Here is a 144,179-nt window from a genome sequence, read left to right as displayed (position 1 = left end):
AGGAATGTCGTAGACCTTTGGTAAAATTGGAATTTCTCTAGCTTGGCATATAGGTGATTCTCCCAAAGGCATGAGTGGACCAACTTGGTGTGATGGATGTGTTCTGAAAGGTTCTTAGAAAATATAAGAATGTCGTCTAGATATACAAGACAAAGTGGTTTAGGAGGTCCCGAAAAATCTCATTAACAAATTCTTGAAACACGGCCGGCTGGGGCGTTACACAGCCCAAAAGGCATGCCTAAGTATTCGCACTGGCCATTGTGCATGTTAAAGGCTGTTTTCCACTCGTCGCCCTGGCGTATATGTACTAAGTTGTAAGCCCCCCGGAGATCTAATTTAGAAAAAATGGTGGACCCCTGAAGACGGTTGAAAAACTCAGAAATGAGAGGTAAAGGCTATTTGTTTTTCAGGGTTATTTTATTTAGTCCCTCTAATCTATACAAGGGCGGAGGGATCCATCCTTTTACTTGACGAAGAAAAAACTTGCCCCGGCTGGGGATGAGGAGTTCCAGATGAATCCTTTCTTCAGGTTCTCTTGGATATACTTCGTCATTGCTTAGGTCTCTGGAAGAGAAAGGGGATATGATCTAGTTCTGGGTAATGCAGACCTGGGCAATAGATCGATTGGGCAATCGATGGCGCGGTGAGGGGGAAGAAGTTCGGAGCGTACGTTATCAAAGACATCTCTAGAATCTGCTTAGACCTTGTGTAGGACTTCTTCTTTGTCTTTAACGTTCTTCATGCCTCAGATTTGTTGCATGATTTTGATACACGATCTGGCACAATGCTCCACTGTATGTCTTCCTTATTGGTCCAATCCAAGTGGGGCTTGTGTTGTTGGAGCAACGGGAGACCCAATATTACCTCTACGGAAGGCATGTGGATCACGTCCAGTGAGATCTATTGTTGGTGACCGTACCTTGTTAGAACGGAGACTTTGCAGGTCTCCAATGAGATGGAAACAAAAGAAAACAGCGCACAACGCCAAATAGTGAAGCAAATTCAACAATATATTATTGAATTAAAAAGGGGGTAATATATCTGCGTACATGAAAAAAGTTGGTAAAAGGCATGTAGTGTGTATCACACTGTTTACCACTCGGCAGCTGTTAACTGTAGAATCGGGTGCTTGCTTCCCTCTGCTGATGCAGCTCAGTTGATTCTGGGGCAGGACGTCAGTCTTTCACTCCCAAGGGGATTTCCCTTCATGCAGCCAGGTTCAGCAGCTGGTACTGGGGCTCGGTGAAATCGCTCCTGCTTCCTGGCCGATATGAAGCTGCTCCTGTACCTCGGCAGGTGTATCCTCTGCACAGAGGTTGAAACGCAGCTTGCTGGGGTGCCCTCAGCGTGCCATGATGGCGCTCCGTCACGGGACGCTGTGTAATGACGTCACTGTCTACACAGCAGTGGTGGATTCAATAGGGAAGTTTGAACAGTCTTACAAAGTCTCTCACAAGTGTCCAAAACAGCACACAGGATGAAATAAAAACAGGACAGGCCAATACATAGACAAAGGCCAATGTAAGCAGATATAAGGCAATAGAATGTTACATCCAACTAGTTTCGTAGAATTAACTACTTCTTCTATTACCCCCTTTTTAATTCTATAATATATTGTTGAATTTGCTTCACTATTTGGCGTTGTGCGCTGTTTTCTTTTGTTTCCATTCTCTTAGTGTGTGTGGGGTGCTGAGCCACCCCTGCGTTTACAGCTGCAGACGCCATTATCCCCAACACGGTAATGTGGCACTTATTATTTAATGTATAATTATCTCACTGTGGGAGTTGTGGTTTAATTTTTTATAATTTTTTTATCACTAAATTGATGGTATAGTCACTGCACTGTATATATTTATACATTTAAACTTTATAGGTAGTTAGGTAGTAGCGCACAGTTTTGTTTTTTGTTTTTACTGTCTCCAATGAGATGAACGCTGGCTGAAGAGGTCGTCCGTCGATGGCTTCCAACCCGACAGCCATAGATTTGTGGATAAATGGGATGGAATTTTTTAAGGCAAAAACTGTGGTCAATGAAATTACCTCCAGACCCTGAGTCGATGAAGGCGAATGTAGTGACTTGAAAATTAGAGTCTTTGAGAGAAATGGAAGCATTATCCGGGTAGGTAAGTTCTCCTGTATGGTAGGAGAAGGAGAAATGGTCCCCAACTATTAATAAAATATACTGTTACATGTCCTCAGCCTCTGGGTATGGGGAATAGAATAAAAAGTTGCACTTTATTTTCTATTAGCCTACAGTATATTCCCCACACACTATATAATAGACTAGGAGTGGACTTTAAAAACCCAATCACAACCTTATATATGGTTGGAGCACCCCAGATCCTCTATACTGGTTCCAAATGACCTGACATTAACTGGATATCCACCTTAACCTAGGGACCCCTTATCGTTACAGGGACACTTTGCAACCCTATGCCCTATTTACCTTTCTGGTCTGTGCTGAAGCAGGGAACCCTAGGGGTCACACAAGCATTTTCAAGGGGAGATATTGCTGGGACAATGTGCCTATATGTATCCAGGAATCAAGCATGATTCTCATTACATTTTTGGGGTATCCAGCAACTCTGGACCCCGACTATCTAGACACAGTCTGACAACACTTTCTCTGCAAACCCCCCCTTGAAACTCATACCCTATTCATCCCTGCTTGCTGGCATCCCTGGAAAAGCAAAAACACACAAAATCCTTTATTGTCACATGTAATGCATTACACAGTACTTGTCTCAAGAGCTGACTCTTCTTGAATCCCAACACACGGATAAGGGGAAACCAAACGGTCTTAAGCCTTAAACAAGAAAACCCAGCAGTAGCGGAATAACACATATTAAAACTTATAGATGATTAAGCAAACTAAAAAAATTAAAAAAAGAGAGACATACATACAATATTAAAAAAGGAAAATATAACCTATATTCTATATTTAAATGTGAAAAACACATATAATTGGAGTATCTAGGTTTTCTTGTTATGATTAATCTTGGGCTCTTGCTGCTTGGGGAGTGCACGCGCTATTCCTCTTTTTTCAGACCAATGCGTTCTGTATGGGGTTCTGAATGAGGATGCGCGAGCACTGACCAGTAGGGGAGGTCCAAGTTGTGTCTCGTCTCCCTGGTGTGTGCGCATTGCGACATGGGGGAGGGGAGTCTCCTGCAGAGAATGGTCGTGACGCCTGCGAGCATTAGGTGAGTACTGGATTTCCAGATGCTGCGGGGTCTTTTGATTATCGGGGTGGAGACTCTCTCTTCCCCTTGGTTGTTATTGCGCATGTGCAGGTGATGCGATAGCCCATTGGAGGATTACGGAATGTGATGTCACTATGTTTGGCGCCAAACCAGCAGTCAGCGGTATTTAAATAGAATGTTGTACTATTGTGTGGAACTTCTTGATTAAGTGCATAACCTGCACGAAACGCGTAGAAGAACTGCAACCCTCGATTTTAATGGCTTCCCAATACAGTAAATATTTTTGTCAGACCTGCCTCTCTCCCTTGCTGTGCGCTGCACACACATTGTTATGCCGGCTCTATGGCCTTACATGGGACTCAGTGGGTGGAGGGGAATGGGGTTACAAAATTCCATACCCTACTGGACTTGTTCTTTCAAGAGCAGCTACTGAGCAGCTCACCTCAGACGTGAGGGCATGGGTCTTTGACCACAAACCTCAGACCTATGAGGAGACTGCGAAAATGGCAGATGAATATGTGGCCAGCAGGGCTGTGATGGATGAACCAGCAATGCCTAAAGGAACGGCCCACATGGCCAAGGGAGCTAAAACTACTCCTCAGTGGACACAAAAACCTGCAGCAGCCGTCAACGCACCCAAGGCTGCAGAATGTAAACACGAGAGGCGGTGTTTTACCTGCAATAAGGTCAGTCATCTCAGGCCAGACTGTCCGGACCGGGACCGGTTCAAGGGACCCATTCAGGGCAACGATCACCAGCTGTGAGGCCGGTCGCCCGTGTGCGACTGGCACACACAGAGGAGCTAAGCACAGCCATGGACCAGGACCAGCAGCGGAGATCGGGGGACATCAGGTTGCTCCAGTCGGGATGCAGCCCAATGATGTCTGGCAGAAGCATCTGCGGAAGGTGACCATCAGGGGCCGGCAGGTGGATGGCTTGCTAGACTCTGGTGCCACCGTGAATCTGGTTTGCCCTGATATGGTTCAGCCAGAGGATTTTCTCCTGGGCACCGGGATGCAACTGACCATGCCCGACGGAGGACCGCGGTCACTCCAAGTTGCCCAGGTATTTTTGGACTGGGGTGCCGGACGTGGCATGAGGGAGATGGGGGTTTTGCACGGGTTAGATGCTGAGATCTTATTTGGTAATGACCTGCGGCACGTTACCTGTGTCTTTACAACTGAGCTGGCGCCTGTTACAGTGATCACTAGGAGCCAGTCAGCAAGGATGGCAGCAGAACCAGACCCTGTCCCCCTGCATTTGGGACCAACTGTTCCAGCAGTCAGCGAAGAACAGACAGGTAAGCAAGATGAAGTCACATTCTGATCCTGACTGTTCCCTGTGACTGTTCCCTGGCCCCCTTGACTTAGGTATGACAGGAGGGTGACCAGAGTTAGGTACCCAGTTTAGGGATGAGGTGCGATCAGACCCCAGCATAGATGGCATGAGACTTCGGGCATCCGAGTCTAAGTCAAGTGAAGGGTCTAATTACTTCTTGTGGCACCGTGGGCTCCTGTATAGAGAGCAAGGGATGACAGGGCTAGATGAGGTGTGGACATGGAAGAGACAGCTAGTGGTACCCTGGGAGTATAGGCAGCAGTTGTAATGGGTAGCCCACTCCATTCCACTAGCGGTGCATCAGGGGTTGCTCGGACGCGATCCCGGCTGTTGCAGCGTTACTACTGGCCGAGGGCATCCAGTGCAGTGGCAGCATTTTGCCGGTCCTGTGATGCCTGCCAGCGAGTTGGTAAGGCGGGTGACCATGTGAACGCACCCCTGAACCCGTTACCAGTAATAGGGGAACCATGGAATTTGTGGGACCCCTCATGGTTCCCAGCTGGTCAGGGAAGCGCTACATCCTCATGGTGGTAGACTTTGCCACCCGGTACCCTGAGACGATAGCTCTTGCCACCATAGATGCTAGGGCAGTAACGAAAGCCTTGCTAACCATTTTTTCTAGGGTAGGTTTACCTAGTGAGGTCCTAACAGATCAGGGGTCGCAATTCATGAGTGAATTGCTCCAGTGTCTCTGTGATGTGTGCGGGGTGAAGCACCAGCGCACGACCCCTTACCACACCCAGGCCAACAGACTTTGTGAGAGGTTCAACGGGACCCTGAAGCAGATGCTTTAGACGTTTATACAGGCAGAGGGAAAAGACTGGAAGATTCACCTGCAGCACTTGCTGTTTGCATACCGAGAGGAACTGCAAGAATCCACAGGCTTCTCTCCCTTTGAGCTGCTATATGGTCGCAGGGTACGGGACCTCTGGACCTATTCTGTGAGGGATGGGAAGGGGAGACTACCAATACTGATGCTTCTGTGCTTCAGTATGTGGTAGATCTCAGAGACCGGCTAGAGTTGCTCATGGGGTTGGCACAGGACAACCTTTGGGCTGCTCAGACCAAGCAGAAGACTTAAAAGGATCAGAACGCCCAAAGCAGAGAATTCATCCCAGGACAATAAGTATTTGTTCTCAAGCCCACTCGGTAGTACAAATTAATGGCTGCCTGGTCGGGACCGTATCCGAAAGATGAATGAGTGCAACTATTTTGTACAAGTAGATGCTGAGGCAGTAAGGAATAAGACCTATCATATAAACATGCTCAAGGAGTACATAGCACCGAGTGTGGCATCAGTGCTAGCCATTTGTAGCCCACAGTAGGGGGATCCGGAGAGCAATGCTCTGCCAGATCTCCTGGGGGAGGCCAGGTAGGGGGTTACAGTAGAGCAGGTTGAGATAGGGTCTCAGTTTAGTGTCAGGCAGAGGGCAGAAGCAGAGCTATGCTAGAGAAGTATAGGGCTCTGTTCACAGATAAGCCAGGCAAGACACACATTACAGATACCCCAGTGCTTACAGAGTGTCAACAGAGATTTAGGGCAGTATAGAGAGGGAGGTAGAAGAGATGCTGGCCCTAGGGGTAATTGTACTGTCCCAGAGTTTTTGGGCTAGTCCGGTAGTCCTGGTATTTAAGAAGGATGGGACCACACGGTTCTGTGTGGACTACTGGCAGCTCAATGCAGGGACGGTGTCAGATGCCTACCTCATGCCCGCATGGATGAGTTGTTGGAGGAACTCGCAGGGGCAAGGTATCTGACAACCAAGGATCTGAGCAAAGGGTATTGGCAGATCCCCTTGACCCAGGAGGCTACGGAGAAATCAGCATTCATTACCCCAAGTGGCCTCTATGAATTCTTAGTGATGCCATTTGGGATGAAGAATGCACCGGCTACCTTCCAACGCCTGGTCAATAGTTTGCTGGAGGGTATGCAAGGGTTTGCAAGGGCATACCTGGATGACATTGCTGTCTTTATAATTGTCTTTGTAATTCGTGGGACTCACATTTAGTGCATGTAGCTGCAGTGCTAGCCAGGATTAGTGAAGCGGGACTCACCTTGAGTGCTTAGTAGGGATGGCAGAGGTACTGTACCTAGGGCACAGGGTGGGTGGCGGGCATCTTAAGCCAGAACTAGCTAAGGTGGAAACAATAGTGAAGTGGCCCATTCCCAAAACCAAGAAACAGTTTATGGCTTTATTAGGCACCGCAGGCTACTACAGAAAGTTTGTCCCTCAGTATAGCGCAATTGCCAAACCCCTGACTGACTTGACCCAGAAGCGACAGTCTGTGCTGGTAGTCTGGTCTCCTGCCTGTGACGTCTCCTTTCATGCATTGAAGATTCCACTGGACAGTGCCCCTATTCTTGCTGCACCAGACTATGCAAAAAAGTTCTTGGTGCATACTGATGCCTCTGATTATGGCATTGGTGCTGTACTCAGCCATGTGGGGGAGGAGGGCTGTGAACACTGAGTCATGTATTTGAGCTGCAAGCTGCTGCCCAGAGAAGTGGCTTATGCCACCATTGAAAAGGAATGTCTGGCCATAGTATGGGCTTTAACAAAATTACAGCCATATCTGTATGGCAGACCTTTCACCGTGATTACGGACCACAATCCGTTAAGTTGGTTACAGTTGGTGTCGGGGAAAATGCTAAACTCTTGCACTGGAGTCTTGCCTTACAGGAATTTGACATTACTAACCAGCACAAGAAGGGCAGCGAGCATGGCAATGCTGATGGCCTTTCCCACCAGGAATGATAGTCCTCATGAACTACTAACTTCAAGAGCTGGCAGGCCAGCCCAACCACCGGACCCTGCACTTTGAATGGGGGAGGTGTGGCGACAGTGGGGTTGATCAGGCCATTAATAAAGGTATTATGCCCAGCTGAGTAACCCCAACATGCATTGGTAGTTCAGGGGTTAAAAGTATATGGATGACACTAATGTATTTGCCCCTGTCCCAGCCTTCTTACCACCATGTTACAGCCTGTTCCCTGCCTGCCATAATAGAAGTGCATACAAAGTGTGCTATACGGTTTTCAGTCACAAGATGGCATTGTGAGCACCGAAGCCAGCACTGATTGAAGAAGCGTGGATGGATATGGGAGGTCTGTTTGAAGCATAGGTATCCATTTTCAAGCACTCTACCTCGTAACCGCAAGTTCAATTGAATAAGGGGCATGCAGTTAGATTTGAAGTTTTTTTTTGACAGATTGGGTCCGTGCCTTGTTAGCTCGCGTAACTTGAAAGGAGGAATGTCTACAGCCATGGGAAGTCGGTCAATTGACGTGAGAACTTGGTGAACTTGGTATCCCACAAGAAAGCCTTTCAATTAAGCAGGCTAAATTGCGAACGGAGACAGCTAGCACCCCTATTTTTGGAGTGCAAGTCCAAATAAAGAAGTCAACCACACACATATAAAAATTACAGTATTGACACCTCCAGAACATAATGTTTTAATAAAGTGTAAAATTGTAAGGGATCGGGGGCACGTCCTGCACAACGTGCCCCCTCCTCACTCACCCCGGTCCCCGCACCCATCGCTGCCTCGGTTCCCTCTCTTGCTCTGGTGCAGGCAGGTCCCTCCTCCTTCCTTTGTGCCAGGTGGGTGCCTCTTGGGCCGCGCACGCCAGCCCAACAGCATTACAGGGCATGCGTGGACCCGCACTTCTTGTGGGCCATCTCGGCACCTGTCCCCACCCCCAGCCATTGCGGGATGCCGTGCAAAGCACTCAAGCAGCGCAACCGCCCCTAATCCTTCCCCTTGGTTTTTCTCCCTATCCCTGCAGCTCTGGGGACGCACCTTCGCTCCTCCTCTTCTCCCATTGGCCTTTGCTCTGCATTTAGTTCCTGTCACCGCATTCAGTCAGTGCTCAGCATAATCATCTGTAGCGTTGTGCTGTCTGTTTTTGTGCTTGGCTCTCTCTTGTGTTTTCCAGTCTACTAGTTCCTGACCTGGCTACGTACCCTCTCTGGATCTTGACCCCTGGCTTCGGACTCAACTACGCTTCCCTCTCTTCTCCTCGGACTCGGAAAATGGACACTCAACAACGCTTACCTCTCTTCTCCTCGGACTCTTCAAACGGGCACTCACTACATGGCTCTGTCTAATCCCAGACCATTGGCTTATGGAATTGACTACGCTTCCATATGGAAACCTGGATCCCGCAAGTTCCCGAATAACCCTTCTCTACAACCCAAGACCAGGCTACGCTCAATACTACACTCCGGTCACGTCCCCACTTCTGCGGGTGTGTGAGTTCTCCCTTCTCCACCTCAGTACTGGGGTCTTGTCAGGTTTGCGGGCAGCACGAGCGTTACAAAAATACAGTAAGTTTTAAAATGTACAGGCAGGAACAGTTTTTTTCTGTGAGCCCGGGAAAAATCCTTTGGCATGTAAATATGCTAGGGGTGAATGAGCTGAGGGTATTTTCCTTCCTGCATTTCAAAGAGACCCCGCTAAGTGTGAGCCTCTGAGTCTAGTGAAGTACAGGGATGAAAAGCTTCAGAGATCCAAAGTGTGAAAATTGCCGGGATGTTGCTGAGTGCCAGATCCCGGTACTCAGCATGAGCCATTCACACCTTGGGTCCAAACCCCAGACTGAGGGTCGCCAGATAAAGGGTGTACCCCAGGTATGCTAAACCGCATGGGTGTCAAGCTGACACATACGCATTGCAAACCGGAAAGCCTTTTTTGACTGTTTTGCAAACTACAGGCAAATCGGGGATTGGTGGGTTAAATGTTCCCACGGAGGGGATTGGGCATGCATGTTAGAGATAGGTCTGTGAACCCTATAAACCTTCCCACCGAGCTATCCCCTTTGTGATTCATGACATTACCAAGCTCTGCATAAGATACTGTTCGAGCACAGCGGTAGCGGTTCCAGGACGCAAGGAGTTAAATACATCGCAACTAAGGATTTACCCCAAACTCAGGAATTCGTTAGCCCTTGTGACTCCCTAACGAATTCTAACAAACTTCTATGAAATTCCTTCATTTGGCAGAGTTATTAGATCGACAACTTGCGATCTAGCCAAACAGACTTTAAATCACCGACTGCATTTCTTGCGCTTTCAGTCCAAGGACATTTTATTTTGTTTCCCCATCCCAGTAATTATTGTATTAAGTGTATTCTGAAGCTGTCATTTGTTTGTCTATCAAGGAAATAAATTACAATTTATTTGCCTCCTTGTTGTGTTCAATCGAGAATCCCAAACAATATAAAAGTGTTGATAAGTTCTGGTCCACCGTAACATCCTAAACATCTGAATTTTCTTGGACCAATTGTTTCTTTACTTTTCATGCTTGGTGAAGCTTTTCCAGCTCTCCACTAACCTGATATGTCAGATTCCAAACTTCTTCCTTCAGATTTATGTTCGCTTTCTTTACTAACTCTATGTCCCTTAGGACCATCTCATAAGTATCCCTCAATGTGCACAGCTCTGTTTTTACACCGTGGCCTTCCAGGCGAGAGTATTACAACTAAGCCTGTGACCTTATTTCTGAGATGCTTCCAGCGCTGAACAAACTTGATCAGTGAAACTCTGATCCTGGGCAGAATCAGCATATGCCTTCTCCAGCTTTCTTGACAAGATCACCCTGTCCCTCTCCAACTGCTCCTTTTCTTTCTCCTGGTGTACACACTTAGCAATTGCTGTTGAGATACACTTTTGTAGTGCAGCCTTGATCTCTTGCTCTTTATAAAGTTGTCCATAGAGGCAATCAATCTCATTCCATGCAGATTGAAGTGCCTGAGTTATTCATCTTTACCTTGTTAAAAGGGGTCCTCTTTCTGTTCCACTGCACATGGAATGATTCTGTGAGTTGCCTTAGGTTGCAGCATATCTCTGTTCCCTGCTTTCCTTTGGTTGAAGGATCATCCTTAATTCCTTTTGCAGTTTCCACTTTAACCGGAAACCTCATTCCTTCCTTTTATTTGCCTTAAGAAGCTCTGAAGAATCAATGGTACTGTGTTCACATTTATTTCTCAAAACTGTTTTCAAAGCTGGAACCATAGTTCCAGACATAGTGAAAACCATACTCCACAAGAAAACCAGTAAAGAGGAAATGTGTTTGTTATGAAGGCTACTAGAATAGGCCCTTAAACCTTTAGATGACATTTACCAGCCAGAAGTGGCAAATATGGAAGCCCATGCATGTTTCATATACACCTTTTTTAAGGTTCTCAGGGCATGGGTGATGCATTCTCATAATGTGTGAAACTCAGAAGTGTGCTCCTGGTGCTGCTGAGAGTGCTGCTGCTGCTGCTGCTACATCAGCCAATTTGCTGTTTTGTTTGGGTTTTGCATTTATAGACAGTGCATGTGCATGTGCATGCACTGATTGCTGGTTTCAATGAACAACGATTTTCAGTCTGCCATACACTGGCGACACACTTTATTCTAGCTCGGCTAGTCCCACGAATTCGGGTTTACCCGGGTGTATTGAGGTTTGTGACTGTTTTCTGCCCGAGTGCATTGAGGTATTTTCCAGGCAGGGATTGAAGCATTTTATTCCCGCTGGCTGCAATACTGCACAGTACATATATATATACTACATTACAATTCATGAATTTATGCCATCTGGTAGACACGCGAAGCATTGCAGCCTATTAAATTCTAATCATTATCATTTAACAGATCAGCCGCCCGTCAGCCAGGCATGAACCCAGGCTGGGAAGGCAAACGCAACGGGGCTTGTCAGAGGTGAGGAGCGGCGCATTCCAGGTATCTGCCAGGTACATACTGGGTATTTGCTCGAATAAAGTGTGTCGGTGCAGTATGCTGCCATGTGCTGGACACATACTGAATTGCAATTAAATAAATACACCCCACAAATCATTTTGTTTACTGCCCGAGGTAGTAGTATGGATGTCACAGGAAACAAGTACTTTAACACTTTTTACCTTACGGGATCAATTGACTAGGCAGAACAATTTAGTGGAATATAATGAGGTTTATTCAGGTGAGTCCAGAAGACACACAATGATACCCAAAATACCAAAGAAAACACACTTAATTGGGGGCCTGGGGTGAGTCTCTAGTCTCAATTAGGTGCAGGGTGCCTGTTTTGGAAGGTTTACCCTGTCCGCTCCATGTCCAGAGACTTCACTGTACCCATTTTGGGAAAGGAATGGAATGATACCTGCTAACCACGACAAGGCAAAAGCTGGAACTTGGCCGCTAACTTAGAACTTGGTCTCAGCTAGGCAGGCTACTCCGGCAACTCTGTGCTGAGTGCTTTGCAATTTCTAGCAAAGCACTTTTGAAAAGCCCACCAGTGCCTCACCGACCCAAGCTTCAAGAAGTCTAGTTCTCTGATCGGCCAGTCCCTTTACATAGAACTACAGTATGTTTAACTTAATTGGGGGCCTGGGGTGAGTCTCTAGTCTCAATTAGGTGCAGGGTGCCTGTTTTGGAAGGCTTACCCTGGCCGATCAGAGAACTAGACTTCACTGTACCCATTTTGGGAAAGGAATGGAATGATACCTGCTAACCGCGACAAGGCAAAAGCTGGAACTTGGCCGCTAACTTAGAACTTGGTCTCAGCTAGGCAGGCTACTCCGGCAACTCCGTGCTTAGTGCTTTGCTATTTCTAGCAAAGCACTTTTGAAAAGCCCACCAGTGCCTCACTGACCCAAGCTTCAAGAAGTCTAGTTCTCTGATCGGCCAGTCCCTTTACATAGAACTACAGTATGTTTAACATGGAGAAGGGAACACAAGAAAAATAGGGGAGCACAATGTGAGGTGGATGTAAGTGGATGGAGAAAAAAAGGGATGTAATACAGCCTTAAGATAATGTTCTTAAGATGTCCTCGTGTGACTCGGAACCCCAACATGATCTATCCAGAACCCTTAATGACAATGGAACACAAGAAAAATGGGGGAGCACAATGTGAAGAATGGTAAGTAGGTGGTGTGTCTTCTTTGACTGGTGATCAGTGTGGTGAAAACACCTCTATTGAAACATCAGTGTATGTAATAGACTCCTTGAATGGGAGGTGAGCATACAATGGTTTGTGTATAAAGGTGGAAAGATATGAGTAAATAACTTACACGGCCTTGTTATAACAATGGAACATATTCTTAAAAAAGATCTTGACCACACATATCAAGCCAATACATAAACAGTAATATTCTGTAAGGCACAGACCGGATGACAAAAATGGATTCAAGTCAAAAAATAAAAATGCCCAAAAATATATAAAATAGCAAATAATCACATATGCCAAAAAATTGTATATAAACATATGTAAATACAGTAAATATGCAAAAAACAATATACAGAAAAAAGTGTATAAAAAACATATGAAAAAACATATGTAAGAAAAGCATCAAAGAAAAACACCTAACTCAAAGTCCACATTCTGGCCTTGAGGCACTAGAGTTTTTAAAGAAAAAATCCAAAAACTCTCTCTTTTCTTTAGTGCAACATTCCTGTCCCCACCTCTCCAGTGGGGCAGTACGTGTTCTAGCACTGTGAACATAAGGCCTGAAGTGTCACCCTGATATTTTAAAATGAAATGATTTGATAAAAAGTGCGTTGTGAAACCTCTTCTGACATTACCAATGTGTTCCAGAATACGTGTTTTTACCCGCTGGGTGGTCTGGCCTACATATTGTAGCCCACATGGGCATTGTATAAGGTAAACCACGTATTCTGTCCTACATGTAATGTGTTGTTTTATTTGAAATGTCTCTTTTGTGACATTTGACCTGAATCCAAACTTGTCATCAGATCTGTATCTACATGCTAGGCATGTGGTACAGCCAAAAAAAACTTTTATTTGGGGTAACCATCTATTTCCCTCTTTAGAGACTTTGGGCACAGCACTAGGTGCTAATTTATTCTTTAGTGAATTTGCTTTTTTGAAAATTCCATTGGTTGTTCAGGAACCCCAATATTGAGTAACTTTGCACAATGTGCCAATGTTTACATATGATTTTCACTATTTTATCAGATTTTATCAGATAACATATTAAAGTTTGTTAGAAAAGAAAAATCAAAAAAAATTTTGGTCTTAACTTTTTCTGAATGCCTCAGGAGATCTTTCCTTTCTAGATTCCCTACTCTCTCTACTGCATCCTGAATAATCTTTTCCTCATAATTTTTTTTCTTTAAATCTATCTTTCAAAAAAAGAGACTGCTTATGAAAAATGTTGGTATCCGAACAGTTTCTTCTTACCCTACGTAGCTGACCATATGGCACATTTTGTAGCCATTTCGGGTGATAGCAACTTGAGAATGTGATATAGTTGTTTATGTCAACATCTTTAAAGAAAGTCTGTGTACTAATTACTCCATCTTCTATGAAAACCGTCAGGTCCAGGAAATTAACCCTTTCCCGACTGTACTCAGTTAAATTTAAGATTGAGTAAGTTATCATTTAGATAGTGTATAAATCTCACCAGACTTTCTTCATCCCCTCTCCAGATGAAAAATATATCATCTATGTATCTCCGCAACAGGCACAGGTCAGCACCCAGCTCTGCAATGGACCAAATATGGTCTTCTTCCCATGAAAAGTAACATGTAAAGCTGCACACCATTGAAAAAATAAATAAATGATACTACCGGTGCTCCTGGTTCAGGGATATATGCCTGGGACATCCAATGTAGAGGAAAAAAGAGAGATCCAGGGCAACTTCGGATTTTGTAAGAAAAAACAATTTATTTCAGCCCATAAACACGACGTTTCATCCCTCCTAGGGGACTTTTTCAAGTGACTGGCTTGCATTGACTACTACACAGCCCAGTAGATATAAGGAAAGAAACCCATGTGAAAACAATTATACCTACAGCTAATTACCCCCCAATTGTCACGTGATAAAGCACATCCTGGTCCCAATGTTCCAAGCTGTTCCGATCAGTGGCGCTGACGTCATCAGGGTGTTCCATGCGTGTTGACGTCATCCGCAGGTCCTTCTGCGTGGTACGCTTCATCTGCCTGAACAGGCTCAGGATCCCATCGGCATGCTTTCTCTGCTCCTCCTCTGTGTGCTTGTCATCCATCATCACGTTGTCTCGCGAGATTACAGAGTTTGTGATGATGTCATTGGGGAGGGTAATAGTTCTTCTCCTTTGCTGGGGATGCCGGTGTGCACACGCGCAGTGCATTCAAACCTTGTACGGCTGTTATCCCAGGGAGAAGGTAACTAAAGCTGACTACTGGATGCGGCTTCAAATCTAGATGGAATTGTGAGGAGAGGAGGAATATTAATCAGTGTGATAACTTAGTACAAAGTGCCACTATTCCCTAATAAAAGATTTAATAAAGATTAAAATATGGAGGATTTTTTCATAGTTACTGATCAAATAGCAACGCAGCAGCAGCAAGAGTAAAATGATCACTGTGAATTAAAAATATACATACAGTCCATAAAGTAAGTTGAAAACCTTACTAGCGTGTATTAAGGAAACAATTAAGGGACAGGTAATCATTAAGTCCCCTTGGTGTGACAGTATCAAGAGTATATGTCCAAAAAGCTTCTCTTTGAAGCAACATTGTATCACTCTCTGAACCTGGTGTAAATGAGACCACTGATTCTATTCCCATAATCTTTAAAGACGCCACTGGAGTATGTTTATGATCTGTGCAGAGTGTGGTCAAAACTGTCTCTTCTTTTTTGTTATTAATTTTACTGCGATGTTCTATGTACCTTGTCTTTAACATGCGATTTGTTTTTCCTACATAAAGTAGTCCACAAGGACATTTAATGACATAGATGATATTAGTTGAAGTACACGTAATCCTACTGTGGATTTTATATTTTCGACCACTTCGTGGATGATTAAATGTATCTCCTGTAGTGAGACTATTGCAAACAGAACATCCAAAACATTTAAAACATCCCGGTTTCTGGACGCTCAGAAAATGTGGTGCTGTAAAGTATTTTTCATCATTAGCTTTGATAAGTATGTTTTTAAGATTCTGACCCCTCTGATAAGCGAACCGTGGAGACTCCTTACAGAGCGGACCTATCAATGCATCAGCCTGAAGAATTTTCCAATGTTTAATAATGGTGTTTTTAATTTGCTTACTTGCAGTTGTGTACCTACTGACTATATTAATCCTTTCTGTGCTTGTATCTGGCTTCATTGCTTGTACCTCTTTACTTAAAGCTTTATCAATCTCAGCAGGTTTATGTCAACGTGAGATAAACCTCTGTTTGATATCCGTTAACGTCTCTTTAAGCTTCTCAGTCCTAGTAACGATTTTAGTGGCCCTTACTTTTTGAGAAAATGGCAACATTGCCTTGAGGGGTTCCGGATGGAAACTTGAAGCATGTAGCGTAGCGTTGCGATCTGTTGGTTTACGACAAAGGACTGTATTAAGACTGTGCCCATCATTCGTGATGAGTACATCTAAGAAAGATATCTGAGTGGGACTCCAGTTGTTACTAAAACGAACTGGAGTCGGGAGTCTGTCCAAATATGTAAAAAATTCTATTAGTTGTTCATTCGTACCGTCCCAGATAAAAAACAGATCATCTATGTAACGATAGTAAAAGATCATATGGTCATAGTAAGCAGTATTATAGATGTATTTAGTTTCAAAATCCGCCATGTAAAGATTTGCATACGAGGGGGTGACATTGCTGCCCATTGCAGTTCCCATAATTTGCAGATAAAAATTCTTCTCATATTTAAAATAATTTTTATGCAAGATGAAATGCAATAGCAGAAGAATAAAGCCTATGGGTGGCCGTGTATGATGTTCTTTTTCAAGCGCATCTCTTACTGTAATTATACCTTCATCATGGGGGATAATTGTGTACAGGCTGGTCACATCCATATTGACCAGCAGGATGTTTTTGTCCTTAATTTGAAGTGCTCTCACTTTATTGAGAAAATCATAAGTGTTCTTTATATGCGATTTACTCTTAAGCACTAGTGGTTGTAAATACTGATCCACAAAGATAGCCAAAGGCTGATTGATAGAGCAAGTTGCTGAGATTATAGGTCTTCCTGGGGGGTTGTGGAGGCTCTTATGGATTTTTGGCACTAAATATAAAACAGGATGTCTCGGATTGACCATTGTCAGGTAATCTAAAGAGCCTCCACAACCCCCCAGGAAGACCTATAATCTCAGCAACTTGCTCTATCAATCAGCCTTTTGGCTATCTTTGTGGATCAATATTTACAACCACTAGTGCAACCACGAAGTTGATCCCCCCTCCCCTCAAAAATCCTTTTTTTTTTTTTTTATAACTTTCTTTTATTGGTTTTTCAAGGGTATGACATACAAGTATCATATTGGTACCATTCAATAATTTGAGTGACAGACAACAGCTAGACAAATGTGGGAGGGGTAGACACGACATTGTTGGGGAAGTGGGGAGGGGAGGGGTACTAGGAATGGGGGGAGAGGGAAGGTGGCGCTGAGGAGGTAGCTTTGTTCTCTTCCTTCACTGGTCTCACCGTGGCACTGTAGGCTTCGATCTATCTGTGGTCATGTTGCTCCTGACTTGGCTTTAGGGGGGGGTCATGTAAATTGCCTTAGCCTACTTTTTAAGCTTAGTTTCGGCGTCCTATCTCCTGCATTTTTGTTCCGTCTTCAAAGGAGAACCCATCTGTCACTATCAAAGTCAGACGGCGGCATTGCTCATCCCTGGGATATCTGTCTGTGCCAACCATAGCGACCAGACTTTTTGGAAATTTTTGCCAGTGTCGTTGACCAGACTTGTCAACTTCTCCATCTGGCAAGCAAACCAAATTCTGTTCCGGATTTTATCTATTGATGGAATTGCGTTCTGGTTTCACAGTGCTGCGGTCTCGCACCTCATTGCCGTGGCAAAATGTGCTATTAATTTGTTGCCTGATCTAGAGACCTCATCTGTGGGCCTACCCAGCAGGAACACCCAAGGGTCAAGCTGAATTTTGAGGCCTAGAAATATCCTCTGTAACCAATCTCTAATTTGTGTCCAGACAGGAATGAGTCGTGGACAAGACCACAGCATGTGCACCAGATCTCCCCGTTCCCCGCACTGTCTGGGACAGAACGGGGAAGCTCCCGCGATAAATTTTGCCAATCTAACTGGGGTGAGATACCACCTCATTAGTACCTTATATGAGTTCTCCTTCAATGTTGTACATATCGAGCTACTGGCCGCAGCCTTAAAGATTGCTGTCCAGTCATCGTCTTCTAATGGTCCTGTCAAGTCCGTCTCCCATTGTGCCATGAACCTGGTTTTATGTGAGCTGTCAATGTCTACCCTGACCACCTCTCTGTAAAGAGCAGAGATGAGTCCTTTTGTATTGGTTCCCCGATCACAGAGCTTCTCAAAATTGATTAGAGGCGGCCTATTCGGATGTTTGGTATAGAATGCCCGGACCTGGAGGTATCTAAGAAATTCAGTGTTGGGTAGGTCCGTTTCTGACTGAATTAGGTCAAATGGTTTAATCGTGTCGCGCCCCTTCAGGTCTTTTAATCTTCGCAACCCCAATCTCTGCCAACGCATGAAGTTCTTATCGATCAGCCCTGGAGCAAAGTCTGGATTTCCGTATAGGGGAGTCATCAGAGTATGTTTTGAGGTTAATGAGTGATTATTTTTAGCCGTATCCCAGACCGAGAGCGAGTTAAGCACAGAGGTCAGCGGATCTCTGAGATCATTTAATCTAGATTTAGGATACCAAATTAGGTCCTTAAGCTCTAGCGGGGTGCATGCCTCCCGCTCCAGTGCCACCCAGCGCCTCTGTTCCGGATCACCATGCCACTGTGTAATTTGGCATAATTGTGCCGCTTTATAGTATGCCATCAAACTCGGTACCGCTAAGCCTCCAGTTTCCCTAGGTCTTTGCATAATTGACATTTTTACCCGCGGTGTTTTGTTTTTCCAAATGAATCTAGTGACTGCGTTCTGCAGGTTTGTAATGTCAGATCTCCCTACGGGTATCGGAAGAGTTTGGAACAGGTACAGTATCCTAGGGAGGAGGTTCATTTTCACACAAAAGATTCTGCCAATCCAGGATATACCGTATGCGGATCAGTCCTTTAGTTCCTTCGTGAGGGCTCTTAATAATCTCGGGTAGTTCTCTTGATATAGATTGGAGCTACGATTGGTGAGATAGATCCCTAGATATTTTATATCCTTGGACTGCCATTTAAACTGGAAGTTAATTTCCAATAATTTCTCTGTTTCCTTTGGGATGTTTAGATTTAGTGCCTCCGATTTAGATTGATTTATTTTAAAACCAGAGATTCTACTAAATTTTTCCAGTAAAGCGAACAGATTGGGCAGCGAGGTAAGCGGTTTCGTCAGAGACAAAATGATGTCATCTGCATATAGAGCTATTTTATGCTCTTGGGAGTGGATTTGTATTCCCGAAATATTGGGACTGCGACGTACACAGGCGACACGTTTTATCCGAGCACGGCTAGCACCGCAAGCCGGGGGATGCCCCGGCGTGCTAGCCGCACTCCCTCAGCGTGCCGCGCCTCACCGATGCGCGGTCACGCGTCATCGGGTGCCTGCGCCCCCTGCACGCGCGTCCAGGGCTCCCCGAGGGAGCCCTGGTGTCCCGCGATGTGGGAGACGGCGGCAGGGGGTTCCGGGGGACCCGGCAGACCCGGCAGCGGGAGGGAGAAAGCCCCGATCGGAGGGCGTTCCTCCGCAGCTTTGGCGCGCGCCCGGCACCCTCCGGCACGCGCCAGGTTACTGCTGCGGCCGAGAACGGGCAAATGCTCGAATAAACTCAGCCGCAGCAGTATGTTAGCCACTAGCGGTTCCACGCATAAGGCGAACAACAGGGGCGAGAGTGGGCATCCCTGTCTGGTCCCGCTTTTGATTTTAAACAACTCTGATGGAAAACCCTGATGTACCACCCTGGCAGTCGGAGTTGTATATAGTGCTTTTATTGCCCCTAAAATTTTACCTCCGAACCCAAATGCTCCAAGCGTGGACTCCATGTATGGCCAGTCAATCCTGTCAAAGGCTTTCTCCGCGTCTAAACTTAGCACTATACCGCGGACCCCGTTGGCATTAATGTAATTAATTATATCTATTATCCTTCTAGTGTTGTCGGCCACTTGTCTATCTCTAATAAAGCCAACCTGGAGTATATCTTAACATCCGAATTAATTAAGGAGATCGGCCTATAGCTTTGACAATTTGTGGGATCCTTGTCCTTTTTATGAATTATAGATATCGCCTAGAGCATCTGTTCCGAAAAGGGTTCCCCCGGCAAGACTCCATTAAATAACTTGAGCATGGGCGCTGCCAGAACCCCGACAAATTTTTTGTAGTATAAATTAGAGAACCCGTCGGGTCCTGGGGCCTTAGAGGGGTTTAGATTCTTAATGACCACGGTCAGTTCCTCCAGAGTGAAATCAGTCTGAATTGCCTCGCGCTCCAGTCTGCTCAGCCTTGAAAGGGCTGCCTCCTCTAAGAAGGTCTGTAATAATTTGTTTGTTTTAGGGTTGTGCGTTACCTTCTCCCCATTATAGAGCTGTTCATAAAAAAGTCTAAATTCTTCCACTATGCGTTTAGGGTTGGAGGACATCTCCCCCAATATAGTTATAATGGCCTGTATATTATAACTTGGTTGCCTATTCCTGATCCTGTTAGCCAGCATAGTATCCGGTTTGATGGCTTTCTCAAAGAATTTCCTCTTGGTCCAACTCATGTCCCTCTCAGCCTGGGATGTGAGGAGGAGGTTAAGTTCTATCCTTACATCCTTCAACTCCTTAAGAATGTCCCCTCTACCTGATCGGCTATGTAGTATAGAGAGCTCATGTAACCTCTTATATAGCTGTGTCAATTTTATTTCCCTCTGTTTTTTCCGTCTTGCTGCTAGACTAATCAGCATTCCTCGCATCGTGGCCTTATGGGCATTCCACAGTGTTATATGGGAATCCATTGTGCCTGTATTCGTGACAAAGAATTGCCTAATCTCGTCTTTAACTTTCAGAGCTAATTCAGGGATCTTGATCAGGTACTCGTTTAGTTTCCAATTTGCCCCCGGGCTGATCGTCCTAATTTGAGTGCATCGTAGCTCGATTGATGCATGGTCCGACCATGAGATGTCTTGGATTATAGTGTCGGTAATTTGTGGGACCATTCTGCTCGATACAAAGAAGTGGTCTAGTCTACTGTAGCTGTCATGTAGGTGTGAGTAAAATGTATAGGTACGCTCGCCCGGGTGCTGTTCCCGCCAGATGTCTACCAGACATCCTCTTCGTAACCCCTCTATAAGAGCTGTTGCCCCTATTTGTCTCGCTTTTTCCTGTCTCGGGGATCTGTCTATTCGCGGATCTAGGACCTTATTGAAGTCTCCCGCTAATATTATGTTGCCCACTGCCCATTGTTTGAGTTTAAGAAAAAATTCTTCAAAGAACTGAGGGTCGTTTTCACATGGGGCATATATACATGCCAAGGTTATTCTCCATTTCTGTAGCTGGCCCACCAGTATTATATATCTGCCTCCTGGATCACGTTTTATTTTTTCCAGCTCAAACGGGACTTTGTTATGGAATAAAATGGCAACTCCTTTTTTCTTTTCTTTGGCTGAGGCGAGATAGAACTTTCTAAAAATTTTGTCTAGAAACCCTGGGTTTTTGTTAGAACAATAATGCGTCTCTTGAAGAAAAAGAACATCAGTTTTCCTACGCTTAAATTCTGCAAAGGCGATTCTGCGTTTTTGGGGGGAATTGAAACCCTTAACATTTTGTGATAAGAACTTTAGAGCCATGTTTGTGTGTGTAGTGAGTCTCTGTGGGTGCGGTGCTTTTGCTTCCTACCCGTGCCTTGGATTTTCTGTGGCTGCCAGTAGCGGTGTTGCTGACCTCTTGACGTCGTGAGACCTCCTGTTGGGGTGCCTGAGGAGGGGGTGGGAAAACACATAGGGAGATGACAGGGAACATACAGCCCTGTAACAAGTACAGGGAAAACCAACTTGGTCCTAGCTGACCTATGGTTTACTGCTTGGGAAAACCGCCAGTACTCTGGATGCTCCCCTTTTCCTGTCCGAGATTGCGGGGTGTCTTCCAGATCACGGATTCCCAGGTCTTTGACTGGGCTGTGGCTTAAGGCCGCAGTCCAGCCCCAGGGGCACATGCCAACGAGTAGGGATAAGGGCAATCACCTGCCCCCCCGCCGGCAGTGTTAACATTATCCTGTGATAGCAATATTCCTAAACATCTAAAGTGTAAACTCAACTATGTAATTAGTTAACTAAAGACTATCTTCTAATCTCAGTTGTTGCTGCTGTCTAACTTCTAGCGTCTACAGTGTATTAGCTACGCTATAATTTTTGGTAGACTTTTTGCTCCTATTTCTCTTATACTGTCCCCTCTGCTCCCCAGCCGGGGAATGCGCGCACCCCTCTGCAGAGACCCCCCCCTCCTTGGCATATCTTTCGGTCGCCTCCTCCGATCCTCCGTTTCAAACATCTGTGCCTTTCGGTCCTTCCTGGTAGGCGCCGCCTCTGACGTCATTTCCCCTGCAACGGGGCTCTGCGAAGGACCGCCTCCCGACATCCGCCCGATCCAGTGCGCATAACCGCCTGCGCGCAGCTGAAGAAGGAGGTGTGTCTCGGGGGTGGAGCTGAACGGAGCTCCCAGGGTTCGCGCCCAAACTGCGTCCGCCATTCTGATTTGGCGCTTCTTCATCAGCTCTTCCCGCGGGTCGGATCGGGACGCCATTTTGGTGAGTATATAAAGTCTCTTTTCCCTTATTCCTTTTTTTTCCTCAGATTTCTTTTATTTTTTTTTTAGCAGGGATTTTACCGCTTGGGCCCGGACCATCGGGAGGGGCTGGAGTGTGACACCGGAGCTTGTAATCATCAGGCAACTTTTAGTGAGGGTGATAGTCTCTTTATTTGCAGAACAACGGGGGTAATAACAGTAGCTCCTAGTTCTGCTGGAACTAGAAAACAGTCAGGAGACTCCTTCTTCAGGCAGGTCTTGAGGGTCTTGGTTTATCCTGACGATAGCCGGCTGGGGAGCCCACCTTTTCCCATTCTGCCTGCCTTGGAGGGCGTTCTCCAGGGGCTTCCAGCTGCAGCACATTCGGTATGTCCAGCCTTTTCAGGAACTCCTGACCATCTGACAAGTGCTTGAGGACATGAGACCCTCCGTGCTGCACCACAATCAGGGCAAAGGGAAAGGCCCATCTATATCTTACATTTTTGTCTCTTAAGATTCTGGTGACCGGTTGGAGGGCCTGGCGTCAGGATAGAGTGATCGGGGAAATGTCCTGATAGATGGCCATCTCTACTCCCTCAAATTTCACTGTAGGGGTGGCCCTGGTGATTTTGCAGATTTCTGCTTTTGTGGTAAAGTGGTGTAAGCGTAAGATTACATCCCGGGGGGGGTTGTTAGGCAGTGGACGGGCCCTCAGCGCTCGGTGGCACCGGTCCATTACCAGTTCTGTCTCTGTCTTTCCCGGCATTATGGAGGTCATCCATCTATTGAGCATTGCTTCAGGGTCTTGTATCTCCTCAGGGATCCCCCTCACCATGAGGTTATTCCTCCTGTCACGGTTTTCGCTATCCTCGTGGCGTTCTTCCAATTCAGCCACTTTCCGTTCCAGTGTGGTGACCCTGGAGTCTGTCTCTTTTTGGCATCTAGTGGACTCCTCCATTTTTTCCTCCAAGTCATTCGTGCGGTTTCCGATATTTAAAATGTCTTTCCGCAGGTGTTCCACCTCATCTCTGAAGAAGGTTTTAAGGTCGGAAAGAAGCTGCGCTATCTCCCTCTTCATAGCGCCTGTCGGGTCGTCCGTCCCTACTTCTATCTCCGGTGCGGAGTCTGAATCCGATGCCGCCATGCTGTCCGTCTCCGTAGGCTTTTTAGCCCCCACAAAGTAAGTGCGGACATCTACCTTCTGTTTTGATTTTTTTCTTGTGGCCGCCATGTATTTTTGTGCTGTGGGTGTTAGATTATTGATTACTGCTATTTCGCTGCTGCTAAGCTGAGTTTTGCGAACAATATTTATTTAATTCCTGCCGGCGGGTTACGGAGCTCTCAGTTCAGACCTCCATCTCCGTTCCCGTCGCGCATGCGCCTCAATCCTTTTTGTTTTTAAGCTTAAGCCCACCCTTTTGAAACATTTTATCTCTTTGGACTTCTCTCTGCTCCCTTCTATTGCAGAGAAGTCCAAAGAGATAAAATGTTTCAAAAGGGTGGGCTTAAGCTTGAAAACAAAAAGGATTTTTTAGGGGAGGGGGGATCAACTTCGTTTCAGGGAGTAAATTCTTATGCTCCACTGATAGAAAGTGATCCCTAATCGGAAGAGAGAAAAAGAGAAAGAAACGACGAAAACGGGGAAGGGGAAAAAAAGAAATACCTCAAAAAAACCAAACGATAGGTCAAAATATATTTAATCTGAGTTCTAAAGTACTAACAAAACCGGAAGAGTCTCTCATCTCAAGAGGTCTGAAGTTTGCCCCCACTGTGGGTTCAAGCAGCTTCAGCCTATTTTTAGATGCACAAAGATTTTTAAGAAAATTAACAATCAAGAGATTTTTTAGACAAAAGGAGGTAGAACTCAGAACCAATGAGAATTTAAAAACAGATTTAAGGAAAGATGTTATTAAACCTTCAGAGGATACACATATTATGGTACATTCTGGGTTAAAATTACCATCCACATTTTACCCTAAACACATGAAAGGGAAAAATGTAGATGTTTTTGCACAATTCGTACAAAAAGATTTTGAAAAATTGGTTGGGTCAGAACAAAAATTTGACAATAACCTGAATAAAAGCGAAAGAGAAGCCCTCAAAACCCTTCAAAAAGATAGCAGTGTGGTTATAAACCAGGCTGACAGGGGGGAGGAGTCGCGATTATTAATAGGGATGACTATATCCCGGAGTCAAATAGGATCTTAGGTGATAAACAAACATATACACCTTTAAAAAAAGATCCAACTTCTGATTTTCTGTACGAATTAAAGATATTGTTAGATAAAGGGAAAATGGATGGAGTAATAAATGAGAGTGAGTACAATTTTTTGTATAGAGAACATCCAATTAGACCAATTTTCTATTACCTTCCAAAACTCCACAAGAGTCTAGTTAACCCCCCAGGAAGACCCATAATAGCGGGTATTGATTCCCTGACGTCAAATCTATCCGCATATATAGACACTCACCTGCAGAAATATGTGAAAAAACTTCCATCGTATCTGAAGGATACGACAGATATCCTACGTGTTTTGGATAGTCAAGTTTGGGAAAAAGGGTGTTTTTTGGCAACATGTAATATAACTTCCTTATATACCTATATCAGTCACCAAGATGGACATGAGGCTATAGACAGAGCTCTGTCAAAAGATTATGATATGCCTCATGAACAGGCGAACTTTATCCTTGATGGGATTACGTTCATCCTAGAGCACAATTATTTTTTGTTCGAAGGAGTATATTACCTCCAGAAGTGTGGCACCGCCATGGGCACAAAGTTTGCACCCAGCTATGCAAATCTTCTCATGGGTTCATGGGAAGAAGACCATATTTGGTCCATTGCAGAGCTGGGTGCTGACCTGTGCCTGTGGCGGAGATACATAGATGATATATTTTTCATCTGGAGAGGGGATGAAGAAAGTCTGGTGAGATTTATACACTATCTAAATGATAACTTACTCAATCTTAAATTTATCTGTGAGTAGAGTCGGGAAAGGGTTAATTTCCTAGACCTGACGGTTTTCATAGAAGATGGAGTAATTAGTACACAGACTTTCTTTAAAGATGTTGACATAAACAACTATATCACACCCTCAAGTTGCCATCACTCGAAATGGCTACAAAATGTGCCATATGGTCAGCTACGTAGGGTAAGGAGAAACTATTCGGATACCAACATTTTTCATAAATAGTCTCTTTTTCTGAAAGATAGGTTTAAAGAAAAAAAATATGAGGAAAAGATTATTCAGGATGCAGTAGAGAGAGTAGGGAATCTAGAAAGGAAAGATCTCCTGAGGGATTCAGAAAAAGTTAAGACCAAAAAAAATGTTGACTTTTCTTTTCTAACAAACTTTAATAGACAATCTGATAAAATAGTGAAAATCATACGTAAACATTGGCACATTGTGCAAAGTTACTCAATATTGGGAGATATAGTTCCTGAACAACCAATGGTAATTTTCAAAAAAGCAAATTCACTAAAGAATAAATTAGCACCTAGTGCTGTGCCCAAAGTCTCTAAAGAGGGAAATAGATGGTTACCCCAAATAAAATGTTTTTTTTTTGGATGTACCACATGCCTAGCATGTAGATACACATCTGATGACAAGTTTGGATTCAGGTCAAATGTCACAAAAGAGACATTTCAAATAAAACAACACATTACATGTAGGACAGAATACGTGGTTTACCTTATACAATGCCCATGTGGGCTACAATATGTAGGCCAAACCACCCGGCCGGTAAAAACACGTATTCTGGAACACATTGGTAATGTCAGAAGAGTTGTCACAACGCACTTTTTATCAAATCATTTCATTTTAAAACATCAGGGTGACACTTCAGGCCTTATGTTCACAGTGCTAGAACACGTACTGCCCCACTGGAGAGGTGGGGACAGGAATGTTGCACTAAAGAAAAGAGAGAGTTTTTGGATTTTTTCTTTAAAAACTCTAGTGCCTCAAGGCCAGAATGTGGACTTTGAGTTAGGTGTTTTTCTTTGATGCTTTTCTTACATATGTTTTTTCATATGTTTTTTATACACTTTTTCTGTATATTGTTTTTTGCATATTTATTTACATATGTTTATATACAATTTTTTGGAATATGTGATTATACATTTGCTATTTTATATATTTTTGGGCATTTTTATTTTTTGACTTGAATCCATTTTTGTCATCCAGTCTGTGCCTTACAGAATATTACTGTTTATGTATTGGCTTGATATGTGTGGTCAAGATCTTTTTTAAGAATATGTTCCATTGTTATATGTGTTTATACATGGGTACTTTAGAAATTGGATCTTATGTTGTTTCTTAATCAATTTTCTTTGTCTCATATTTCCAAGATTCATCAATCGCCGTAATTTATGCGTTGTAGAAAGCCCATAAGATTAGGACTGAATCAAACGATTTATTCACTTGATAGAATTAAAGTAAACTTTTATATTTTCTATGTGTGATTCGTGCCTTATGAATGTAAAGGTGAATCTTTTTATTTTTGATTTATCCAATTTTATAAAATTTTTATTATGAATGTATTAAAATTGTCGTAAATGTTTATATATGTATATATCCCGGCTTGATAGGGCATTTAGTTCATCTGCCCACAAATTAGGGATGTTGTATCAATTATCCTATAGGAGGAGAGGGTATTGATAGTTCAATGGGTATATAAAGACCTCTGTAACAGGTCACTGCTATTCCTGACGAAGCCGTCATTCAGAACGGCGAAACGCGTAGAGCGTGACCATACGATTGAGAGGGAGAGAGACTGCTTGGAATCCCACGATGTCATTTTCCAATCGGCAGTGATATCGGAAGTGACGCATCGGCTCCAATACCGGAAGTGACATGTCGGCTCCAGGCAGTGATGCACCATGGCGGTTTGAAGCAGCAGAGACGGTGTGATGTGATATTGTGGTCACCAACGTTCTATGCTGTTATCCCATTGGGATCTTGTAAGCTTCCATTTTTTATTGTGTTTGGATAAATTGTGAGATTTTTAACCCGGGCTCCGTGTGTGTCTCTCTTTTTTGAGATTACACCTCCTCCTTATAGCCTCCATCTGTGGCCCTCTGGTCTGTTAGATCTTAGCAGTAGAGGTGCTCTTTTGGGAGCTCCATTTGTTGCGTATTTCTACAGTGTTGCACTATGTATTTTATCTATTTTTAAGGTATCAACGCTCCCCTGGTTCTTCCTTGTTCCTGCTGTACGGTACAGTATGTCACATTTGAAAATTGTTGAAACGCATAGGCGTGTACAGTACTGTAACAGTGTCACATTTCGGCATATACACCGCTCTCCCCTCACTCAGGTTAATAAACTGCACTGCAGGGTATTTCAACTTCTTATCTTCTGTGCAATGCAGTACATCTCTCCCACACCATTCCTTTGAACGTGTGTCTGGTTTCAATCACATTCCTGCTTGACAGCAGGAATTTACTGTGCATGCTCCTGTAACTTCGCCCACCACTGCTTGCTTGCCTGAGTGAGTGAGTGACCTAAAAAAAAATTAAAATTAAAAAAAAATGTTATTGTAATTTTTTTTTCTCCACAAGCCTGCAAAACCCATCTTACTGTATTACGATATTCAATCTGTGCTGTAGCTTTTGACTGCGACCCTGTGCGTTTGACTGCACATGGTTGATTTGTGTGCTTTTTACGTACTGTATTTGTGGGTGTATTATTATGATGAACTGCCTTTTGAAATCAAAGTATGTCTTTAGCTTTGAACTTCATGCAGCTGTACCCTGCAGCCCCCTCCCCCACGAACGCTAGCTCAAGGATTTGAAATTCCACGGAGTCGTTAATTTTCTGAATCTTGCAATTGTGTTCTTAATCAGTCCATAGCCGACCTACAAAGCCTCACTGCGCCTGTGTGTAATCATTTTAGAGATGGGAGCTAGCTGATTACTGCGCATGAGTCACCCAAACTCACTCCCTCTCCACGGAGTGGTTAATTTTCTGAATCTTGCCATTGTGTTCTTAATCCATCCATAGCCGACCTACAAAGCCTCACTGCGCCTGCGTATAATCCTTTTAGAGATGGGAGCTAACTGCTTACTGCGCATGAGTCACCCAACCCCCCCTCTCCACAGAGTCGTTAATTTACTGAATCTTGCCATTGTGTTCTTAATCCGTCCATAGCCGACCTTCAAATCCTCACTGCTCCTGCTTGTAATTCTCTTTGAGATGGGAATTTTGAGGCTTTGTTTACGGCAACGCTTTGGAAAATCCCTTCTCGAATTTGATTTGCACAGAGCATCACCTCTCTGTGCGCCTGTGTGTAATCCTCTTTCGGATGGGAGCTAGTTTACTCCTGCTCATGCGCCTGTAACTTCACCCACCACTGCTTGCTTGGTTTTTTTAACTGTTATTTTATCCATAAGCCTGCAAAAACAATCTTGATATTACGATATTTAATCTGTGCGTTTGCCTGCACATGGTTGATTTGTGTGCTTTTTATGAACTGTATTTGGGGGGTGTAGGGATCAAATTACAGTATTATGATGAACTGCCTTTTGAAATTACTGTACTCTACAGTACAGTATGTTATTTCTTTGAACTGCTGCACAACTAATCCTTCATCCCTCCCCCACGCACACGCAAACTCTTATCGACAGACACCTCCACAGAATCATTCATTTTCTGAAGTTAATTAGTCATTGTGTTTTTAATCCATCCCTAGCCTAGCGTCAATCGCCTTACTGCGCCTGCGTGTACTCTAATCCTTTTAGAGATGGGAGCTTGCTGCTTACTGCGCATGAGCCACCCAACCCCCTCTCTCCACAGAGTCATTAATTTTCTGAATATTGCCATTGTGTTCTTAATCCGTCCATAGCCGAGCTACAAAGCCTCACTGCGCCTGCGTGTAATCACCCCCCCCCCCCAACCCTTTGAGGCTTTGTTTATGGTAACGCTTTGGAAAATCCCTTCTCAATTTTGAAATGTAAATCCGATTTGCACAGCATTGTGAGAATTGAGAGTTAAAAAAACCATTAACTGATTCATGTTGTTTTGTCATTCATTGGTGTACTGTAGGGGTGGGGGGGGGGTTGTGGTTGTTGTAAATGATTATGACTAGCAGGAATGTGAATAAATATTTATTTTATCAGGAACCAAAAAATACAAATATAAAAATAATCATGAATAATACATAATGCAGTCTTTATTAAGTTCTTTTCTTTTGGCAGATTGAAATTGGATAAACATTTAGAAAACATTTCTAAAACATGGGGAAACATGAATAATGCACATTTACAAGAATATTATTTAATAATATATACTGTAATGTATAATATATATATATATATATATAAAGTAATATTATTTTTTCTGTCTTTATCTTGTTTCTCATTCTATGAACAGTACAGTAGTTCATTGAGAGAGGAGAGGTTTTGTATACATCATTACTGCTGTTTAAATACTGTACATTTTACTCTACGAACAGATTAGACTGGACACATAACCCCACCTCCCCCCAGGCCACCCTTTTTTCCTGAAACGACAAGAAAACAAAAAATTAGTGCAGTTATGTGCGTACTGTATTATGGCATTGTGTGATGTGTAGTACTACTGTAGATGACTGGTGCTGCTTTCTTTGGAAAGAAAAAACTGTAACTACTGTATACTCTGACTATTGGAAAAGAAAAAATCTGTGCCATACTTACCTGTATCATACTGTACATACAATACTACAGCACAGTACTACTTTCCTGATGCTTGCCCATTACACGCGATCACAATGGGAAACACAGTGGCAATATGGTCTATATATTTATTGCAGCGTTCCACGGTGAGTACATCGTTCCAAAAACTCATTATGCCTTTCAACAACTCGTCCTTTTTGCAGGGTTTCGCCACTTTCTAGATATGGTCCTTCAGCTGATGCCAGACCATTTCGATCGGATTGAAGTCTGGCGAGTTGTCATTGGAAAAAAAGGACTATTAGTTTAAGAGATACAGTACACAGTAAAAACATTGGGGAAAAAAATGAGACACGGTCTACTGCACTTACTCCGCTGGCGTCTTCACCCAATTGATACCGCGCTCAAGGATATGCGCTTTTGACGCGGTGTGCTTCGGATCGTTGTCCTGGTAGAAGCGGTAACCATTGGGGAACTCGAGTGTGATATATTGCACTATCTCAGGGACAATGTTGTCGTGGAAGAAAGCTTTATTCATTATTCCTATAGCAAGAAAAGAAAAGTGCTCAGTACTTTTGTGCTCTCTGTTTTTCCGTGTGCATGATAGCTCACGGTGGTTGCTGGCACAAAAAGGCAAGAAGAAGCTAACCAGCGTTGGATAGCAGCAATTCGGTGTCCGCTCGTGTACATCTCCTTAATTCGCATGCTGAGATCCTTGGAAATCTTTTTAACAACCATTGCTGCGAGTAGAAAGAAATACAAACACAAGAATGTATATTCGATGTTTAGTCGATGTGTATTCAATGTGCAGTGAATCCACAAAATGGACGGTGTATTTATACGTTAGTGACTCACATTAGAGTACGCCCACTTTCAGCACCTGTACCTCGCCGCCATGCATTAAAGGTTACACACTTTGCATAGCCCACCACTTGATGGTCTTTATCTGAACTTGCCCTTGTCCAGATACTGCATTGTGCCACCTGCTTCCATGGAGCAACCCCGATTCTACAGACGCAGGAACCCACTCGCCTCTGCCGTGCCTGTCATGCAGAAAAAGCGAAAGGCGGTTGCCGTTTCCACGCCAAGGCAAAAGCGACAGGCTAAGGCCAATAAAGAAAACCTTCTGCTGACCCCAAAGGCTAAGGGTTTTCATAGACGTCAGCCTTATTATGTCAAGAAGATATACAGTGATGTACTTTTGACGCAAAATGAATGGCAGCCAACCCATCGAATCCGCAGACCACTTCCTCACATACGCTTCGACGACTCTGCTGCCGCCCTCCCGGAAACCCACAGGCCATCTTTTCCGGTTCTATCTGACGACGCTGCCGGCTCTGAAATCCACGGGTCACTTTCTCCTTTGCTCTTAGACTACTCTGCTTCTCGCCCGGAAATCCAAAGGTCACTTTCTCCATCCCTCTTCGACGACGCTGCCGCTCCTCCTCTACCGGATATCCACAGGTCACCTCCTCCACCCTTCTTCGATGTCGCTGCCGCTTCTCTCCATGGAACCCCCATCTTATCCTCCGTTGCACCCATCCACCCTGATGTCCACACGCCATGCACAAGAAGCAGCTCGTTAGACCGGATGCTGAATGGGATAAGTGTGGATCTCCCCGGAACTCTATTGTGCTAGCAAATATAGATCTGCTTCTGGAGACCATGTTAAATGTGGAGCAACGGATGCTACATATGGATCAATGGATGATACATATGGATTAACGGATGCTAGATATGGATCAACGGATGGATCGACGGATGGAGAAGATAGAGGCTGACATAGCGGGTATACATCATTTGCTCGGTGTTAATGCCCCTGTTTCCCTGATGCCGGAGCAGGGGGGTGACATGGATGTGATGAATGGGAGCATCGACCCCCTTCCATCACCAAGCACACCCCCTCCACCAGAAGATGTAGTGTACATGTATGCCGTTGAGGAGGACATGACAACCCCATCAAGACCACGACAGGAGACAACACGGAGACCAAGACCAGAGGAAAGCTTCCTCCCAGACAACCTACCATCGCCCGTCGCCTCAAGCACACCCGCTCGCAGAAGACCTACATTCGCTCGCATCAATACGGTGCCCGACATCACCCTGCACGATCTGACACTGACGCTTAGGGAGAAGTATAGGGTGATGAGTGCCGGTGCACCCCACAAGTTTGCCTTGTTACTTTTTAAGCACCATGTTCCCAACTCATTGTACTGCGACTGGGCCTTCAAAGTGAACTACGACGGAAATCGCGTAAAAAAGGCGCTTCCTGCCAATTTCAGAAAGAACATTCTGGATGAAATGCGGCGCTTTTATCCAATTACAGATCCTGTAATGAAAGTCGTTCGAGACTGCATTTATGGCGTTTTGCTTCATGCAAGGAATTGGCCATGGACGGACAATGTGGTGTACTTTCTGGATTAATCACGGGAACTGTAAGACCATACTGTTGTGCTGTACTGTACAGTACATGTTTTGACCTGCTGAACTTACTGTAAATAAAGGAGATGTTTTGACCTGCTGTACTGTATATAACTTACTGTTTTAACTTGCTGTACACACACACAGGACCTGCACAATTCCAGTCCCTGAGGGCCGCAAACAGGCACGGTTTTCAAGGTTGTCCTGAAAACCGGCCTGTCTGCTGCCTTCGAGGACTGTACTGGTGCAGACTGTTTTGCACAACATCCCACTGTATATGTTTTGACTTGCCGTTCCTTAATAAAGGAGATGTTGCATTTTGTATATTTCATGAATAAAGAATTTGTTTTTAAAACATGTGACTGTAAACCATACTGACTGACTGTAAATGTTTTTACTTTCTATACATAAATGTTTTCACAACTGTAGCAGTAAACCATACACTTGTTGATGTTTTGAATTGCTGTGCACTTAAAATGTTTCTACATTGTACAGTATTTGTAAATAAATGTTTTTGTACTTACTCCACCAATAAAAGAACATTTTGATTTGTTTTACATTGTTCCATTGGCTCCTTTGCTACTGTAACAAAATACAGTGTTTCTAAAATGTACACTACTGTCCAGGCACTCTGTACTGTATACTGTAGGCATGCTCAGTACAAGAGTATTAAAAAAAATAGAAGACACACACAGTACTGTACTGTATGTACTGGCACTGTATAGAAGTCACATACTGTATGTACAGTACTGTAATACATGTAGAATAAATGCATAGTTTTTATTTTTTTCAGGTTTATTACACAGTATGCTGTTTATAAAAAAGTATTGTATACTGTACGGCCGGAAAACAACAGCATAGTGTACATCAGCCACTAAACTGTAGACTCCGGTACGTGGGTTTTTAAATCCGATTCAGCAATGTGCAGGCATTGTTACACAAAGCGATATTATCCATCGAAATCCCTCCATTAGCCGTTTTCTTTTCTGAGGAAAACAAAAAGAAATGTTTTATTGTAATGGTCTAAAGAAGTTCCCAGCCAGTCCCACCAATAATTTTCTCGGGGGGCATCTCCTGTTCACATGCGCATGCATCTACCGTTGATGTAATGACACGCATACTGTATGCGTTTCAAGAAGGTTCCAATGCGCATGCGCCTAGCGTTCCACCAATAGTTCAGTATCTGCAGTACAGTACTGTAGAAGCCGCTCAGCCAATAATATTGCTTACAGGAGTATCGCTTGACTTTTTAATCGCACCGATATTGATACTGTATTGTCAAAATAAAAAAAACACAGAAAATAATACGGCAACAATACTCACCATAGAATTTCCCATTCAGCTGGTGCCGGCGCCGGTCCACTGCCAGTCCAGCGTTCTTGATCATCCACGTCGATAGTTTGCAGCGGGACTAGTCCACCTGCAGTCAGCTGATGAGGCTGGAAATTGCTTAGGTACATGCAAGCTTGATCGAAACTGCACGCAAAATCCGGCTCAGGCTCAGGGTTGTCACTGACGGTGGGACCGCCATTGGAAGCCGGTGCTGGTGCATTGCTTGGCAGCGACTGTCGTTTTTTAGTTGGTTTTAACACGACCCATCGCCTTTTGCCATCTGCATGATTATAGATACAGGAAAAAGCCGGTGATACACACCAATACCCTCCAACAAATTGTGGCTCAATATGATAAAAACAGGGATCGCTACATAACCTTTTCCTTATTGCACGCTTCCACGTATGAGGAGCTGGCGAAAATTTGTAAAAGTCATAGTTTTCGATAAAATACTGATACATTTGAGCAACTGTTGCCATCTTATCATCTGTTGCATTAATCGCAGCCCATATCAAATACGCGTAAGTTCTGTCGGGTTTTTGGAAAACGGGCTGTACTTGAAAACTCATGGCGGGCGACGGGTCTCTGGAGAATACTGTAATCGAAACTGGTCTTTGTCTTTCTTTAATATGAAAATCCTAAATTGATACATTTTTGCAACCTCTTCCTTCAGTCTCAAGGCCAAGTTACAATAGCACACTGTGGTATCTTTTTTAAACGAAACACCTGCAAGTCGACACATTACTGAAGCGCATGCGCATTACAATTCATGAATATCTGCCATCTGGCGGACACGCGAAGCATTGCAACCTATTAAATCTGAACCATTCTTAATAAACGCATCAACCGCGCGTGAACCGCACATGACCCGAGCATGACCCGCGGCTGGGAATGCAAAATGAATGCGGCATGCTCCAGGTGAAGTGCGTCGCATTCCAGGAAAAATCCAGGGAAAAAACGGCGATGTGCTAGACTCAGATGTACCGCAGCAGTACTTACCCTTCCTCACATTGTGCTCCCCCATTTTTCTTGTGTTCCATTGTCAACAATGGATTGATCCTGTTGGGGTTCCGAGTCACACGAGGACATCTTAAGAACATTATCTTAAGGCTGTATTACATCCCTTTTTTTCTTAATCCACTTACAATATTTTATGAGCACCATAAAGAGATAGCGCCCGGGTACTTTCTTTGCAAATTTCCACTAACATGGAGAAGGGGCTGGCGACCAATCAGGGAATGGATCATAGTTGTATCAGCCAATCAGAGCTGGGTATCGTCTGGGTGTACGTGTCAGAGGAGGAGTTGTGTCAGGACACCAGCATGTGGGAAATTCAAACAGGCCTATGGAAATCATGCCTACCAGCAACAGATTCCCAATGCCAGCACCATACCACCCGCTGGGTAGGCTAAACCGAGTCTTGGCGAACAAAGTATCTCTCCCGCGGGGAGTCCTTGTTCCCAGACATGGTACTCCGCCTTTCCCACTAACCAAACATTCTAACACCTCTCGTCTTCCCTTCTCCTCTTTGATCCCCGATTCTATGCAGACATCCTGGCTACCTCATAGATTATCAGGACTGCCCGTATAGAGATGAATACACAATTTAACACGTAACATGTGCACTCTAACCTGGGCTCGTACTGCAACTGTTATATAAGCAATAAGCATTGCAGGCTAAAATACCATATTGTAAGGGTAAGATATAAGGGAATGATATGTAGTTGTGTACCCGCAGACCAGGCGTGGTATGCATGTAAAATGGTGGCACAACTGGTAACTTTGCCCCCCCTGACCATGTACATAACTTTTAATCACATTTCTATCTAAATGTCCACCCTTAAACTCCCTCTCTTGAAATCCCAGGTTTATTACATGATAAGAAAATTTATAACACAACAGGGCAGATTATAACACAAACAATATCCCTGGCTTATGGTGCGTCACCTTTATTATGAAGATTGGCTACCCATACCATCACACTTCCCCTTAAGAAAAAGGCTCTGGGGCAGTCACCACATCAGGTGGCTAACTAAGCCTGCACGTCCAGGAGGCTTGTTGGTCACTGGGTATGTCCTGTCTGGTGAGACCATCCGCATTGCCGTGCTGACTGACCTTCTTGTTCTGAATCATAAAGTAAAATTCTTGCAGGGCTAGGCTACAGTGGAACAACTTTCCATTCTCCCCTGACACCCACTGTAACTAAATCAGGGGGTTGTGATCTGTAATTAAAGTGAAAGCTCTTCCCTAGACGTAGGCTTGGAGATTCTTTAATGCCAAGACAATGGCAAAGCACTCCTTTTTGATTGTAACATAAGCCACCTCCAGAGGCAGCAATTGTGGCTGAGGTAGAAGACCGGGTGTTCTCCCTCATCCTCTCCTACTTGGCTCAGCACAGCCCCGATGGCATAGTAAGAGACATCGATCTGCACCAGGAACCGCTTGTTGCAATCGGAAGCTTCCAGGATTGGAGCACTTGCCAAGGCGGACCTCAGAGCCTGAAACATCTCCCCACATTTGGGAGACCAGGTTTCCAGAACCTAGAGTATTTTCTCTGTCAAATCTGCCAGGGGGTTTGCCAGGGCACTTTACTGGGGCAAAACTTTCTATAGAAGCCGGCAGTACCTAAAAATTACATTACTTGTTTTTGGGATGTTGAACCGACTAGTTAACAATTGCCTCCACTTTAGCAGGGTCAGGTTTGAGGTGCCCTCCTCCCACCAGGTGACTGAGGTACAATACCTCCACCATGCCGACCAGGCACTCAGATGGTTTGAGTGTTAACCCGGCTTCCCTGATCCTCGCTAGCACCACCGCTACATTTTCAAAATGTGCCTCCCAGGTATCACTAAACACAGCTATGTCACCCAGATATGCCCTTTCAAAACCTTGCATCCATTCCAGTAAGCAAGTGGCCAGATGCTGGAAGGTAGCCGGGGCATTCTTAATCCTGAATGGCATAACCGAAAACACATATAAGCAACTCGGGGCTGCATTTTGTCTTCTCCTGCGCCTCCTGGGTCAAAGGAATCTGCCAGTACCCTCGACACAGATCCATGATAGTCAGATACCCTGCCCCGGCAAGCTCATCTAAGAGCACATCCATGCGGGGCATAGGATAGGCATCTGACACGGTCTGAGCGTTGAGCTGCCGATAGTCCCCATTGAACCAAGTGGTCCCATCCTTCTTAGGCACTAAGAATACCGGTAAAACCCAAGGACTTTGAGACAGAACTATTACCCCTAGGGCCAGCATCTCTTCTACCTCCCCCTCTATGATCCTTTTCACCACCGCTGAAACCCTATAAGCATTTTTATGGAGATGTCTGTGATCCCTGTGTTGACCGGGTCATCGGTTAGATGGTTCCTGCCTGACTTATCCGTGAACAGGATCTGATACTCCTCTAGCATAGCTCCCGCTGGGGAGTTCCGAGCTGAAGACCTATCCATACACTGGCGACACACTTTATTCGAGCTCGGCTAGTCCCACGAATTCGGGTATACCCGGATGTATTGAGGTTTGTGACTGTTTTCTGCCCGAGTGCATTGGGTTATTTTCAAGGCAGGGATTGAAGCATTTTATTCCCGCTGGCTGCAATACTGCACAGTATATATATATATACTGCATTACAATTCATGAATTTATGCCATCTGGTAGACACGCGAAGCATTGCAGCCTATTAAATCCTAATCATTATCATTTAACAGATCAGCCGCCTGTCAGCCAGGCATGAACCCAGGCTGGGAAGGCAAACGCAACGGGGCTTGTCAGAGGTGAGGAGCGGCGCATTCCAGGTATCTGCTAGGTACATACTGGGTATTTGCTCGAATAAAGTGTGTCGGTGCAGTACATGCTCTACTGTGCCCCCTTGTTTATCGGGCAGAGCTCGGCTCTCTGGATCCCCCAATGGTGGGCTACACATAGCACATAGCCAGCATCGTTGGCTCACTCGTGGCTCACTCATGTGATATGCCTTCAGCATATATATATAATAAATCCTGTGTCTGTTTCTGGAACTAAGTTCACTACATGGTTACACTCATTCATCCTTCATTGTACTGTAGACAGGCCGGTCCAGGCAGCTAGCAATTTGCCCTGGGATGAATTCTCTGCTATGGGCTCTCCTATCATACCAATCCTTCTGCTTCATCTGAGCTGCCTGGAGGTTAGCCTGTGCAACCCCATAAGTCTCTCTAGCCAGCCTCTGAGATCTATCACATGCTGTAGCACAGAAGCATCAGTATTGGTAGTCTCCCCTTCCCATCCCTCATGGAACAGGTAAAGCGTTCCCCAGATATGGCATTGATACAGTGTTATGCAAATTGTATTGGTCTTTGATATACTGAATAGGGGCATCCTGCATGTTCATACAGTATGTAAATCTCTGTAATATATTTAATAATACTTAATCCTTTCTGCTTCGATAAATGGAATGACATGTTCGCTGTATGCTCTTGAAAGTCTGATCTGCCTTGAAAAGGTAAATGTATTGATTTGTTTGTATTAGCATTTAGATTATGTCTTGTTTTTCTTGTGATGTCTTGCATGTGTTTATAATTAATGGGTTTAATTTACATTGTTCGGGAATTTTCAATAATGGTATATGCAATGTAGCAAGTATTTTATGTTTAGCTCGCCTGTTATTTTAGTTATCCTGTCTTATATTGGGAAAGGTGTGCATTTCTAGCAGTCTCTAGCAAACCTTAAGAGGCTAGCAGTATTTTAGAGTCTTACAGTACATTTGGAAGGTTTAGGCCTCCAATTTGTTGTATCTTTAGTTTCTTTCTGTTCTATATTCATTTTTGAAAGATTTTGTGTACCAATTTGAAATGCTTTGATTTAATATAAAGAGGTATTATGAGTATTTTAAATTAAAGTCTGGGGAAAGCGACCATATTAATCAAGTTAAATGCTGCAAGAAGACATGTCATTATTTATTTTATCAATAGCAGAAGAGATATTTAAATCATATAATTCATTTAAATAGACCCCCAAGTATTTTATAGCATTTGTATTTAATTTGAATGGAATTTATTAACCCATGAAGAAATGTTTTCAGTTAATTAAAACAATATTTGATTTCCCAAAATGTATTTTCAACACGGATTAGACACAAATAATAAGTAATCTAAGAAAGCGAATACGTTTAAATCTGAGACACATACAGTACATTGATACCATTAAAGTAATCAATATTTTTTAATTCCCTTCTTATGAGGGGATCAAGAACCAGATTGGACAGGAAAAGTGAAAAGGGCACCTCTGTCTTGTAGCATTTTTCAATGTGAAATTGCTTGAATTTAAGTTATAAGTAGTAATGAAAGTGTATTGTATTTACAGATGTAGCAAGACTATAGCCTTTACAGCTCAAAACAAGTGCTTTCCCCAGTATTTATTTACATTTCCTGGTCCAACTACAGCTGCCAAATTGGCTTTGGCATCTGCTATAGTACTTTGCATTAATGATAAGTGGTTATAGTGTATCTTTATCCTAAATTAAATTCACAGTATTCCCAGACTATTGTTACTGTACAGTACAGCTATTGTACTGTTCTGTGTAATGTAACCCATCCCATATTCCATAAGATCTTTCAATGATAAATAAAAAAACTTCAGATAACAGACGCAGTTAGTCCTTATAAAGTATCAAATATTTATTAAAGTAAATGAGAGAAATAACAAAGACTTTGGAAAAGTAATACAATCTTCGTCCAATAATAACATGTTCTTGCAGGAACATCTTGAACAGTTTCAGCTGTAAGATAATTGAGATGATATATGCATTCATTAATCACTGAGCTGATTTCTTGGTACAGTACACTGCTCCATGTAAACTGTATGGAAGGAATATGTGTTCCATTGAATTTGTACACCTTATTTAGCCAATAGAGATGTGTTTTTCTGAATGTTGTTTCTACACGAAAAAAATGTTGATGCTAATCAACCTTCAGAATTTGCACAATGAAGGAAGAAAACAACGATTAACACAGTGCCTTAATAATTGCACAACACTTAACAATTGCCTCCCCCTACCCCAACTTTATGCAACAAAAAACTGTACAGTATGTATTATAAAAATGGCATGTTCTCATTTGTCAGTTTCAGTCATTGATTACTAGTGCAGGGGTGCGCAAACTTCTGCTCTTGCGCCCCCTGCCTCTTGTCCCCCTGTGCTCGCGCCCCCCCCCCATTCAATCAGTGCGGCATCAAATTACACGCAGGGTCATGTGATGTCACGTGACCCGCGACGTTATTTGATGCTGTGTTGCTATGGCAACGCGTGTGTGATGCCAGGCCGCATGACCTAGTGATGTCATTTGATGCCGTGTTGCCATGGAAACACTTCCAGATGCTGGCTGAAGAAAGGTAAATTGAGGTTCCAGAGTCCTCCCGTGATCCCCCAGCATTTCATTTTAATTCCTTGGGAAAGAGCGTGGGGCGTCTGCAACCGCTCACGCTCCCCAGAAAAATCTCATGCCCCCCAGTTTTCCCACACTCCTGACTAAGTGCACAGTCCTCAAATGCCATCAAAATCCATTAATTGTGTCTTTAACCATCTTGACGGACAGTAGTGTATTTAAACTGCTTCCCAAGGTAATCTAAAATAGCTTTTCTCAATTTTTTTAGGAATAGCCTTCTTAACACGAATCCAAGACAATGTCTAGACCACTCAGCATAACGTTTTCAAAGGCACATGATGTTAGAATATTAATTGTTCAATTGTGCTATCCCCTGCAACATGTAGCATATCTTTCCAAAGGTTCCCTTGGTATTAGGGAAAGAGGGATGTCATCTACTGGATCCCAACTGACTGGGACACAGGTGAGTTTACACCTCCTTGGTTCAGTTGCCACATTTGTGCTTTGGAAAACAGGCACAAGTAACTGCTCCTGGATGCCACTTTCTTGCAGATCATCATACTCCATAACATTTGGGGGGGGGGGGTAATAGGCACCATGTCATTGTTGCTGAATGAACAGGATATCTTGAATATGCTGGATGGGATCTTCATCCTGCTTGGAGTCACATGGGGGTAGGCGAGCCTTCCTCAAGATATCATGCTCTCTCTTGCAGCAGTCTATCCACAAGCAATTAAATACCATCCATGCACATCACCATATGGTCTATCCTCTCTAAAACAACGTCCTTTTTTTGTCCATTAATTCCAGACTCAACTCTTGCTCAAGTACCTGTGCAAGACCAGTGGTAGGTCTGCCCACAGGTGTTCAAGATATAGAGGCATTACATTAGTCCATTAAAAGAAAACACTTGACAATGCCATGTTATCTCTGAACAAGGCACCATTTACTGTTAGACTGGAGCTTGGTCTTTGGTGGGGTTTGCAATCACATGAGAGGGTCTGAGTTGGAATGAGCTGGGGCCTTAAGTGGCATGATCTTGGTTCCATGGTGATTGGGTACCTTGTGCAGAAACTGCTTTCCTGGAAAATGCAATGGCTTTTTTTCACACTTTGCATACTTTTTTGCATCTCTAGAAGCTAAATTGATCCATCGTTGAAGCAAAATATTGAAACAAGAGATGCAGCAGAAGAGCTGCGATCAAGATCAGCCTTTTCTATCTCTAAATAGGACAATTCAATATATCCTGTGACTTTGTATACATTACAGCTGAATTCTATTCTGTTCATATGGAAAAAGTTGGTCACTCCTATCTGGCTGGGCAACATTCAATACAAGGAGCAAATTTTGGGTAATGCTTAGTTGTTGACTGAGTGTCTATTTTAGCAAACTGTCAATAGGAGGACTATACCTATACTGTAGCTTTAATGCTACAGGACACTTACCGTTATAAAACAGGCATAACGAAGCTGCATTAAACATTAAGTAGTATATTCTGAATAGCAACTATGATAAAAAAAAAATAACAATGAAACTAGCATTAACACAATGCACATGTACAAGGAGGGATTCACAACCACGAGAATCCAATGGTGGCTTTGGTAAGGTGCATCCAGGTGATACTACACTACATTAGGTATAATGCCCAAGGTTTTTCACTTTGGCATTCAGTGAAAAAAATTGTTTATCTCTGAAACCTTGACCTAAGCATCAACTAAAGCTTCATGTTTGGGGGAAAATCTCTTAAATTGGACCACAATTTATAGTTGAAGGTAAGCCCACTTTATAAACACAAGACAGAGCACAACACTCACTCATTTATTTGTAATTAATATTATATCATTATTTTGTCAAAAATGGGTGCTACCTATTTACTCAAGTTAATAGATTTAACACATAAATGAAAGGCTGACAAAGTCAATAAGTCATTCACAGAAAGTGGAAACAAAAAACAGCGCAAAACGCAAATAGTGAAGTAAATTAAAATATTATTGCATATAAAGTAGGGATAAATATTCTGGGTACATCAAAAAGCTAGAACATAAGCATTGAGTGTGCACAGCACACAAGTTACCAATCGACAGGTACTGTAGATGACAGGGATTCTGGAGTCAGGAACTGGTTTCTCTGGCAAGCATCTCAGGTTACAGCTGTAGGATTCCTCCTTTACACGAATAACCGGGAATGATATTGCAGCCTCTGTAGAAACGCTCCCTCTGGTCGGATGGTATAAGGAGCGTCCAAAGTTCTTTAAATGGTATTAGCATGGCAGCGGTCCCCAGATAAAACAGTGAGGGGGACTCTAACCATACAGAGTGTGCTCAGAAACTGGCACAGCAACAGCCTGTCAGGCACAGCAACAGCCTGTCAGATCACAGATCACTGTCAGATCTGAAAATATGCCAATACTTTGCAAATATTTTCTTGATGCCTTGCCATCTGTGACAATAGGTTCTGATACATCTGATCTGATTGTCCCCTGTTCTCGTATTGGGAGCTAGTAAGGTATCCCTTTCACAGTTTAGTGCTCTGTTGTATGCCCTCTGTAGATTTTTCAGAGGATAACCTCTATCAAGGAATCTTTCCTTTAGATCTTTAGATTTTATTTTAAAGTCTTTTGTTGTGAAACAGTTTAGTTTCAGACGAAGATATTGACCTGTTGGTATCCCTTTTATCAACGAGTCCGGATGTTGACTTTTTGCTAACAACAAATTGTTGGTAAAGATGGGCTTTCTGAATACTGATGTTTGAATCTCATTTGATGAATCTTTAGTTATAATGAGATCTAGAAAAGTTACCATTGATTTACTCTCTTCTGAGGTCAATCGTAGATTGAGGGTATTTATGTTTAGTTTCCCAATAAATTCCAATAATAGCTCTTCCGGGCCACTCCAAATCAGGAGAATATCATCAATAAATCTGAGCCACAGATCTATGTGCTCAGTATATTTGACATTCTCATCATTAAACACTACGATGGCCTCCCACCAGCCAAGGTACAAGTTGGCATATGTTGGGACACAAGATGTCCCCATAACAGATTGTATGTGTTAAGCCCACTTTAGTATCAAAGTTGTAAGGAGTAACTGTATTTAACATGACCGTATTCTTTTTCCAAGCATCTTAAATAGTGTGGCATATTATTTAAGAATACTTCACATCGGGTTTCTGGTCCTTCCAAGACCATGATCCAAAACAGTGCATTTGCAACATTCATTAAAGACAGTAGAAAAAACTGGTTCAGAACACCTCCAGAGCAAGTAAATTTATTGTGCATTAGTGTTCTTGTAACTGTGCTACCATGCTGTTGTGTATGTTTGTTTTTTTCTTGGCAAAATAACTGTACTGTTTTTGTCTCTATACTAAAGATCACATGACTTAAGCCCCATCAATTGGCCATGTATGCATTAAAGCATCATCTGCACAAGTATATGAAGCGTGTGAACAAGTGAAGGGGATACATAATTACTGGAATTAATTTATAAGTGTACACATTTGCAACAACACACAATTTCAAAAATATGTTACTTGTGGTTATTGAAAGAAGCAGGATGGCAATAGTTATGTAGTAGTAATAATCATTGTCTTTTAATTGTGTATGTCATTAAACAAAAACATGGTTTCCATCATCTTTTATTTTTCATCCGATAAACCATTAAAAAGTTTCTTAGGTTAATGATTGCACATGAGACCAGTACTATGAACAACAATGAGCTGAATACGGGAACAGCTGACAAGTATCAACAATTGATGGGATGGGATTGGCTAATTAAGATTTGCACTTTGGTAAAATAAGACCCAATAACAGAAGTACAGTACCGACCAAGTTTATTCGAATACGGCTAGAGCCGCAAGCCACGAGGTTTTGATGGAGAATCTCCTCGGCGTGCCGCGCGTCACCGGTGCGCGCACAGCGTGTGTGCTCAGGGCTCCCCGAAGGGAGCCCTGGTGCCCCGCGATGTGGGGGATGCGGTGGGGGCTCCGGGGGACCCGGCGGACCCGGAGAGGGGAGGGGGAAGCCCCGATCGGAGGACCGATCCTCCGAGGCCGAGGCGCGCGCGCGGGACACCTCGGCGCGCGCCCGAGATCTGCTGCGGCCGAGACCGGGTAAGTGTTAGACTAAGCTCGGCCGCAACAGTATATCACTACTCTGTACATTGCATGTATTCAGAGTATTACTGTACAAGAATATATTGAAACATTTTGTTACAGAGGACACGTCACACACAACTACAGCTGTGACCGCTTTTATTTTAACACTTTTCGGTTATTTTCCGGTGACTTTTTTAGAATACCACGCGCTTGACAGCGTTCATGCCACATTCATGCCGTATTCATGCCGAATTCATGCCGGCCGTCACCCGTGCTTGATCTGTTTAATGATAATGGTTCGGATTTAATTGGATGCAATTCTTCGCGTATCCGCAGGGTGGCAGATATTCATGAATTGTAATGAATTCTAATGTGTACACTACAGTACTGTACATGTGCTTCAGTAATGTGTCGACTTGCAGGTGTTTAAAAAATACCACAGTGGTCCATTGTGAATTGACCTTGGCACTGAAGAAGTTACAATACTGTATCAATTTAGGCGTTTCATATTAAAAACTAAATGCACAGTGTCTGGTGTTCTACAGTAATGTTCAGAGTTCCGAGATGAGTTCACCACCGCAGTCCGTGTCCAAAAAGCCCGACTTAACGTACGCTTATTTAATATGGTCCAGAATTAATGCAGCAGATGATAAGATGGCCACAGTTGGTCAAATGTATCAATATTTTATCAAAAATTATGACTTTTACAAATTTTCACCAGATGCTCGTGTGTGGAAGCGTGTCATAAGGAAAAAGTTATGTATCGATCCGTGTTTTTTTCGTAATTGATCCCGCACCCAGAGTTAGAGGAGGGTATTGGTGTGTTGTGCCAGATTTTTCTAGTATCTTTGATCATGGAGACTTCAAAAGGTGAAAGGTCATGGTAAAACCAACTAAGAATCGTCAGTCCCAGGCAAGCAATGCGCCAGCACCAGCACTGGCTTCCAATAATGGTCTGACCGTCAGTGAAAACCTGGTGACCGGCAACCCTTGCTGTCTGTCCCCGCCTGGATACTTGCAGCCTGACCAGGATTTCACGTACAGATACCAGCAAGCTTGCATGTACCAAAAAGATTTCCAGCTTCATCAGCTGTCAACTACAGGTGTAGCAGGCCCGCTATCACCTGTCAACTACGTGTATAATCAAGAATACGGGACTGGTGGCAGTGGCTCTGTGCCAACCGATTGGCAAAGTCTATGGTGAGTACGGCTGCTGTATTTTATTCTTTTTTTAAAATATCAATGCACAGTTAAGCGATTCTCTTATACTGTAATCAACCGCTTTGCTTATGGTTATTTAGTTCTATTATTTTAGTCACAATTCGTGAAAATGTAGTCCAGCAATATCATTGGCTGAGCAGCTTCTACAGTATACAAATGGGTGAATCATCCGATTAACCCTCCAGGCGCTCAGAATATAGCATAGTCCTGCTGGTGCAAGATAAAGTAAATCTTCTAGACCCAGGCGATACACAACCTTAGTGTAATATGAAGACACATATAATCATTCCCCCCAACCGGCTCACCGCGAGCACTATGAGGTTGGGATATGGGACACTCACGTGTAAGTCTTTGTAGTGGTTAGTGAAGCCTGTGCGGGTCTTCTCAGTATAATATATCTGCTTCTCCTGGCTGAAGTCAGGGTGTCTCTGCTTGTGATCTTTGCTCTTCACCGCCAACCCAATACCCGCAGACGCGGAGGGCGGTCACCTGACCGGCGGCCTGAACGATACTTGCTGATAACGTCACGGCAGACTCAGTGAAGGAAACCGCAAGCCAGCAGGAACTCAGCGTGCAGACGCTTGATGCAGCAAGGTAAAGGAACTTCTCAAGGAGAGAAAGATGCGTCGCACAGCACAAAAATAGATGAAGGCTGATGTGGGATAAAAATAAGCTTTATTTGCACAAGGTGCAAGCGAGTCCTCTTTATGCGTTTCAGCCTGGAAGGCCTTTGTCAAGAGCAGTGGCTCTGTGCCAACCGATTGGCAAAGTCTATGGTGAGTACGGCTGCTGTATTTTATTCTTTTTTTTAAATATCAATGCACAGTTAAGCGATTCTCTTGTACTGTAATCAAACGCTTTGCTTATGGTTATTTAGTTCTATTATTTTAGTCACAATTCGTGAAAATGTAGTCCAGCAATATCATTGGCTGAGCAGCTTCTACAGTAGATACTGAACAATTGGTGGACAGCTAGGCACATGTGCCTACTGTATGTCTCATTGGGACCTTGTTGAAATGCATATGCGTATCATCACATCTAGGCGCATGCGTGTATGTGAACACGAGATGCCCCCCGAGAAAATTATTGTTTGGACTGACCGAGGGGACTGTGGGGACTGACTGTGGTAACTTCTTTAGGGGACTGACTAGTTTGAACCAACCATTACAGTAATACTTTTATTTTTCCTCAGAAAAGAAACTTTGTCATCAGGCGGAGAACGGCAAATAGAGGAATTTCGATGAATAATGTCGCTTTTTGTAAAAATGCTTGCACATTGCTGAATCTGATTTTAAAATCCATGTACCGGAGGCAACAATCTAGTGGCAGTGCCATTTTTATGGATTAGGATAGAATAACTGTGAGCTTTATAGAAAACCTGAAACAGTATGCTGTTTTTTTCATACAGTATACAATACTTTTTTACATACTGTACTGTATAATAAACCCCAAAAATAAAAAGTATGCATTTATTCTACATTTATTACAGTATGTGTATTCTATACCCGTACAGTATGTATTGTTTTAATACTGTTTTGATGTAATGTGCATGCCTACAGTATACAATGCAGAACTGTACAGTATGCCTCATGGAACCTTAATTAACCAACCATTACTTACTGTACAGTACTGTATGTTCTAGAAACACTGTATTTTGTTATAGAAGTGGCAGCGTGGAGTGCAGGAGAAGGTGTCCTGGGGGTTCCATGGAGAGAAGCGGCTGCATCTTTGAGGACTGCAGGAGAAGTCTAAATGTGGGTTCCGGGAGACCAGCGGCAGCGTCGATGGGTGGATCCCATATGTTTTGCTTTAATGATATATCAGCAAATTTCTTCTTGACATAACAAGGCTTCTTAAAAGCCTTAGCCTTTGGAGTCGTCAGAAGGTTTTCTTTATTAGCCATGGTCTTTCGCTTTGGCTGTGGCTTGGAAAAGGCTACCACCTTTCGCTTTTTCGGCACGGCAGGCACGGCAGAAGAGAGTGGGTTCCTGCGTCTGTAGAATCGGGTTCATCCGTGGATGCAGATGGAATAAAGAACAATGCAGTAACTGGACAAGACCAAGTTCAGATACAGATCAGAGTGTGGTGGGCTATGCAATTTGAGTCACCTTTAATACACTGTGTCCCTATTGTGATTGAGGTGCTGGTGTTAAAAGTGGGCGTACTCTAATGTGTATAAAAAAGGGGGAGGGCGAGTGGTGAATTGACAGGGCACTTTCCAAGTGATAATAATGATAAATAGTGTTATAAGTGAAACACACAAAAAAACACAAATACACCCTACACCAAACTGTGAATAGGTAATATAAAATGTGTATAACGCAGCTCAACTTCCTCTGGTGGGACAGTTCCAAATCCCAGGTACAGGTAATTTCTTTGCTTGGAGATGAGGAGGAGCACAGAAGAGTAATCGTGATATATGTAAAAGAAATAAAACATATATAGTGCAGACTGTAATCACTGCTAATGCTATTAATAATCTTTAGGAATATAACTCACAAGAATCGCCGTATAATATCGCATGTCAGAGATCCTTCTCTCTCTGACTGGAGCCCTTTAGTCGATAAGACCAGGATAACCCTCAATAGGTAGGTATGATATGAAAGTGAAAAAAAAAAAACACAATAGTGCATACTATTCGAACTGGATATAATGCAAAATCATCACAAGTATAATGAACTCACATTTTCCCAAATAAAACATCTTTTATTTATCATACCTACCTATTGAGGGTTATCCTGGTCTTATAAATACACCATCACAACCCCCCATTTCAGTACACAGTTTACTGTTTACTGTAAACAGTATGACACACACACAAAGTTCCAGTAATATTATATTATTATTGTTATCGCTGAATATTTATATATATATATATATATATATATATATATATATATGAAAATAAAAACAAAGAGAAAAAAGATCCCAAAATAGCACTCTAGCGTACAAAAGTATCAAAATGTATTAAACACATAAAACATATACAAAGGATCCACAATGTTCCCAGGGCTGTCTAATCTAAGAACACTGATAACAAACTAAGCTACACACTGGAAACAGCAATATAAAGTCAGTACTGGTAAATAGTAAATTAAAGCCATTGTATGACTAAGCTGAATAAACCATGAGAAAGCTGAGTGTGAACAAACAAAAATACCCCCAAAATTAGTATATATGCAGAACCTGTAGTGTGGAGGCAAAGAATTAGCCTGTAAACACTAGGACCGGCCAGTCAAAAAGTACTGAGTGTAACAATTCATAAATCAATGGCATGTTGGCATCATAGCAAAAGTATACATACTGTAAGTGGAATGATACACAGGTTTGAAATACACACAGTGTAGCAGCAAAGCTATAGACAAAGGTCAACACAAAGACAAATTGTACTTAGCACTGGTCCAAGGATAAACAAACAGGAAGCTGTATGTCTGCATGTGAAGGGAGTCTGTTCAGAGTAATCAGATCGCCGCAATGCGCATGCTCCATGAGCGATATAGGCGCCAAATTCAAAACTGCAGCAGGAAAGAGTAGGACAGTCAGGGGCACCGCCGGATCCAAGACAAACAAAGGAGCCCCGACGCGCACGTTTCACCACCTGCTTCGTCCGGGGGCTTGACGTAATAGCTAATTAGAGCCATATATGTAGTCGAAATTAATGTGACGTGGACATGATCTAATGAGTGAGCCAGCCGGAGACACCACAGCTGATAGAATTCCGTCATGGCTCCTCCTTGATGGGAGGGGTAACCGGAGCAGGTCTGAAATGAAGGCAGACATGAGTAATATAGGAAAGAAGTATCTGAAACACAAGAAAAGCGCAATTCTAACATGAAGAAATTTAACATGCTATAAAAGCTTTACATACTGTAAGAGGCAAAAAGCCAAGTATTGAGAAAAAGATTGTCTAAATGTCTTAAAGGAGAGAATAAACTCCCTATAATAAAATGTCAAATATTCTCACAAAGGCTGAACAGACATGAAGACTAGTCAAAAAAAACTACTAGTACTGCCCATACTAAAATACATGCAGGTCAATGTGGAAAAAAAGGACACATGATACAAAGATCCTCACTTTTAAGGGGATTCAGTTTATTCCTGTAAATAGAAGAGGTGGGGACAGAGTTAAAACACTATAATCTAAGGAGACATATTGGATACACAAGTTAGATACTATGTCCCCTAAGGGGTTAAATGAGGATGTTGACATCTGGGCACTTTATTAAGAGGAATTTTTATTAAAAAAAAAATTCTAGCCCCCTTCTCCACTTAAACCCAAGGGATATCACTGATCTATGCATCTCTGTTTTCCCTGCTCTGTTCTATTGTCTATACGTATTTATATTGTTACTTCTAGTTGCATCTTTTATATGTATTTTTTGATACTATCTATTTTAGTACTAATATTGTGTTTCTTTTATTCCAGCATGTTTTTAATAATTTATGCTAGGTTTAGTTTATATGTTTATAAAATCTTTTTATTATGTATGTAGTTAATAAAGTTGTTGTTTTAAAAGTAATGATTTCATCTTCCCTATCACTTTAACCATTACCTAGTCTAGATGATTGGTACATTTTTAATTGTTTGACCAATGAGACATCTTTGTTAGGTACTTAAGACCTCTAGGTAATGGCTAAATTATTCCCTGAAGAAGTAGTTTATTCTACGAAACATGTTGGATGATTTTTATCTAGTGCCTTAATATTGCCATTGCCTCCATTGGCTTAACCCTGCTAGTATTACTCCCAGTGGTAATTTTGGGCATATAAGAGACTTTGAGAGACTTTGAGAGACTTTGACTGCCTCCCTGCCGGTTCCCTCGCTGCTGCGGAGACTGTGACGTCATCACGCAGTATCCCGTGACGGAGCGACAACGTGGCACGCCGAGTGTACCCTTGCAGAGCTGAGGTCTTACCCCCGTACAGTGGATCTGCTCGCTGAGTTACACGAGCTGCACCAGACGGCTTGGAAGCGAGAGCGGTCCCACCAAGCACCAATACCTGCAACGGACCGTGGTTGCTGTAAAGGGAAATCCCCTTGGGAGCGATGCACTGCTGGATGAGCGGTTTTGGACATTAATCCTGCTCCTGAACCAACGTAGCGCCTCCGCTGAGAGAAGCAAGCTGCAGACTCTTCTGCCAACAGTTGCTGAGTGGTAACTTGTGTGAAACACACTAAATGCACCTATTCCACTGTTTTGATGTACGCAGATTTAATACCCTCTAATTACTAATACATAGCATTACTTGCTTCACTATTTGGCGTTGTGCGCTGTTTCTTTTGTTTCCATTTCTTAGAGTGTGGGGGGTGCTGAGCCACCCCCTGTGTTTATAGCAGCAGAAGCCTCTACAAATACACGGTTATGTGATATAATTTTCTTCATATATACACCCTCACTGTGGTTATTGTGATTTATTTCTTGGTCACTTATTTATGTGGTTTAGTCACTGCACTATATTTATATTCTAAATTCTGGGTTAGATAGTAGCGCACAGTATTTTCTCTGTTTTTTACATGATACAAAGGAAATGTATAACTTATATAAAAATAATTACAATAAACAATTAAAGAGAGATAAGTAAAATAATAAATGGATTAAAAAGAAATGAAAAAGCAAGAGTGCATAAACAATGCATAATATGAACTCTAAATGCCCAAATGAGATGAGATAAATAAAGTAAAAGATATAAAATAAAAGATACAATAAATCAAATTTAAACAGATATTATATATCAAATGAGTGCACTTGACCGTCATAGGAACATTGCAAACCCCATGTACTCCTTCATACCTGAGGGTAGCAAGGTCCCCAATTTGACAATCCAGCGACACACGCGTTGCAAGAATAAACGTTCCAGGTCGCCACCTTTAGTGCCCAAAACACCTGGTCGATGGCAAAGACCTTTAGTAAGCTAGCATCCGAATTATGTTTAGCCCTAAAGTGTCTTGCTACTGTAGTTAGTTTACGACCACACTGAGAGTCACGATCACTGTTTTTGATGTTACGTACGTGCTCTTACACACGGAATCTCAACTCTCTCGTGGTCATACCAATGTAAACCATTGGGCATGAGCACATAAGATAAAATATTACCGCCTTTGATTTACAATTCAATCTAGGTCTGATTTCAAACCTTGTAAGTCCTTTAGAATCAAAAAATTCCACACTGGCCTGCATATAAGGGCAGGCTGAACATGAACGACATGGTGTAAAGCCTTTTGTTATTTCCCTTGTGAGGAAGGTGGAGGATCTGCTGGGGATGTAGTGACTGCTAACCAATTTGTCACCCAATTTGTTATATGGGCATGCTTTAACAGTTTACCAATCAATAGGTAGCAGGGGTGGAGGGTGGGGGTAGTTTCCCCAGGGAGGGTGGTTAGGCCTCCTTGGTGGGTAGCGGGGGAGGTTTGGTTAACCCGTTAATTACTATAGAAGTAACTAACCGCTACAGTGATTAAGGGGTAATGGGCCATTAGATGGTTTTCTTGATTGTATTGTTGCTGCCAACAGAGGACAAGGACGGTGATGAGGACAGCCTTCACCCTGGCAGGGTAAGTGCAAGTTTTATTTACTTTATACTTGCTGTGACGGTAGGGGTTGCTGGCATCACAAAACTGTTATGAAGCCAACCTAGTTACCCTAAATCTATGTAACTTGGTCACCTTTGTAAGGCTTATTTTGGCCAAATGTATTTAACATCTGGGGAAGAACAGGGAATGTGTAAAGGTATTTCCATGTCTCTAAAAATGTATTTAAAGGTCTGTATTTGTTATTACCTGTAAATGCAATCCCACAGTTTAGTGAATCAACATTCTTCTGTAAATGTGCTTTGAGTGTCAGCCCTGCCAGAAAGCAAATGAGATATTCCATTCTTACTATCATTTCTATGGAGAATGCAATCCACTTAGTTGAAGCTTTCTATAGAATTGATAGGAGTAGGGACAGCTAGGTGTCGGGACTCCTGGGGGGAGGTGAAAGGCTGCTGATAAGATCTGCAAGTAAAAGCATTGTATTGCACAGACCCTGATTTAATCAGGGATGGGTTTTAGCATGCCCTCTGGCTGTTGTGGCACTAACTTAATGTGTGCTTAATTTGTACTTGAATTGTCCAGTAGAATCTCCCATGTAAATGATAGCCACAGGGGGCAATATAAAGGAGTGCTGCTGACCAGAGAATCAGTTCTACTTTCAGAGAGCCTCTGAGAGCAAGAAATGCTAACAGACAGAGACACTCTGGGAAGGAGTGTGGTGATCTACCTTCAGAGAGACACTCTGGGAAGGAGTGTGGAGATTCCCTCAGAGAACTACATTTTCTGAGAGGTACCTTCAGAGAGACCCTCTGGACAAGAGTGTGGAGTTCTACCTTCAGAGAGCCTCTGAGAGCAGAGAGGCTAAAAGACAGAGAAACACTCTGGGAAGGAGTGAGGAGATCTACCCTCAGAGGACTTTCTGAGAGACAGAGAGACTGAGAGACATTCTGTAAAGGAGTTTGATCTTTACAGTGACCAGCTGGAGAGATATCTCAGAGGGGCTGCTGTGTGTGATCAGCACTCTGAGATCCTGGACAAGAAGCGGACAGGACAAGTCTTCTTGAAGTAGGCCCCTGCACCTAGCGAGGCTAGCGTCTACTCCCCAGGCCCCCAGTTGGTATTGTATTATGTTTTGTACATCTATGTTTGTCTGCTGGCGTGCCAAAATTAACCCCATTTTATTCTGCAATTTTGTCCTGTCTGGTGCTAGTGATCCCGGTGGTTTTGGTGTTAAAGAACTGGTCTCCCGTGACACTTGCTTGTTTATGTTTTATTTTAAATGGGCAAATGATCCATATCTGGATAATAGTAATTTTGCCCATTTCTGTACTGTATGTATTGGTGTTGAGGGGATGGGGGGTTGTATGTATTTGAATACATTGCAGTGCAATTTTTTTTTCTTAACAAGATTAATACCAGAGGCTGTCGGGGATCCGCTGGGACCCCCAGAAACCCTCGGGACAACCCAGAAGCCCCCTGACAGCCGTGGGACCTCCAGACACAAGCGGCAAGCACAAGGAGACCACTGGATACCCGCAGGGACCATTCCGAGACCCCTGGACACCCATGGGGGCAACCCAGAGGCACACAGACTACCATGCGGCTTTCAAGGGAGACCAGGTCTCTAACACATTTAAAAAGGGTATTATGGTGCTCAAGCTTGAAATCCCATCACTAATAAGTACAGAGGCCACCTCCTGGGACATAAATAATGTGCAACCTAATAAGGGGCTCCAGTTACCCTGAAGGCAGGGGTAGTTGCATAAAAACACCCACCCCTCACCTCATTGGGCTGGCCCCAGGTATTACTCACAATGGTTGAAGTCACCAGGGATCCTCTCAGTTTGCGTGCTGTCGCCAATGGGAAAATTCCAGTACAGCGCTTTGTGATGCAACGCACAGCAAGAAGGTGGTGACAGCAGGTCTGGCAAAAATCTTCTTTATTAGAGGAACATTAAAAACGGAAGGCTGCAACCTTCTACGCGTTTCGTGCAGTGAAGATTGCACTTTATCAAGAAGTCAGTTAAACATGGTACATTGCACCCCATATATAGGGACAGTCTGCCATTTGGCGCCAAAAAACGCTAATTGAAATTTGCATAATTACCTGATAACACATAGCTGTGCCTACGCTGTACCAGAAGTGGCTGTATACCTGTATAGCCGCCGCGACATCCGCCTCCCATGTACACCTGCTCCATGACCTGCAATGCAGGGCAATGGAGGGCCAAATGTCGCGAGATGCGTTCCAGGACAGTCCCGTCTGGCCGCGCATGCGCAGATTGTGCTGATTGAAAAAAACAAAAAAAAGACAGAAGAAACAAACCCCGATCCCGCAGGAGGGCACCACTAAAGTCCTCAATACTCGCGCATGCGCATGTATGGCTCTCTGGCATTGCATAAAGCGAAATTGGCCAGTAATTGATGTGACCAGCCACCCCGAGGGAGACAATCATGGAAATGCCCCTTAGACCCAAGGAGACACCCATGATATGCCACACTAACGGGGGAAGGGGCATACCAACCATCTAACACATAAAGGGTTTTAAATTGATGAGCCTATTCAGGCAGACTGTACCCTATATAAACAGACACATATAATAACTGTAAAATTAAAAACTAAGTGGTTAAATAACAAAAATCTTAATTCTAACTTATACCTATATTAAAAACATTTGAGCAGCCCTCCAAAGGAACAGAGGAAAACTTATTCAATTAATTTGCATAACCTTTTTCACAAAAATCTGAAAAAAATCTGAAAAAAATCAGAAAAAAATCAGAAAAAACAACAATCATGGACATCAAAAGCACTTCTCCTTAGTTAATATATTAACAAATTTCATAAATCAATAAAGCTGTTTATATTGTGGACAATGTATTTGCGCCAGATAATTATTTGTAAGAATTTACAGAGGCTTGTAGATACAATGTGGCTGACTTAAGACATATTCACTTCTTGTATGTTATTTGGATAAGCTTATATGATCACAACCGGGATATTAGTTTTGTATTATTTAAATGAGAAGTTCTTAATGCCACACCTCTCACATTCAGAAAAATGCTTGGAAACCGGATGTGCCAGGTCTCCTCTTTTTATTAATCTAAAATGTTCTTGCATTCTAATTTTTAGAGACCTTGTTGTCCTTCCGACGTATCTTTTCCCACAGCCACAGTTGATCAAATAGACCACGAAGGATGTGTTACAATTAATAAAATCTCTTATTTCGAAACGTCTATGAGGGCTGTGGGAAAAGACATATCTGGAAGGTTTCATGTACCTACACATATTGCAATTATTGCATCTGAATGAACCTTTTGTCCTGAAGGTGTTGACATTAATGTTGAGGTCTGGAATAACACTAGGGGATAGATAATTAGCAATAGTCTTGGCCTTCCTAAATCCCATCACTAATAAGTACAGAGGCCACCTCCTGGGACATAAATAATGTGCAACCTAATAAGGGGCTCCAGTTACCCTGAAGGCAGGGGTAGTTGCATAAAAACACCCACCCCTCACCTCATTGGGCTGGCCCCAGGTATTACTCACAATGGTTGAAGTCACCAGGGATCCTCTCAGTTTGCGTGCTGTCGCCAATGGGAAAATTCCAGTACAGCGCTTTGTGATGCAACGCACAGCAAGAAGGTGGTGACAGCAGGTCTGGCAAAAATCTTCTTTATTAGAGGAACATTAAAAACGGAAGGCTGCAACCTTCTACGCGTTTCGTGCAGTGAAGATTGCACTTTATCAAGAAGTCAGTTAAACATGGTACATTGCACCCCATATATAGGGACAGTCTGCCATTTGGCGCCAAAAAACGCTAATTGAAATTTGCATAATTACCTGATAACACATAGCTGTGCCTACGCTGTACCAGAAGTGGCTGTATACCTGTATAGCCGCCGCGACATCCGCCTCCCATGTACACCTGCTCCATGACCTGCAATGCAGGGCAATGGAGGGCCAAATGTCGCGAGATGCGTTCCAGGACAGTCCCGTCTGGCCGCGCATGCGCAGATTGTGCTGATTGAAAAAAACAAAAAAAAGACAGAAGAAACAAACCCCGATCCCGCAGGAGGGCACCACTAAAGTCCTCAATACTCGCGCATGCGCATGTATGGCTCTCTGGCATTGCATAAAGCGAAATTGGCCAGTAATTGATGTGACCAGCCACCCCGAGGGAGACAATCATGGAAATGCCCCTTAGACCCAAGGAGACACCCATGATATGCCACACTAACGGGGGAAGGGGCATACCAACCATCTAACACATAAAGGGTTTTAAATTGATGAGCCTATTCAGGCAGACTGTACCCTATATAAACAGACACATATAATAACTGTAAAATTAAAAACTAAGTGGTTAAATAACAAAAATCTTAATTCTAACTTATACCTATATTAAAAACATTTGAGCAGCCCTCCAAAGGAACAGAGGAAAACTTATTCAATTAATTTGCATAACCTTTTTCACAAAAATCTGAAAAAAATCTGAAAAAAATCAGAAAAAAATCAGAAAAAACAACAATCATGGACATCAAAAGCACTTCTCCTTAGTTAATATATTAACAAATTTCATAAATCAATAAAGCTGTTTATATTGTGGACAATGTATTTGCGCCAGATAATTATTTGTAAGAATTTACAGAGGCTTGTAGATACAATGTGGCTGACTTAAGACATATTCACTTCTTGTATGTTATTTGGATAAGCTTATATGATCACAACCGGGATATTAGTTTTGTATTATTTAAATGAGAAGTTCTTAATGCCACACCTCTCACATTCAGAAAAATGCTTGGAAACCGGATGTGCCAGGTCTCCTCTTTTTATTAATCTAAAATGTTCTTGCATTCTAATTTTTAGAGACCTTGTTGTCCTTCCGACGTATCTTTTCCCACAGCCACAGTTGATCAAATAGACCACGAAGGATGTGTTACAATTAATAAAATCTCTTATTTCGAAACGTCTATGAGGGCTGTGGGAAAAGACATATCTGGAAGGTTTCATGTACCTACACATATTGCAATTATTGCATCTGAATGAACCTTTTGTCCTGAAGGTGTTGACATTAATGTTGAGGTCTGGAATAACACTAGGGGATAGATAATTAGCAATAGTCTTGGCCTTCCTATAGACAATCTTAGGAACCATTTTGGTGTACTCTCCCAGAATGGGATCCATGCGTAATAGGCCCCAATGTTTGTTAATTATCTTATTCACTTGGCCACTGGCCTTACTGTATTGTGTAATAAACAGGGGTGGTGTACATCCCAACCTATTCATATCTCTCTTCTTACCAATATCCTTCACCCTTGACTCTCTGGCGGGGAGTAATGTTTTTCTATCTTTTTTAATTATTCCCTCCACTATTAATTGAAGGGTCTCCCTGTTATAACCCCTTTCAATGAACCGATTGGTAAGAGCCTCAGACTGAGTTAGGAATCCATCCAGTGTGGAGCAATTCCTCCTCAGTCTGAGATACTGGCTTTTGGGGATGCCAGTAATCACCGATCTGGGGTGACAGCTGTCCGCCCGAAGAATTGTATTTCTAGAGTTACTTTTTCTGAAAGTATCTGTTTGGATTTGCTGATTCATATCCACATATAGTAAAATGTCCAGGAAGCTGATGTGATGTGCATTGAAGTTGGTGGTAAATTGAATATTAAAATCATTATTATTAACATATTCAAAAAATGATTCCAATGTGTCTATACTCCCGTGCCAAACTATGAGTAAATCATCAATAAAGCGCTTATAGAAAACTATATTGTGTCTAAATTTATTAGTGCTGTTATAAATGAAAACGTGCTCCCACCACCCCATAAAAAGGTTAGCATAAGAGGGGGCAAAACTTGTCCCCATTGCTGTCCCCCGTTGTTGCAAGTAAAACTGGTGCTCAAAAAGAAAATAATTGTGTGTGAGAAGAAAAAGAATAGATTCAGTGATAAAAGTGGTCATTAACATTGAGCTTCCTGGACATTCAATGAAGTGACGAACAGCTGACAACCCCAGATCGTGCTCAATAATTGAGTACAGAGAGACCACATCCATGGTTACCCATAGATAGTCAGGTTTCCACGTGACCTTTTGTAATTGTACCAACAAGTCACCAGAATCAAGGATGAAGGAAGGCAACGCCCTGACAAAGGGCTGCAAATAAGCATTGACGTAGCGGGATAAACCATCTCCCAAAGATCCAATGCTGGAGACAATTGGACGACCAGGAGGGTTGACCAATGTCTTATGGATCTTTGGGAGATGGTGAAAGACTGGGATTATGGGGTGGGGGTTGACCAAAAATCCTATCTCTTTTTTGTTGAGAACCTGAGTTGCGGATCCCAAGTCAATTAAGTCCTGCAATTCTTTCAAGAAGGTTGGTGTTGGATCAAGTGGTAGTTCAGAGTAGGAGGACATATCCCCAAGTTGGCGAAAGGCCTCCTTGAGATACTCTGTCCTACTCTGAACCACCACAGCACCTCCCTTATCAGCATTTTTAATTATCAACAATGGATTACTCTGTAAAGTTTTAATGGCCAAACGCTCCTCCCCATTCAAATTGTCATCACTAATACTTGAAAAAGAAAAACCATGAGCCAGAAACCTAAGGTCACGAATCACTAGATTTTCAAACATTGAAAGATAGGGACCCTTGGCAAAGGAAGGATAAAACACAGACTTTTCTTTAAACTTAGAGTCCCAGTCTCCAAATGTGTAGTTCTGGGAATCCCCAACATAATTGCTTTGGTCATCGAGGTCATTCAAATCACTTAGGGCACATATGTCTTGAAAAGAGTCCAATGACACCTGTGGTTGGGGAATATCAGAGGTAATTTGGGTTAAGGCAGAACCAATAGAGTTCTCAAGAGGACTAGCCTCGAGTGAAGTCTCAGTCAGAGATTTGTCCCCACTTTTTTGATGAAAGAATTTCTTTAGGGTCAGCTTGCGGACATACTTGTGTACATCCACAACTGTTCCAAAAAGATCAATGCCCATAGAGGGCGCATACTTAAGACCCTTATTGAGGAGAGAAATCTCTGACTTTGTTAGCTCAATACCTGAGAGCAGGTGTACATGGGTCATGGAGCAGGTGTACATGGGAGGCGGATGTCGCGGCGGCTATACAGGTATACAGCCACTTCTGGTACAGCGCAGGCACAGCTATGTGTTATCAGGTAATTATGCAAATTTCAATTAGCTTTTTTTGGCGCCAAATGGCAGACTGTCCCTATATATGGGGTGCAATGTACCATGTTTAACTGACTTCTTGATAAAGTGCAATCTTCACTGCACGAAACGCGTAGAAGGTTGCAGCCTTCCGTTTTTAATGTTCCTCTAATAAAGAAGATTTTTGCCAGACCTGCTGTCACCACCTTCTTGCTGTGCGTTGCATCACAAAGCGCTGTACTCTAACACATTTAAACCCGGGATCATATGATTGAGCAAAGCAAGGAAGTAAAATAAATTGTAATTTATTCCACGAAATGACATACACACAATGTTCAACAATTACACTAAAAATACACTTACTGGGACGGGGGCAAACAAAATAGTTTTTTTCCAGAATGAAATGTTGGAAAAAAAAAGTCTTTAGGAGGAATTTCCCAGGTGCGGGAGTTACTCGCGAAACGGCTTGGAACTGTCCTCGGTCAGCGGTGCAACTTGCCACCGATGAGTACTCCGACTGATGCTGCTTCCTTTGTTCTGCCACCATGATAATGGCACTTGGAATCTTGGTATTTTACGAATCATAGATGGTTCTGATTCCCGATCGGCTGCAGGAATTCTTAAAGGTTCAAAACCCTATTCCTAACAAGTGCAGCCAATCTCTCCATGAGAATAGTTCTTCCCATCTATCCCGGAGTTGCCAATACTTCACAAACCTGGCAGAGGGCGCTTCTCATTCTGCTAAGGGCATGCACGAACATAGCACCTTTGCTCCTTAGTATATGTGACCCATCCCCTCTACCTGGCAACACTAAGTCTGGGCTGTCCACCATTTTTCAAACTGCCCAGATTTTACACTAGGATGGGGGTACTTGAGGAACACCTCCCCAACTAACACATTGGGGACTGTAACAGGGGACTTACCCTGTTCAGAAAACTTGCCTCTAATCCAGCAGTGTGCTGGTTAATTGACCAGCACCTGGCTGATTAGAGGTGTTAGAAAAAGCCTGCCTTTGAGACAGGAAGTGAGACTCCTTAGCTCACACCTGAGCTGAACTAGGAGACAGAGCAGAGATTCCTTAGTCCACAACTGGGCTGAACCAAGGAAGGACAGATGTCTTGAGCGACAAGCTGACCACAAGATAAAGGGGAAAAGATTCTAACCTGGAGCCCAGAGATTGCCTTAGCACACATGGGTGCGGATCCAAGAGAGCAGAGACGCTTCCCCTACAGCAGCTCAGCTAACAGATAAGACTTTTCGTATAAGACTATTATCTATGTCTATGGGAATTGATAAATGTCTCCATAATTTGGGGCTGGTAAATAGCTTAGCTAACCAACCCAGTCAGAGAGGGCTGAGCTACATGTGTAGATAGTCTCCAAAGCAGAGATAGGTTTTTTGTTTGGCTTATTCTCTTATGTTGATTTTTGCTGTGTTTAAAGCGACAGGCACAATAAAGCCTTGTTTTAATTTCACCTTAAAACAGTCTCCATTGTGTACCTCTGCACATGTCCTCCCACATATGGTGTCAGAAGTCGGATGAGAGGTGGTCTTTGAAGTTAGAAGGACCCGGAGATTGCCTGTGGTATGTTTTTTGCTTTTTGCCTGCAAACAACCTGAGCAACATAAACAATCACACGCAGCAGAGATCAGAGTCAAAGCGACACACCCAGGCAGGAAATCTACACTGCACTGAAACTCAAAAAAACACAGATGGACTCTTTTCCCCAATCCCAAGAGGAGAGAGAGAAAGACTGCTGAAGCAGGTAAACCTTATTTGCCTATCACAATAAAGTGTAATATGGTCATTGAAATAGGGGTGTTGCCTACCAGCCGTAGTCAGGGTTCAAGAAGTGAGTTAGCCCTTAAAAGGGATAGGCGTTTGTTGTTTTCAAATGTTTTGCTGAAGCAGTGACTACAGATGGTGACCCATGAGCGGTTCTGATTCTGCAAATAAAGGTTGACACACCGCATAGGACTACCAGCTGTGAATGTAGTATGTGCAGAAAAGTGTGAAAATTGGTGCAAGACTGTGCTGAAGCAGGGGAATTTTCAGCAAACAAATGCTGAGTGTAAAATTGCCCTACCGGGGAAAAAGGAATTGCTGAACTGTGTAAAAGGTATCCCAAAGCCAATTGCTGAGTGTTAAGTCACCCTGCCGGGAGTGAAATAAATATTCCACTGCAAAGAAATAGAACCCTGGGAATTTAAAATGGCCCCCCAGCTGAAGTCAAATACAGACTCTGTAAAAATAGGGAAGAAATTTTGTTCCTGGTGTAAAGAACCCCACCACACGGAGTAGTGTCCCTTCAGGCCTTATTCAGATGAGAGAGTGAATGCATGCAAAGTAATGCTAATATTGTAAAACTTACCCAAGGGAAGAAAAAGTCTACAGAGAGGCTTGTGAGAGCTACAATCTCTACAAGCAAAATATGCCCACCTGTAGGACTACAACCATTTGGGGTTCTAGCAAATACAGTGGCAAGAGCTGCAATAGCGCCTCCTGAGGTCAGGAAGAAAAATACACCTGATAGCCCCAAAATAGAGGAAAAGATGCAGCATTCCTGTAATGAATCCTACCCCACGGAAGAGTGGCCCTTCCAGTCCGATGAGGAGGAAGACATCTCTTATGGGGAACCCAAACCGAGTCACACCCACAAAACATCCCAAGAATGGTGGGGGTGCCTGAACTCGGTACGAACCAAAAAGACCGCTCCCTATGATGACGAATATGATTGGCAGGAGAAAGAGCAGGAGCAGTGGAAGTGAGACTCCTTAGCTCACACCTGAGCTGACCTAGGAGACAGAGCAGAGATTCCTTAGTCCACAACTGGGCTGAACAAAGGAAGGACAGATGTCTTGAGTGACAAGCTGACCACAAGACAAAGGGGACAATATTCTAACCTGGAGCCCAGAGATTGCCTTAGCACACACGGGTGCGGATCCAAGAGAGCAGAGAAGCTTCCCCTACAGCAGCCCAGCTAACAGATAAGACTTTTCGTATAAGACTATTATCTATGTCTATGTGTATTGATAAATGTCTCCATGATTTGGGGCTGGTAAATAGCTTAGCTAACCAACCCAGTCAGAGAGGACTGAGCTACATGTGTAGATAGTTTCCACAGCAGAGATAGGTTTTTTGTTTGGCTTATTCTCTTATGTTGATTATTGCTGTGTTTAAAGCAACAGGCACAATAAAGCCTTGTTTTAATTTCACCTTTAAACAGTCTCCATTGTGTACCTCTGCACATGTCCTCCTACAGGGACAATGAGCCCTTTCTACTCCGGGCTTTTACAGACATTGTGGCCAGTGGGGTGCCTTAGAAGTCCGGAGCTGCATATCCTCAGCTCATTTACAGTGAGTCACTACGCATACTAAGTGGGGTGCCACAATAAATGAGTATTTCCCTATCTCCTATCATGAATGAAAGCTCAAATATGCCTATCATGGATAATACACTATTTGAGGAGGGACTTTCATTCATCCATTTTTATAAAAAAGTTATACAAATTACGATATGGTGGTTTTATATGTTCCTATCTGAACTATGCTAACAGCAAGTTTCAGAGCGCTATGAGCTTTCTAACAAAAATTAGCACACAGCCGCTTTTATTCCTTAAGCACTGTACTTAATAATATTTTTACTCTCACCACCTTATACCCGGTGGGAGAGACTCCGAAACCTTACACTGGGTTCTGGGGCTTTGGACATATACCGGGGGTCCCTGGAATGTGATTTCCCCCTGCCCGGTCTTACTGTTCTGGTCTGTGCTGATGCAGGGAGATAATAATAATAATAATAATAAAAAATAAAGATCTGGCAATGAGCCGCTAACTGCTTCCTAGGGAAGATTTTGTCAGGTGGTCTGTGTCTTCATGTCTCCAGGAATCCGGTAGGATTCCTGGGTACATGTTTTGGGACAACCAGCAAATCTGGGACCCTTCAACCCTAACACACCCTGACAACATTTTACCGTAAAATCATCCCTGAAACTCATGCCCTGTGAATCTCCGCTGTTGGCACTCCTGGAACAGTAAAATACACACATAAATCTTTATTGAAATACAGTGCACATGCCATAACTGAGTTGCAGAGCTCACACTTCAAACTCCACAATATGCACCTAGCCGGGCAAATAATACCTTTATTATTGGACTTGGTCCCCCTCACCATTAGAGGGGACCACCCTGATACCCCCAGACACCCACAGGGAAAATCCGGAGACCCCTGGACACCCACAGCGACCACTCGGAGGCCCCCGCTAGCCTCTGGTATCAATCCTGTGCATACAAAAATGGTTTTATTTATCTTTCAATATTTTGAGCACCAGCCTTTAGCTAGTGCTAAAATATTGAGATATTTTAAAGGTTGATAAGCTTATCACTGCTTTGTAAATAGCTATTACTGGCAAAAAAAGTGATTTTTCTTTTATTTGGCCCGTCGGACGACTGTTTTGGCTCTGGCTGTTAATGGTCGTTAAAACGTCATTGCAAGTGTAACAGTGTTTCTCCAACCCGTTGGGAGATTTGGCCATTACTACATCTGTGGTGCATGATACCTGCTGGTAAACAGGAGTGCTGAATAGTCCACCAATGGTTGTGGGGACAAAGGATCAGTTTTCTGGGGTACATTACCCACATATCTTTAGCAGTGCAGCACCTCCATCTGCCGTAGGCTCTAGGGAACTGAAGATGATCTACCACAGTAGAACTGATTACCTCTCCCCCCAGTAAGATCAAACATCAGGCCGGAGGTATAATAAAAGGAACAATTTATTGTTTCTCTCTGTGCAGCACAGTACACGGCGAGAGAGTTCTGTCCAAAACACCAACTGTCAGCTACTCACTGAAGGATGGTCCCTTGACCTTCACAACAGGCCAAGGGCACCTGCAGCAGTCCCAGCTCTTCCCGATGGTGCACACTCACTCTCCCCCAAGGGGAAGAGAATCAGAGATGGCCCAATAATCAGGCTTTTGGATGTGTGACCTGCCCCTCTCAAGTGGGTAGAGACACACGATTTGGGGGTGTACTGCCCTTATGTATAGCCAGGAGGTGGGCACCAGGTCTGCTCCATGATTGGACATGCTCAGGCCTGATGTCACTGCCTCCCACTGTCAGTCAAGCCAGCACCAAGGACGGGGAAAACCCCATGATAACTACTGGCAAGGTCTGCTTGTACCAGGACTTACTGCCAGGAGGAAAAGCAGATTAGTAGTCATAGATGACATGGCTACACAAGATAATGCAGTGTTATCACTGCTTTGTGAATAGCAAAGGAGGCAGTATAGCGCAATAAAGGGCATTTATCAACCATTAAACCTCTTATCATGGTTTTGAGAATTGGCCCCTATGAGTGCTTATTGCCACTATTTAATCAGTCAGACTATTTTGGTCCTTTTCATTTGAATTGAGGTGAACTTTTCTTCAACAATGAAGTGACTTCACAGCATATTAAAAGAGTTTTTATTTTTACATAACTATTGTTAAAACTACTGGTGCTCAAAACTCATAAAGGTAGCGGTAGATCACAGCAGTTCTTGGCCAATTTTAACTACATTTTATGATTATCCATACCAATATATCCACACTGCCCAGAGAAATATTATGAATTGTCATAGTGAACTGCAAGAAATGCACAGAAAATATGGTGCTGGTTTCTTGAAAAATACATATTTTTATACACATGCTATAAACATAAAACATGTTCCCTGACACTTCCATCTGTATTACAAGTATAAAAGCAAACAACTTGGCTATTGAACCATGCTATTTCATATTGACAGTGCCAGGATTATTTTCAGAGCAAGTAAATTGTACTTAGTGTTATGTAATTTATAAATGAGAATGTGTCTTATAATTGCTATAAACAGGGACCAATGACATTTTATTTGGAAAAAATGGACAAGTCAAAATGAAATATTTCTTTAATTAACAGCTACTACTGGAACGAATGCAGCTACAAGAGTATATCTACTTTGTTTATTTGCTCTCGCTTTGCAGGTTTTTATATAAATACTGTAGTTACTAAAACTAACGGCACAAATTTCAAATAACTATACATTTTGAGGAAGTTGAAGGTTTATATTTGCTAGAAGCTCAAATGTTTCTGAAATAGGTACTGACTTAAAAAGATTATACACAGAGTTCTTTTTTTAAGAGCACCCAGGAGACTAGATTCAAATGTTCACAGAAGCAGGATGTTCTTATAGTGAGAATTACTTCCATAAGAAATAATACCTGGGGACACTGAAATGATTTCTATAGCAGGATTGTTCTGCTGTTAGATGTTCTTTAAGAAAAAACAGTAAATACATAAATAAAGTAGAAATCTTGGTAACATTGTATGTATAGAATGCAAAAAGATGTTGACCAAGGTCACCTAAGTCCCTTTTTAGCATGCACTCATGGTGCAACAAGAATGAATAGTAGGGAGGATATAGTAATCCTTAGAGGAGCCGAACTGAAGCCAGTCAACCACAAAAGGCAGGGCTATATGGCGACAAGATGTCTAACCTGTTAAAATGAAAATAATAAATGTTTATTAGGATATCAGTACCCCAAAACAAGTGAAAAGTATGTAAAAGTGAATTAAAACGGAGGCGCATGTGCGACGTTGGAGTGAATGGAGCCCTGATCACATAGCTCTGCACCCACCGGCTTATATAACACATTTATAAGCGGCAAACTCAAGATCTTTCACGCTCACTACACAGCAAAACCTATCTAATCATCCAGAGATGGCTTCAAGCAAAAATGCACGGACCGAAAGCCAGCCTGTGACTACATACTTCAGGAAAAAAGCAGTACCCCCAGCCAATAAATCAGAGCTTCCTGTACAAACGGCCAGCAAAGACAGTGATATGGACCCCCTCACAGAAGAGGAGGGAGATGAAGAAGTGGTCCGTCGCAAAGATTTAAAAGAATTTTGCGGGCAGATGAAAACATTCTTTCGATCAGAGCTATGGGCTCTCAGGAAAGACATAGATGCACTGGGAGAGCGCACTGACTCCCTAGAAACAAAAATGGATGAATCAATCTCTGCCACAACTCAGACCCAAGACCAAGTTACCACACTAAATGACAGGGTCAGGCTCCTTGAGGACAAGGTGGAAGACGCAGAAAACCGTGACAGGCGGTGTAATATCAGGCTGCGGGGAGTCCGTAAAAGCATAACCGATCCTGAGGAATTTACCTCCAAATGGCTGGAACATCTTTTCCCAGACAAGCCGGAGTCTGAGATATTGCTGGATCGGTGCCACAGAGCTTTACGGAGCAAGCCTCAAAGCGGCGACCCCCCCAGAGACATCGTTACCCGGTTTCACTACTTCCGCACCAAGGAGGAGGTGTGCAGAATTGCCAGAGTCTAAAACTCTAGAGTTCGAGGGGGTTAAGCTGCAAGTCTTTCAGGACCTGGCACCTGATACTATTATTAAAAGAAAAGCTCTAGCTCCGATCACCAAAGCTATGAGAGAACGTAACATTAGGTACCGTTGGCTGTTTCCTTGTGCCCTCCTTTCTATTAAAAATGGAGTGGCACACACCTTAAAAAGACCGGAGGATGGAGAGGGCTTCCTTGCCAAGCTTGACATCATCGAGGCCCCCCAAAGTTCACCACATTTGCCATCAGCCAGCACAAGTGCCCCTAACCCCTCCTGGAATAAAGTAGGGGCCACACACACCAAAAAGGCTACAGCTCCTAAGGCTTCAGGCTCTGACTGAGCATATCCCCCACGAACTTGCACTCTTCCATTCCATCCGAAATAAAAATCTACCCATTTCAGCCGTTTCACCAACTCAGGACACCACTTACACTTACCTTGCCCACCAGATGCTGACTGTTGCCCGGGTCAGACCCGTACGCAACTTTGGAGCGGCAGCCATCTTACCCTGATCCTTCCCTGAGCCGAGCGGGAGCCTTACTGGTTTTGGCGCGAAGAGGAGATGACGTCATCTTCACGCATCACCCTCTCGCGAGATCCCGGATGCCTCGGGATGACGTCACAAAGTTCGAGATCCAGGCTCGCAAGACAAGAGCTCCACAGACCCTGATGCATCGAGGGACCAGGAAGGAGATCTGGTGGTCTGTCCTCTCTGCCTGCTCTCACAGGGACGACCCGGGGCCCCGGTCGGAGTGAACAGACTACCCATACATATCTCCATACTATTGAATTTAAGGTGTTAATATATAATAAACAATAAATAAATAAGCAATAAAAAAAAAAGTTTAAAAAAAAAATACATATTAGTTTTTTCCCAGCTTTGTTAACTGTTGGAAGGTTATGAATAATAGAAAGGATGAATTAGCTCCCATAACCTCTCATAATTCGGAAAAAATAGATTAAGTAAGAATAAGCCCACAGTTTATATTGCCTCAAAGTTGATTACACATTTCAGTTATAAATGAACTGGAGAGGACAAAATAGAAGAAGGTTACCCTAAATATATATTATTTTGATCCATGGATAATACACATACATAGATAAGACAAAGATCAGGGATTAATTATGGTTCTGGGTATTAGGTAGTAAAAATGATGTCTGTGCCCATGTCATCCTCAGTGTCCTCTGGGTTACGTGTCGCATGTCACACATGAGATATAGAGCACATAGATAGCTGTATAATTGGATTTTCTTATGTCACAAGCCGTATCACCTGTTTTTTCAAAACCAGATTGGACCGTCTGATCAGACACAGTTGGCTTGACTGTCGCACGAGTCCTATGTAGTTTGATATTAGAGAAGGGACGCCTGATTAAAGATTAACATCAGGGTGGAAAGGGGGTTTAATATTAATTATATTAATTATAGAAAAAGTTTTAGAAATACTTAGAATTTTAGGTTCAAAAGTTTAAAGTTTAAAGTTCACACAGATTAGGTTTTTACGTCATATTTTTATATCATAAGATATAGGGCCTCATGCAGTAAGCGGCGATAAGGCTTTTTTCGCCATTTAAGCGCCAAAATGGGGTATCAGATTCAGTAAGAGCCGATAAGTGTTCAAAATCGGCATTTTTTATTGCCGAAAAAATTTTATCAGCATTCGGCTGCCGAAAAGCATGTATTTTCTTCGGCTGTATTCAAGTAGCCCAGATCAGCTTATCGTTGCTGATCGGCACTCAATAATGGAGATTTCATTGGGAATTCGTCCCGCCAACTAAAGTTGGCAAGTTGGAGGGGAGAACGATCGGCAAGGTTGCCGGAACGGCACTTAGAAAAAAAAACTCAACTCTACATCAGTGGAGTCAATGGAGCGGGGACGTATAACATTATACTAGTGTTAACGTTTTATTGGTCACAATACAAATGTGCTTAGCATTACAGTGTGGAGGGCATTCATTTCATCGTGTCACCCCTTAAGTTAATTATTTGCATAACATTGTACTTTTAGATGTTATCATCATTTGTGTGTCATATTACTCATCATGTTATGATGTGTATAGGGAAAATCCTATACTCAACTCTTAAAGGAACAGGTCACCTCATATCCAACATGTTACTTAACTGTGCTTAGATTTATTATATGATGTTACACATTTCACACATATAACACATGCAGCGTATAGTAATGTTGCTATACATGACACAATGCTTTCAATGTGTAACGCATGATCAAACGTTAATGTAGCTGTTTCTTTTCATGTTTACATGTACTTTGTGTCCTCCCTTTTTTGATGAAGTCAGCAATTGGACACTCAATCACATTGCATGTTTACATTGCACACCATGCATTACAAGCACTTCATGCTAACTTATACACACATCTACAATAGTTACTCATTCTTACACTTTTCAAACTGAATCAACAGCAACTATCCTGATGCCAGAAATGTATGAATATGCACAGTATCATTAATTGATGTGAACATGTGACAATAATATTGCAAATTACACATGTTGGAATGAACTTTTTCCACGTCAATCTCATGCTTGTATCCTAAATACATGACTGAGTGTTGCGTTCAGAAGTGGTACATGCATTACACATTACACAAATACTTTCCAATAAATGCGTCAACAAAGCTTAACGTTACATCATTGTGAAATATCAGGATTGGCTGCTGAATAAAGATAAATATTACTTGTTAGATCAAATGGATACAGGTTGGGACTCAACTACTTGGATATGTTAATGTGACACCTTGCACTTTAGCATCTCACCTGACATCATCACATAGGTATTTAAAGGAGGGCAATTACCTGCTCATTCACAGCTACAGACCTCAAAATGATGCGATTGTTTAGGAGAACATTCTAGTGAACGAGATCCTTGATGATGGAGAGGATGTCATAGGCCAACTTAGGGACAGAGCAAGGGACAGTGGCAGGGACAGTGGCAGGGACAGTGGCAGGGACAGTGACAGGGACAGGCACGCGGATAGGAGAGGGAGAGGGACAGGGAGAGGGAGAGGGCAAGGAGATGAGAGGAGAAGAGAGAGGAGAGAAGTTGTGGCTCGTCCTCGTTTGTACAGGGAGAGAACCCTGTTAGATGGGATGAGCGAGGAGGAGATAGTAAGTCGCTATCGTTTGAGTTCAGCAGCAATCTTATCTCTTTATGAAGAGATACGGGGAGATTTAGATTTTGTGACAGCCAGAGGTTGTGCAGTCCCTGGCCTTGTTAAAATGCTGTGCTCATTACATTATCTTGCTTCCGCGTCATTCCAGACAACAGTGGGCATAGTGGGAGGGGTCTCGCAATCTACATTCTCGCGGGCCTTTACCCAGTTTCTATGTGCACTGAATAGACGCACTAGGAATTATATTCATTTTCCTACAGAGCACACAGAGTGTCTGGAAGTCAGGAATGGCTTTTATGCCATAGCCGGGATACCATGTGTGATGGGTGCAATCGATTGCACCCATGTTGCTTTGATCCCGCCTATTCAGAGTGAGCATGCTTACCGCAACCGTAAACACTACCATTCCCTGAATGTACAGGTGGTATGAGATGGCACAATGAAGATTATGCATGTGGTAGCCAAATTCCCTGGTTCCAGTCACGATTCCTCTAACCTGAGAAACTCATCAGTTTTCCATGCTTTCGAAGAAGGCTATTTTGGACCTGGTTGGCTGGTGGGTGAGTACATATAATGATGTGGTAACACAAAACTCTTGCTTTTATAGGAATTGTTGTATGTTATAATGTAAGCACTAATTGTTTCATATGTGTGCACCATGGATTATAGGTGACTCAGGATACGGAATTAGGCCGTGGCTGTTGACCCCGGTGCCATACCCACAAAATGAAGCAGAGGAGAGGTACAATGTTGCCCATATATCGACGCGATCCATTATAGAGACGACATTTGGCCTTCTCAAGACAAGATTTAGGTGTCTCGATAGAACTGGTGGGGCACTTCAATATAAGCATGCTAAAGTGTCTGATATTATCATTGCATGTTGCATTTTGCACAATGTGGCACTCAGAAATAATGTGCAAACAGACATAAGTCAGGGTTTGGAGGAGGACCATCCCGTCAATGTACCAGCTGACACAGAGCAAACAGCCAGTGGTGTTCAGACACGTCTCAATGTCATAAACACATTTTTTTCATGTAAGCAAATACATAGATGTTCATAGTACTACATACATATATTCATTCTTTGTTATGATCAATACATTTCTCAAAATACCATTCACTTAGGAAACAGATGAATATGGGTCGCACTTATTTATCTTCTCTGCTGTATGGACAAATGCATGTGGCACCGGTATGTCATTCATCCACACGTTCTATTATCATTCTTATCATTTTAACTTATTGTGAGTATGTGCAACAATGATGTTTAATACATTAATATTTTATGTACATGCTCCTTTTGATTATGCATACACAATACACCTACTATGTCCATACTCATTATTTACTGCAGTATGGTTACATACAATGTTATTTTAGCTGTGTGACATATGTATACAATGATGTGTACAGCACTGTGTTTTTCATATTATATTTAACTAAATCTACATGGTGTTTCATATATAACAATAAATAGACACTTTGTTGTGTTGCTTCCCTTCATGAACATGTCATGCTAATGTTTTATATTCATTCATGTTTTCTTTTTCAAGGTAAATCACGTCAATGACTGCTCATGGTATGTATTTCAACTCACATGTGTCATAAGCTGTCACAACATCTATAAAGGTATAGTTACAGGATGTGTAAACACAACTGACATAAATAAATGTGACTATAGAAATATGTGTTTTAAGTATAGTGTAAGTGGGTTTTTCTACACTTGGTGGTTAATGTGATTTATTGAAGGAAACCATTAGGGACATAACATTACAATTAATGTACCAAACTTTACTCAATCCATTCCTGTAATATAGGGGTGGGTGGAGAGAAGAGGATAAACCGTGTTTAAATTTATATTATGGAGGATAACATCCACGGATGCACATGAGACATTTTGACACTCAAAGCATGGTTGCCTGTAAAGACAACAATGTATTATACATTATTTACATAACAATGCATGTGATTAGTTCTTCTATCAATGCATCTTCATGTTCTTTATAACATTGTTACATGTGTATGTGTAAGTCACACATGGGTGTTGATTTGACATACATGTCACATGTGTTACAAAGTGAATATCAAATAAAATGTAAATTATGTATATTTGCGAGTTTTCTAACTTCATTCAACACAATGACAATGCTGTTAATATAATTTTAATGTCATTCACGTAAGGTAATCCTTATTATCATGATACTTGAGTACTAATGTCAACATGACAACGTCAATTTGCGTCACATTTGCATAGGCACACATTACAGCAGCACTGTGTGTGTGTGTGGCACTTTTTGTGTCATGCATGTTTTTACTCAAAAAATAACAACAATTCACATACTAATGTTGATTGTTTCATCACACTCAGTGTGTTCTGTCTGTGTTGAACGTTTCATAAAAACACTAAACTATAGTTAGTCATAATTATAAAATATACACACTAATGTTAATTTGTTCAGGTTGTGTAATTAATAATCAATAGCTCATGAATGTTAGGTTAGCATTATAACTTATGTGAAATATTAATTGTCACATGAAAACAATGTTTATATGACCTACCTATTGTTATACTGTAGTGTAGTTTCGCATACAATGTATTGTACTTGTTATGTAGCATGTACATTATGTCACAAGTCACACGTGACATTATACAATGTAGTACACAAATGTCTTGGACAAGTGAGAAAGTTGTTTGCATATTTCACAGACCAACACATATCATGTTAGTATAACATATAAACAAAAGTATAAAAGTTCTAACTTCAGTGCTTACAAACATCATAATGTTAATTAAGTGCACACTAAATATAGGCCTAAGCGGATACAATTATGTCTTCATAGTTCATCTGCGCAACAACTATTGAAAGCATTGTAACATATGTATTATAATAGTTGTTTGTTCGTCGTCAGAATCATCTAATATAACGAGTATATCTTCTGAAATCATACATTGATCACATGTGTTCATCCGCGAGATCTGTGAAATATAGCAAACACATAATGGTCAACTATGGCACATTTATATATGTATGTGCATGACAACGCGTAACACATCTCTATATGAGACTGGATATTCACGCATAACTAACGTATATGTTTTAAGTTAAACGATCAAAACACAGATAATGAACAGTTATTTTGATAATGGCTTTGCTGCCATTACTACGGATATGATATTTCCGGTGCCTGTATACATAATAATGTGCGTGCAGAACTTCAGTTGCGCGCGCACTTAACCATTGTGTGGACTAAGTCTTAGCGCATGCGCAAAACAATGTGTACGCTGTGTGTTTAATACATGTCCCTCCATGGTGTTGCTAGCATTAAGCATATAAGGCTGCGGTCCCAGTAATGTCTGTGACACGCGCGGCCGGCGGGGGGGCGGCGCGTGTCACAGCGCTAACCGCGAACTGCGTTATGTGAGGAGAGGAGAATCTTGCGATGGGAGGGGGTGTGGTTGGGTATTTGCAGGGGCGTGGCCAATACATCATGCGGCTGGTTCGCCCTCATTGGGTGAACCGCCGGTGGGGGCATGGCCACGCCTCCGTCGCTAAGACTCAACGAGATTGTAATGAGTTAACAAAAACCCTGCCGCACGGCGTGCCTGCACCTTCTGCATCACGGTGCGTAGTGGGCACAGCCCCATTGAGGGGCGGTGCTTACACGCACACTGCATGGCGCGCCGTTCACACAGACTGTAGTGGGACCGCAGCCTAATGGTTGGAAGAAATGCTATGGAAGCGAAACTAATTCACTTAGACACTAGTACTGATATTACTTTCAGTAACGGACGTGTGTACACGCAAATAACGGGCGATCAGCCAATGAGCGATCAAAAGACATGTGACGTCATGTGAAGGCACCGTGAAATGCACGCAAACACTCCTCCCACTGAATTAACATTTACCGCCAGCGCTGTGGACGCACATAAACACCGACGCGTGCGCATGACACACTGCACTGACCCTAACAATAAGCAACGGTCACAGCCAATCCGCTAGTGAGCTATGTGCAGCCAACCTGTGTGCCAAATAGAGGACTTATATCCATGTTCCTTGGCAAATGAAGTAGATCACATTGACAGATAAAGGGGCCATTGCGCATGTGCAAACTGGCTGAAATAAATAAATAATAAGCGGAGCAGCTCATGGTTAGAGCCTCTGCACTCTGCTTGAATATAGGACTGAATATGGAACATGGCAAAGAACAACTGTGATGAGAGCCCATTGGTATTAAATAAGCTGTACAGCAGCAAGACTTAGTCACCAAGGGGAATGACTAATACTCTGTATCATAAATAATAAACTGCCAGCATCAGTTGAATGTAAGCATGAGCTGATCTGTAAATGGGCTATCAATGACAATTAGTAAAATCGTGGGCTAGTCCCTGCAAAACTGCCAGCATGTAATAATGTTGCACCATCACAAAACACCAATGTTACAGTGCAGTGCAGTGATACCCAATAAATGTGAACATATACACACTGAGATGTGCTGACTCAATAAAAATCCATATGTATATATATATATATATACTGTGTTGGACCAACAATCGAATGCATAAACTGACCGGTATGATAATAAATAGCACCAACATACCAAACATGTCCTGAATGCCACCCATGGTGGATAGAATACCGAATAAGCCTACATAGGCAATATAGGTAATTGATTATGTCTTGATACATATAATATGTCATATTGAATATCAAAAAAGCATATAGCAATTGCATCCATATTAAACAGTAGCTATGCAGAGTGGTTGGGACCATGGCACAAACCATCAAAGGTATATGTATGATAGATAAGCAGTAGTTGGTGATGATAACCAATACATAAAGTCAATTCCTGTGCTGGAGACAAAAAGAATCCTATAATGTACAGGAGAAATGTGTAAGGCCGTTATATACAATACAAGCCCCGTCCAATTAACTCGCAATCTGGGGACAAGGAGTCACATAAAGCAGTTGAGTCATTGATTAGAAACAACAAAGTCCCGATTAGGCTCCATCACTGTCATGATGAATTGATCAGAGAAAACAGCTCAACACCAAATCTTCATTCAATCCACGTGGACTTAATGTATCCAATTTGTAGATGGTCCGTACTTCCAATTGAAGGAGAGCTTTATTGCGGTCACCACCCTAGGGGACATTGGAACCTGCGCAATTGGCATGCACCGTAGACGTAGAGTGGCGAGACTATGCTGTTTCTATTTAAAATGACGAGCCACCGGTTGTTGTGTGAAGTCTTCCTTGTTGTCTGTGTCTGCCAAGGCCTTCCTGATTGCAGACCGATGTAAACTGAGGCGTTCCTTCAGCATCCTTATGGTCTTGCCAATGTAGTAAAGCCCACATGGGCACCGGATGAAATATACCACGTATTTTGAGTCACAATTCATGAAGTCCTTGATGTAGATACGATGTCCATGATGTGGATGTGGATAACTTTTACCAAGCACCATATACTGACAGTTGACACATCCTCGGCATTTATGCTCTCCCACTGGTCTAGTCAGCCAGGACTGTTTCTTGCAATATTTGGAACGTGGATCAGCATGTGTGAGCAAGTCCCCCAAATTGCGACCTCTGCGATAGCAGAACCTGGGAGGATCCTTGAAATATTGTCCAATTTGCTTGTCTTTGGCTAAAATGTCGGTGTGTTGCAAGATGCTGCGTCTGATGAACCCTGACGCTGTTGTATAGGTGCTTTTGATGTTGAAGCGGTTATCACCTGTCTTTTTATCTTGTGGTTTTAGCAAGGTGCTTCTTTGGATGCCTCTTGCCTTTTCTAGTGCCACGGTCACCTCTGCCCGGTCATAACCACGTTCCAGGAAAGATTCCTTCATGTCTTCAAGTGCTGCCTCTAGCCTCGATGGTTCACTGGTAACTCTTATTACCCTCAAAAATTGTGAAAAGGGTAATCCTTTCTTCATTGGAGCTGGATGGTGGCTGGATGCCAACAGCAGCGTATTTTTGTCCGTGATTTTGCGGAAAAGCCTTGTTGCCAAGCGTCCATTTTCTTTGTACACGATAGTGTCAAGAAAGGCTACCTCAGTGGTGCTAAAGCACAATGTGAAGCGTATAGTGGTAGGTAAGTGGTTGAGTGCGTCAACGAATGCAAGTAACTCTGCCTCAGTTCCAGACCAGACCAAAAACAAATCATCTATGTGGCGGAAAAACCTAACCAGATATTTACTGTATGATGGATTATTGAAAAAATGTTTACATTCATAGGAATCCATGAATAAATTGGCATATGATGGAGCCATATTTGACCCCATTGCAGTGCCAATAAGCTGCAAATAAAAATCGTTTTCAAATTTGAAATAATTTTTATGCAGGATCACATCCATCAGTAACAGTAAAAAATCAGGAGGAGGGCCAGCATGTGAAGCCAAGCTCACTAAATGTTCCCTGCTTGCTTCAATGCCATCAATATGGTTAATGTTGGAATACAGGCTTGCGACATCCATTGTCGCCAAAATGTATTCATCTGTGATATTTGTCAGAGTGGCCAATTGATTGATGAAATCTGTGGTGTCTTTGATGTATGTTTTCATCTTAGAGACCATTGGCTGTAGAAAAAAGTCTACATATTGGGAAAGTGGATGGGTCAATGAGCCACGTGCTGAAATTATCGGCCTTCCAGGAGGTGCTGTGATAGATTTGTGTATTTTGGGAAGAATGTATATGACTGGAATGATCGGATTAGATTGTTTTAGAAATTTGCTTGTCTCTTCAGAGATCCATCTATTTGTGAGCCCAAGATCAAAGATAGTATCAATCTCCCTTTTATAGCCTAGTGTGGGATCCGAAGACAGCAGTTTGTAATGTGTGGTAACCCCTAATTGATTGCCAATCTCTTGTTTATAATAACTATTGGGCATAACCACAACACCACCCCCTTTGTCGGCTGATCTAATAATGATATCAGTTTTTGAGCTGAGCGACTTGATGGCCAGATGTTCCTCCCTGGAAAGATTTGAGTAACTGGTTTTGTAGTGTTTTAATTTGGCTCTAGTGTCCAGTCCTACTAGATGCATGAAAGTGTGAATGCTGTGGTTATGTGTCTGGGGATCAAAGGTACTGCATGGTTTGAATTTATGCAACTGCTTGGTTGTGTCACTGTCTGTGGGATCCGATGGTATTTTTCTGAAAAAGTCTTTCAATTTTAATTGTCTATTCAGACGGTATAGATCGACTTCCCAAGAAAAGGGATCTTGTTTATATGTGGGTACAAATGTAAGGCCTTTGTTGAGAAGGCTAAGTTCAGCAGGTTTGAGAAGATACTCAGACATGTTGAACACTACACACTCTACGCTGCGTGCTTGTTCGGACCTCTGGATGTTGTTTGCCGTAACGGATACCTTGTGCTTGTGTCCGCCCCTCCTGGTTTTATGCCTGTTTTAGTGCCACTAGTGGCCGTGGTTTTCTTGTTTTTAGAAAAAAACCTCCTAGGTTTGTTTTTAGTCTGGTTTGGCTCATTAATCCCAAGCAGCCATCTATACACACGTCTGTCAGAATAATCAGCCTTGACAATTTTGAGCTTTTCTCTTTTATATTTTATCAGATTTTCTCTATATGCATCAATTGTATTTTGAATGTTATCCTGCCAATCAGTAGATGTGTCAGTGTCTAATGTACCGCCATACTCTTTAGTAATTGTTTCTATATTGCTTTTGATCATTGTCAGCTCCTTACTTGACTGCTCAATGACCAAAATCATTAAGTCAAAAGAGCATTTGTTTAAAATTCCTATCCACTTTTTGCAGAAATTGGGGTCCCCCCTGCCAATAGTTGGCTGATTATTAATGCGGAAGCCCCTAGGGATAAGACCTTCTTTGTGATAATGGGAGATGGTAACACCATGCAAGTAGAAGTCAACCTCTTTCTTCTTCAATTTTATCAAATCATTAAATACATCCGATGGTTTATCTGGTCCAAACACAGCTTGTATATCATCAGTATACCTAATCTGTGTGATTTCGGTATCTGAAAAACTCACTGTATCTGAGATACCTGTGAATATGCCAGCCACATCATCAGAGAACTCCATAAGTCACCAAAGAAAATGTCAAAAATAGAAGCACTAAATGATACAGTCAATGATTGAACCCTGTATGTCCTCAGGGTCAAAAAGCTCAGGTTGGCTGCACATAGCTCACTAACTGGCCATGGGCTCCCACGACTGACAGCACCAGTAATGCCACACATTGAGAGTCAGAGCGAGTCACAGCGCGTCAGCTGTCTATTGCAAATAGCTCCGCATTATTTATTTATTTCAGGCGGTTCACGCATTCGCAATGGCCATTAACTTGGTTTTCATGACCAATTTTCTCCCTGCAATAGCGCATGGCTCGCGCATGCGCAGTCACACTTTTTTGCTAACATGCGCCCTCCACTGGCTCGGCAACACGCGACGGAAGTCTATGTACTCAGATACATCAACTTTTGACACACACATGCGCAGTGAGCGCAGATTACGTGGCAGGAGTGCTACAGTGCTCTTGTTAACATCTGACAGCCTGGTTTCAATGGGTAGTTCCTGTATACAGCATGTAAGTGATTGATATATTACATCATGTGTTGCACCTGTTTGTTTTGGTTGCTTAGGATATATATATGTGTTATACTGCACTCTGTTTGTTCATCACCTTGAGAAAGGTCCCGTGTGGAGGACCGAAACGTTGGTTACTATGTCACACTAAATACAAAACTTTTTTGACAACCTTGTGGAGTGCTGCCTCTGATATTCGCTCAAACGGTATCGTATTGCTTATTTGATTTATATAGGATTTGCACCCACCTTTATCTACCTGACGGAGTGCCTTGTTCTCATCTATTCACTATATATATATATATTTATATATATATATGTATGTTTTTTATGATATGAACTTTATATGACTTTAGTAGGTTATGCGATGTTGTTTAGGTTCTAGTTGATATAAGGAACGTTTTATCCGCATGTTAAGTGACCATCTTGTTTGATCTTGTTTGAATTAGTTGCCGCAGTTGAAAAAGGCAATCAATTCAAGAAAGAAAGCCGGTGGGGATAGCCCCGGCATGGCACATATGTCATCTTTTATGGTCCCCAAAGAAGAGGGACCAGACCCAAGACCCAGGGATGTCTGTCTCCGCCACAGGAGTTCAGCTCACCCAAGTGGTGAAGGTAGCAGACCTACCCTCTGGGCACAGGAGCCATACTCGGGGGCCCTCGAGACAAGCTCTTGTTTTATTTTTCATCCATGGCTACTTTCTTTTTTTCTCTTCTTTTTACATGTTAATTTTTAAATTTTGTTTTATTCCTCATGTAGCCTTCCCTGTTTGGTCCACCCTTCCTTCTCCGCATCATAACACACCTCTCCTATGGTAAAATATGGCACTAACTTTAATCTCTCACAATGTGAAAGGCTTTAACAGCCCAATAAAGAAAAATTAGCCTTCTCAGATTATAAAAGAAAACATTAATACTAGAAAACAAAAGCACCCTATTTGACAGCACTCGTTGTATATGATAGTGTAAAGATGAATGATTTAAAATGTAATCTTTTAATTCAACTGGTTAAAATAATTGTCAAAACATTAGAACCAAAAATCCAACTGACATTGGTAACAAAACACAAAAAACAGACAACATTTTTTAGTCCTTAAACTGCAAACTAGGTGGTTGATCAAAATCTAACCAGACTGACTAATGGCAGAGAAGAAACCCATATATGAGAGTAAACCTCCTAGTGCAGCAATCAAAAGTTTAAAAAGCCTGTGTAAATAAAACAGGTAACATGGGACTGATCTTACACATGTATATACCTCATGAAGAATCTGGGTATATAGTAGATGGATGTTGACTCACTGCCTAAGTGATGACAGTAGTGTATATTGGGCACAAGAGCTCACAAAGTGTGATAGCTGGCTCTGGGGCACGGATCTAGTCCGTATCCAGTTATAGCCCCTTAATAAAATGTGCGATATACAGCAACAAATATACACATGAGACTGATCTTACACATGTATATACCTCTTGAAGATAATGGGTATATAGTAGATGGATGTTAACTCACTGTCTACGTAATGACAGTAGTGTATATTGGGCACAAGAGCTCACAAAGTGTGATGACTGGCTCTGGGGCACGGATCTAGTCCGTATCCAGTTATGGCCCCTTAATAAAATGTGCGATATACAGCAACGAATATACACATGAGACTGATCTTACATATGTATATACCTCTTGAGAATAATGGGTATATAGTAGATGGATGTTAACTCACTGTCTAGTTGATGACAGTAGTGTATATTGGGCACAAGAGCTCACAAAATGTGATGACTGGCTCTGGGGCACGGATCTAGTCCGTATCCAGTTAAAGCCCCTTAATAAAATGTGCGATATAAAGCAACAAATATACTGCAGTGTGACAACAAACAAACATAAGAGAGGGGATGGTTTGATGCAAACAGCAAACGTAAATCAGCTCCTGTTATAAGGTGGAACAAAAACAAGGAGGGGTGAAAATATATATACAATTCAAAACACCCTCACTGCAGCAGCGTTATATCCACAAAACCAACATCATGGTTGTGGAAGCTGATTAATCCTGCAGATGGTAAAATACCAATAAGTTTGTTCCCCCATATTAGAGTATATACGGTACCTTCTGTGAGTATACAGAGCCGTGCGATAATACACACACGTGCAGCTCAATTATAGCTACAGTGCCAGCATAAATGCCTCTAGGGCTCAGTAATGCTGCTGTTTACACAAAAATGCTCATAGAGTATACAATCCTTTGGTTAAGTGATGTTGGTTTTGTGGATATAACGCTGCTGCAGTGAGGGTGTTTTGAATTGTATATATATTTTCACCCCTCCTTGTTTTTGTTCCACCTTATAACAGGAGCTGATTTACGTTTGCTGTTTGCATCAAACCATCCCCTCTCTTATGTTTGTTTGTTGTCACACTGCAGTATATTTGTTGCTTTATATCGCACATTTTATTAAGGGGCTTTAACTGGATACGGACTAGATCAACTAGACAGTGAGTTAACATCCATCTACTATATACCCATTATTCTCAAGAGGTATATACATATGTAAGATCAGTCTCATGTGTATATTTGTTGCTGTATATCGCACATTTTATTAAGGGGCTATAACTGGATACGGACTAGATCCGTGCCCCAGAGCCAGCTATCACACTTTGTGAGCTCTTGTGCCCAATATACACTACTGTCATCACTTAGGCAGTGAGTCAACATCCATCTACTATATACCCAGATTCTTCATGAGGTATATACATGTGTAAGATCAGTCCCATGTTACCTGTTTTATTTACACAGGCTTTTTAAACTTTTGATTGCTGCACTAGGAGGTTTACTCTCATATATGGGTTTCTTCTCTGCCATTAGTCAGTCTGGTTAGATTTTGATCAACCACCTAGTTTGCAGTTTAAGGACTAAAAAATGTTGTCTGTTTTTTGTGTTTTGTTACCAATGTCAGTTGGATTTTTGGTTCTAATGTTTTGACAATTATTTTAACCAGTTGAATTAAAAGATTACATTTTAAATCATTCATCTTTACACTATCATATACAACGAGTGCTGTCAAATAGGGTGCTTTTGTTTTCTAGTATTAATGTTGTTCTCTCTCTCCCCTTATTGCACCGCTGTTTATATCACATATCTATTTGAGGCAGACGCGAGGGTTCCCTTTCTCTTCCCCCTTCCCTAGAGTATACTATAAAAGAAAACAGGCAGATGTGCTGTTTCTACAAGAGACACACTTCAGCAAAACCAACTCACCCCAATTCTTAGACAAAGGTTTCTCTCAATTCTATACTGCATCAGCCTCTGTAAAAAAAAGAGGCGTAGCCATACTATTCTATAACAAAGTACCATTCGTAACTCAGACAACTAAGAAAGATACAGAAGGCCGTTATATCATTCTAGTGGGCACAATACATGAACAACATATCACATTAGCTTCCCTATATGCCCCCTGTGTACAAGACGCCACGTTCTTTAATAATTTCTTCAGAATACTACACTCAGTCGCTAAAAGTAACATCATCCTTGCAGGTGACTTTAATATTGTGATGCATGCGATGCTAGATAGATCTGGAGGAAATGATCCAGACAACAAAAAGACACATTCCGCATTAACCAAAAACCTAAAAGATAACCAACTGGTGGATATCTGGAGAGAGGTGCACCCAACAGACAGAGATTATACATTCTACTCCCATCCACACCACATATAGCAGAATCGTCTACTTTTTCGTCTCGTGTCAACTGGTTCCTATGGTCTCTCGCTCAGAGATCCATGATATTTCATGGTCTGACCATGCACCAAAAGAGCTAAGGTGCAACAATATCCAGGCTAGTAGACCGGGAGTGAATTGGAAACTCAACGAATCAATCCTAAAGATACCCGAAATCTGTGATGCAATAGGTCACGACATAGAACAGTTCTTTGAACTGAACACAGGCTCTGTAGATTCCTGTAACAGGGGACTTATCCCTGTTCACAAATGTGCCTCTAATCCAGCACTGTGGTGGTTAACTGCTGGTAGCAAATTAACTAACACCACCTGCCTGATTACAGGTGGTAGAAAAAGCCTGCCTTTGAGACAGGAAGTGACTCCTTAGCTCACGTGTGAGCTGAACTTCGGGAGACAGAGCAGAAGGTTCTTGAGTCTCCCAGGAGAGACTGACCAAGAGAACACAGATCTCTGGAGCTGACAAATAAGACTTCTAAACCTGGATGCTGACATTTTCTGTGCACACACGGGTGCGCTTCCAGGAGAGCAGAGAAGCTTCCCCCTATAGCAGCCAGCTAACAGATAAGACTTTTATTAACAAGACTTTTTATATCTGTTCATTTCATGCTATGTGTTTGGGGCTGGGAGACATGCTTATCTAAGGGAGTTGTGAATTGCATTGTACTGCTGCGGCCGAGCATTTGCCCGGTCTTGGCCGCAGCAGTAACCAGGCGTGCGCTGGGATGTGCCCTCCGATCGTGGCTTTCTCCCTCCCGCTGCTAGGTCCGCTAGGTCCCCCGGAACCCCCTGCCACCGTCCCCCACATCGCGGGACACCAGGGCTCCCTCGGAGAGCCCTGGACGCGCGTGCAGGGGGCGCAGGCACCCGATGACGCGTGACCGCGCGTCGATGACGCGCGGCACGCCGAGGGAGTGCGGCTAGCATGCCGGGGCATCCCCAGGCTTGCGGAGCTAGCCGCACTCAAATAAATCTGGTCGCCTCTGTATTTCACTAGAAATACTCCCAAGTGAATAGAAGCTTTGTTTCCCCTTGTTTGGATGGTTTCCTGATGTTAAGGAAAAGGCACAATAAAGCCTTGTTATAATTTCACCTTACAAAAGTCTCCAATTGTGTACCTCTGTGAGCGTCCGTCTACATATGGTGTCTGAAGTGGGACGAGAGGTCGTCTTTGAAGTTAGAAAGGACCGGAGATTTTTTCTGTGAAATTTTTTTTTATGCTTTTTGCCTACAAACAGTCTGAGCAACTTAAAAAAAAAAAAAAACTCTCAGGCAGCAGAGACCACAGTTAAAGTGATACACAGCATTGCACTAAAACCACAGATGGACTCTTTTCCCCAATCCCAAGAGGAGAGAGATTGCTGAAGCAGATAAAACTAATTTGCCTATCACAAAGTGTAATATGTCATTGAAATAGGGATTTTGCCTTCCACCCATAGTCAGGGTTCAAGAAGTGAGTCAGACCTTAAAAAGGGATAGGTGTTTGTTGTTTTCAAAAGCTTAGTTGAAGCAGTGAATACAGATGGTGACCCACGAGCGGTACTGATTTTGCAAATAAAGGTTGCCACACCGCATAGGACTACCAGCTGTGAATGGAGTATATGCAGAAAAGTGTGAAAATTGATACAAGACTGTGCTAAAGCAGGGGAATTTTTAGCAAACAAATGCTGAGTGTAAAATTGCCCTACAGGGAAAAAGGGATTGCTGAACTGTGTAAAAGGTATTCCAAAGCCAATTGCTGAGTGTTGTTACCCTGCCGGGAATGAAAGAAATAGTCCACTGCAAAGAATGTTTTTTTTTCTGCAAGTAAAAAAAAGTATGCCTATATATCTTGGGAGCAAAACAGACACCCAAAGTGTGAAGTGTGAATGCCATAATATCCAAAGATGAGACTGAAAATTACTGAACTCAAGCAGAAAACCAAATTCTGTTGCTGAAGCGGAGGAATTGCACCTAGCAAGGAAATGGTGTAAAGCAAACAGAAGTTTTTACCTAGCAACCACACATTCAGCATACCTAATGAGAGATTAAACCTAGCAAGTAAATGGTGTAAAGCAAATAGACCTTTTTACCTAGCAACTGCACATCTTGTATACCCGATGAGAGAAAATGCGTGCACAGTACTGCTGATATTGTGGAACTTATCCAGGAAAGGAAAAGTCTACAGAGATGCCTGTGAGAGCTACGATCTCTACAAGCAAAATATGCCCACCTGTAGGACTACCACAATTGGGGGTTCTAGCAAATACAGTAGCAACAGCTGCAATAGTGCCTCCTGAGGTCAGGAAGAAAATTACATCTGTTAGCCTAAAAATGGAGGACAAGATGCAGCGTTCCTGTAATTGACCCTACCCCACGGAAGAGTGGCCCTTCCAGTCCAATAAATAGGAAGACATCTCTTACGGGGAACCCTAACCGAGTCACATCCACAAAACACCCCAAGAATGGTGTGGTGCCTGAACTCGGCACGAACAGAAAAGACCACCCTCTATGATGACGAATATGGTCGACAAGAGAATGAGCGGGAGCAGCAGATCACCCAATATTTCTGTCAGCTAAAGCAACTGCAAGAAAAGCCTGGCGTATATAATGAAGCTGCTATAGTATCAAATAAAGAAGGAGACCCCAGTATTCCAGATGGGACGGAGTCATCCAAAACAAAAAAGCAGAAAAAGAAAAAAAAAAGCGGTTCTTCACTTACCGTGGAAGGAACAGACACATCCACAGATCCTGTGGAGGAAAAGGGGGACCGAGTTGCCCTGCAGCCTAGAGAAAATGGAGAATTAGTCCCGCGGTTAACCAAATATCCAGAGAGCCCAAGGCAGAAGTCGTGTACCCCAAAGAAGTGTCTGTCCGGTGCAAACAGTGAGGAACCCGCAACCAGTCATCCCAGGGAAGTGGAGCCGGAACCAGTGAGTGACGATCCCTTGACCAGCCCTGAAGATGCCCTGAAAAATGCCAGGCATGACTGTGATATGCTCCGTGAACAATTGAAACAAAAGGAAGATGGTTACACAGAGCTACAGAAGAATAACGTGAGACTACAAAAACATGTGCTCGCAATGTACTCTGCAGCCAGGACAGAATTGAACGATCTCAAGACTGAGCTAGATACTGCAAATGCTACTATTTCCGCCATGGATGAAAAGCAGAGCCAATCTGATAAAATGATGACTAAGCTGAAGCGGAAGTATGAGGAGGCACTAAAGCAGATGACAGTATTCCAGCAAGAGGTTCACACTTGCTTCAATGCCATCAATATGGTTAATGTTGGAATACAGGCTTGCGACATCCATTGTCGCCAAAATGTATTCATCTGTGATATTTGTCAGAGTGGCCAATTGATTGATGAAATCTGTGGTGTCTTTGATGTATGTTTTCATCTTAGAGACCATTGGCTGTAGAAAAAAGTCTACATATTGGGAAAGTGGATGGGTCAATGAGCCACGTGCTGAAATTATCGGCCTTCCAGGAGGTGCTGTGTTAGATTTGTGTATTTTGGGAAGAATGTATATGACTGGAATGATCGGATTAGATTGTTTTAGAAATTTGCTTGTCTCTTCAGAGATCCATCTATTTGTGAGCCCAAGATCAAAGATAGTATCAATCTCCCTTTTATAGCCTAGTGTGGGATCCGAAGACAGCAGTTTGTAATGTGTGGTAACCCCTAATTGATTGCCAATCTCTTGTTTATAATAACTATTGGGCATAACCACAACACCACCCCCTTTGTCGGCTGATCTAATAATGATATCAGTTTTTGAGCTGAGCGACTTGATGGCCAGATGTTCTTCCCTGGAAAGATTTGAGTAACTGGTTTTGTAGTGTTTTAATTTGGCTCTAGTGTCCAGTCCCACTAGATGCATGAAAGTGTGAATGCTGTGGTTATGTGTCTGGGGATCAAAGGTACTGCATGGTTTGAATTTATGCAACTGCTTGGTTGTGTCACTGTCTGTGGGATCCGATGGTATTTTGCTGAAAAAGTCTTTCAATTTTAATTGTCTATTCAGACGGTATAGATCGACTTCCCAAGAAAAGGGATCTTGTTTATATGTGGGTACAAATGTAAGGCCTTTGTTGAGAAGGCTAAGTTCAGCAGGTTTGAGAAGATACTCAGACATGTTGAACACTACACACTCTACGCTGCGTGCTTGTTCGGACCTCTGGATGTTGTTTGCCGTAACGGATACCTTGTGCTTGTGTCCGCCCCTCCTGGTTTTATGCCTGTTTTGGGAATGGGGGGGGGTGGCGGTTTTCCTTGTCCTAAAAAAGACAGAGGGTCCGCTGCTGCACTATCTGGACCGTCTGATTGATCAGTGTCACTGGTGTTACAAGTGCCACTAGTGGCCGTGGTTTTCTTGTTTTTAGAAAAAAACCTCCTAGGTTTGTTTTTAGTCTGGTTTGGCTCATTAATCCCAAGCAGCCATCTATACACACGTCTGTCAGAATAATCAGCCTTGACAATTTTGAGCTTTTCTCTTTTATATTTTATCAGATTTTCTCTATATGCATCAATTGTATTTTGAATTTTATCCTGCCAATCAGTAGATGTGTCAGTGTCTAATGTACCGCCATACTCTTTAGTAATTGTTTCTATATTGCTTTTGATCTTTGTCAGCTCCTTACTTGACTGCTCAATGACCAAAATCATTAAGTCAAAAGAGCATTTGTTTAAAATTCCTATCCACTTTTTGCAGAAATTGGGGTCCCCCCTGCCAATAGTTGGCTGATTATTAATGCGGAAGCCCCTAGGGATAAGACCTTCTTTGTGATAATGGGAGATGGTAACACCATGCAAGTAGAAGTCAACCTCTTTCTTCTTCAATTTTATCAAATCATTAAATACATCCGATGGTTTATCTGGTCCAAACACAGCTTGTATATCATCAGTATACCTAATCTGTGTGATTTCGGTATCTGAAAAACTCACTGTATCTGAGATACCTGTGAATATGCCAGCCACATCATCAGAGAACTCCATAAGTCACCAAAGAAAATGTCAAAAATAGAAGCACTAAATGATACAGTCAATGATTGAACCCTGTATGTCCTCAGGGTCAAAAAGCTCAGGTTGGCTGCACATAGCTCACTAACTGGCCATGGGCTCCCACGACTGACAGCACCAGTAATGCCACACATTGAGAGTCAGAGCGAATCACAGCGCGTCAGCTGTCTATTGCAAATAGCTCCGCATTATTTATTTATTTCAGGCGGTTCGCGCATTCGCAATGGCCATTAACTTGGTTTTCATGACCAATTTTCTCCCTGCAATAGCGCATGGCTCGCGCATGCGCAGTCACACTTTTTTGCTAACATGCGCCCTCCACTGGCTCGGCAACAAGCGACGGAAGTCTATGTACTCAGATACATCAACTTTTGACACACACATGCGCAGTGAGCGCAGATTACGTGGCAGGAGTGCTACAGTGCTCTTGTTAACATCTGACAGCCTGGTTTCAATGGGTAGTTCCTGTATACAGCATGTAAGTGATTGATATATTACATCATGTGTTGCACCTGTTTGTTTTGGTTGCTTAGGGTATATATATGTGTTATACTGCACTCTGTTTGTTCATCACCTTGAGAAAGGTCCCGTGTGGAGGACCGAAACGTTGGTTACTATGTCACACTAAATACAAAACTTTTTTGACAACCTTGTGGAGTGCTGCCTCTGATATTCGCTCAAACGGTATCGTATTGCTTATTTGATTTATATAGGATTTGCACCCACCTTTATCTACCTGACGGAGTGCCTTGTTCTCATCTATTCACTATATATATATATTTATATATATATGTATGTTTTTTATGATATGAACTTTATATGACTTTAGTAGGTTATACGATGTTGTTCAGGTTCTAGTTGATATAAGGAACGTTTTATCCGCATGTTAAGTGACCATCTTGTTTGATCTTGTTTGAATTAGTTGCCGCAGTTGAAAAAGGCAATCAATTCAAGAAAGAAAGCCGGTGGGGATAGCCCCGGCATGGCACATATGTCATCTTTTATGGTCCCCAAAGAAGAGGGACCAGACCCAAGACCCAGGGATGTCTGTCTCCGCCACAGGAGTTCAGCTCACCCAAGTGGTGAAGGTAGCAGACCTACCCTCTGGGCACAGGAGCCATACTCGGGGGCCCTCGAGACAAGCTCTTGTTTTATTTTTCATCCATGGCTACTTTCTTTTTTTCTCTTCTTTTTACATGTTAATTTTTAAATTTTGTTTTATTCCTCATGTAGCCTTCCCTGTTTGGTCCACCCTTCCTTCTCCGCATCATAACACACCTCTCCTATGGTAAAATATGGCACTAACTTTAATCTCTCACAATGTGAAAGGCTTTAACAGCCCAATAAAGAAAAATTAGCCTTCTCAGATTATAAAAGAAAACAGGCAGATGTGCTGTTTCTACAAGAGACACACTTCAGCAAAACCAACTCACCCCAATTCTTAGACAAAGGTTTCTCTCAATTCTATACTGCATCAGCCTCTGTAAAAAAAAGAGGCGTAGCCATACTATTCTATAACAAAGTACCATTCGTAACTCAGACAACTAAGAAAGATACAGAAGGCCGTTATATCATTCTAGTGGGCACAATACATGAACAACATATCACATTGCTTCCCTATATGCCCCCTGTGTACAAGACGCCACGTTCTTTAATAATTTCTTCAGAATACTACACTCAGTCGCTAAAAGTAACATCATCCTTGCAGGTGACTTTAATATTGTGATGCATGCGATGCTAGATAGATCTGGAGGAAATGATCCAGACAACAAAAAGACACATTCCGCATTAACCCAAAACCTAAAAGATAACCAACTGGTGGATATCTGGAGAGAGGTGCACCCAACAGACAGAGATTATACATTCTACTCCCATCCACACCACATATAGCAGAATCGTCTACTTTTTCGTCTCGTGTCAACTGGTTCCTATGGTCTCTCGCTCAGAGATCCATGATATTTCATGGTCTGACCATGCACCAAAAGAGCTAAGGTGCAACAATATCCAGGCTAGTAGACCGGGAGTGAATTGGAAACTCAACGAATCAATCCTAAAGATACCCGAAATCTGTGATGCAATAGGTCACGACATAGAACAGTTCTTTGAACTGAACACAGGCTCTGTAGATTCCTGTAACAGGGGACTTATCCCTGTTCACAAATGTGCCTCTAATCCAGCACTGTGGTGGTTAACTGCTGGTAGCAAATTAACTAACACCACCTGCCTGATTACAGGTGGTAGAAAAAGCCTGCCTTTGAGACAGGAAGTGACTCCTTAGCTCACGTGTGAGCTGAACTTCGGGAGACAGAGCAGAAGGTTCTTGAGTCTCCCAGGAGAGACTGACCAAGAGAACACAGATCTCTGGAGCTGACAAATAAGACTTCTAAACCTGGATGCTGACATTTTCTGTGCACACACGGGTGCGCTTCCAGGAGAGCAGAGAAGCTTCCCCCTATAGCAGCCAGCTAACAGATAAGACTTTTATTAACAAGACTTTTTATATCTGTTCATTTCATGCTATGTGTTTGGGGCTGGGAGACATGCTTATCTAAGGGAGTTGTGAATTGCATTGTACTGCTGCGGCCGAGCATTTGCCCGGTCTTGGCCGCAGCAGTAACCAGGCGCGCGCCGGGATGTGCCCTCCGATCGGGGCTTTCTCCCTCCCGCTGCTGGGTCCGCCGGGTCCCCCGGAACCCCCTTCCACCGTCCCCCACATCGCGGGACACCAGGGCTCCCTCGGAGAGCCCTGGACGCGTGTGCAGGGGGCGCAGGCACCCGATGACGCGTGACCGCGCGTCGATGATGCGCGGCACGCCGAGGGAGTGCGGCTAGCATGCCGGGGCATCCCCAGGCTTGCGGAGCTAACCGCACTCAAATAAATCTGGTCGCCTCTGTATTTCACTAGAAATACTCCCAAGTGAATAGAAGCTTTGTTTCCCCTTGTTTGGATGGTTTCCTGATGTTAAGGAAAAGGCACAATAAAGCCTTGTTATAATTTCACCTTACAAAAGTCTCCAATTGTGTACCTCTGTGAGCGTCCGTCTACATATGGTGTCTGAAGTGGGACGAGAGGTCGTCTTTGAAGTTAGAAAGGACCGGAGATTTTTTCTGTGAATTTTTTTTTATGCTTTTTGCCTACAAACAGTCTGAGCAACTTAAAAAAAAAAAAAAAACTCAGGCAGCAGAGACCACAGTTAAAGTGATACACAGCATTGCACTAAAACCACAGATGGACTCTTTTCCCCAATCCCAAGAGGAGAGAGATTGCTGAAGCAGATAAAACTTATTTGCCTATCACAAAGTGTAATATGTCATTGAAATAGGGGTTTTGCCTTCCACCCATAGTCAGGGTTCAAGAAGTGAGTCAGACCTTAAAAAGGGATAGGTGTTTGTTGTTTTCAAAAGCTTAGTTGAAGCAGTGAATACAGATGGTGACCCACGAGCGGTACTGATTTTGCAAATAAAGGTTGCCACACCGCATAGGACTACCAGCTGTGAATGGAGTATATGCAGAAAAGTGTGAAAATTGATACAAGACTGTGCTAAAGCAGGGGAATTTTTAGCAAACAAATGCTGAGTGTAAAATTGCCCTACAGGGGAAAAAGGGATTGCTGAACTGTGTAAAAGGTATTCCAAAGCCAATTGCTGAGTGTTGTTACCCTGCCGGGAATGAAAGAAATAGTCCACTGCAAAGAATGTTTTTTTTTCTGCAAGTAAAAAAAAGTATGCCTATATATCTTGGGAGCAAAACAGACACCCAAAGTGTGAAGTGTGAATGCCATAATATCCAAAGATGAGACTGAAAATTACTGAACTCAAGCAGAAAACCAAATTCTGTTGCTGAAGCGGAGGAATTGCACCTAGCAAGGAAATGGTGTAAAGCAAACAGAAGTTTTTACCTAGCAACCACACATTCAGCATACCTAATGAGAGATTAAACCTAGCAAGTAAATGGTGTAAAGCAAATAGACCTTTTTACCTAGCAACTGCACATCTTGTATACCCGATGAGAGAAAATGCGTGCACAGTACTGCTGATATTGTGGAACTTATCCAGGAAAGGAAAAGTCTACAGAGATGCCTGTGAGAGCTACGATCTCTACAAGCAAAATATGCCCACCTGTAGGACTACCACAATTGGGGGTTCTAGCAAATACAGTAGCAACAGCTGCAATAGTGCCTCCTGAGGTCAGGAAGAAAATTACATCTGTTAGCCTAAAAATGGAGGACAAGATGCAGCGTTCCTGTAATTGACCCTACCCCACGGAAGAGTGGCCCTTCCAGTCCAATAAATAGGAAGACATCTCTTACGGGGAACCCTAACCGAGTCACATCCACAAAACACCCCAAGAATGGTGTGGTGCCTGAACTCGGCACGAACAGAAAAGACCGCCCTCTATGATGACGAATATGGTCGACAAGAGAATGAGCGGGAGCAGCAGATCACCCAATATTTCTGTCAGCTAAAGCAACTGCAAGAAAAGCCTGGCGTATATAATGAACCTGCTATAGTATCAAATAAAGAAGGAGACCCCAGTATTCCAGATGGGACGGAGTCATCCAAAACAAAAAAGCGGAAAGAAAAAAAAAAGCGGTTCTTCACTTACCGTGGAAGGAACAGACACGTCCACAGATCCTGTGGAGGAAAAGGGGGACCGAGTTGCCCTGCAGCCTAGAGAAAATGGAGAATTCGTCCCGCGGTTAACCAAATATCCAGAGAGCCCAAGGCAGAAGTCGTGTACCCCAAAGAAGTGTCTGTCCGGTGCAAACAGTGAGGAACCCGCAACCAGTCATCCCAGGAAAGTGGAGCCGGAACCAGTGAGTGACGATCCCTTGACCAGCCCTGAAGATGCCCTGAAAAATGCCAGGCATGACTGTGATATGCTCCGTGAACAATTGAAACAAAAGGAAGATGGTTACACAGAGCTACAGAAGAATAACGTGAGACTACAAAAACATTTGCTCGCAATGTACTCTGCAGCCAGGACAGAATTGAACGATCTCAAGACTGAGCTAGATACTGCAAATGCTACTATTTCCGCCATGGATGAAAAGCAGAGCCAATCTGATAAAATGATGACTAAGCTGAAGCGGAAGTATGAGGAGGCACTAAAGCAGATGACAGTCTTCCAGCAAGAGGTTCACACTTGCTTCAATGCCATCAATATGGTTAATGTTGGAATACAGGCTTGCGACATCCATTGTCGCCAAAATGTATTCATCTGTGATATTTGTCAGAGTGGCCAATTGATTGATGAAATCTGTGGTGTCTTTGATGTATGTTTTCATCTTAGAGACCATTGGCTGTAGAAAAAAGTCTACATATTGGGAAAGTGGATGGGTCAATGAGCCACGTGCTGAAATTATCGGCCTTCCAGGAGGTGCTGTGATAGATTTGTGTATTTTGGGAAGAATGTATATGACTGGAATGATCGGATTAGATTGTTTTAGAAATTTGCTTGTCTCTTCAGAGATCCATCTATTTGTGAGCCCAAGATCAAAGATAGTATCAATCTCCCTTTTATAGCCTAGTGTGGGATCCGAAGACAGCAGTTTGTAATGTGTTGTAACCCCTAATTGATTGCCAATCTCTTGTTTATAATAACTATTGGGCATAACCACAACACCACCCCCTTTGTCGGCTGATCTAATAATGATATCAGTTTTTGAGCTGAGCGACTTGATGGCCAGATGTTCTTCCCTGGAAAGATTTGAGTAACTGGTTTTGTAGTGTTTTAATTTGGCTCTAGTGTCCAGTCCCACTAGATGCATGAAAGTGTGAATGCTGTGGTTATGTGTCTGGGGATCAAAGGTACTGCATGGTTTGAATTTATGCAACTGCTTGGTTGTGTCACTGTCTGTGGGATCCGATGGTATTTTGCTGAAAAAGTCTTTCAATTTTAATTGTCTATTCAGACGGTATAGATCGACTTCCCAAGAAAAGGGATCTTGTTTATATGTGGGTACAAATGTAAGGCCTTAGTTGAGAAGGCTAAGTTCAGCAGGTTTGAGAAGATACTCAGACATGTTGAACACTACACACTCTACGCTGCGTGCTTGTTCGGACCTCTGGATGTTGTTTGCCGTAACGGATACCTTGTGCTTGTGTCCGCCCCTCCTAGTTTTATGCCTGTTTTGGGAATGGGGGGGGTGGCGGTTTTCCTTGTCCTAAAAAAGACAGAGGGTCCGCTGCTGCACTATCTGGACCGTCTGATTGATCAGTGTCACTGGTGTTACAAGTGCCACTAGTGGCCGTGGTTTTCTTGTTTTTAGAAAAAAACCTCCTAGGTTTGTTTTTAGTCTGGTTTGGCTCATTAATCCCAAGCAGCCATCTATACACACGTCTGTCAGAATAATCAGCCTTGACAATTTTGAGCTTTTCTCTTTTATATTTTATCAGATTTTCTCTATATGCATCAATTGTATTTTGAATTTTATCCTGCCAATCAGTAGATGTGTCATTGTCTAATGTACCGCCATACTCTTTAGTAATTGTTTCTATATTGCTTTTGATCATTGTCAGCTCCTTACTTGACTGCTCAATGACCAAAATCATTAAGTCAAAAGAGCATTTGTTTAAAATTCCTATCCACTTTTTGCAGAAATTGGGGTCCCCCCTGCCAATAGTTGGCTGATTATTAATGCGGAAGCCACTAGGGATAAGACCTACTTTGTGATAATGGGAGATGGTAACACCATGCAAGTAGAAGTCAACCTCTTTCTTCTTCAATTTTATCAAATCATTAAATACATCCGATGGTTTATCTGGTCCAAACACAGCTTGTATATCATCAGTATACCTAATCTGTGTGATTTCGGTATCTGAAAAACTCACTGTATCTGAGATACCTGTGAATATGCCAGCCACATCATCAGAGAACTCCATAAGTCACCAAAGAAAATGTCAAAAATAGAAGCACTAAATGATACAGTAAATGATTGAACCCTGTATGTCCTCAGGGTCAAAAAGCTCAGGTTGGCTGCACATAGCTCACTAACTGGCCATGGGCTCCCACGACTGACAGCACCAGTAATGCCACACATTGAGAGTCAGAGCGAGTCACAGCGCGTCAGCTGTCTATTGCAAATAGCTCCGCATTATTTATTTATTTCAGGCGGTTCGCGCATTCGCAATGGCCATTAACTTGGTTTTCATGACCAATTTTCTCCCTGCAATAGCGCATGGCTCGCGCATGCGCAGTCACACTTTTTTGCTAACATGCGCCCTCCACTGGCTCGGCAACACGCGACGGAAGTCTATGTACTCAGATACATCAACTTTTGACACACACATGCGCAGTGAGCGCAGATTACGTGGCAGGAGTGCTACAGTGCTCTTGTTAACATCTGACAGCCTGGTTTCAATGGGTAGTTCCTGTATACAGCATGTAAGTGATTGATATATTACATCATGTGTTGCACCTGTTTGTTTTGGTTGCTTAGGGTATATATATGTGTTATACTGCACTCTGTTTGTTCATCACCTTGAGAAAGGTCCCGTGTGGAGGACCGAAACGTTGGTTACTATGTCACACTAAATACAAAACTTTTTTGACAACCTTGTGGAGTGCTGCCTCTGATATTCGCTCAAACGGTATCGTATTGCTTATTTGATTTATATAGGATTTGCACCCACCTTTATCTACCTGACGGAGTGCCTTGTTCTCATCTATTCACTATATATATATATTTATATATATATGTATGTTTTTTATGATATGAACTTTATATGACTTTAGTAGGTTATACGATGTTGTTTAGGTTCTAGTTGATATAAGGAACGTTTTATCCGCATGTTAAGTGACCATCTTGTTTGATCTTGTTTGAATTAGTTGCCGCAATTGAAAAAGGCAATCAATTCAAGAAAGAAAGCCGGTGGGGATAGCCCCGGCATGGCACATATGTCATCTTTTATGGTCCCCAAAGAAGAGGGACCAGACCCAAGACCCAGGGATGTCTGTCTCCGCCACAGGAGTTCAGCTCACCCAAGTGGTGAAGGTAGCAGACCTACCCTCTGGGCACAGGAGCCATACTCGGGGGCCCTCGAGACAAGCTCTTGTTTTATTTTTCATCCATGGCTACTTTCTTTTTTTCTCTTCTTTTTACATGTTAATTTTTAAATTTTGTTTTATTCCTCATGTAGCCTTCCCTGTTTGGTCCACCCTTCCTTCTCCGCATCATAACACACCTCTCCTATGGTAAAATATGGCACTAACTTTAATCTCTCACAATGTGAAAGGCTTTAACAGCCCAATAAAGAAAAATTAGCCTTCTCAGATTATAAAAGAAAACAGGCAGATGTGCTGTTTCTACAAGAGACACACTTCAGCAAAACCAACTCACCCCAATTCTTAGACAAAGGTTTCTCTCAATTCTATACTGCATCAGCCTCTGTAAAAAAAAGAGGCGTAGCCATACTATTCTATAACAAAGTACCATTCGTAACTCAGACAACTAAGAAAGATACAGAAGGCCGTTATATCATTCTAGTGGGCACAATACATGAACAACATATCACATTAGCTTCCCTATATGCCCCCTGTGTACAAGACGCCACGTTCTTTAATAATTTCTTCAGAATACTACACTCAGTCGCTAAAAGTAACATCATCCTTGCAGGTGACTTTAATATTGTGATGCATGCGATGCTAGATAGATCTGGAGGAAATGATCCAGACAACAAAAAGACACATTCCGCATTAACCAAAAACCTAAAAGATACCAACTGGTGGATATCTGGAGAGAGGTGCACCCAACAGACAGAGATTATACATTCTACTCCCATCCACACCACATATAGCAGAATCGTCTACTTTTTCATCTCGTGTCAACTGGTTCCTATGGTCTCTCGCTCAGAGATCCATGATATTTCATGGTCTGACCATGCACCAAAAGAGCTAAGGTGCAACAATATCCAGGCTAGTAGACCGGGAGTGAATTGGAAACTCAACGAATCAATCCTAAAGATACCCGAAATCTGCGATGCAAAAGGTCACGACATAGAACAGTTCTTTGAACTGAACACAGGCTCTGTAGATTCCTGTAACAGGGGACTTATCCCTGTTCACAAATGTGCCTCTAATCCAGCACTGTGGTGGTTAACTGCTGGTAGCAAATTAACTAACACCACCTGCCTGATTACAGGTGGTAGAAAAAGCCTGCCTTTGAGACAGGAAGTGACTCCTTAGCTCACGTGTGAGCTGAACTTCGGGAGACAGAGCAGAAGGTTCTTGAGTCTCCCAGGAGAGACTGACCAAGAGAACACAGATCTCTGGAGCTGACAAATAAGACTTCTAAACCTGGATGCTGACATTTTCTGTGCACACACGGGTGCGCTTCCAGGAGAGCAGAGAAGCTTCCCCCTATAGCAGCCAGCTAACAGATAAGACTTTTATTAACAAGACTTTTTATATCTGTTCATTTCATGCTATGTGTTTGGGGCTGGGAGACATGCTTATCTAAGGGAGTTGTGAATTGCATTGTACTGCTGCGGCCGAGCATTTGCCCGGTCTTGGCCGCAGCAGTAACCAGGCGCGCGCCGGGATGTGCCCTCCGATCGGGGCTTTCTCCCTCCCGCTGCTGGGTCTGCCGGGTCCCCCGGAACCCCCTTCCACCGTCCCCCACATCGCGGGACACCAGGGCTCCCTCGGAGAGCCCTGGACGCGTGTGCAGGGGGCGCAGGCACCCGATGACGCGTGACCGCGCGTCGATGACGCGCGGCACGCCGAGGGAGTGCGGCTAGCATGCCGGGGCATCCCCAGGCTTGCGGAGCTAGCCGCACTCAAATAAATCTGGTCGCCTCTGTATTTCACTAGAAATACTCCCAAGTGAATAGAAGCTTTGTTTCCCCTTGTTTGGATGGTTTCCTGATGTTAAGGAAAAGGCACAATAAAGCCTTGTTATAATTTCACCTTACAAAAGTCTCCAATTGTGTACCTCTGTGAGCGTCCGTCTACATATGGTGTCTGAAGTGGGACGAGAGGTCGTCTTTGAAGTTAGAAAGGACCGGAGATTTTTTCTGTGAAATTTTTTTTATGCTTTTTGCCTACAAACAGTCTGAGCAACTTAAAAAAACAAAAAAACTCTCAGGCAGCAGAGACCACAGTTAAAGTGATACACAGCATTGCACTAAAACCACAGATGGACTCTTTTCCCCAATCCCAAGAGGAGAGAGATTGCTGAAGCAGATAAAACTTATTTGCCTATCACAAAGTGTAATATGTCATTGAAATAGGGGTTTTGCCTTCCACCCATAGTCAGGGTTCAAGAAGTGAGTCAGACCTTAAAAAGGGATAGGTGTTTGTTGTTTTCAAAAGCTTAGTTGAAGCAGTGAATACAGATGGTGACCCACGAGCGGTACTGATTTTGCAAATAAAGGTTGCCACACCGCATAGGACTACCAGCTGTGAATGGAGTATATGCAGAAAAGTGTGAAAATTGATACAAGACTGTGCTAAAGCAGGGGAATTTTTAGCAAACAAATGCTGAGTGTAAAATTGCCCTACAGGGGAAAAAGGGATTGCTGAACTGTGTAAAAGGTATTCCAAAGCCAATTGCTGAGTGTTGTTACCCTGCCGGGAATGAAAGAAATAGTCCACTGCAAAGAATGTTTTTTTTTCTGCAAGTAAAAAAAAGTATGCCTATATATCTTGGGAGCAAAACAGACACCCAAAGTGTGAAGTGTGAATGCCATAATATCCAAAGATGAGACTGAAAATTACTGAACTCAAGCAGAAAACCAAATTCTGTTGCTGAAGCGGAGGAATTGCACCTAGCAAGGAAATGGTGTAAAGCAAACAGAAGTTTTTACCTAGCAACCACACATTCAGCATACCTAATGAGAGATTAAACCTAGCAAGTAAATGGTGTAAAGCAAATAGACCTTTTTACCTAGCAACTGCACATCTTGTATACCCGATGAGAGAAAATGCGTGCACAGTACTGCTGATATTGTGGAACTTATCCAGGAAAGGAAAAGTCTACAGAGATGCCTGTGAGAGCTACGATCTCTACAAGCAAAATATGCCCACCTGTAGGACTACCACAATTGGGGGTTCTAGCAAATACAGTAGCAACAGCTGCAATAGTGCCTCCTGAGGTCAGGAAGAAAATTACATCTGTTAGCCTAAAAATGGAGGACAAGATGCAGCGTTCCTGTAATTGACCCTACCCCACGGAAGAGTGGCCCTTCCAGTCCAATAAATAGGAAGACATCTCTTACGGGGAACCCTAACCGAGTCACATCCACAAAACACCCCAAGAATGGTGTGGTGCCTGAACTCGGCACGAACAGAAAAGACCGCCCTCTATGATGACGAATATGGTCGACAAGAAAATGAGCGGGAGCAGCAGATCACCCAATATTTCTGTCAGCTAAAGCAACTGCAAGAAAAGCCTGGCGTATATAATGAAGCTGCTATAGTATCAAATAAAGAAGGAGACCCCAGTATTCCAGATGGGACGGAGTCATCCAAAACAAAAAAGCGGAAAAAGAAAAAAAAAAGCGGTTCTTCACTTACCGTGGAAGGAACAGACACGTCCACAGATCCTGTGGAGGAAAAGGGGGACCGAGTTGCCCTGCTGCCTAGAGAAAATGGAGAATTCGTCCCGCGGTTAACCAAATATCCAGAGAGCCCAAGGCAGAAGTCGTGTACCCCAAAGAAGTGTCTGTCCGGAGCAAACAGTGAGGAACCCGCAACCAGTCATCCCAGGGAAGTGGAGCCGGAACCAGTGAGTGACGATCCCTTGACCAGCCCTGAAAATGCCCTGAAAAATGCCAGGCATGACTGTGATATGCTCCGTGAACAATTGAAACAAAAGGAAGATGGTTACACAGAGCTACAGAAGAATAACGTGAGACTACAAAAACATGTGCTCGCAATGTACTCTGCAGCCAGGACAGAATTGAACGATCTCAAGACTGAGCTAGATACTGCAAATGCTACTATTTCCGCCATGGATGAAAAGCAGAGCCAATCTGATAAAATGATGACTAAGCTGAAGCGGAAGTATGAGGAGGCACTAAAGCAGATGACAGTCTTCCAGCAAGAGGTTCACACTCTTCGCATAGAGCTGAATGCCTCACAACAGGAGGTCAACAGTGTCCGGATAGAGGTGGACATATCTCAGAAAGAGGTTCAGACACTTCGCAGAGCACTGGATGCCTCACATCATGAGACCAACAGCTGCCGCACAGACCTGGAAGTTTCCAGAAAGGAACTACACAGTCTCACTGAGGAGCTGGACATTGCTAAAGAAACTATTGCCAATCTTAATACAAATCTCCAAGTCTCCAAGAAGGAGCTTCAGACCCTCAACCTAGAGAAGGATGTCTCACGCCAGGAGACTGTGAGTCTCAAAGCAGATGTGCGTAAATGGAAGGAGGACTGCAAAGAGGCCCTGAATAGTACAGAGACTGAAAAAGGAGAACATTTAAGATTACAAAGAAAAAACGTAAAACTCAAAGAAGAAAATTTTAATTTGACAAACGACGTCAAGGAAAAAAATGAAAAGCTGCACGAGCTTAAAGAAATAAATAGACTTTTGGAAAGTGAGAAGTTTGAAGCAGAGCACCGACTGCAGAATCAACTGCAAGGTCTGCGTACGCACCTCAAGAAGGCAGAGGTGAAGCAGCGAACTTGCAGGATTACAATCTGCAGGCTATTAAAGAAATTCAAGTGCTGCAGGATCGTCTGATGAACCAGTATGTCCCCGCAAAGCAGCATGAGAAACTGAAGGCTACCCTGAGCATCACCAAAGCAACGCTAAAGGCCAAGCTTAGAACCCAGGTGACGCGGCACAAAAGGTAGCACAAGAAAGTCCAGAAACTGAAACAAGTAACTGTGGCCCAAGCAAAGAAGTTCATAGTGCTTCACAATGCAATAAAAATGTGGAAGCAAGCTCAGAGAAAGCAATGCATGCAGATAAATTCCCTGAGAAGAGACTTGCAAGACGCACTCAAAAAACAGGGATCTCTCGCGGATGAGATTACAGTCCTACAAGGACAAGTATTGACCCTGACTAAGCGTCAGTATCCCACGGCCACAAAAACCCATGAAGACAAGGGTACAGTGAGAGCTGGGAATACCGCTCGTCTGAAAGACAAGGTTGCAAAATTTGAACCACCTAAACAAGCACTAGCAAAACCTTCAGCCACCCAACAGGCAATAAAATAAGGTACACGTGCTGAATCTAAACCAGAAGAATCCTTAGCTGATGAAGCTGAAAAGATGGGACATTCTCTGGAAGTGGGTGTGGAATTGCAACTTAATCTCAAAGAGGCTGAACTAGCAACCCCATTGAGTGGGATAAGGGCAGAGAGACAGCTTCAAGAGCAGAAAACTCAAAAGGCTGTTTTTAAACGCTCTGCAACTGCTGCTATACAGTCTGCCTACAATAAGACAAGCACCCGACATGAGGGAAATCTTATGACCGCGCATGTAGAAAAAAGACTCTACTTGGAAAAAGTCCTCCTCGAGCGACTGAGGAGTGCTGATCTCAAGCACCTTCGGGAGGAGACAAAAATAAACTGGAGAAAGGGCTCCAATCTCAGCGGGACAGAGGGTTCTCTTCCTCCATCCACTCTCATTTACGTCACAGAAAGATCTTGAATGAGAGTGGAAGGATGGGCTTTGGCCGTGGTAAGCCCGAGCTTCCCACAAACAGGGGAGGTATGTAACAGGGGACTTATCCCTGTTCACAAATGTGCCTCTAATCCAGCAGTGTGGTGGTTAACTGCTGGTAGCAAATTAACTAACACCACCTGCCTGATTACAGGTGGTGAAAAAGCCTGCCTTTGAGACAGGAAGTGACTCCTTAGCTCACGCGTGAGCTGAACTTCGGAGACAGAGCAGAGGTTCTTTAGTCTCCCAGGAGAGACTGACTAAGAGAACACAGATCTCTGGAGCTGACAAATAAGACTTCTAAACCTGGATGCTGACATTTTCTGTGCACACACGGGTGCGGTTCCAGGAGAGCAGAGAAGCTTCCCCCTACAGCAGCCAGCTAACAGATAAGACTTTTATTAACAAGACTTTTTATATCTGTTCATTTCATGCTATGTGTTTGTGGATGGGAGACATGCTTATCTAAGGGAGTTGTGAATTGCATAGTATTTCACTAGAAATACTTCCAAGTGAATAGAAGCTTTGTTTCCCCTTGTTTGGATGGTTTCCTGATGTTAAGGAAAAGGTACAATAAAGCCTTGTTATAATTTCACCTTACAAAAGTCTCCAATTGTGTACCTCTGTGAGCGTCCGTCTACAATTCCCTTATGATATTGTGGGAGGCTCACAAAGCAACATTGAGGGGCATACTGATCAGCATTACAGCCAAGAGGAAACGGGAGAGAGATACCAAAATTAATACACTCCAAACCAAACTACACTCCCTCCGAGTATCTCACAAAAGCCCAGGTACCCAAACGACACAGGCATTAAAAGACACCAAAATTGAATTGAATATGTTACTGACTACCAGGGCCGATAACTCATTGAGTTAGTCTAAGAGGAAATTTTATGAAAAGGCTAACAGGCCGGATACGATGCTGGCACGAGCGCTAAAAGAGAGGCAATCCAAGTTTAACATCCAAGCTATACGCTTAAAATCTGGTATACAGTACATACAGCCAACACCAAAAAGATAGTAGAAGAATTTGGTTCATTCTATGGTTCCCTGTACGATGGGAAGAAAGTGGCACATAATAGTAAAACAAACAGAGCTTTAAGAGATTTCTTAAACAGCTCAAAATTAGAGAAATTGACAGAGAGCGACAGGAGTAGGCTGGGAGCTGACTTCACCTTGGAAGAAGTGTCTCAAGCTATTAAAGAACTTAAACCATCAAATGCACCCGGGCCAGATGGGTTCTCTGGGCTATATTATAAGACATTTGCTAATCACTTGCCCCAAGGTTGCTCCACTTGTTTAACGCTATCTTAGCGGGAGCCCCAGTCCCCGGAGACATGCTGCGAGCGTCAATATCACTAATTCACAAGCCTGGCAAGGACCCGCTGAATTGTAAAAGCTACAGGCCAATATCCTTAATCAATACTGATATCAAAATCTATGCTAAATTACTGGCTAATAGATTAAGTCTAAGCCTACCCTTACTAATACACGCAGATCAAGTTGGTTTCATCAAAGGGAGGCAGGCAGCGGATAACACCCGGCGATTTATCGATCTGCTAGAATTGGCAAACAAAAACAACAAACAAAGTATGCTATTAAGTCTGGATGCAGAAAAAGCCTTTGATAGGATAGACTGGCCATGTCTCAAAGAAACGCTCGCGGCATTTGGCTTTGGGGATCGGTGAGTGGAGCGATTATGTCACTGTACTCAGGCCCAACAGCCAGGGCCATACACCAGAAGAAGTGTCTCACGATACAAAACGATTGTAGAGTGCTGTGACGTCACGTCAGTGGTGTCCGCATGAGGTCTGGTGTTAGTCAGCGGTTGTAGCGTCCACATCCTCACAGCAGCAAAGGCAGCAGATATGTTTGTATTATTCACGGCTACTTATAGCCTGTCTCTGGTACTCACTTTCTGTGATCCCTTGGTACTAATTGCAACATAGTTGTATTATTGTCTACTCAGTCTGCTACTTTAGTGTGTTACATATTACACTGAGCTGCTGTCTGTGGTTGATGGTGTGATTTATATGGCTGTTATACATACAGTGCTTACTATTGCCTATTTGTCCTATCATTACTGAGCCAATTATGGAGTGATACATTTTGCAACTTTATTGTATGACACAATTTACCATCCAGCTACTTTATAGTGATTTATGGAGGGCTACATTAGAGTGTGACAAGAGCGTTTGGTTCACTGTTCATTTAACCCTGTCATTACTAGCCAGCATTATCACTAACCGCACTAGCACCTCCCAGCTTGGGGAATATTTTATTCTAAGTTTTAATTCACTTTTACATACTTTTCACTTGTTTCAGCGTATTGAAATCCTAATAAACATTTATTATTTTCATTTTAACAGGTTAGACGTCCTGTCGCCATATAGCCCTGCCTTTTGTGGGTGACTTGCATCAGTTAGGCTCCTCTAAGGATTACTATATCCTCTCTACTATTCATTATTGTTGCACCATGAGCGCGTGCTAAAAAGGGACTTATGTGACCTTGGTCAACATTTTTTTGCATTCTATGTTAATTTTCCCTATGCACCTGGTGCTTACTTTAGATTATTTGTGTGGTATTGAGCGTTATCATCACCTTTATTTGTAACATTGTATGTACAAGGATATTTTTCTTAAAACTCTGGTATGAACAACAAAATATATACATTTAAAAAAGTCTGTTTTCTATTGCTTTCCATTAATCAACTGATTGAAATATTGGAGGGATTTTTGAACACTAGTGGTAATTATATATACGCTGAAGTGGCCTTTAAAGTTTTTTAGGGCTGAAAATCCCCATTTTCATCTGAACAATGCCCCCAACTGCCACTTTGGTGTATATAATGTAGAATAAGACCCTAAATCCTATTCAGAAAAAAAGCTGTCAGAAAGCTCCATTGTTTCACAATTACCATTCAATGGACAGGCAGTAGAAAACAAAATCTAATTTTATTTTGTTCCAGATGGCAGTTTTGAATAATTGTTTTCAGTAACATATTATGCATACAAAAAACATATTCTGTCAGTTCTATTCAGTCAAATCAAAGCATGTTGGGGAAATTACTTAGTGTAGTGCTTCATAGGTTTTAAAGTTATTTTGAAAACAAGATGATAAAATTTAAACATAAATATATGTCATAAAGAATGTCTAATATTGTGGTTATTCATACTGTAGTTAAAACAATACAATAGTAAAATATATCTATTTCATATACAGGCATACCCCGCTTTAAGTACACTCACTTTAAGTACACTCGCGAGTAAGTACATATCGCCCAATAGGCAAATGGCAGCTCACGCATGCGCCTGTCAGCACGTCCTGAACAGCAATACCGGCTCCCTACCTGTACCGAAGCTGTGCGCAAGTGGGGAGACTATAGAGCCTGTTACAAATGCGTTATTTACATCAGTTATGACGATTGCATTACAGTACATGCGTCAATAAGTGGGAAAAAGGTAGTGCTTCACTTTAAGTACATTTTTGCTTTACATACATGCTCCGGTCCCATTGCGTACGTTAATGCGGGGTATGCCTGTACTGTACTATAAGTAGCAGTGTTTCCCCAAACATCTGGGAGAATCCCCGTCTACCAGGTGTGTAGAGGTGCTGAGTACCTGTTGCTCACAGAAAGTCTGAAATCCTGCTGATGTTATTGGGGAAACATGAGAGGCTTTAGGGATGATATCAGGGTCCCTTTCATTCTTTGGTCAGCACCTCCATCTGTCTCAGGCTCCAGTGATGCTGAAGGCAGTCCATGTGAAAGAACTCTCTCAAACTCCCCTTGACAGACTGCAAACCCAGGCAGGAGTAGGAACAGTATTTATTCTTCTCCATAAATGTGTGAAAAACTAAGTACACCCTTACTGCTTCCATAGGAATTAAGATGCTAAGTAGCAGACAGGTGCTGCTAATCAAATGTCCTTGATTAATTGATCATCAGCAAGTATGACCACCTCTATAAAAGCCGAAGTTTTAGCAGTTTGCTGGTCTGGAGCATTCAGGTGTGTGTTAACACAATGCCAAGGAGGAAAGACATCAGCAATGATCTTAGAGAAGCAATTGTTGCTGCCCATGCCTCTCGGAAGGATAATAAGGCCATTTCCAAACAATTTAAAGTCCATCATTCTACAGTGAGTGTGGCAGGACGGCCTGTAGCCGCGGTCAGGGAACAGTCCACACTTGTAGTTTCAGGATAATGAAAACGTTCAGTGGCTTTATTTCTCCAGAGCATAACATAACATGTGGGTACACTGTCCCTTTAAACACCAAAACAAAACCTGCTCCACTTTGGGAGAACTGACTAACACTCCAGGCTTATCTAGTAGGCTGGCTGGCTAAACCATTTACCAAACCGTAAGTGTATATTAAGCAGTCAGGAAAACAAATGAACAATTCTTACTTTGGTTGAAAGAGTTAGTTGGTGAATCCGTCTGGCTAGCAGTTCACATAGCAGAGTTCTCTGTTCTAAGGCAGACAGCTACTGCCAGTAACAACATCCTTTTATACCTTGCTGGTTATCAGGTGTCAGCTTACATCCTGATTACCTAGCTTCCTCCTGAGTTAACCTTCTGAGTGCTGGATGAAGCACTCAGACATATATCTCCCAGGCATAACTGATAGGGGTTGACTTCACCCTATCACATACCTCCCCTGTTTGTGTGTGGCTAGGGTCCCACACGGCTGAAGCCCGACCATCCACTCCTTCTCTTGACAAAAAATCGGCATTTCCATGGTCCTTTCCAGGTCTATGCTGTATATCAAAAGAGAAGGGTTGGAGGGCCATATACCACCTGGTCAACCTTGAGTTTGTGTCCTTCATGGTGTTTAACCATTTCAAGGGCGCATGGTCAGTGACCAGGGTGAAGTGTACTCCAGCGACATAATGTCTCAAGGCCTCAATTGCCCATTTTACAGTGAGGCACTCCTTCTCAATGACGGAATACCTCACTTCCCTTGGGAATAGCTTCCGGCTGATGAACAGTATGGGGTGTTCAACACCATCAAATTGCTGGGACAGCACTGCTCCCAGTCCTACCTCTGAGGCATCCGTCTGGATGATGAAGGGCTCTTTAAAATCTGGGCTCCGAAGAGTGGGGCCCTCTGACAGGCACTTTTTTAGCATGTCAAAGGCGTCTTGGCACTCCCAAGACCATTTAACTAGGGTCGGGGCACTCTTTTTTGTCAGATCTGTTAGGGGTGCAGAAATTTCTGAAAAATTGGGGATAAACCGCCTGTAATACCCTGCTAACCCCAAAATGGAGCAGACTTGTGTCTTTGTCTGTGGGGTGGGAACTTCCCTTATGGCGGCCACCTTGCTAGCAAGTGGCCTTACTATCCCTCCCCCAACGGCATAGCCCAACTATTTTGTAGTGGATTTACCCAGGGCACATTTTTTTGGATTTGCAGTGAGCCCTGCTTCTCTTAAGGACGTTAGGACTGTCCTTAACCTTTTTATATTAGACTGCCAGTGTCTGCTATAGATGACAATGTCATCCAAGTAGGCCGCGGCATATGTCCTGGAGCCCCATGTAACCCAAATGGCATAGTGACGAATTGGTATAAACCGAGAGGGGTGGCGAAGGCAGTTTTGCATTTGGATTCTTCCGCTAGAGGTATCTGCCAATATCCTTTCGTGAGGTCCATGGTGGAGATATACTCTGCTTTACCAAGAGAGTCAAGCAATTCATCCACATTAGGCATTGGGTATGCATCGAATCTGGATACAGCATTTACCTTTCGCAGATCCACGCAAAACCTCACCTTCCCATCTGGTTTAGGGACCAACACTATAGGGCTACACCATTCGCTGTGCGACTCCTCGATCATGCCCAATTCCAACATGTCTATTATCTCCCTCTCTACCAGGTCTTTTCGGCCCTCTGGCAATCTATAGGGACGGGACCATACTTTTACGCCAGGTTCTGTCTCCATCCTATGGGACACTAAATTAGTCTGCCCTGGCAGCTCAGAAAAACCATCTGGGAACTGGTCACATAATTCTAGTAGGTCTGACCATTGTTCCATTGTTATAGTAACTGCCCTCCCATGGGAACCTGATGGTCATTGTACGTACTACCTTTGGAAGCTGTGGACCCAAATCCGTCTCTCCTTCCCGAGGGTGGATGAACAGCGATCTCATCGTTTTCCAGGGTTTCAGGAGGTTTACGTGGTAGATTTGTTTACCCTTCCTGGACCCTGGTTGAGAGATCTCATAGTTCACCTCCCCGGTGCGGTGGAGAGCTTGGAAAGGACCCTGCCGCTTCGCAAGGAGTTTACTCTCTGATGTCGGTAGTAGTAGCATCACTTGGTCCCCAGGTTGGAAGACCCTCAAGCGGGCATTTTGGTTGTACTGCCTCTCTTGACGTTCTTGAGCAGATTTGAGGTTTTCCTTAGCAAACCGACCTATCATGTCTAGGCGGTTTCTAAGGTCTATGACATACTGAAGGGTATTCTTGGAGGGGGAGGGCTCCTCCTCCCAGGATTCCTTCAGTAAGTCGAGAATACCCCGAGGTTGGCGTCCATATAGGAGCTCAAACGGGGAGAAGCCTGTGGATGATTGGGGAACTTCTCGTACCGCAAACAACAGGAAAGGGAGATGTTCATCCCAAGCTCACTTTTCAGTGTCCACAAACTTCCTAAGCATGGTTTTTAAAGTACGGTTAAACTCTCTACAAATCCATCAGTCTGAGGATGGTAGACTGAGGTCCGGATGAATTTGACCTCCAATAACTTCAGGACATCCTGCATTAACTTTGCCATGAAATTTGTTCCCTGGGAAGTCCTACCCTAGAGAACAGTTCTAACAGCCTGTGAGCAACCTGTTTAGCAGTGGCTGATCTCAGAGGGAAGGCTTCAGGAAATCTGGTGGCATAATCTACAACAACGAGTATAAATTTATGTCCCTTCGCAGAGGGTTCTAAAGGTCCGACCAGATCTACCCCAATTCTCTCGAATGGGATGGCTACCAAGGGCAGAGGGACCAAGGGAGCCGGCTTCTGTCCTTTTTGGCTAGTTAACTGGCATTCAGGACATGTCTCATATAGTTTCATGATGTCACCATGTATGCCTAGCCAGTAAAACCGGGACGAGATGCGGTCCATGGTCTTATCTCTGCCCAAATGACCTCCCCATGGGAGAGTATGGGCTAGGGTGAACACTGTTTTAATCAACAGGGACTAGCATCTGTCGAATGACCTCCCTGTTTGTGTGACCTTATTCACACGATATAGGATGTCATTCAATAGTTCAAAATGTGGAAACACTCTTACACCTTGTTCATCCATTATCTTGTTGTTGACCCGTACCACCTTCTCATATTGTCTAGCCAGAGCTGGGTGTTCCCTCTGCCTCTGACGAAAGTCAGGAAGACCCAGGTCTGGCAAAATTCCCGTATCTATCTGTTCCCCACCCTGGTCATCTCTGGCCATGACCTGCAGTCCTTTGGGCTGACTAATGTTACCAAGAGTCCCAGCCTTTCTTAACTAGTCCTCTTTCTCCGCACGTCTCTGTTTACGTGTCTTTGGGACGTGGTGTATACGGGGAAAAATGAAGCAAGTCTCCGGGCTTCTCCGGTACCATAGAAGTAGGCTCCGTAGTAGTAGGGGCCAACAATGTTTCAAGTAGGGCCAGTTTCGGCCAAGTAGAACAGGAGCAGGTAGCCAGGGAGCAACTCCCACTAGTAGGCTAGCCTCTTGATCCTTGATACGCAGTAGAATGTTCGCCGTTGGGTATCTCTTTGTATCCCCATGGATACATTCGATATTCCAAGGAGAGTCATAGGATAGTCTGTTGCTTGGAATTAGGCCCTCTAGGATCAGGGTTTTTCTAGATCCTGAGTCCAGCATGGCTTTTACTATTTTCCCCTCCAGAGATGCTGGGACTAACCACGGATTGTGGTCCCCTCGGAGAGAAGCTGTAGCAGTGGTTCCGCCATATGAACAGTCCATCTCATCATCTCCTGAGTCCGCAAACTAGGTCGTCAGCAGAAGCTCTCGATGGGGTTCGGTGTTTGGACCTCTCCACTGTTGGATGGGATCCTCCCTTCTGGTTGGTGGTGGTATCCTCTCCACCGGATGGGGGACGGGAGTCCATGTTCTCGGGGAATACTGTGGGTGGCGGCCTCCCTTGAGTGATCCAATGGCCTTGGACCCGGGACGGGCGTCTCTGTGGGAGTTTGTACCAGGAACCCTCCGAGAAGGGAAAGGGTCTTCCGATAGGGTTGACTGGATCTTACGCGCTGGCGGGTTTTAGACCCCTCGATTGTCTGGTCTCCTGCCTCTGGCATCACCAGAAGCAACTGGTGTTTGCACGAACCATTCCCAGCTATCCTGTTGGGTGTCGTCGCCAAGGAAGTTTTCCACCAAGCAAACCGCTGAATCCAGGGAAAACGCAGCGTGTCTTTTTACCCAGGAGTGGGAGGAGGGGGGCAGTATCTGTATGAACTGTTCGAGCACAAACTGTTCAAGGATCTCTGCCTTGGTATGCTTCTCCGGTTGTATCCACCTGGTAAATAAGTCTACTTAGCGGTGGGCTACGACCCGGGGTCTGTCTCTGTTTGTATATTTGACTGTCCGGAACCGCTGTCGGTAGGTCTCTGGAGTGAGGCCTAGGCGATCCAGAATAGCAGCCTTTATTTGCTTATAGCCCATGGCCTCATCTGCTGGAAGAGCCTGGTAGGCTGCCTGAGCTTCTCCTATGAGGAGTGGAGCCAGAGTCGTTACCCAGCGATCAACTGTCCAGCCGTGGGCCGTGGCTACCCTTTCAAAAGTGAGGAGAAATGCCTCTGGGTCTTCGGTTGGCTTCATTTTAGGCAGCATCACCGGTGGGTTATTTGAAATCTTTGGTCTGACTGGGGCTGGGCCTTCGATTAGAAGTTGGAGTAGCTTTTCCTCTCCCGGGGCCTGTTGCTCATCTTGCTGGGCTTGTCACTCAGCTTGCTGGGCCTGTTGCTCAGCTTGTTTCTCTGCTAGCTGGAGCTGTTGCTCAAGGAACTGAGAAAAAAAATTCTCCATTTTTTTTTTGTGTGGCCCTTCAGATACAGGGGCCATCCGAAATCCCACTTCTGACACCACCTGTGGCAGGCCAGCCTGTAGCCGCGGTCAGGGAACAGTCCACATGTGTAGTTTCAGGATAATGAAAACGTTCAGTGGCTTTATTTCTCCAGAGCATAACATAACATGTGGGTACACTGTCCCTTTAAACACCAAAGCAAAACCTGCTCCACTTTGGGAGAACTGACTAACACTCCAGGCCTATCTAGCAGGCTGGCTGGCTAAACCATTTACCAAACCGTAAGTGTATATTAAGCAGTCAGGAAAACAAATGAACAATTCTTACTTTGGTTGAAAGAGTTAGTTGGTGAATCTGTCTGGCTAGCAGCTCACATAGCAGAGTTCTCTGGTCTAAGACAGGCAGCTACTGCCAGTAACAACATCCTTTTATACCTTGCTGGTTATCAGGTGTCAGCTTACATCCTGATTACCTAGCTTCCTCCTGAGTTAACCTTCTGAGTGCTGGATGAAGCACTCAGACATATGTCTCCCGGGCATAACTGAAAGGGGTTGACTTCACCCTGTCACAGTGACAAAGATTATTCAAAATTGGAAAATATTCTAGACAGTTGCCAATCTTCCCAGGTGTGGACGTCCCAGCAAATTCACCCCAAGGTCAGACCGTGCAATGCTCAGAGAAATTGAAAAAAAAAACAAGAGTTACATCTCAGACTCTACAGGCCTCAGTTAGCATGTTAAATGTTAAAGTTCATGACAGTAAAATTAGAAAAAGACTGAACAAGTATGGTTTGTTTGGAAGGGTTGCCAGGAGAAAGCCTCTTCTCTCTAAAAAGAACATGGCAGCACGGCTTAGGTTAGCAAAGTTGCATCTGAACAAACCACAAGACGTCTGGAACAATGTCCTTTGGACAGACGAGACCAAAGTGGAGATGTTTGGCCATAAAGCACAGTGCCACGTTTGGTGAAAACCAAACACAGCATATCAGTACAAACACCTCATACCAACTGTCAAGCACGGTGGTAGAGTGGTAGAGGGGTGATTATTTGGGCTTGTTTTGCAGCCACAGGACCTGCGAACCTTGCAATCATTGATTCGACCATGAACTCCTGTATACCAATGAAAAAAGAAAAAACCTGGCGCCAAATGTTCAAATGGTAAGTCCTGTGATCCTCAGAGAATTTCATGTTGTATTCTGTTTGTACTAGACAGTAGGTACCAGGCAGCCTACCTTTATTTAAAGGAGATTTTTTTTTACTGTTGTATCACTAAGTAGGTGTTTATACTTTAGCGCTATAGTCACAATTCTTTTTTTCGATCCTCTGTATACAGTACCAAATTATTCTAGAGTCAAATGTGATGCCATCTATCCAACAGCTAAAGCTTTGCTGAAATTGGTTCATGCAACAGGACAATGATCCCAAGCACACCAGCAAATCTACAACAGAATGGCTAAAAAAGAAAAGAATCAAAGTGTTGCAATGGCCCAGTCAAAGTCCAGACCTCAACCCGATTGAAATGCTGTGGCTGGACTTTAAGAGAGCTGTGCATAAACAAATGCCCACAAACCTCAATGAACTGAAGCAACGTTGTAAAGAAGAGTGGGCCAAAATTCCTCCACAAAAGTGTGAGAGACTGATAAATTCATACAGAAAACAATTACTTCAAGTTATTGCTGCTAAAGGTGGTTCTACAAGCTATTAAATCATAAGGTATACTTAGTTTTTCACACATGGCTTTATTTTTGTTAAATAAATCATGACACGGTGTAATATGTCATGTGTTGTTGTTAATCTGAGGTTGTATTTACTTAATTTTAAGACCTGCTAAGGAACAGATGATTGTTATAATGTCCTGATATGTAAAACCATAGAATTCAAAGAGGGTGTACTTTCTTTTTCACCTAACTGTAATATATATATATTTAATTGTAATTAAATTAAATTAAATTAATTGTAATTGTAATTTCCCAGAATCCCTTGCTGCAGTGGAAGTGCTGTATGCTGGGTGATAATGGGGAAAGGCGGGGTTGCAGACCTGCCTAAGACATGCAGATGAGCATACAGTTATATTTGCATATTTGCTTTCCTGTGGAGGGGTTTTGTCACTTTTTTTACTCACCATAACTTAACTCAGTATTATGGTTTAGCCTATCCTATAGCCTCTCTTGCATTCCCAGTAAAATCAACCCCAGACTGATGAGACCCATCAAGGTCGAAACAGCTGTCTGTGGGTGGTTTTCTGGGTATGCACCTTAACCCTGGCTGTGCTCAAAGCTGTGACCATGCAGCAAGCTTAAGCCTATAGGGAACCATGTTAAAAATGGTTATTGAGGCAAAAAGTGACACTGTGTGCTCATTTGCATGTAATTTCCCAGAATCCCTTGCTGCAGTGGAAGTGCTGTATGCTGGGTGATAATGGGGAAAGGCGGGGTTGCAGACCTGCCTAAGACATGCAGATGAGCATACAGTTATATTTGCATATATATATATATATATATGTGTGTATGTATGTATGTATGTACTGTCACGCCCCCTTAAACCTCCAACATTACCGTATTAATACGGGGATGTCGGCTTTTTCAGCCGAACCTGGCCATGCACAAGCTGCATCTTCTGTTCAGCGCCAGCCGCATCTCCTGTTCAGCGCTAATGGCGTTGAACATTGAAAGTGCCCGCGGTGCCGAAACCTAAGAAAAAAAGCCAGCGTCTGCCCGCGCTTTTAAAAATCCCGCGGTGGCGGTCGCAGGAGACTAAAGGCGGCCGCCACTGTATGTATGTATGTATGTATGTATGTATGTATGTATGTATGTATGTATGTATATATGTATATATATATATATATATATATATATATATATATATATATATATATATATATATACACACACTTAGTTAAGTTATGGTGAGTATAAAAAGTGACAAAACCCATATATATATATATATATATATATATATATATATATATATATATATATATATATATATAATTAGATGTAGCATTGGGCACCCCTGTATTTGTTATATATATATATAACAAATACAGGGGTGCCCAATGCTACATCTAATTGACAAAATATATATGGTAATAAGTATAAAGTAAAAATACTACACTAATAATATTTTCTTGATCATTTAGTTAAACCCTTTGGCCAAAACATCATAAGCCTGAATACCAACAGGGAAACAACCTCAGTGGGTCTTGTCCATACAGCAAAATGAGAGAACCTCCCAAGTTAAAAAGGTGGGGAGGGGCGAGCTCTGGGAGGAGAGGCATATATATACTGCTGCAGCCCCATTTATTCTAAAACATCACCGGATTTTTCCTGGATTTTCTCCAAATGTGACGCACTTCACCGGGTGTATGCCGCATTCATGTTGCGTTCTTAGCCACGGGTCATGCGCAGGTCATGCGTTTATTGAGAATGGTTCGGATTTAATAGGTTGCAATTCTTCGCGTGTCCGTCAGATGGCTGATATTCATGAATTGTAATGCGCATGCGCTTCAGTAATGTGTTGACGCAGGTGTTTCGTTTAAAAAAGATACCACAGTGTGCTATTGTAAATTGGCTTTGAGACTGAAGGAAGAGGTTACAATAATCTATCAATTTAGGCTTTTCATATTAAAGAAAGACAAGCACCAGTTTCTGTTATTCTCCAGAGACCCGCCACCATGAGTGTTCAAGTGCAGCCCATTTTCCAAAAACCCGACAGAACTTCCGCGTATTTGATATGGGCCGCGATTAATGCAACAGATGATAAGATGGCAACAGTTGTTCAAATTGATCAGTATTTTATCGAAAACTATGACTTTTACAAATTTTCGCCAGCTCCTCATGTGTGGAAGCGTGCAATAAGGAAAAGGTTATGTAGCGATCCATGTTTTTATCATATTGATCCCGAATTTATTGGAGGGTATTGGTGTGTATCACCGGCTTTTTCCTGTATCTATGATCATGCAGACGGCAAAAGGCGAAAGGTCGTGTTAAAACCTACTAAGAAACGACAGTCGCTGGCAAGCAATGCGCCAGCACCAGCACCGGCTTCCAATAACGGTCCCAGCATCAGTGACAACCCTTGCTGTCTGTCCACGCATGGATACCTGCAGCCTGAGCCGGATTATGCGTGCAATTTTGAGCAAGCTTGCATGTACCTAAGCGATTTCCAGCCTCATCAGCTGACTATAGGTGTAGTAGTCCCGCTGCCAACTGTCAACGTGTATGATCAAGAATACTGGACTGGCAGTGGCCCGGCACCGGCGCCAGCTGAATGGGAAATTCTATGGTGAGTATTGTTGCCGTATTATTTTCTGTTTTTTTTTTCTTTTGACAATATCAATATCGGTGCGATTCAAAAGTCAAGCGATTCTCCTGTAAGCAATATCAATGGCTAAGCGGCTTCTACAGTACTGTACTGCAGATACTGAACAATTGGTGGAACGCTAGGCGCATGCGCATTGGAACCTTCTTGAAACGCATATGCGTGTCTGTAGGTGGACGCTCACAGAGGTATGCAAGGGAGTCTGGTTATAGTGAAATTAAATAAGGCTTTTATTGCGCCTGTTTCCTCAGCATCAGGAAACCATCCAAACAAGGGGTAAACAAAGCTTCTATTCACTTGGGAGTATTTCTAGTGAAATACTATGCAATCCACCACTCCCTTTAGATAAGCATGTCTCCCAGCCCCAAACATATAGCATGAAATGAACAGATATAAAAAAGTCTTATAAATGAAAGTCTTATCTGTTCCTTGTGGTTTGAAGGGAAAATCTTCTCTGTTCCTTTTTGCTATCTTTTTTTTCTTCTTCAGGATTTGACAGCATTCAGGTTTAGAAGTTTCCTCTGTGTCTTGCAAGCAGCCTCTTCTGGTACAGTAGACTCAAGACATCTGTCCCCATGTCAGTCTCACAAGTTGTGAGAGTAAGGGACAATCTCTGTTTTGTCTCCAAGTTCAGCTCAGGTGTGAGCAAAGGAGTCTCACTTCCTGTCTCAAAAGACAGGCTTGTCTAAGCAATCTAATCTGGCAGGTGGTGTTTGTTAATTGACTAGCAGCAGTTAACCACCACACTGCTGGATTAGAGGCACATTACCTGAACAGGGATAACTCCCCTGTTATATTCCTCCCCTGTTTGTGGGAAGCTCGGGCTTGCCAAGGCCAAAGCCCATCCTTCCACTCTCATTCTAGATATCTCTGTGACTTGAATGAGAGTGGATGGAGGAAGAGAACCCTCAGTCCCTCTGGGATTGGAGCCCTTTCTCCAGTTTATTCGCGTCTCCTCCCGAAGGTGCTTGAGATCAGCACTCCTCAGTCGCTCGAGAAGGACTTTTTCTAAGTATAGTCTTTTTGCTATGTGCGCGGTCATGAGATTTCCCTCGCGTCGGGTGCTCGTCTTATTGTAGGCAGACTGTATGGCAGTATTTGCAGAGCGTTTAAAAACAGCCCTTTGAGTTTTCTGCTCTTGAAGCTGTCTCTCTGCCCTATTTCCTCTCAATGGGGTTGCTAGTTCAGCCTCTTTGGGATTAAGTTGTAATTCCAACCCCACTTCCAGAGAATGTCCCATCTTTTCAGCTTCATCAGCTAAGGATTCCTCTGGTTTTGATTCAGCACGTGTGCCTTCTTTTATTGCCTGTTGGGTGGCTGAAGTTTTTGCTAGTGCTTGTTTAGGTGGTTCACATTTTGCAACCTTGTCTTTCAGACGAGCGGTATTCCCAGCTCTCACTGTACCCTTGTCTTCATGGGTTTTTGTGGCTGTGGGATACTGACGCTTAGTCAGGGTCAATACTTGTCCTTGTAGAACTTTCATCTCATCCGCGAGAGATCCCTGTTTTTTGAGTGCGTCTTGCAAGTCTCTTCTCAGGGAATTTATCTGCATGCTTTGCTTTCTCTGAGCTTGCTTCCACATTTTTATTGCATTATGAAGCACTATGAACTTCTGTTCTTGGACCACAGTTACTTGTTTCAGTTTCTGGACCTTCTTGTGCTCCCTTTTGTGCCGCGTCACCTGGGTTCTAAGCTTGGCCTTTAGTGTTGCTTTGGTGACGCTCAGGGTAGCCTTCAGTTTCTCATGCTGCTTTGCGGGGACATACTGGGTAATCAGTCGTTCCTGCAGCACTTGAATTTCTTTAACAGCCTGCAGATTGTCTTCCTGCTTCTCCTCGGCCTTTTTGAGGAGTACGCAGACCTTGCAGTTGGTTCTGCAGTCGGTGCTCTGCTTCAAACTTCTCACCTTCCAAAAGTCTATTTATTTCTTTAAGCTCGTGCAGCTTTTCATTTTTTTCCTTGACGTCGTTTGTCAAATTAAAATTTTCTTCTTTGAGTTTTAAGTTTTTTCTTTGTAATCTTACATTTTCTCCTTTTTCAGTCTCTTTACTATTCAGGGCCTCCTTGCAGTCCTCCTTCCATTTACGCACATCTGCTTTGAGAATGACTGGCGTGAGACTTCCTTCTCTAGGTTGAGGTTCTGAAGCTCCTTCTGGGAGACTTGGAGATCTGTATTAAGATTGACAATCGTTTCTTTAGAAATGTCCAGCTCCTCAGTGAGACTGTGTAGTTCCTTTCTGGAAACTTCCAGGTCTGTGCGGCAGCTGATGGTCTCATGATGTGAGGCATCCAGTGCTCTGCGGAGTGTCTTAACCTATTTCTGAGATACGTCCACCTCTGTCTGGACACTGTTGACCTCCTGTTGTGAGGCATTCAGCTCTATGCGAAGAGAGTGAACCTCTTGCTGGAAGACTGTCATCTGCTTTAGTGCCTCCTCATACTTCCGCTTCAGCTTAGTCATCATTTTATCAGATTGGCTCTGCTTTTCATCCATGGCGGAAATAGTAGCATTTGCAGTATCTAGCTCAGTCTTGAGATCGTCCAATTCTGTCCTGGCTGCAGAGTACATTGCGAGCACCGTCTTCTGTAACTCAGAATAATTTTTCAGTAGCTCCGCGTAATCATCTTCCTTTTGTTTCAATTGTTCACGGAGTATATCACAGTCACGCCTGGCATTTTTCAGGGCATCCTCAGGGCTGGTCAAGGGATCGACACTCACTGGTTTTGGCTCCGCTTCCCTAGGATGTTTGGTTGAGGGTTCCTCACTGTTGGCACCGGACAGACACTTCTTTGGGGTACACGACTTCTGCCTTGGGCCCTCTGGATATTCAGTTATCCCCGGGACGAGTTCTCCATTTTCTCTAGGCTGCAGGGCATCTCGGTCCCCCTTTTTCTCCACAGGGTCTGCGGACGTGTCTGTTCCTTCCACGGTAAGTGAAGAACCGCTTTTCTTTTTCTTTTTCCGCCTTTTTGTTTTGGATGACTCCATCCCATCAGGAATACTGGGGTCTCCTTCTTTATTTAATACTTCAACAGAGTCATTATATACTCCAGGCTTTTCTATCAGTTGCTTTAGTTGCTCCCGCTCTTTCTCTTGTCGACCATATTCGTCATCATAGAGAGCAGTCTTTTCTGTTCGTGCCGAGTTCAGACACCCCCACCATTCTTGGAGTGTTTTGTGAACGCTGCATCTTGTCCTCCATTTTGGGGCTCTCAGATGTAGTTTTCTTCCTGACCTCAGGAGGCGCTATTGCAGCTGTTGCCACTGTATTTGCTAGAACCCCCAATTGTGGTAGTCCTACAGGTGGGCATATTTTGCTTGTAGAGGTCGTAGCTCTCACAGGCATCTCTGTGACTTTTTCTTTCTTGGATAAGTTTTACAATATCAGCAGTACTGTGCATGCATTTTCTCTCATCAGGTATACAGGATGTGCAGTTGCTAGGTAAAACGTCTACTTGCTGTACACCATTTACTTGCTAGGGTTAATCTCTCATTAGGTATGCTGGATGTGTAGTTGCTAGGTAAAAACTTCTGTTTGCTTTACACCATTTACTTGCAAGGTACAATCTCTCTGCTTCAGCCAAATAATGTGATTTTCTGCTTGAGTTCAGTCTCAACTTTGGGTATTATGACATTCACTCTTCACACTTTGGGATACCTTTTACACAGTTCAGCAATTCCTTTTTTTTCTAGTAGGCAATTTTACCCTCAGCACTTGTTTACTGAAAACTCCCCTGCTTCAGCACAGTTTTGAATCAATTTTCACATTTTTCTGCATACTGCACCGACACACTTTATTCGAGCAAATGCCTGGTTTGTACCTGGCAGAAACCTGGAATCCGCCGCTGCTCACCTCTTGCATGCTTCGTTGCGTTTGCCTTCCCAGCCACGGTTCATGCCTGGCTGACGGGGGCCTGATCTGTTAAATGATAATGAGAATGATTTACTAGGCTGCGATGTTTCGATTGTCCACCAGATGGCATAAACTCATGACTTAAGTAATGTGTGGCCTTTGCAAGTTGTTTCGTTTCCAAAAAAAAGTTACTTTATCCCAGTACAGTATGCTATTGTGTAACTTGTCCTTGAGACTGAAGGAATAGTTGCAAAAAATGTATCAATTTAGGCTTTACATACAGTAATGTATTAAATAAAGACAAAGATCATTTTCACTTACACTATTCTACAGAGACATGAGTGTTCAAGTGGAGCCCGTGTTCCAAAAACCTGACAGAAGTTATGCTTATTTGATATGGGCCGCTATAAATGCAACAGAGGATAAGATGGCAACAGTTGTTCAAATTTATCAGTATTTTATCGAAAATTATGACTTTTACAGATTTTCGCCAACTCCTCATTTGTGGAAGCATGCAATAAGGAAAAGGTTATGTAGTGACCCCTGTTTTCACCGTATTGAGCCCCAATTTGTTGGAGGGTATTGGTGTGTGTCACAGGGTTTTTCCCGTATCTATGATAATGGAGGCGGCAAAAGGCGAAGGGTCGTGTTAAAACGAAATAAGAAGCGACAGTCCCTGCCAAGCAATGCGCCAGAACCAGAACCAGAACCAGCAGCAGCACCAGCTTATCATCATGGTCCCGCCGTCGGTTACAACTCTGAGATGGATTTCGCAGCCAGTTTTGATGAAGCTTGCATGTACCTAAGCGATTTCCCGCTGACTACAGGTGGGCTAGTCCCTCTGCAAAATGATGAAAGCTGGACTGGAAGTGGGCCGGCGCCAGCGCAAGCTGAATGGGAAATTTAGTACAATACTGTACAGTATGGTGAGTACTGTATTTTTGCCGTATTATTTTGGTGGGGCTGGCTGGGAACTTCTTTAGGGGGCTGACCATTACTGTACATTAAAACTTTTCATTTTGTTTTTCCTCAGAAAAGAAAACGGCTAATGGGGGGATTTCGATGGATTATATTGTACTGTATGCTGATGTTTTCCGGCCATACAGTATACTGTGTAATAAACCCGAATAAATAAAACTATGCATTTATTCTACAGTACTGTATATGTTCAGTAAATTACTGCACATACTGGGGGCGAGATGTGTTTGCAGCAGAGAGAGATTTAATAATATTGTACAGTGAGCAGGGGGTTCCCTGAGCCAGAAATTAATGATTAATGCTCAGGGAACCCCCCCCCCCCCTGCTCCTGATCAATATTATTAAAAATACGGAAAATGCTGCGTCATTACCATAGCGGATAGCCGCTAAGGCAATGAAGGGGTTAACCCACCGTGCCCGCTTTATTGTGTGTAGTGGGGATGGGTGAGGGGGGTATTTGGCCCTTGGTGTGAGTTTACGACTTGCGGGAGGGGGGGGGGGGGGGTTGCGGGTGCACTTAACCCCTTCACGATCGTAGCAGTTAATACCGCTACGGTCATGAAGGGGTTAAGCCCTCCCGCTACCCCAACCCCCCCCCCCCCCGCAAGCCCTCCCCAACCATCGTTGGGGCGAATACCCCATTCACCCACCCTCCCGCTACCCACAATAAAAAAATACACACACACAGCAGCCGCCAAAAAATAAATAAATAAATGACAATAAATACATTTGAAATACATTTTTATTGATAGTGTAGATGTGCAGGGGGTCTCCGGAGCTGAACCGCGTTGGTTTTAGGTCTGGGGACCCCGTGCCCCCCGAGATACAGGCCCCTTTAGGGGGTGCCGGTATCCAGCTCTGCGTTAAAAGCCCCGATCACGTGACCGCGGCCTGTAAACCAAGCAGAGCAGAGGGATACCGGCACCCCCTAAAGGGGCCTGTATCTCGGGGGGCACGGGGTCCCCAGACCTGAAACCTGTGCGCTTCTGCTCTGGAGACCCTCTGCACATGTACAGTATCAATAAAACACATACAATATACAGTATAAATAAACACTCGTTCTTTACCTTAGCGTCTATGCGCTATGGTAAAGAAGCATTATTTTAATAATATTGTACAGTGAGCAGGGGGTTCCCTGAGCCAGAAATTAATGATTAATGCTCAGGGAACCCCCCCCCCCTGCTCCTGATCAATATTATTAAAAATACGGAAAATGCTGCGTCATTACCATAGCGGATAGCCGCTAAGGCAATGAAGGGGTTAACCCACCGTGCCCGCTTTATTGTGTGTAGTGGGGATGGGTGAGGGGGGTATTTGGCCCTTGGTGTGAGTTTACGACTTGCGGGAGGGGGGGGGGGGGGGTTGCGGGTGCACTTAACCCCTTCACGATCGTAGCAGTTAATACCGCTACGGTCATGAAGGGGTTAAGCCCTCCCGCTACCCCAACCCCCCCCCCCCCCCCGCAAGCCCTCCCCAACCATCGTTGGGGCGAATACCCCATTCACCCACCCTCCCGCTACCCACAATAAAAAAATACACACACACAGCAGCCGCCAAAAAATAAATAAATAAATGACAATAAATACATTTGAAATACATTTTTATTGATAGTGTAGATGTGCAGGGGGTCTCCGGAGCTGAACCGCGTTGGTTTTAGGTCTGGGGACCCCGTGCCCCCCGAGATACAGGCCCCTTTAGGGGGTGCCGGTAGCCCTCTGCTTGGTTTAAAGGTCCGATCACGTGATCGCGGCCTGTAAACCAAGCAGAGCAGAGGGATACCGGCACCCCCTAAAGGGGCCTGTATCTCGGGGGGCACGGGGTCCCCAGACCTGAAACCTGTGCGCTTCAGCTCCGGAGACCCCCTGCACATGTACACTATCAATAAAAATGTATTTCAAATGTATTTATTGTCATTTATTTATTTATTTATTTATATTTATTCATTGTGCTGCTGCTGCAAGTCGTAAACTCACACCAAGGGCCAAACACCCCCCTCACCCCCAATAAAAAAAATTCACGCACAGCAGCCCCACAATTAATAAATAAATCTAAATAAATAAATAAAATCTATGTAAAACCCCCTCCCCTATTCTCGCTTTTAAAACGCCCTGCCTTCTCTCTAATCTATGTAAAAAACCCTCCCCCTATCCCCCTATTGTGTGTGCGTTAAACTTCCCTGCAAGCTATGTAAAAAAACCTCCCCCTATTGTGTGTGTGTTTAAATCTGTCTGGCCTGTGTTTCTGAGTGCTGAGTGCTCTGCGTTTAAAGGTCCCGATCACGTGATCGCGGCCTGTAAACCAAGCAGAGCAGAGGGATACCGGCACCCCCTAAAGGGGCCTGTATCTCGGGGGGCACGGGGTCCCCAGACCTGAAACCTGTGCGCTTCAGCTCCGGAGACCCCCTGCACATGTACACTATCAATAAAAATGTATTTCAAATGTATTTATTGTCATTTATTTATTTATTTATTTATATTTATTCATTGTGCTGCTGCTGCAAGTCGTAAACTCACACCAAGGGCCAAACACCCCCCTCACCCCCAATAAAAAAAATTCACGCACAGCAGCCCCACAATTAATAAATAAATCTAAATAAATAAATAAAATCTATGTAAAACCCCCTCCCCTATTCTCGCTTTTAAAACGCCCTGCCTTCTCTCTAATCTATGTAAAAAACCCTCCCCCTATCCCCCTATTGTGTGTGCGTTAAACTTCCCTGCAAGCTATGTAAAAAAACCTCCCCCTATTGTGTGTGTGTTTAAATCTGTCTGGCCTGTGTTTCTGAGTGCTGAGTGCTCTGCGTTTAAAGGTCCCGATCACGTGATCGCGGCCTGTAAACCAAGCAGAGCAGAGGGATACCGGCACCCCCTAAAGGGGCCTGTATCTCGGGGGGCACGGGGTCCCCAGACCTGAAACCTGTGCGCTTCAGCTCCGGAGACCCCCTGCACATGTACACTATCAATAAAAATGTATTTCAAATGTATTTATTGTCATTTATTTATTTATTTATTTATATTTATTCATTGTGCTGCTGCTGCAAGTCGTAAACTCACACCAAGGGCCAAACACCCCCCTCACCCCCAATAAAAAAAATTCACGCACAGCAGCCCCACAATTAATAAATAAATCTAAATAAATAAATAAAATCTATGTAAAACCCCCTCCCCTATTCTCGCTTTTAAAACGCCCTGCCTTCTCTCTAATCTATGTAAAAAACCCTCCCCCTATCCCCCTATTGTGTGTGCGTTAAACTTCCCTGCAAGCTATGTAAAAAAACCTCCCCCTATTGTGTGTGTGTTTAAATCTGTCTGGCCTGTGTTTCTGAGTGCTGAGGGCCAAACACCCCCCCCCACCCCCAATAAAAAAAATTCACGCACAGCAGCCCCACAATTAATAAATAAATCTAAATAAATAAATAAATAAAGACATGAAGAGAAATAAATATATACTGTACAGTATATACTTTGTATATATATATATACACTGTATATATATATATATATATATATATATATATATATATATATATATATATATATATATATACATACAGTATACATATATACACTGTGTATATATATATATATATATATATCATACAGCTATATTTATATATATATATATATATATATATATACTGTATATATATATATATATATATATATATATATATATATATATATATATATATATACATACTGTATGTGAGTGAAAAGAGAAAAAAGTAACCCGTATGGGAGCACTCAGGTATGCAATTGATATATTTGTTTATTTATTTGACACAGTGCAAAAAGGGATGAATAAACAGTACATGATTTAAAAACACTTAAAAAAGAGGCATGGACCCTTAAACACTAATGAACAGCACTAGGGAACGACACACACTGTCAACCCTAATCATGAAAAGGATAGTGACTCAAAAAACACTAGGGAGAATCAAAGTGAATCACAATACAGTAGGTTACTGGGTTTAAAGGCACCTACTGTATACAACGCTAAGGATAATGCACACTACACACCAAAAGGTAAACTTGTCAAAGTATAAATGACAGTCTCAAAGCATCACACATCTGCATTAGCATACAGTAATATACTGTACAGTAACCAATGCCTACAGCACAAATCATGTGTAGGAAAGGTGGTAAGGTGGAATGAAATCCCTAGATGTGTAGAGCAATGAAGTTAATGAATAGCATACTGTACAGTATAAAACATAACATTACAATCCACACAGTACATTGCATTTACAGTACATTGTATACTGTAAATGATGCATAGCATTAAATCTATGCACCATATACAGTACTGTACATTCTGCAAATGAATGTTAACAATATAATTGCAAGCTACTCTACCAGTAAATACTGTACAAACACTTCCAAACAAGTCAACTTAACTACAGTATTTTAACCAAGCAAGTAAACCAAAATCAATATATACTGTAAGTAACAACCAGAAAAGACAATTTAAAAACAAACTAACCCTTACAATACCAAGGATTACATCTATCTAATTGTAAAAAACCTTATACATTATACACAGCAGCATTGTTTAAAAACCCCTTCCCCCCTAATGTTTGTGTTAAGCAGATTACACTGAAGGGAGAGAGATATAAAGGCCTAAAGCCCCTTCCCCCCTAATGTTTCTGTTAAACAGATTACAGTACATTGAAGGGAGAGAGATTTTACAGAAACACACATTAGGGGGGAGGGGGCTTTAAACAGATTACATTGAAGGGAGATAGATGTTTCTGTTACCAGTAAATCTCCCTCCCTGCATTGCTAACCACCCTCACCCCCTACCCACATACCGTTAACCCCCCCCCCCATCCTGGCCATGGCCCCTCCGCTTCTGCAAAACAGACACAAAAATTAAAACATACAAAGTAATGTCCCCTAACCCCTTAATCACCATAGCGGTTATTAACCGCTACAGTCATGAAGGGGTTAACCCACCCTCACCCACCCACCACTCGGGATGCCTACATACCCTCCCACACTAACCCCCCCCCCCCCCACCCGTGAGGCCTAACCACCCAGTCAGTACCCACAAGGGAGGCCTACCCACATACCGTTGGGGAAACACCCCACCCCCACCCCAGTACCCACAATAAAAACAGTACAATCACCCACAATAAACAGCATTCTATTTATTAAATACATTACCCACCCCCTGTGCCCCCCCCCCCCATAAATACAAGATTTATTCTTTTACATTCAGGGTCCATAACGTAGCCCCACGCTAGTCCCCGGTGGGCTGGCAGGGCACCTGGACAGACCTACAGTTTACCAGCAGCATTCCACAGGTTCTGGAGGCCTGCTGGTGGATCCTGCCAGCACCATGGCGCTCAGGTGGTCTCCTTGGGTCACCGTGAGCCACAATTGGGTCCACACGGTAGGCCCAAGGATGTCTGGGAGCCCCGGGTCAAACCCACAGGTGTCTGCGGGGCCTCGGGTGGTTCCCATGGGGGTCTGGGGAACTCACGGGTGCTCACTACGGGTCCGCGGTGCCCCCACAGAAGTGGGACCACACATCATCATCCCCGCACCTACGGCTCGGAGGTGCCCCCACAGAAGTGGGACCACACATCGTCATGCCCGCAGACTACGGGTCCGCGGTGCCCCCACAGAAGTGGGACCACACATCATCATCCCCGCATGTGTCACCCGTGGAACCACCAGCCTGCTACCCTTTAGGATACCCGAGGATTCCCCGCGGGTGGTCTCCAGAGGTCCCACGCAAAACCACGGAAGTAACCCTGAATGTAAAAAAAATAAACCTGGCCTATACATTCAATACATACACCCTCCCCCCCAACACCTACAGTACAATAATGTGCAAAATAACTATTATCCAGATATGGATAATAGATTAATTGCCCATTATTAAAAACATTAACTAGCATATACAAATAAATAAAGTACTACTGACCTCATCAATACGAAGTGTCCGATGCCAGCGCCTTCCTTCTCTTGCCCACACAAAACATAGCCAAAACCAAGCCAATACATTGCAATTACATTCAGATATCAATTAACCCCTTAAACACCTTATCGGATAATAACCGCAAAGGTAATTAAGGGGTTAAGCCACACAGGCACGATACCCACCCTTCACCCATGAATTTGTACTGTGGCTTCATCATGCAACTATATATATATATACTGTATATATATACATACAGAGAGACAGAGAGAAAGAGAGAGAGAGAGATATATACAGTATATATATATACACACGTTATATACACACCCATGATAAACCAAATATACAGTACAAATAAATGTAGAAGGGTTATCAAAACCATACTGTTCTACAACCAAACACTTCTCCATACAGACACTACATTAAAAATCAATTTCCTTTAAAAATCCTAACTGATCTCACAATCTACTGTACTGTATATGATCACAAACCAATGAAAAAAGTCACATTCCAAAATGCATAAAATCTATGCACCATACTGTATACATTCTGCAAATTAATCAACGTAAACAAAAATCAATTAGCAATCATTATTTAGATCTCTAAACATTTCACACTCAATCATGAACAATGAAACCATTAACAGATTCACGCCTAGAGCAGAACAATTAAGCCTTTGAAAAAATATAAGTACCGACAAAAATACAACCTTTCCAAACCAAGCCTACAGTACCTACAGTATCCCTGACCTTCCTCAAACACACAATACAATACCAAGGAATAATACATCTATCTAATTTTAAAATACTTTAAACTCACAAAATAATTAAAAACACATCTAATCCAGCTTTTAAAACATCATCATTTCTTACCCTGAATGTATACTGTACAGTATATCTCTCTAGACATATATATTGTACATACATACATACAGTGGCAAGAAATGATATACCACAAAAAAATAAAAATACACAGGTTAAAAAACCTTTTGAAAAAATTAACAAGTTAAATAAAATACATTTCTTTACTGTAGTTCACTTACCATTACTTGCCCCCACCGACTCCCGTTGCCCAGCTTACTCACGAACCAATCCACGATCAGGAACCCATAAAATAATAAACCATTGAAAATAATAAACATTAAACTAAAAATCCAAACCAATCCACGGGTCTTCTACTTGTAATACACCTTCATCTGTATTCTTCTTTCTTCTATCTCCTTCCGGGCGGGGCAGGGCGTGGTCTTCTTTCCATCATCGGCCACGCCCTTGTCTTTTTCCTTCTCCGGAGGTCCTTCCTCCGCGGCGTCTGGCTGCAAAATGAGACGACATAGGCTTTTAAAGGCCTATGACGTCACATTTTGCGTCATGGTTCCCACGGTCCTGATTGGACCGTGAAAACCATGTGTGTTGGCCGATAATAAAAAAATGATGACGTCACTTAAAGGGAATGAAAGCACAGCCAATCAGAATGGCTTTGCTTCAATTGCCTTTAAGATGACGTCATGAAAAGGCACATGGCCGTGCACACATGGTACTAGAGCCAATCAGAGCGTGGGAACTTTATCCCTACTCTGATTGGCTCTGGTATACCATGTGTCAGGGGCTTGGGGGAGAAAGGATGTGACGTCAATGAAAACCTGTCACGTGGTACGGTAGCCAATCAGAGCGTGGGAACTTTATCCCTACTCTGATTGGCTCTGGTATACCATGTGTCAGGGGCTTGGGGGAGAAAGGATGTGACGTCAATAAGGATAAAGTTCCCACGCTCTGATTGGCTACCGTACCACGTGACAGGTTTTCATTGACGTCACATCCTTTCTCCCCCAAGCCCCTGACACATGGTATACCAGAGCCAATCAGAGTAGGGATAAAGTTCCCACGCTCTGATTGGCTCTAGTACCATGTGTGCACGGCCATGTGCCTTTTCATGACGTCATCTTAAAGGCAATTGAAGCAAAGCCATTCTGATTGGCTGTGCTTTCATTCCCTTTAAGTGACGTCATCATTTTTTTATTATCGGCCAACACACATGGTTTTCACGGTCCAATCAGGACCGTGGGAACCATGACGCAAAATGTGACGTCATAGGCCTTTAAAAGCCTATGTCGTCTCATTTTGCAGCCAGACGCCGCGGAGGAAGGACCTCCGGAGAAGGAAAAAGACAAGGGCGTGGCCGATGATGGAAAGAAGACCACGCCCTGCCCCGCCCGGAAGGAGATAGAAGAAAGAAGAATACAGATGAAGGTGTATTACAAGTAGAAGACCCGTGGATTGGTTTGGATTTTTAGTTTAATGTTTATTATTTTCAATGGTTTATTATTTTATGGGTTCCTGATCGTGGATTGGTTCGTGAGTAAGCTGGGCAACGGGAGTCGGTGGGGGCAAGTAATGGTAAGTGAACTACAGTAAAGAAATGTATTTTATTTAACTTGTTAATTTTTTCAAAAGGTTTTTTAACCTGTGTATTTTTATTTTTTTGTGGTATATCATTTCTTGCCACTGTATGTATGTATGTACAATATATATGTCTAGAGAGATATACTGTACAGTATACATTCAGGGTAAGAAATGATGATGTTTTAAAAGCTGGATTAGATGTGTTTTTAATTATTTTGTGAGTTTAAAGTATTTTAAAATTAGATAGATGTATTATTCCTTGGTATTGTATTGTGTGTTTGAGGAAGGTCAGGGATACTGTAGGTACTGTAGGCTTGGTTTGGAAAGGTTGTATTTTTGTCGGTACTTATATTTTTTCAAAGGCTTAATTGTTCTGCTCTAGGCGTGAATCTGTTAATGGTTTCATTGTTCATGATTGAGTGTGAAATGTTTAGAGATCTAAATAATGATTGCTAATTGATTTTTGTTTACGTTGATTAATTTGCAGAATGTATACAGTATGGTGCATAGATTTTATGCATTTTGGAATGTGACTTTTTTCATTGGTTTGTGATCATATACAGTACAGTAGATTGTGAGATCAGTTAGGATTTTTAAAGGAAATTGATTTTTAATGTAGTGTCTGTATGGAGAAGTGTTTGGTTGTAGAACAGTATGGTTTTGATAACCCTTCTACATTTATTTGTACTGTATATTTGGTTTATCATGGGTGTGTATATAACGTGTGTATATATATATACTGTATATATCTCTCTCTCTCTCTTTCTCTCTGTCTCTCTGTATGTATATATATACAGTATATATATATATAGTTGCATGATGAAGCCACAGTACAAATTCATGGGTGAAGGGTGGGTATCGTGCCTGTGTGGCTTAACCCCTTAATTACCTTTGCGGTTATTATCCGATAAGGTGTTTAAGGGGTTAATTGATATCTGAATGTAATTGCAATGTATTGGCTTGGTTTTGGCTATGTTTTGTGTGGGCAAGAGAAGGAAGGCGCTGGCATCGGACACTTCGTATTGATGAGGTCAGTAGTACTTTATTTATTTGTATATGCTAGTTAATGTTTTTAATAATGGGCAATTAATCTATTATCCATATCTGGATAATAGTTATTTTGCACATTATTGTACTGTAGGTGTTGGGGGGGAGGGTGTATGTATTGAATGTATAGGCCAGGTTTATTTTTTTTACATTCAGGGTTACTTCCGTGGTTTTGCGTGGGACCTCTGGAGACCACCCGCGGGGAATCCTCGGGTATCCTAAAGGGTAGCAGGCTGGTGGTTCCACGGGTGACACATGCGGGGATGATGATGTGTGGTCCCACTTCTGTGGGGGCACCGCGGACCCGTAGTCTGCGGGCATGACGATGTGTGGTCCCACTTCTGTGGGGGCACCTCCGAGCCGTAGGTGCGGGGATGATGATGTGTGGTCCCACTTCTGTGGGGGCACCGCGGACCCGTAGTGAGCACCCGTGAGTTCCCCAGACCCCCATGGGAACCACCCGAGGCCCCGCAGACACCTGTGGGTTTGACCCGGGGCTCCCAGACATCCTTGGGCCTACCGTGTGGACCCAATTGTGGCTCACGGTGACCCAAGGAGACCACCTGAGCGCCATGGTGCTGGCAGGATCCACCAGCAGGCCTCCAGAACCTGTGGAATGCTGCTGGTAAACTGTAGGTCTGTCCAGGTGCCCTGCCAGCCCACCGGGGACTAGCGTGGGGCTACGTTATGGACCCTGAATGTAAAAGAATAAATCTTGTATTTATGGGGGGGGGGGGGCACAGGGGGTGGGTAATGTATTTAATAAATAGAATGCTGTTTATTGTGGGTGATTGTACTGTTTTTATTGTGGGTACTGGGGTGGGGGTGGGGTGTTTCCCCAACGGTATGTGGGTAGGCCTCCCTTGTGGGTAGTTAGTGGGTGAGGGTTGAGGGTGGTTAGGCCTCACGGGGTGGGGGGTTAGAGTGGGAGGGTATGTACAGTAGGCGTCCCAAGTGGTGGGTGAGGGTGGGTTAACCCCTTCATGACTGTAGCGGTTAATAACCGCTATGGTGATTAAGGGGTTAGGGGACATTACTTTGAAAGTGTTATTTTTTTTCTCTGTTTTACTGTACAGCAGCGGAGGTTGCCATGGGTAGTGGGTAGTGTATTGAATGTATTTATTGGTTATTATGCGTTAACCCCTTCATTACCTTAGCGGCTATACGCTATGCTAATGAAGCCTCGTTTCTGAACTTTTAATAATATTGTGCAGGAGCAGGGGGTCCCCTGAGATTAGATTTCTGTCTCAGGGAACCCCCTGCTCACTCTACAATATTATTAAAAAGACAGAAATGCTGCTTCTTTACCATAGCGCATAGCCGCTAAGCTAAAGAATGATTCTTTAATGATGTGTGTGTTTTATTCACAGTGTAGATGTTCTCCGGAGCTGAAGCGCACAGGTTTCAGGTCTGGGGACCCCGTGCCCCCCGAGATACAGGCCCCTTTAGGGGGTGCCGGTATCCCTCTGCTCTGCTTGGTTTACAGGCCGCGATCACGTGATCGGACCTTTAAACCAAGCAGAGGGCTACCGGCACCCCCTAAAGGGGCCTGTATCTCGGGGGGCACGGGGTCCCCAGACCTAAAACCTGTGCGGTTCAGCTCCAGAGACCCCCTGCACATCTACACTATCAATAAAAATGTATTTCAAATGTATTTATTTGTATTTATTTATTTATTTATTGCGGGGATGCTGTGTGTGATTATTTTTTATTGTGTTTAGCGGGGGTGGGTGACGGGGTTTATAAATGTGAGTTTATAAATAAAATAAAGAATATTATTTATAGGGGCCTTAGAACAGAAGTTCCCACGCCAATTGCGCGCTCATTGCTCTTTTGTTACAATGTTGCTGGTCTTGCGGGTTTGCAGTCTGGCAGCAAAAAGCAGTTTGTAGTACTGAGTGTGAGATAAAGTAACCAGTTCTTTTATTGCTGAAGTCGCCACTAAAAACTTTTATTTACAAATACAGTACAAAAACCGTGCAACACACAACAACATTCAGTATCCTTTGTTTAAGTACAGCAGGTACTATAGGGTAAAACATGTACTGTACAGTACAGCACAACATTACAGTATGGTCTCACTGAAAGTCCTCCCCATTTTCCAGCCATGGCCGATGCCTTGCATGGCGCAAAACGCCATTAATGCAGTCTCTAACGCCTCTCATTACAGGATCTGTAACAGGGTAATAGCGCTGCATTTCTTCCACAATCTTTTTCCTTAAATTGGCAGGAAGGGCATTTTTTTGGCGATTCCCATCATAGTTCACTTTGAACACCCACTCGCAGTACAATGTGTAGGGAACATGGTGTTTAAATATGATCAAGGCATACTTGTGTGGTATACCAGCACTCCTCACCCTATACTTCTCCCTCAGCGCCGGTGTCAGATCGCACAGGGAGATGTCGGGCACTGTTTGTATGCGAGCGGGTGTAGGAAGTCTTTTGGGAGCGGGTGTACTTGAGGCGATGGGCAATGGTAGGGTGTCTGGGAGGAAGCTTTCCTCCGGTAGTGGTCGCCGGGTTGTCTCCTGGCGTGGTCTAGATGGGGTTGTCATGTCCTCCTCAATAGCATAGTACACTGTATCTTCTGGTGGAGGGGGAGTGCTTGGTGATGGAAGGGGGTCGAAGGTACCATGCATCACATCCATGTCACCCCCCTGCTCCAGCGTCGGGGAAACAGGGGCATTAACACCGAGCAAATAATGTATGCCCGCTATGTCTGCCTCTATCTTGTCCATCCGTTGATCCATCCGTTGCTCCATATGTAGCATCCGTTGATCCAGCCGTTGCTCCATATGTAGCACCGACTCCAGAAGCAGATCTAGCTTTGCCAGCACACTAGAATTCCCGGGGAGATCCACACTTAGCCCATTCAGGATCCGGTCCAACGAGCTGCTTGTGCATGGCATCTGGAGATCTGGGGGGATGGGTGCAACGGAGGATGAGATGGGGGTTCCCTGGAGAGAAGCGGCATCGATGGAGAGTGGAAGAGGTGACCTGGGGATGCCCGGTACAGGAGAAGCTGCAGCGTGGTGGAAGAGGGATGGAGAAGGTGACCGCTGGATTTCCGGGAGAGAAGCAGAGTCGTCCAAGAGCAAAGGAGACAGTGACCCGTTGATTTCAGAGGCAGCAGCATCTTCAGATGGAACCGGAGAAGATGGGGGTGGAGAAGCCGGGCTGAAGATTTCCGGGACAGCTACAGCAGAGTCGTCGAAGCATATGGGAGCAAGTGGTCTGCGGATTCGGTGAGTTGGCTGCCATGCGTCTTGCGAACCGAGCACAGTACCGTATTTCTTCTTCACATAATAAGGCTGACGTGTTTTAAAACCCTTAGCCTTTGGGGTCAGCAGAAGGTTTTCTTTGTTGGCCTTAGCCTGTCGCTTTGCCTTTGGCTTGGGAACGGTAACTGCCTTTCTCTTTTTCAGTGTGGCAGGCACAGCAGAGGTGAGATGATTCTTTCTTCCATAGAACCGGGGATGCTCCATGTAAGCGGGAGGCACAATGCAGTATCTGGACAATGCCTCAGATAAAGATCAGCAAGTGGTGGGCTATGCAACGTGTACAACCTTTTATGCATGGTGGCCAGGTACAGGTGTTGAAAGTGGGTGGTCTGTTATGTGAGTCATTAACATATAAATACACCATCCATTTTGTGGATTCACTGCACATTGAATACACATCGACTAAACATCGAATACACATTCTTGTGTTTGTATTTCTTTCTACAGTACTCGCAGCAATGCCTGTTAAGAAGATTTCAAAGGATCTCAGCATGAGAATGAAGGAGATGTACACGAGCGGACAACGAATTGCAGATATCCAGCGCTGGTTAACTGCTTCTGGCCTCGTTGTGCCATCAAGCACTGTGTGCTATCATGCACAAGGAAAAAACAGAGACCGCAAAAAGGCACCAAGGGTAACAAATGCGTAAGTACTGTACAGTATACTGTATTTATAAAACTTAACCAAAAAAAATATAGAAAACTGTAGTGTACATCTACAGTATACCGTATTTATATAGTATATTTATTATATTACAACAGTATATACTGTAGTGTACTGTATGTGTGGTCAATTTATATTTTTTGTGCAGCAGTATACACTTTTGGTATATTGCAATTCATCTTACAACGAAATATACAGTATATGATGTGTATTTATTATGATATAACAACAGTATACCGTATTTATATAGTATATTTATTATATTACAACAGTATATACTGTAGTGTACTGTATGTGTGGTCAATTTATATTTTTTGTGCAGCAGTATACACTTTTGGTATATTGCAATTCATCTTACAACGAAATATACAGTATATGATGTGTATTTATTATGATATAACAACAGTATACCGTATTTATATAGTATATTTATTATATTACAACAGTATATACTGTAGTGTACTGTATGTGTGGTCAATTTATATTTTTTGTGCAGCAGTATACACTTTTGGTATATTGCAATTCATCTTACAACGGAATATACAGTATATGATGTGTATTTATTATGATATAACAACAGTATACCGTATTTATATAGTATATTTATTATATTACAACAGTACTGTATACTGTATATTTTGTCTATTTATATTTATAGTACAGCAGTATACATTTTTTGTATATTTATATTTACTGTATATTACAACATTACATGTACAGTATACAATATACATTTTATATTGCTGCATATTAATAACACAATATAATTTCTTTGCATTGTAGGGAGACTACTCTTCTGGTGGACAGAATAAGTGAGGAGAATGATGAGAGGAGCGCATTAAGGGTTAAAAACACTCTTCAGGAAAACCACAATCTGACTGTATCCGAGAGCAGCATAAAGAAGATGAGACGCAGAATTGGATGGAAATATGGACGTGTGAGGTTAGTAGTGGACAGTACAGGAGGTACTGTACTGTAAAGTAAAAATGTTGTTTTGCAAACTGTACTGCGCTGTGACGCTAACATTTTTTATTCATTGTCATTACAGAGCGTACCCCATGATACGGGACGCAAACAAAATCAAAAGAGTGCTCCAGGCCCAGGCATGGATCGACAGCGGTGAGACTTTCCAGGATTGCATCTTCACTGATGAGTCTACTGTGTCGCTGGAGAGATTTGCAAGATTTGCGTTCCACAAAAAAGGCCGCATAACTTTGAAGCCACGGCCAAAACACCCTGTGAAGCTGCATGTGTGGGGTGCCATCTCTAGGCGTGGACCGGGATGCATTGTCGTCTTTGAAGGTACAATTTCTCAAATATAATGCCGCCTAATGCACTGTACTTGACTAGTGTTGCCTTACCGTATGCACTGTACTGTACTATTGAGCACTTTTCTTTTCTTGCTATAGGAATCATGAATAAAGATTTCTTCCAAGACAACATTGTGCCCGTGATAGTGCGATACATCACACAAGACTTTCCCAATGGTCATCGCTTTTACCAGGACAATGATCCCAAGCACACCGCGTCGACGGCGCATATCCTTGAGCGCGGCATCAACTGGGTGAAGACGCCAGCGGAGTAAGTGTAGTAGACCGTGTCCCATTTATATGTTCCCCACTGTTTTTACTGTGTACTCTATCTCTTAAACTAATTGTCCTTTCTTTCCAATCACAGATCACCAGACTTCAATCCGATCGAAATGGTCTGGCATCAGCTGAAGGACCACATCCGTAAAGTGGCGAAACCCTCCAAGAAGGACGAGTTGTATACAGCCATAATGAGTTTTTGGAACGATGTACTCACCGAGGAACGATGCAATAAATATATAGACCATATTGCCACTGTGTTGCCCATTGTCATCGCGCGCAATGGACAAGCATCAGGAAAGTAGTACAGTGCTGTAGTATTGTACAGTAGGTACACTATGATACAGGTAAGTATGGCACAGATTTTAGCTTTCCCAATAGTCAGAGTTTACAGTAGTTCCAGTATACAGTACAGTAGACTAGTTTGACATACTACAGTAACTGCCTACTAACTGCTCCATTTTTTCTTTCCAGAGAAAGCTGCACCAGCCACCTACTGTACAGTAGGTCTACCATAATACAGTACGCACATACAGTACAGTACAGTAACTGAACAAAGTTTTTGTTTTCTTGTCGTTCCAGGAAAAAGGGTGCACCAGAGGGGAGGAGGGGCCTTGTGTTCGTCAAATCTGCTTGTGCAGTCAAATGTACAGTATATAAACAGCAGTAATGATGTACACAAAACCTCTCCTCTCTCAATGAACTACTGTACCGCAGACACAATGAGGATACTGTTACAGTATGAAGGGAAAAAGAACAGGATGGGTTATTTAACATTACAGTATACTGTGCAATATTTATACTGTATATTTATATATACTGTATTTTTATTCTAAAGGTATTCGAGAATGTACTCTACTAGATGAGGACCTGGTGACTTTCAACACTCTCAGACACACAGAAAGGATTATTTCACATCACTGTATATTTATCCTGTATATTTTCAGTAATTTAGAAGCAGTGGCTGTTCTGAACAGCCCAGGGCCAGATTAACAAAACAATGGCTTGGATTGGATTAGCCAGACGATTGATGCTTGGCCAGGGAGGGATTAAAAACTCTAAGGGAGGGGGTGGGTGGTGTAGCTGTAGGATTGTACTGTGTCAGATTTCCAACGCCAGGTCACCCTAATAATTGCATGAATAAACCCCCAAAGACAAGGCCCAAATATACTAGTACAGTATACTGTACAGTACTGTAAAGTATGTATTATTGTGTGTTGATGTTTTGAATTGCTGTTAACTTGAAAAGTTTCACCATTGTATTGTACTGTATTTGTAAATAAAAGTATTTTGTGGCGACTTCAGCAATAAAAGAACTGGTTAATTTATCTCACATAAAGTACGTGAATACGACCGCAATCACCATTGTACAGTAAATGGGTGCATAGGATGGAACGACAGGTGCTAAAGGGGTATAAATATGATACTGTATTTATCAGTATTGATCAAAGAGAATTGATCAGAAGGATTCCCCTTATAAAGTATACAGCACTCTATTGTCATTCATACAGTACAGTATACTGTAGTAAAAGGTAGACAACACATGGTCTTGCAGTACAGTATACTGTATTACTAAAAATCTGTCAGGTTGACCAGAATCACTGCGGATATCGGAAAATAATACAATTTTATTAATTCTACGTACTGTATATAAGGGGAATCCTTCTGATCAACTCTCTTTGATCAACACTGATAAATACAGTAATTTATCTCACACTCAGTACTACAAACTGCTTTTTGCTTGCAATAAACAAACAAACAGGGAAGCGCTACTGTATACTGTATGAGTTAGGATCAGGCCCAGCAGCCACTTTATGTTGAAAACCACATATGAAATGAGCATAAATTTGCATGAATAATTACACAAAAATATATAAAATAAATAGCACAAGTCTCTGACAGAGAGAAATTGTCCAGGTGGTGTGGATACAGGTTAATGCCCCTGTCTGATAGGACAGACTCGGGCAAGAATGGCCTGTGAGAGGTGAATATCCAGAATGGTAGCTGGGATGGAAAGCGCTACCAACTGTGCAGGTATTGAAGTGTGTAGAAATGGGAAGGTGCCGTAGGCATCAAATGTGGAAAGCGCTCACCCAGACTTCATACACTGCGCTTTTTGCTTGCATACTGCAAAGCCGCAAGACCAGCAACATTGTAAAAAAAGAGCAAAAAAAGAGCAATGAGCGCGAAATTGGCGTGGGAACTTCTGTTCTAGGGCCCCTAGAAATAATATTCTTTATTTTATTTATAAACTCACATTTATATATAAAGTATATATTTATTTCTCTTCATGTATTTATTTATATTTATTTATTAATTGTGGAGCTGCTGTGCGTGAGGGGCCATGGCCAGGATGGGGGGGGGGGGGGGTAACGGTACAGTATGTGGGTAGGGGGTGAGGGTGGTTAGACCTCACAGTACATTATGCACATTGGGCCCCCCTCCTCCCCACATTTACATACTGTACACTACACGACATCAATGCAGGGAGGGTTTACCAATGCAGGGAGGGTTTACCAATGCAGGTAAGGCTTTAGGCCTTTATATCTCTCTCCCTTCAGTGTAATCTGCTTAACAGAAACATTAGGGGGGGAAGGGGCTTTAGGCCTTTATATCTCTCTCCCTTCAGTGTAATCTGCTTAACACAAACATTAGGGGGGAAGGGGTTTTTAAACAATGCTGCTGTGTATAATGTATAAGGTTTTTTACAATTAGATAGATGTAATCCTTGGTATTGTAAGGGTTAGTTTGTTTTTAAATTGTCTTTTCTGGTTGTTACTTACAGTATATATTGATTTTGGTTTACTTGCTTGGTTAAAATACTGTAGTTAAGTTGACTTGTTTGGAAGTGTTTGTACAGTATTTACTGGTAGAGTAGCTTGCAATTATATTGTTAACATTCATTTGCAGAATGTACAGTACTGTATATGGTGCATAGATTTAATGCTATGCATCATTTACAGTATACAATGTACTGTAAATGCAATGCACTGTGTGGATTGTAATGTTATGTTTTATACTGTACAGTATGCTATTCATTAACTTCATTGCTCTACACATCTAGGGATTTCATTCCACCTTACCACCTTTCCTACACATGATTTGTGCTGTAGGCATTGGTTACTGTACAGTATATTACTGTATGCTAATGCAGATGTGTGATGCTTTGAGACTGTCATTTATACTTTGACAAGTCTACCTTTTGGTGTGTAGTGTGCATTATCCTTAGCGTTGTATACTGTAGGTGCCTTTAAACCCAGTAACCTATTGTGATTCACTTTGATTCTCCCTAGTGTTTTTTGAGTCACTATCCTTTTCATGTTTAGGGTTGACAGTGTGTGTCGTTCCCTAGTGCTGTTCATTAGTGTTTAAGGGTCCATGCCTCTTTTTTAAGTGTTTTTAAATCATGTACTGTACTGTTTATTCATCCCTTTTTGCACTGTGTCAAATAAATAAACAAATATATCAATTGCATACCTGAGTGCTCCCATACGGGTTACTTTTTTCTCTTTTCACTCACATACAGTATGTATATATATATATATATATATATATATATATATATATATATATATACAGTATATATATATATATATATATATATATAAATATAGCTGTATGATATATATATATATATATATATATATATATATATATATACACAGTGTATATATGTATACTGTATGTATATATATATATATATATATATATATATATATATATATATATATATATATATATATATATATATATATATATATATATACAGTGTATATATATATACAAAGTATATACTGTACAGTATATATTTATTTCTCTTCATGTCTTTATTTATTTATTTATTTAGATTTATTTATTAATTGTGGGGCTGCTGTGCGTGAATTTTTTTTATTGGGGGTGGGGGGGGTGTTTGGCCCTCAGCACTCAGAAACACAGGCCAGACAGATTTAAACACACACACAATAGGGGGAGGTTTTTTTACATAGCTTGCAGGGAAGTTTAACGCACACACAATAGGGGGATAGGGTGAGGGTTTTTTACATAGATTAGAGAGAAGGCAGGGCGTTTTAAAAGCGAGAATAGGGGAGGGGGTTTTACATAGATTTTATTTATTTATTTAGATTTATTTATTAATTGTGGGGCTGCTGTGCGTGAATTTTTTTTATTGGGGGTGAGGGGGGTGTTTGGCCCTTGGTGTGAGTTTACGACTTGCAGCAGCAGCACAATGAATAAATATAAATAAATAAATAAATAAATGACAATAAATACATTTGAAATACATTTTTATTGATAGTGTACATGTGCAGGGGGTCTCCGGAGCTGAAGCGCACAGGTTTCAGGTCTGGGGACCCCGTGCCCCCCGAGATACAGGCCCCTTTAGGGGGTGCCGGTATCCCTCTGCTCTGCTTGGTTTACAGGCCGCGATCACGTGATCGGACCTTTAAACCAAGCAGAGGGCTACCGGCACCCCCTAAAGGGGCCTGTATCTCGGGGGGCACGGGGTCCCCAGACCTAAAACCAACGCGGTTCAGCTCCGGAGACCCCCTGCACATCTACACTATCAATAAAAATGTATTTCAAATGTATTTATTGTCATTTATTTATTTATTTTTTGGCGGCTGCTGTGTGTGTGTATTTTTTTATTGTGGGTAGCGGGAGGGTGGGTGAATGGGGTATTCGCCCCAACGATGGTTGGGGAGGGCTTGCGGGGGGGGGGGGGGGGGGTTGGGGTAGCGGGAGGGCTTAACCCCTTCATGACCGTAGCGGTATTAACTGCTACGATCGTGAAGGGGTTAAGTGCACCCGCAACCCCCCCCCCCCCTCCCGCAAGTCGTAAACTCACACCAAGGGCCAAATACCCCCCTCACCCATCCCCACTACACACAATAAAGCGGGCACGGTGGGTTAACCCCTTCATTGCCTTAGCGGCTATCCGCTATGGTAATGACGCAGCATTTTCCGTATTTTTAATAATATTGATCAGGAGCAGGGGGGGGGGGTTCCCTGAGCATTAATCATTAATTTCTGGCTCAGGGAACCCCCTGCTCACTGTACAATATTATTAAAATAATGCTTCTTTACCATAGCGCATAGACGCTAAGGTAAAGAACGAGTGTTTATTTATACTGTATATTGTATGTGTTTTATTGATACTGTACATGTGCAGAGGGTCTCCAGAGCAGAAGCGCACAGGTTTCAGGTCTGGGGACCCCGTGCCCCCCGAGATACAGGCCCCTTTAGGGGGTGCCGGTATCCCTCTGCTCTGCTTGGTTTACAGGCCGCGATCACGTGATCGGGACCTTTAAACGCAGAGCACTCAGCACTCAGAAACACAGGCCAGACAGATTTAAACACACACACAATAGGGGGAGGTTTTTTTACATAGCTTGCAGGGAAGTTTAACGCACACACAATAGGGGGATAGGGGGAGGGTTTTTTACATAGATTAGAGAGAAGGCAGGGCGTTTTAAAAGCGAGAATAGGGGAGGGGGTTTTACATAGATTTTATTTATTTATTTAGATTTATTTATTAATTGTGGGGCTGCTGTGCGTGAATTTTTTTTATTGGGGGTGAGGGGGGTGTTTGGCCCTTGGTGTGAGTTTACGACTTGCAGCAGCAGCACAATGAATAAATATAAATAAATAAATAAATAAATGACAATAAATACATTTGAAATACATTTTTATTGATAGTGTACATGTTGCAGGGGGTCTCCGGAGCTGAAGCGCACAGGTTTCAGGTCTGGGACCCCGTGCCCCCCGAGATACAGGCCCCTTTAGGGGGTGCCGGTATCCCTCTGCTCTGCTTGGTTTACAGGCCGCAATCACGTGATCGGACCTTTAAACCAAGTCAGAGGGCTACCGGCACCCCCTAAAGGGGCCTGTATCTCGGGGGGCACGGGGTCCCCAGACCTAAAACCAACGCGGTTCAGCTCCGGAGACCCCCTGCACATCTACACTATCAATAAAAATGTATTTCAAATGTATTTATTGTCATTTATTTATTTATTTTTGGCGGCTGCTGTGTGTGTGTATTTTTTATTGTGGGTAGCGGGAGGGTGGGTGAATGGGGTATTCGCCCCAACGATGGTTGGGGAGGGCTTGCGGGGGGGGGGGGGGGGGTTGGGGTAGCGGGAGGGCTTAACCCCTTCATGACCGTAGCGGTATTAACTGCTACTGATCGTGAAGGGGTTAAGTGCACCCGCAACACCCCCCCCCCCTCCCGCAAGTCGTAAACTCACACCAAGGGCCCAAATACCCCCCTCACCCATCCCCACTACACACAATAAAGCGGGCACGGTGGGTTAACCCCTTCATTGCCTTAGCGGCTATCCGCTATGGTAATGACGCAGCATTTTCCGTATTTTTAATAATATTGATCAGGAGCAGGGGGGGGGGGTTCCCTGAGCATTAATCATTAATTTCTGGCTCAGGGAACCCCCTGCTCACTGTACAATATTATTAAAATAATGCTTCTTTACCATAGCGCATAGACGCTAAGGTAAAGAACGAGTGTTTAATTTATACTGTATATTGTATGTGTTTTTATTGATACTGTACATGTGCAGAGGGTCTCCAGAGCAGAAGCGCACAGGTTTCAGGTCTGGGGACCCCCGTGCCCCCCGAGATACAGGCCCCTTTAGGGGTGCCGGTATCCCTCTGCTCTGCTTGGTTTACAGGCCGCGGTCACGTGATCGGGGCTTTTAACGCAGAGCTGGATACCGGCACCCCCTAAAGGGGCCTGTATCTCGGGGGGCACGGGGTCCCCAGACCTAAACCAACGCGGTTCAGCTCCGGAGACCCCCCTGCACATCTACACTATCAATAAAAATGTATTTCAAATAATTTTTAATGTGTGGATGTTTGCGCAGAGAGAGAGCAGCGGATCTCTCTCTGCTGCAAACACATCTCGCCCCCGCCGCCCATACAGTAGTATCATTTATGTATGTGCATATACAGTACAGTACTGTACAGTACTGTATGTTAGGGCTTACAGGGGTTGTTGTTATACAGTACTGCATTACAATTCATTATAGGGGACGGCTTCACAGAGAATAGCTCGCAAGCGCCACCAGTGTATTTTGACGGCATTGCAGTATTGTAACCAGCCGGAATAAAAAGCTTAAATTCCTGCCGGAAAATAACGCAATGCACTCTGCTGAAAAATATCAGAAACCTGAATACACCCGAGTATACCCGAATTCGCGGGACTAGCCGTGCTCGAATAAAGTGTGTCGCCAGTGTATACTCCATTCACAACTTGTAGTCCTATGCGGTGTGGCAGCCTTTACTTGCAGAATCAGTACCGTTCATGGGTCACCATCTGTATTCACTGCTTCAGCTAAACATTTGAAAACAACAAACGACTATCCCTTTCAAGGGCTAACTCACTTCTTGAACCCTTACTATGGCTGGAAGGCAACCCCCCTATTTCAATGACCATATTACACTTTATTATTGTGATAGGCAAATAAGGTTTACCTGCTTCAGCAGTCTCTCTCTCTCTCCTCTTGGGATTGGGGAAAAGAGTCCATCTGTGGTTTTTTAAGTTTTCAGTGCAGTGTAAGTTTCCTGCATGGGTGTGTATCACTTTAATTCTGGTCTCTGCTTTATGAGATTTTTTTTATTATTTTACGTTGTACTAGGTGTCCACGTCTTGTGTATGTATCTGTATGTGGTACTGTCCTCTGTGAGTTTCCCTCATGGGCAAAATATTAGTGTCTGAGGGAGTGGTTGTATATGATACAGCTGTGCCAGCCTTTATTATAAGCAGCCGAAGCCGAGCCGCTCTGATAACCGCGGCCAGACGCGTTCTGTTTTCCAACCGTTTAGAAAATGACTTTTTTTTCGATCTGTTTTCGATATCTTGCGATCGGTGTTTTAGCATTGTCTGCAATACTGTCTAGAAACTCAAGTGGGCGATCACAAGCTAATGTCTTCAAAGTCTAATAGCAATTCAACCTATAGCTGCGCATTTCTGTACACTGTTCATACTGTATACAGTAGTATGTATACATTAGTATGAGGCTCTTTAGCCATACACATAAAAATATGAGGACATATACAGTACTGTACTGTATAGAGGATACTAAAGGGAAAAGAAGTACAGTATTACAAAAATATAACGTTACGTCTTCTTCCGAATATAAAATATTTTTATCCCGGATTATCGCTCATGCGGATACCGTATGCGTGTCATCACATTTCTAGATGTATTATGTATTAATCAATACTTTTGCGAGGCTTGCTCTTCTTTTCATACTGTTTTTATTTTATGCGCATGCGTGTATGTCTTATTGGAACTTTGTTGAAACGCATAGGCGTGTTTACAGTATCACATTTCTGCGCATTATGATGACCTGTGAATTTAAAGCATGTATTTCCTTTTGCACAAATGTACACTCTTTTTCCTTATCAACAATCTGCGTGTCAGTCATTGAATTTTTCGTATGTCAAGACTGCCATGTTTTTTTGCCAACAATAGTCATTTTGTTTGTCTATCTAATTTTTATTATGCGCTCCTAGTGCTGTCCCATATATTCTGTGCAGAACTTTTAACGATGTTCGGTAGGATGGAAATCTCTGTTCTCCATCATCTACCATTTACAGTAACCATCGTAGCGGATTACGTACAACCGTTGTTTACAATAACCAAAGCAAATTGATTATGTACCATCCAGGTTCCGGAATACACGTTGGTATAAAAATGAGTAAAAATACAACCAAGGACCCGCCCAGCTCAGTACCAAAAGGTCACTCCTGATGGACTATCCCTTACTGAAATACAGGACCGTACCTTGATTTATATTTCTCTCGCTAATTTATACACCGGAAGTTAACATATATCTCCTTAACCTTTATATGGTGACAGCAACTAGTATATACTGTATATATGCACCCCCCTACATGGACTTTATATCACACTTTCACAATGCCCTGACAGCCCGTGGCACAGTGTATAGCAGTCAGTAATGACCCATCAGGAAATACACAGCGGGGGCCCATGCGCCTGAATGAGTGTGTTATTAAATGTCAATTGGAAACAAATGATAGGAGGCCTGGGTCTCTTCCTCCTTGGTTTTAAGCTCACCATCTCACTTTTAATTAGCAGGTCCTGGTATACACTTGTGAATGACCATTCTATTTAGACATTTCTTCCTGCAGGAGAGAGGTGAAGAGAACATTCACAGGTAGTGGAGGACCTGCATAAAAAGGTTTACATTGACTTGTTGCAGGATTTTAATGCTTTGGCCAAAGGATTGAACTAAATTACTTACAGTATGAGAAGATAAGTAACAAGTAACAAAATAGAGTGCAAAGTGATATATCACATAAACATAGAAATAAATAACAGTGACTTAGTGCAGCCTAATAAACGGTCACTAGTACCATGTGATCAGAAGTAGACAATATAAAGGTGCAAATAAGTGATAGAAACATGTGCAGTGCTCAATTAGTGAAATAAAGCACTCACAGCCCATCTGTTGCAATCAATTAGAATTAACACACACAACATATATAATATATTATATACACACACACATTATATATAATATATATATATATATAATATAATATAATGTGGTGGGGGTTGGCTTTCAGCTGAAAGCCCAACCCCCACCACATTATATTATATTATATTATATTATATATATATATATATATATATATATATATTATATATATATATATATATATATATAATATATATATATATATATATATATATTATATATAATGTGTGTGTGTATATAATATATTATATATGTTGTGTGTGTTAATTCTAATTGATTGCAACAGATGGGCTGTGAGTGCTTTATTTCACTAATTAACTCTATGAGAGCTGCAAAGTCATATAACTGCCCTATTCAGCCCCTAGAGGACAGCGATGGCACCATAATATGTATATATACATATATATATATATATATTATATATATATATATATATGTATATATACATATTATGGTGCCATCGCTGTCCTCTAGGGGCTGAATAGGGCAGTTATATGACTTTGCAGCTCTCATAGAGTTAATCCTCTCTGGCTTGGCTGTTCACCTGCTGGCTAATTAATCAGGAAGTGCCTTTAAAATGTATGGAAACAGCAAGGCACTGTGAGACAGTTTTTCCCTGAGAAGGGATGAGACCGAGGAGCTCCCCAGCTAACGGAGGCTGGTAAAAGAAGTCTGAGAGACACTGCTGAGAGAGCTGTGCTGAAGCAGTGACATCGCCGGCTGGAATTACAGATAAGCCAAACCCTTATTTCCGGTATACAGAGACTTTATGTGCTAAGCAATAATATCTGTTTGGGGTGGAATGAGCTTAGCTATCCACCAGGGTTAGTAAGGGTTGCTGCTGAAATGTGTAGTTAGCTTTCCTAATGGAAATAGGATTTTGATTTTATTATTTGTTTTTCTCAAAGGGATGGTGGGCCTATTCATATTTATCCCTGTAAATAAACCCAAGTATAGAGAAATACAGTGTTTCCTGCCTCATTTGGGACAAAAGAGACTGCAATGTGGTGTCGGCATCACAATATATATATATATATATATATATATATATATATAATATATATATATATATATTGTTCGGACAATCATATACATTTATTGTTGCGGCTAAGCTTATTCTAAAGCTTAACCGCAATTGTTCGGGACTTTTTTTTTTCAGCTGCCGAACTTGGCCGCGCGCCAGCCGCATCTTGCGGCAGCGCGCCAGCCGCATCTCGTGGCCGCGTGCCGGCCG

Source organism: Ascaphus truei, chromosome 3 (genome assembly GCF_040206685.1).
Source record: "Ascaphus truei isolate aAscTru1 chromosome 3, aAscTru1.hap1, whole genome shotgun sequence".
Classification (NCBI taxonomy): Eukaryota; Metazoa; Chordata; class Amphibia; order Anura; family Ascaphidae; genus Ascaphus; species Ascaphus truei.
Note: the sequence above shows the minus strand (reverse complement) of the source record.